Source organism: Pseudophryne corroboree, chromosome 4, assembly GCF_028390025.1.
Source record: "Pseudophryne corroboree isolate aPseCor3 chromosome 4, aPseCor3.hap2, whole genome shotgun sequence".
NCBI classification, from domain to species: Eukaryota; Metazoa; Chordata; class Amphibia; order Anura; family Myobatrachidae; genus Pseudophryne; species Pseudophryne corroboree.
In genome coordinates, this window is record NC_086447.1 from 205,197,308 (window position 1) to 205,341,486 (window position 144,179).

General features: G+C 46.2%; 1 protein-coding gene across 1 annotated transcript; it reads left to right on the top strand.

Annotated features, from left to right (window-relative positions):
- The first annotated feature begins 36,077 nt into the window (after nucleotides 1-36,077).
- BOK (BCL2 family apoptosis regulator BOK) lies at nucleotides 36,078-95,429 on the top strand. The gene is made up of 5 exons (XM_063919562.1): nucleotides 36,078-36,247; nucleotides 63,743-64,093; nucleotides 81,666-81,794; nucleotides 82,712-82,875; nucleotides 94,891-95,429. Exons 2-5 carry the CDS (start codon nucleotides 63,868-63,870, stop codon nucleotides 95,014-95,016), a joined length of 645 nt encoding a protein of 214 aa, XP_063775632.1. The 5' UTR covers nucleotides 36,078-36,247; nucleotides 63,743-63,867; the 3' UTR covers nucleotides 95,017-95,429.
- The last annotated feature ends 48,750 nt before the right edge of the window (nucleotides 95,430-144,179 follow it).

Sequence of the window (144,179 nt, forward strand, 5' to 3'; positions counted from 1 at the left end):
AAGGGTTGGTGCAAGACCCATATAGGCCGTACAAGCTCTGGCTGAAGGAATTCGCAGTCGTAAGTTTCGATTCCATTGGTCTTTCCGTACACAAGCTTAGTTGTTTGTGTACTGAACGACTGGACCGCACGTAATTGTGTACAGTAGTTAGTAATCTGACCTAGTACCATTAGAGTAAAGGGGTCACAAACGCTATTTGTACATTCTGACGTGATTTGTGTAATTTTTTATTTTTCAAGAAGGGAAGTTCGCTGGTCACTCAGGAACTATCTGACAAACCTCACCTTTACTGGAAAGAGTAAGTGTTCTGCGGATAACCCTCGCATGTTCCAGTAAACAACGGTTTTTATAGGTGCCCTGGGTCGAGTGCGCCAGCACCATATCGGTGTGATCAGGTCGCATTGGTCGGCGTGGGCGAGTGAGTGGGGTACTCGGTAAACCGCCACCGTCGGCCTATTGTGAACAATCTGGTTTTCTGTAAGGGTTCGCTGAAGACCTTGATATAGAGATCAGAGGTAGAGCAAGCAACGCCTGCAGAGTTATGGGGGCCAGTTGTTCAGGTAGGGGGCGATCAACCTCGGTTCGGGTTGATTCAGTGGTCCGACCAATTGGGTCGGCCAGGTATATCATGTGTGAGAAATATGGAAGTCACACAGAGGTTTTATGTGATGAATGGGAGAGAATGACGGTACAAGACCGGGAGAAATTCCCAAGAATAGGTAGCTTCAGCCCAGAGGTGTTACAAAATTTAAGGAGGAGGATATGTCTCATAAAATCAACAAAGAGACGAATCCAGCATTATGATTATTTACAGTTGTGGCAACAGGAAGGTGAGATACAGAGAGGTTTGGCTCAGGCGGCGGGATCTGGCTCTAACAGAAAACTGATTGCCACGGCCCCGCCGCCACCATATATATCAGGAGAGAAGTTGATTACGGAGAAAGACGCACTAAGGTGTAACACAAAATCACTTAGTAACTGTGTAAATGTTAATGATAATGTTAACCCATTAACCCATGCAAGTATTAACCCGTGCAAGTTGTACCCTGTTTTGAACTTTCCTCAGGAGTGTGATCAAGAGGACGAAGCGACAACGATTTCAGCGCTCTCTCTAGCAGCCACCATAGCAGAGACCACAGTAGGCACAGCAACACCCACGAGATTAGTAAAGGCCCCTAGCGGAGGGATAGGTGAGGTCGTATCAACTGGTAAGTACGGCACCATGCATTATGCTGAAACTATTTCACCACAAGCTGTAGAATCTACACAGAATGAGGTTGTTAGAATTACTCCTGTTAGGGTAATAGCAGTTCCCAATGGGAAAACAGATGTATCAGGAGCCACTCCCATAAGGAACATTGCCATGTACAGCCCATTTTCCCGAATGGAATTAAGGACCATAGTGTCTGAATTCCCTGACCCTAGAAAAGATTTAGTTGCCAGCCAAAAATACATCACAGACTTAGGAAACACTTTAGAGCCCAATAATAAAGATTGGCAGATATTGCTAAAAGCTTGTTTACCCTCCAATGTCGACTCAGCTCAATTTTTAGCTGATTGTGGACTAGATCTGGATGTACCTCTTACAGATGTGTACAACAAAGATAACGTAAGAAGGATAAACTTACAGTTAAAGGAGCATTTCCCAGCAGTTGTTAAATGGAACAAAATATTTTCCATTAAACAAAAAGAGTCAGAAACAGCTGCAGAATATTTTCACCGGGCACTATTAGAAATGGCAAAGTACACTGGTATAGAGGACATTAGGACAAATCCAAACCATCGAGAAGTAGCAGTATCTGTACTAATGGATGGTTTGAAGGAAACATTAAAGGCAAGGGTACAGACCACGCAACCATGTTGGCGAGGTCTGTCAGTGTCCACTTTGAGAGAGGCTGCTATTGATCACGACCGAAACATCACCAGACACAGGGAGTCGCAGAGTGATAAGCTAATGTCAGTAAGTATACAGGCTCTGACCACAAAGCAGCCTGCGTATGTACCATCCAACCCTGTGGGTAAGTCAACTATGATAACATGTTATTCTTGTCAAAGACAGGGACACTATGCACGAGACTGTAGAGCGAAAAATTCGCAGAGATCATACCAACCCCCTAGACAACGACACGACACACGACATTGGGAGCAAGGTCCGCAGAAACGGAGTTATGAGCCACATACAGGGGAAACAAAAAGATATCCCCCAAACAGAGACTGGCATGCCTCTGGTAGTTCCCAACTATCTCCCTCACAAATAGTTGCTGCCAGCGGGATTCAGGGAGGTCACCATACCCAATAGGGGTGTGGCCATACCTGTAATCTGCAGCCAGTGAAATTGATTGCCAACCTTGAAAGTGAACCCGAGGTCGCAATCAATGTAGCTGGTAAAACTTTAAACTTTCTTGTAGACACAGGGGCGGCCAAGTCAGTGATAAATTCGACAGTGGGCATGAGGACCACTGGTAGGACAATTCCAGCCATGGGAGTAACAGGAGTAGTCCAGCACTACCCTGTTAGCAAACCAGCCGAGATTACAATAGGGCCTTTACATACCAAGCATTCCTTTTTGCTGGCTGCATCGGCACCAACCAATCTCCTGGGAAGAGACTTACTGTGTAAAATGGGGTGCGTCATTTATTGTACTCCTGAAGGTGTATTCTTGGACATACCTGAGAAACACGCTCAGGAAGTGCGAGACATGTTAGACTCCCCATCAAAATTAATGTCACATACCATTATGACAAATAGGAATCCATCCCAAGTAGAAGAGATGACATCTCAGATACCAGAGTCACTTTGGACAAAAGACGGACAGGACACTGGATTAATGGCAAACGTAGCTCCAGTAGTTGTACAAGTAAAAGATGGTAGGATAGCTCCAAAAATCCCACAGTATCCTCTGAAGCCAGAGGTGGAGTTAGGAGTTTACCCAGTAATAGAGCGCTTGCTACAACAGGGCATTCTGGTAAGAACGTCCAGCACTGCCAATAGTCCCATCTTCCCTGTTAAAAAGAGTGGGGGGAGGGGTTACAGGCTAGTGCAGGATCTAAGGGGGATTAACAAAATAGTTGAGAGTCAGTTCCCCGTAGTGCCAAATCCAGCTGTCATCCTAATGCAAATCCCTCCCACTGCCAAATTTTTCACTGTTATTGACCTCTGCTCCGCTTTCTTTTCGGTACCTCTGCACCCTGACAGCCAATATTTGTTTGCATTCACATACAGAGGAGTCCAATACACGTGGACTCGATTGCCCCAAGGTTTCATAGATAGTCCAAGTATATTTTCTCAGACTTTGCATGATTGTTTACAGTCTTTCCAACCAGACAGTGGATCAGTATTGATACAGTATGTGGACGATTTATTACTGTGTTCAGATTCACTGGAAGCATCTCTGAAGGATACGAAACAGCTCCTGTTTCATCTTTCAGACACCGGACACAAGGTGTCCAAAGACAAGTTGCAATTATGCCAAACTAAGGTAAAATATTTGGGACACTGTCTAACACAAGGACTGAGACACCTGACCGCTGATAGAATCCAAGCAATTAGAGACATGACCCTGCCACAAACCCAGCAACAGATCAGAACGTTTTTAGGAATGTGTGGGTATTGCCGTAATTGGATCCCAGGGTTTTCCATTTTAGCGTTACCTTTGCAGGAAATGGTCTCCTCAAACAAACCTGATAGGATTTCGCATACAGACGAGTCCGAAACAGCATTTGAGAGACTCAAACAGTGCCTAACGCAGGCACCAGCACTAGGTATGCCAGACTATGGGAAACCCTTTGAACTATACGGAACAGAAAGTGCTGGTTGCGCGGCAGGCGTACTAACCCAAAAACACGGTGATGCCAGCAGGCCAGTTGCATACTACAGCGCTCAGCTAGATACGGTAGCGCGATCCCTCCCCACATGCTTGCGAAGCGTTGCTGCGATAGCATTGCTAGTGACAAAAAGCGAAGATGTCGTGCTAGGCCACAACCTCCCAATCCATACGCCACATGCGGTATCAGCCTTATTGAATTCTGCCCAAACCAGACACGTCTCATCAGCGAGGTTTACAAGATGAGAATTAGCACTAATGGCCCCCGTAAACATCACCATAAGGAGATGCAGTGCATTAAATCCTGCAACATATCTCCCAGGTGTGCCTGGTCAGGCACAAAGGGTGGAAGGTGAGAGTGATGGGGAAGGAGGATTTAATACAAAGGAAGATACACATGATTGTATGGAATATTTGACCCAAAATTTTACCGCAAGGCCTGACATCAGTGACAACCCACTGGAAGATGCAGAACTCACGTTCTACACGGACGGTAGTTGTCACAGACAGTCAGACTCGGGAGACTTGTGTACTGGATACGCAGTCGTAGATGACCAAGACACCATAGAAGCGGAACCGTTAGGCCCACCTCACTCAGCCCAGGTTGCTGAACTGGTCGCCCTAACCAGAGCATGTGAATTGGCTAAGGGTAAGTCAGCCAATATCTACACCGATTCTAGATACGCATTCGGGGTAGTCCATGATTTCGGAGCCCTATGGCGCCTCAGAAATTTCATGACGGCAGCTGGTACACCGGTAGCGCATGCAGCTCACATAAAAAGGCTTCTAACAGCGATACAGGAACCCGACAGAGTGGCTGTTATCAAATGTAAAGCACACACATATAGCCAAGACCCGGTATCACTTGGTAACAGCCGAGCAGACGAAGCTGCTAAGTTAGCAGCTGCTACCCCCATACAGACAGACACCACACAACTGATGGTATTCAATACCATCAACACACAGAAGTTGTGTAAAATGCAAAATTTGTGTTCCACACAGGAAAAGGCAGTCTGGAAGGCAAAGGGATGTGGCCAAGAGTCCTCAGGACTCTGGACGGATGGACATGGTAAACCAGTGGCCCCCAGAGCATATCTTCCATGTCTGGCTGAAGCAGCTCACGGGCTGACTCATCTAGGCAAGGAGGGAATGTGCAAATTGGTAAGAGCCTATTGGTGCGCCCCAGGATTCTCCTCTCATGTGAGTAAAAGAGCAATGTCATGCCTTACCTGTCTGAGAAAGAATATTGGAAAGGCAATACCTACAGAACCATCCCATATCCCACCTGCCGGCGGCCCTTTACAGGTAATACAAATTGACTTCATTCAATTACCCCCTTGTCGGAATTTGAAATATGTACTTGTTTGTATAGATGTTTTCTCGAATTGGGTCGAAGCATTTCCTGCAGCTACAAATACCGCTATGTTTACAGCTAAGAAAATTGTGCAGGAATTTGTATGTAGATATGGTATCCCTAGAATAATCGAAAGTGATAGGGGTACCCATTTTACAGGTGATGTCTTTCAAGGAATGTGTAAGTTGATGGGAATTGATAGCAAGCTGCACACTCCGTACCATCCACAGACGAGTGCGAAGGTCGAAAGAGTGAACAGCACTATTAAAAATAAATTGAGTAAAGTGATGGCAGAGACAGGATTGACATGGCCAGAAGCTTTACCCATTGTATTGTACAGTATCAGAACCACTCCCAGGTCCCCTCTTAATCTGTCCCCCTTTGAAATCTTATTTGGTCAACAACCGCATGTCATGATTAACCCTCAGGATGATTTGAAATGTAACAATGAAGTAACTGTAAAGTACTTGATTAACATGAGTAAACAGTTAAGGAATCAAAATGATAATCTAAAGTTGGTGATTCCTGATCTACCTGATAGTAATTGTCATGACATTGAACCTGGGGATTATGTAATGATACGAAATTTTCTACGCTCAGGTTGCCTTATTGACAGATGGGAAGGACCATACCAGGTCTTATTGACTAGCACTACAGCATTGAAGGTTGCTGAGAGAGAGACTTGGGTCCATTCATCCCACTGCAAGAAGGTTGCTGATCCAGAGAAGTCCCGTGATAAGGAACAGACGGTAGAGGTTGTATCACTGGAGTGTCTGTTCCAGGAGGACTGACGCGGCACCTGAGCCTTGAAGACCGAGAGCTGTTGTCGACTCCCCACTCCCTTTTATTGTTTTTCTCCACTTCCCATCCCCTCTCCCTCAAATGTATTTTTCCTCCTTCTCATTCTTCTTCGTCTCCTCCTCAAAGATGGACTTGTCCCAAGAGACTGTGATCCGGATTTTCCTGTTGACCATGATGTTGACCAGAGCAGTCTGTTCCGGCGAGAGTACCATGGAGGTCGATAGAGGTTCTGGAATGAGTTCTGATGATAAAGATGGAGGCGTAGTTTTCCAAGATCAACCTAACCAACAAGCAAAGGCGAGTATCAGAAAACGATCCGATAGCATTGATCATAGAAGAAATTGTGACGGATTGTTAGCTGAAGAAAACTGTATCTGTAGGCTCTGTAACAATGTCATTGAAGATGGGTGCATTAAGAAATGCCAATCCAGTTTTAATATCCATATGGACCGGCATCCATTGAGTGATTATCACTCCTTAGTGGGTAATGTATTAAACAAAACAGATTGTTGGGTATGCTCTCAAGTACCTCAGGGTCATAGCAAATCAGGGCTAGTACCATTTCCTTTAACGATAGGGGAGGTACTTGAGTTAAATGGTGGGAGACCGGTGGACCGGAGGTTTAATATCTCCAGCCCTCCTAGTTTGAAGCTCCACCAATACCATGTGGATAGGTCCCTATTATGTTTTAACATCTCCAATCCCAGAAAGCCGGGAAATTGGGAAGTATCATGGAGTAACCACACCATGACCTTTTCACATAGAGCAGATAGAATGCCTACAGATACAGAGCTTGTACGCCACATAGCCAGTAGAGGAAAATCTTTCCGGTATAGATACACCTTAGGAAATAGGATTACTAGAGTTGGAGAAGTATCACCAGGATACTGTGCACATATCGTACAACCTGATACGTGCATTAAGCAGATGGAAGAATTAGGGCTAGGAGATTTCACCTGGAAGGTGTGTAATATGGTAATGTCTTTTTCCGTCCCATATGTTCTCCCTGATGATGCATATTTCATATGCGGGAGAAAGGCGTACAAGTGGCTTGCCCCAAACTCTGAAGGATTGTGTTATATTGGAAGAGTATTGCCTGAAGTAATGACTGTAACTCATGATAAAATGAAAGACATACACCGTGGTGCCCAAGCTCCTTATACTCACACTCATTACGAGCACCTCGTTAAAAGACAACTGTCAGAAAGGTTAGAGCATCCGGCCTCTGATCTGATCCATGAATCCACCGGGATTCAGGTTCTGGTGGCGTTAGATTTCACTCGCACCGCTCGAGGAGTGATGAATTATAGATACATTTCCGCACTCGCCAATCTGTTAGATAATATCACTGAAATGTATGATGACACGTTTAGATATACTGGAAGAGAACTTCAAGCTTATAAAACAGAACTGGTACAGCATAGAATGGTTCTTAATTACCTCACAGCAGTGACAGGCGGATATTGTGTTACATTGGCAACACAGTACGGCGTGAAGTGTTGCACGTATATCACAAATAGCACCGAGGATCCGGTAGAGGTCATAGACCAAAAGATGGACGATATTCTCCAATTAAAGTGGGAATTTCGCCGAAAACACAATCTCACTCTTGCTGCTGTAGGTAATGAGCTGACTCGTTGGGTGTCATGGTTGAACCCGCGAAATTGGTTCTCTGGTTTAGGAGACTGGGCTCAAGGAGTCATAATGGATGTTGGGAAGTTTCTACTATGTATCTTAGGTGTCGTTATATCGATTGGATTGATATTTAGATGCGGGCAGGCTTTAATGAGGTGCAAACAAAGTACCAGAGTGATGAGTTTGAGGAGTGAGGAAACTGTAATTAACCTGGATTTGATTTATGACCCAATGATAGAAACAATAATGTGATGAAAATGCGATTTCTACGGTCCGTTTCTTTCACCTGTTTTTCTGGTTTTTCTCCAAGATAACAAGACCCCCTTGGACGAGGAAGTTGATGAGACGCTATACAGACAACGGATAGACCAAAGAAGAAGTTTTGACCACTTGAGATATGGACACTTGATGAACTTTGCCATGGATCCCCAGTTTCCCTAGAATTCTTAAAATTACGCTAGCCCAACATTTTTTGTAAATCTAATGGCATTGACAAAGCTTATTGCTCACGCCTAATGAGCAAAACAGCGCAAAGAAGACGACTTTCAACTGATACCGAACAAAACTTCAACCGACAGATGTACATTAACCTGACATAGAATACCACCGCATTTACCGTAATTATGTCTTTTCTTCATTTCTACAACCCTCAGGTAATGACACACATAGTATAGGGAATACAGGCACAGATATCAGCAATCACATACTCCCCCATTCATGTATCATCAACTAAAATGTGCTCCCCATTTTGTTCAAAATCCGAAAAGAGCTCGGTAAAGTTTGACAGCCCATCCACAGACCTGTACCACGGGATAAGAAGGAATTCAAATGTATACTTCGCAATACCTCGAAGCTTGATTTACAACACGTACGGCACGATGATACATGACCCCCCCAAACATGGACTCATACACACATGCTTCTGCTATCTCACTAGGTCATACCCTCTTCCCACCTACTCCTCTCTCCTCCCTTACCCAACCATGGAAATGAATTAACCCCTGACATATATTTTTCTCCTTTTTAAATGTTTTCAGGAAGTGGCAGTTATTATTGACTGCCAAAGGGTGGACTGTCAAAGTCAGAAAAATATCTCTATGCACACTACCATATTTGCACCTCACACAGGTCCGTGCTGCGCGTGCGTACGCTCTCCCGTACGTGCGCATACTCACAGTCGCGGGCACCCGCAGGCGCATGGTATGCGTATTTACGGTAGAGTTTATGCGATCATAGCGTGCGACTCAATCATTACATATTTTCACTAATAATGTATTTTGTAGATCATGGTCCCTTTGATAGATTCTGAAAGTTTGGTTAATATAGAATGTTTATGAACAGAGGAATCCCTCTTTGTTTGATACGAAGGGTCAGATAGGAGTAATACAGTGGTGTTTAGTATCCATCGGAAGAATATTTAATTAGAAATATTCCGGTGTTGGTTTGAAGCAGATCAATCGCTCGTGCGAATAGTTATGGACATAAGAAGTTTATGAACATTTACTTTATTTGCACTTTATTACCCATGCGGCGGGAAACCCAGTTTCCCTCCCACCTGAGCAGTTGGAAATAGTCACAGCCCACCTGTATGAATCAACCTATGACCTTTTGTTATAATGCGAAGCCGAATTCCTGTGTCCAATGAACAATGAGATTGTAGGGACCATTGAATTGTATTGTGTGTGGGGCATAAATAGCAGGCCGACCATATCCAACTTCACTCTCTTCAACGGTTCTCATTGCTGATAATCGGGAGCTGGATATCGAGGCGCATGCGATCGTTCCCCTTGTGCGTAAGTTCTCTCCGTAATCATATTGTCTTACTGTGAGCCATTTCTCTCTCTCCCTCTCTTCTCTTTCTCTCGTACTTTTTTCCTTGATTAGACTTGAATTGTATTGTATTATATTTCCCGTGTAGTTATCTGGTTAGTTGGTTTATGTTATATTGTAGTGTATGCTTTGTACTGTGATTCCTTTTGCAAGTATAATAGTCATAATACACATAATAGGTTTCGGACCCTAAGCCCAGGTATCTGTGTATTCTTTATAGTGTTAAGTACTCCCTGAGCATCGGTGACGCTCAAGCAGCTTTGTAGTTAATCAGGTTACACAAGGTTGCACTTACACTTTGTCTCTACATTAAGGTTTGCTGTGTATTTCATTACTAAAGGTATTGATATAAAGGTTTAACGTTGTGAGCGTCTGCATCGCTGGTGATCTCCTCGTGGTCCCGAGCGCCGCTACGCTATAGCGAATCATTACGATAAGTCAACAGCCTGCCTGCGATCACTTGGCCGTGAGTGAACGTGACGCCTGAGCGTCTCGATCACGGCTAAGCGATCGATACGCAACTTGCGTACCCTTACGGTACTTCTCACGTAGATAGCGTACAGTGTTCTTAGACCTCATAAAGGGTTATATACACGATAAATATTTAGCTTTATCAGCGCTGTTAATGAACAGCTGAGCCACCAGGAGGGGGGAGACTACTACTCTCCTGGGTGTGGGGGCACTGACTCTGGCATCCGCTGCACCGACGCTCGCTGGACAGGTAGCGCGCGCGCATATGTCTGTGTGTGTGTGTGTGTGTGTGTGTGTATGTGTGTGTGTGTGTGTGTGTGCGCGTGTGCGTGTGTGCGTGTGTGTGTGTGTGTGTAGCATGGCTGTATGTCTGTGTGTGTAAGGGGGGGCTCAGGGGTCTTTGTCATCTACTGTAGTGGGGGTCCCCACAACATTGCCCGGGGCCCCCACCAGGCTTAATCCAGCCCTGCACCACATAGTAGAGCACCTTATACCAGGGACGGACTGGGGTCTGAATTCAGTCCTGGCATGTCCGTGCACATGCACGTACATGACGTGTGTGGGGTCGCGCGGGCACTAAAGTCGGGGGCGTGCCGTGAGTCATGTGGGTGTGGACTTGCGGTACACCCCAATTTCCATGGAGATGGGCGGGGGGGGGGGGGGGGCACGTTTAGCACACAGGGCGTGCCACGAGTCATGGGGACGTGGACTCGCGGCACACCTCCATTTCTATGGAGACAGTAGGGGAGGCGGGGGAGTGGCCAGAGCAGAGTCAGAGGCTGCATTGTGCGTGGCCTTCCCAGCTCTCTGTCTGACAGGACCGGCCCACAAGCTCATTGGCCCTTCTGGCATTTGCCAGAAGTGCCAGATGGGGAGTCCGGCCCTGCCTTATACACATAATGCCACACATTAGTAATGCCTTTATACACATAATACAACACAGTAATGCTCCTTACACACATGAAGCACATTATTAATGTCCTTATAAACATAATACACAGTTGGACATTAAATATCATCCCAGTGTTAACTGTCTGCCCCTGCTATATTTGCTACGATAACAGGGGTAGAAATCTTTAAGAAAGGCATGACACTAAACAGGTTCATAACACATCTCTCATACCCTCCTCTAAAGGCCCATATAGACGGGCCGATGTGGGAGAGATGTGTGCTGAGCGAACCGCTCAGCACACATCTCTTTCCCCGCTCAGCACAGCGCGATCTGTGCTGAGCGTGCGGGGGAATACGGGGGGCTGCTCATTTCACCCAACGGGTGAAGTGAGCGACCCGCTAGATTGGCCTGAATGCAGGCCAATCTAGCACCAGCGATAGCGATGCGTGGGGCTGCGCATCGCTATCGCTGTAGGGGGTACACACGGAGCGATAATGCTTAAATTCTAAGCAATCTAGTCAGATTGCTTAGAATATCGCTCCGTGAGTGCCCCCCTTATCTCTCCGTGTGTACCCCCCTTAACATACTGTATGCCTGCAGGGCGTCTCTACCTCTTCTCTAGACCTCTACTCCAGACCTCTTTAATTTGTTCTAAAAGACCAGTTTATCAGTTTTAAGTAGTCACTGGAGGCTATTTTTAGAGAACCTTATCCTGCCTCCACTTAATTTCCTGTCCTCTATGTCACCAGCGCTATTTCTATATAAACACTTTCAAGTATCCTGTCCCTCACACTTCCCACCCTTTACATCTATTTTTCCTTCTACATTGTAATATCTTATGAGCAGGTCCCTGTATATCCTTGGTCCCAATTTCTTCATTGCACTTTTTATTTATACAGTGGTTGGGTTTGTTCGCACCAATAGATTTGTATGAGCTGGACGCATTTACTGCTTATTGATCTATCCTTACCCTCCCCTTTCTAGCCAAATAATACCCTCTCATGATCTTGAACCCAAATAAATGTAGAGTCATGTGTTGCTAAAAAGAGGTCACAGCTTTATTCAACAAAACTCAGCAGCATAGTGGCAACTAAAAAGTACTGCAAATGCCACCTGTAGCCATGCTTTAAACATAACTATTTTGGAGGTAGCCACAGGCCCCAGGCCCCCTAGGCCCTTGTGATCCCACCCCCATAAAGGGACGGCGGGCCCCATGGCTTCTATCTGCACCATCCAAAGTCCGCTCACTGCAGTGTTTTCCAGCCTTGCTGTGACTCGTCTTCTGCAATTGAAAACATGTCATTTACAAGGTATAAGACTGCTCCATTACTATAATAATCCCTTCAAAACCAAAAACATGTTTATTGTTTGTGGAATATGGACATAAAGGGGGAGGTGTGATGCATTTACTAGCGGTTACTAATGTCCTGAAGCATTTTACCCAGAAAACCACAATGTACATATCCTCCGCTGTAGCTAACAGGAAACGACTAGAGGAAGACAATGGTGCTACATGGAACAAGGTGCTACAGAGATAATACGCTGAGTGGAGGTATTATGACAGTGACTCAAAGGGATAAATGTTACTGGCCAACCTTGTCACTGGACAATGCTACTTTGCTATTAGTAATGGAAACCCTACAGAGTTGAAACTGTGGTTCCCATTGTCTGGGAACCTTCATGCTTGCAGCTATTTCCTTCTTGCTAATATACAAGTCAGTGCTTGTAGAGGCATAAATTTAATAGACAAAACATACAATAAAATGAATAGTGAGTTAAATCATATTCATTTATAATTACTACTACTAACTTTAACCTGCAACATATAAATGTTAAACTGATATAATCACAATATAAACGTGTAAATCACACAACAAAGCTACAGTATTTAAAATTCAACTGACATTGGTAAAGCACACTCCCAACAGTTATTTAAAAGTCCATTGCCACTCCAAACTGGGCAAGACATAAGAGGTATAATAAATCCAAGCTGTGGGGCAACAGCCTAGAATGAAGAGAGTTTTCTGGTTGCAATATGCGCTTGTGATCCTCACATAGGGGGCCATTCCGACCTGTTCGCACGCTGCTGTTTTTCGCAGCGGTGCGAACGGTGCGATTCTGCGCATGCGTGGCAGCCACAATGTGCAGGCGCGTTGTCGCCCAGCGACGGCTGTGACTGGGCAATGACAAGACGAACGAAGAAAGCGATCGCTACTGTGATCGCAAGAAGATTGACAGGAGGAAGGCGTTCCAGGGCGTCAGCTGAACATTTTCTGGGAGTGGTGCGGCGAACGCAGGCGTGTTCAGGCATTTGCAGGGCGGGTGTCTGACGTCAATTCCGGGACCTGCAACGCTGGATTCATCGCACAGGGTAAGTAACTCTTACCCTGGTCTTGTTCTACACAAAACTTTTTTTTACATTGCAGGGCTGCACAAGCGATTGCAGCCTTGCTATGCAAAAATACACTCCTCCATAGGCGGCGTCTAGTTGATCGCACGGGCAGCAAAAAGTTGCTGCGTGCGATCAACTTGGAATCATAGGCGAATCTGGGGGGTGGTCCTCGCGCTGCTGCTCCCCGGCTCTGCCCCCTCCTCATGCTGTTGAATGTGCGCAGCGTGACGTGCTGACGTCACGCCGCATTCATACCTGTCAAAGGCCGCCTGCTGAGCCGTAGCTCCGCCAGTCCTCCCGCCCGCCACCAGCTCTTATTGCAGTCACTCCTGCTGCCCTCCGCTTGCTCACGGTCCTCAGTTCCCGGCTCCAGCCTCCTCACCCCTCAGCTCCCAGCCGCCTCCTATCACCGGCCCCCGTTCCTCAGCTCCCGGCTCCCAGCCGCCTCACCACGCCGACTCCCAGGAGGAAGGAGGGGTAGAGAGGTGACCCAGCTGTGATATTATTAGAAGGGGAGAGAGAGACATATTGATAGACATTGAAGGGGGGCGCACTGAGAGACAGAGGGGAGGGGAGAGAGAGAGAGACACACACGGGGTAGGTGATGATGTGCTGAGAGATGACACGGGGTAGGTGATGGTGTGCTGCGAGATGACACGGGGTAGGTAATGGTGTGCTGAGAGACGAAACGGGGTAGGTGATGGTGTGCTGAGAGACGACATGGGGTAGATGATGGTGTGTTGAGAGATGATGCAGGGGATAGGTGAAGGTGTGCTAAAAGACGATGTAGGTGATGGTGTGCTGAGAGACAACACAGGGGGTAGGTAATAGTGTGCTGAGAGATGACACAGGGGGGTAGGTGATGGTGTGCTGAGAGACGATGCAGGGGGTAGGTGATGGTGTGCTGAGAGACGACACAGGGGGTAGGTGATGGTGTGCTGAGAGATGACACGGGGTAGGTGATGGTGTGCTGAGAGACGACATTGGGTGGTGATGGTGTGTTGAGAGATGATGCAGGGGGTAGGTGATGGTGTGCTAAGAGACGATGTAGGTGATGGTGTGCTGAGAGACGACACAGGATAGGTGATGGTGTGGTGAGAGACGACGCAGGGGGTAGGTGATGGTGTGCTGAGAGATGATTCATGGGGTAGGTGATGGTGTGCTGAGAGACGACATGGGGTAGGTGATGGTGTACTGAAAGACAATGCAGGGGGTAGGTGATGGTACGCTGAGAGACGACACGAGAGGGAGATGGTGGTGTGGCTGATTTGAATTGTGACAAGCAACAGGCAGCATGTCATGTTGACATGCCCCATTTTCAGTGAACACGCCCATATTTTCGAATAGGCGTACATCATTAGCTCTGAAGTTCTTTTTGGGAGTGGGGGCCCAACTGGGACCACCCATTACCAAATGTCTAGTTTCACCTATGCTCGGAATGACCCCCATAGCCCAGATTTATCAAACCTTGGAGAGTGATAAATTGCACAGTGATAAAGTAACAACCAATCAGCTTCTAACTGCCATGTTACAGGCTGTGTTTGAAAAATTACATTTAGGAGCTGATTGGCTGGTGGTTTATCACCATGCTATTATCACTCTCCAAGGCTTGATAAATCTGGGTCTTAGAGAACTACAGCATATTAACTGGAAAAAAAATACATCAGTCTTGGCACAGGGTCGTTTTTTTTTTTTTTATTTGAAGCTACCCTGGGCAATGAGCATCCCACAGGCACATATATAAACTTAAAACTGCAGTCCCATGTAAAGATTATTGTTACTTTCTCTTACGTCCTAGAGGATGCTGGGGACTCCGTAAGGACCATGGGGATAGATGGGCTCCGCAGGAGACATGGGCACTTTAAGAAAGACTTTAGATCTGGTGTGCACTGGCTCCTCCCTCTATGCCCCTCCTCCAGACCTTAGTTTGATACTGTGCCCAGTGGAGACAGGGTGCTTTTCAGAGAGCTCTCCTGAGCTTTCTGACAGAAAGTATATTTGTTAGGTTTTTTTATTTTCAGGGAGCCTGCTGGCAACAGACTCCCTGCATCGAGGGACTGAGGGGAGAGAAGCAGACCTACTTCTGTGAGTTTCAAGGCTCTGCTTCTTAGGCTACTGGACACCATTAGCTCCAGAGGGAGTCAGAACACAGGTCTCACCCTGGATTTCGTCCCGGAGCCGCGCCACCATCCTCCTCACAGAGCCGGAAGATAGAAGTCGGGTGAGTATGAGAAGAAAAGAAGACTTCAGAGGCGGCAGAAGACTTCATGATCTTCACTGAGGTAACGCACAGCAGTGCAGCTGTGCGCCATTGCTCCCACACACCTCACACACAGCAGTCACTGTAAGGGTGCAGGGCGCAGGGGGGGCGCCCTGGGCAGCAATATAAACCTCATTTCTGGCAAAAGAGATATATATACAGCTAGGCACTGTATATATAAAGAGGCCCCGCCAGTTTTTATTATATTTAAGCGGGACAGAAGCCCGCCGCCGAGGGGGCGGGGCTTCTCCCTCAGCACTCACCAGCGCCATTTTCTCCACAGCACAGCTGAGAGGATGCTCCCCGGACTCTCCCCTGCTTTCCACGGTGAAAGGGGGTTTCAGAGAAGCGGGGGGGGGGGGGGGGGGGCACATAATTGGCAGCAAATAATAGTATTACAGCGCTACTGGGTAAACACATTGTGTGTTTTTCCTGGGGTATTAGCGCTGGGTGTGTGCTGGCATACTCTCTCTCTCTGTTTCTTCAAAGGGCCTTGTGGGGGAACTGTCTTCAGATAAGAGGATTCCCTGAGTGTGTGGTGTGTCGGTACGTGTGTGTCGACATGTCTAAGATAAAAGGATCTTCTAAGGAGGAGATGGAGCAAATGTGTGTGTGTGGTGTCTCTGTCGACAATGCCGACACCTGACTGGATATGTGGAATTAAGTGCTGAGGTAAATTTATTGCACACAAGATTAGAGAACAGACAGGGAATCTACCCATGTCTGTCCCTATGTCACAGGGACCTTCAGAGTCTCAAAAAGCCCACTATCCAAAATAATAGACACTGATACCGACACGGAGTCTGACTCCAGTGTCGACTACGATGATGCAAAGTTACAGCCAAAACTGGCAGAAAAGTATTCAATATATGATTATTGTAATAAAAGATGTTTTGCATATCACTGATGACCCATCTGTCCCTGACACGAGGGTACACATGTTTAAGGGGAAAGCTGAGATAACATTTCCCCCCTCTCATGAACCAAATGAATTGTGTGAAAAAGAGCGGGAATCTCCAGACAAGAAACTGCAGTTTCCCAAAAGAATTCTCATGGCGTATCCTTTCCCTGCTAGGGCCAGGATACGATGGGAATCCTCCCCTAGGGTGGACAAGGCGTTGACACGTTTATCCAAAAGGTAGCGCTGACATACCAAGATACAGCTACCCTCAGGGATCCTGCAGATAGCATGCAGAAAAGTACTTTAAAGTCCATTTACACACATTCTGGTACACTAATCAGACCGGCGATTGTGTCGGCAGGGGTTTATAGCGCTGTAGCAGCGTGGACAGATACCTTATCAGCGGAGATTGAAACCCTAGATAAGGATGCCATGTTATTGACCCATGGATATATAAAAGATGCTGTCTTATATGTAAGACATGCTCAAAGAGACATTGGTCTACTGGGTTCTAGAGTCAACGCTATGTCGATTTTTGCTAGACGTGTCCTGTGGAACATGCAATGGACAGGTGATGCCGACTAAAAGAGGCATATGGAGGTTTTACCTTACAAGGGTGAGGAATTGTGTGGAGAAGGGCTCTCGGACCTGGTCTCCACAGCTATAGCTGGTAAATCTGATCTTTTGCCTTATATTCCCTCACAGCCTAAGAAAGCACGACATTATCAAATGCAGTCCTTTCGGTCGCAGAAAAACAAGAAAGTACGAGGAGCGTCCTTTCTTACCAGAGGTAAGGGCGCAGGGCACAGCTAGTTCCCAGGAACAGAAGTCCTCCCCGGCCTCTACTAAATCCACCGCATGACGCTGGGGCTCCGCTAAGGGAGTCCGCCCCAATGGGAGCACGTCTTCTACTCTTCAGCCACATCTGAGTTCACTCACAGGTGGATCCCTGGGCAATATAAATTGTTCTCAGGGTTACAAGCTGGAATTCCAAGAGGTGCCTCATCGCCGGTTTTCCTTATAGGCCCTACCGGCTTCTCCCCCAGAAAGGGAGATAATATTAAATACAATTCACACATTGTATCTCCAACAGGTGGTGCTCAAGGTTCCCCTCCTTCAACAAGGAAGAGGATATTACTCAACCTTGGCTGTAGTCCCGAAACCGGACGGTTCGGTCAGACCTATTTTAAAATTAAAATCTCTGAACCTTTTCTTGAAAAGGTTCAAATTCAAGGTGGAGTCGCTCAGAGCGATCATCGCCAGCCTGGAAGGGGGGGATTTTATGGTGTATCTAGACATAAAGGCTGCATACCTTCATGTTCCCATTTATCCACCCCATCAGGCGTACCTGAGAATTACGGTACAGTATTGTCATTACCAATTTCAGGGAAATTGGCGGAAATGTTGGTGCTCCTACGCAAGCAAGGAGTCACAATTATCCCATACTTGGACGATCTCCTAATAAGGGCGAGATCAAAAGAGCAGTTGTTGAACAGCGTGTCACTTTCGCTGAAGGTGTCACAGCAACTCGGCTGGATTCTCAATATCCCGAAGTCACAGTTGATTCCTATGACTCATTTGCCCTTCTTGGGTATGATTCTGAATACGGACCAGAAATGTGTTTATCTTCCGATAGAGAAGGCCCAGGAACTAATGACTCTGGTAAAAAAAACTATTAAAGCCAAAACAGGTGTCAGTGCATCACTGCACTCGGGTCCTGGGAAAGATGGTGGCATCTTACAGGGTTATTCCCTTTGGCAGGTTCCATGCAAGGACTTTCCAATGGGATCTACGGAACAAGTGGTCCAGATCACATCTACAGATGCATCAGTTAATCACCCTGTCCCCTAGGGCCAGGGTGTCTCTCCTATGGTGGCTGCAGAGTGCTCACCTTCTGCAGGGTCGCAGGTTCGCCATCCAGGACTGGATTCTGGTAGCCACGGACGCGAGCCTCCGAGGTGGGGGAGCAGTCATACAGGGAAGAAACTTACAAGGTCTTTGGGTCAAGTCAAAAAACTTGTATTCAAATCAACATCCTGGAGCTGAGGGCCATATACAACGCCCTTCGGCAAGCGGAAACATTGCTTCGCGACCTACCGGTTGTGATCTAGTCAGACAACATCACCGCAGTGGCTCATGTAAACCGCCAAGGCGGCACAAAGAGCAGAGTGGAAATGGCAGAAGCCACCAGGATTCTCCGCTGAGCGGAAAATCATGAAAGCGCATTTTCAGCAGTTCATTCCGAGAGTGGACAACTGAGAAGCAGACTTCCTCAGCAAACACGACCTGCATCCAAGAGAGTACTTCTTTAGGAAGCCTTCGCACAGATTGCAAGTCAGTGGGAACTGCCACAGATAGACATGATGGCGTCCCGCCTCAACAAGGAGCTACAGAGGTATTGCGCCAGGTCGAGAGACCCTCAGGCAGTAGCTGTAGATGCCCTAGTGACACCGTGGGTGTTCCAGTCAGTCTATGTATTTCCCCCTCTTCCTATCATGCCCAAGGTGTTGAGAATGGTAGGAGGGAGAGGAATGAGAACAATCCTCATTGTTCCAGATTGGCCACGAAGGACCTGGTATCCGGATCTGCAGGAAATGCTCACAGAAGATCCGTGGCCTCTTCCTCTAAGACAGGACCGGTTGCAACAGGGGCCATGTCTATTCCAAGACTAACCGCGGCTGCGTTGGACGGCATGGTGGTTGAACGCCGGATCCTAGCGGATAAGGGTATTCCGGATGAGGTCATTCCTACGCTAATAAAGGCTAGGAAGGACATGACATCTAAACATTATCACCGTATATGGCGAAAATATGTTTCTTGGTGTGAGGCCAGGAATGCTCCTACGGAAGAATTCCATCTGGGCCGTTTCCTTCACTTCCTGCAAACTGGAGTGAATTTCGGCCTAAAATTAGGATCTATTAAAGTTCAGATTTCGGCCTTATCCATTTTCTTTCAAAAGGAATTGGCCTCTCTCCCTGAAGTACAAACTTTTGTGAAGGGAGTACTGCATATTCAGCATCCTTTTGTACCTCCGGTGACGCCTTGGGACCTTAACGTGGTGTTAAGTTTCATTAAGTCACACTGGTTTGAACCACTTAAAACGGTGGAGTTGAAAAATCTCACTTGGAAGGTGGTCATGCTATTAGCCTTGGCTTCGGCTAGGCGAGTGTCGGAATTGGCGGCGTTATCACATAAAAGCCCCTATCTGGTTTTCCATATGGATAGAGCGGAATTGCGGACCCATCCTCAATTCCTGCCAAAAGTGGTTTCATCCTTTCATATGAACTATTGTGGTGCCTGTGGCTACGCGTGACTTGGAGGATCCCGAGTCCCTTGATGTGGTCAGGGCTTAGAAAATTTACGTGGCCAGATCGGCTACAGTCAGAAAAACAGAAGCACTGTTTGTCATGTATGCAACCAACAAGATATATGCCCCTGCTTCAAAGTCGACTATTGCTCGTTGGATCTGTAACACAATTCAGCAGGCGCATTCTACGGCGGGATTGCCGTTACCTAAATCGGTCAAGGCCCATTCCACTAGGAAGGTGGGCTCTTCTTGGGCTGCTGCCAGAGGGGTCTCGGCGCTACAGCTGTGCCGAGCTACTACTTGGTCGGGTTCAAACTCCTTTGCAAAGTTCTATAAGTTTGATACCCTGGCTGAGGAGGACCTCCTGTTTGCTCAATCGGTGCTGCAGAGTCATCCGCACTCTCCCGCCCGTTTGGGAGCTTTGGTATAATCCCCATGGTCCTTACGGAGTCCCCAGCATCCTCTAGGACGTAAGAGAAAATAAGATTTTAAACCTACCGGTAAATCTTTTTCTCGTAGTCCGTAGAGGATGCTGGGCGCCCGTCCCAAGTGCGGACTACTTCTGCAAGACTTGTATATAGTTATTGCTTAAATAAGGGTTATGTTATAGTCTCATCGGTCTTGGACTGATGCTATGTCGTTTTCATACTGTTAACTGGATAGTATATCAAAAGTTATACGGTGTGATTGGTGTGGCTGGTATGAATCTTGCCCTTGAATTAACAAAAATCCTTTCCTCGTACTGTCCGTCTCCTCTGGGCACAGTTTCTCTAACTGAGGTCTGGAGGAGGGGCATAGAGGGAGGAGCCAGTGCACACCAGATCTAAAGTCTTTCTTAAAGTGCCCATGTCTCCTGCGGAGCCCGTCTATCCCCATGGTCCTTACAGAGTCTCCAGCATCCTCTACGGACTACGAGAAAAAGATTTACTGGTAGGTTTAAAATCTTATTTTTAACATATTTAGTTACCAGTAAGAAGATACATCATATTAATTATTTATAACTTAAGTGTCATGATGAGATTTCCATGGCAACCACAGCCATATGAAATAAGATGTAGCGAGCAAAGAGGCTTTGAATGTTCCCCTATTCAGCATTCATAACGCTAATGGGTTTCACGACGGACTGGCTCTGACTCATTTACAGCAAAACAGGTTTTTGACTGTCAACAGGGATCATTCTGCTGTTTTCCGAATATGAAGGGGGAGTATTTCTTCTCTCACCTGTAATGGATTTGTCATATTTATTCATAGGGGAGTCTATTAATCAAGTACTGTATTGTGGTGGTACCGATGCCATAACTGTTACCTTACCGATGCCATACCTGTTCTGTTAACACCATCTCAGAACAATTTTTTTTACTAACTATAACATGTAATATAATGTATCATATTTAAAAGAAAAATGTACGGATTACCACAAAAAAAAAAAAAAAAAAAAAACATTTTTGTGATATAACTAAGCCATGGTTATTATCTTTAAATTAAAATATAAATATGATGATGTGTGTGGATGGACGAAAGGTGCATCATTGCCATTCACTTTGTCTTAAAAGAAGTGTTTATTTTACAGGAAGTGTTTGTTATACAGGAAGTGCCTCTACAGCCATCCTCCAGCATGATTGCAGTGAGTAAACTGAAGCTGTGATGGCACAAGATCTCTGACGCACAGATCCGCTGCTTTTTGATGACGCCATCATAGACGTGTGGCTCAAGTATCTGTGTCTCAGGCTGATTAGGCAGACATATTTGCATATTCAGAGGGGAAAGATCAGGAGGCTCCAGAAACACTATGGGGACAATTTATCACCATCCGCATCTGAGGATGCAGATGTGAGGTGATAAAATCGACCTAATCCACAATGCAATTATTGATTACATTGCATATCACATGCAGGCAAAAACAATAAGGTACACCAATGGCGCTAATTACAAATGTTCACATAAAGGTCAATTTCTTACATCAAAGAACATCAAAATGGACGAAGTTCATCTGTTCCAATTTAATCACAGGAATAGTAGGAGTACCAGCCCACCAGTCGATTTAAACTTGTGTTTCCAGCGTATTTCCTCACAACAACGGTAGATGGAAACCTTTTAAATATCCCAGAGACAAAAAGACATAGTGCAAATATAGCCAGGCAGTTTGGAAGAAGATTAATTTAATGATAAAACACTCACAAACAACAGAGATAAAAAAGCATGTAAACCACTCATGTGGGTTTAGGACAAGAGGCCACACATCCACGCAGTTACCCTCCCAGATCTTAACGGAAGAAGCAGGTCAGAGCTCCGGACACGCTGAACCGCAGTAACAGGAAGTTGCATCGGCCAAGGATCGTCCTTAATTATGTCAGTCACCACGCCTGAAGCTTTTCGGACCTTGGTCCTTCATCAGAGGCATGGTGGCTGACTGTAGTTGGTCTTCTTAAATACCCTCCCAAATGCAAACAATTAGGTGTAATCCCCTATTCCGCCTCGGCAATTACCGCTACCTCACCAGCGGAAATGACATTCACGGGGTTTAATCCGGAACCGGAAGTAAGTTTTGTGCGTTCTATAATGCGTTCCATTCAATTCACCGCCGGAAATCCTGTCCTTGCGTTCCGTGGTGGGATCCTCCGGTTCAAACAGCGATTATAGATTGCGGGGCACTTCAGTTCCCTTTCGAATGTCCATTAATATGTGCAAATAAGGTGCATAAAGCAGAAGTCAACGTCCTTACACATCATTCATATAAGTCCATGTATAGAGAACCCGAAACATGAAAAGAACAAAAACACATATTAATAGAAAATTAATAAAAAATACATCACTAAGACAATTTTTATAAAAACCACTTGAGCTCAAACTCTGAATTAAGACCATTGGGAATTAAGGAATTCAATTTAAAAATCCATTTCATTTCTGATTTTGCCAAATTAATTTCCAAATCACGGTTTCTCCAACTAGGGGTAATAGCTTGGATCCCAGTAAACAATTTAAGGTGCTTAGGATTGCATTGATGTACTTGTTTAAAGTGCATAGAGACCGTGTGTGTCTCAAGACCTTTTCTGATATTATAAGAATGTTCGGCAAGACGAGTCTTCAGATTCCTGCTAGTCTTGCCGACATAGAATAGGTCACATGTGCAAGCTAAAACATAAATAAAATTTTTGGTATTGCACGTAATAAAATTGGATATAAAAATTTTTTCACCTTTGACTACAAGTTCTTTCTGTTTACTGGGGCCCTTTACCAAACGGCACATGGTACATAGTCCACATCTGTGGAAACCATGGCTCCTCGTACTTGTTCGTTTTGTGTCATTGATGGCGCTATGTACCAACCTATCCTTTATATTTTTGGCCCTCCGATATGTAAAAACAGGTTTCTCAGGAATTTCCTTCCCTATAATGGGATCCTCTTTTAAAATTTTCCAATGTTTTTTAAAAATGGACTCAATTTCTTTATGTTGGATACTAAAATCACTAATGAAATTCCATGTTTGGAATCGCCTACCAATGCCCTGATCTTTCTTATTTTCTAATAAAGTTTTTCTGTCTACTAATGCTAACCGTGCTTTTGAGCGCAAGAGATCCTCACTTTTATAGCCTTTTTCTAGAAATCCCTCGCTCATCTCAGCAATCTGTTCATCATAGACTGTCTCTTCCGTACAATTGCGTTTAGCCCTTAAAAATTGGCCATAGGGTATGCCGTCAAGCCAGTTATTATGGTGTAGACTGCTCTTATCTATATAGCTATTGGAATCCGTTTCCTTTCTATATAGCTTTGTGAAGAGAGTATTGTTTTTGACATAAATACATAAATCTAAAAAGTTAATAGCGGTCTTACTAATAGAAAAAGTGAGATTCAAATTCCAATCATTAATATTCAGACTCTGGCAATATTCCGCAAGATTTTCATCTGTTCCACTCCAAATAAAGAGGATATCGTCTATAAAACGTCGCCAGGACACCAGACCCGCCCCCAGCAGGTCACCATGCCATACCTTTGTTGTTTCCCAATACGCCATAAAAAGATTGGCGTAACTGGGGGCGAATCTGGTGCCCATAGCGGTGCCCACCAACTGTATGTAATATGATCCTCCAAAATAAAAATAATTATTTATTAAGATAAACTTAATACTACTTAAAATAAATGACTTAGTGGGCCCTGAAAGTTCGGACCTATCCAGGAAGTACGTTACTGCTTCTAAACCCCTATCCATTTCTATTATCGTATAAAGAGTTGATACGTCTGCGCTTACTAGAGTAAAATTTTCACTCCATTGTAGTTCTTCAATCATTCGTAGGGCATCGCTTGTATCCTTAAGATAGGATTTTGTTACTCTAACTAGGGGTTGTAAATAAGAATCGACAACAGCCGAGAGATTGGAGGATATACTATTTGTCCCGGCCACTATTGGTCGACCCGGGGGGTTCACGGGGTCCTTGTGGATCTTAGGTAAAATATAAAAAGTTGGCACCGTTGGGAACTTTATATTAATGAAATCAGCTTCTGATTTTGACAACACCCCATTTTGTATTGCCTCTTCCGTCAAGCTGTTTAGATCTTTCACTATTCTTGCTGTGGGGTCTGTTTTTAACTTACGATATGTTGAGCCATTCCCCAATTGTTTCATAATTTCCTCAATGTACTTTTCTTTGTCCATGAGGACTACCCCCCCCCCCCCCCTTTATCCGCTGGTTTGATTATTAGACTCTCATCATCTCTCAATAATTTTAGTGCCACATATTCATTTTTTGTTAAATTGCACTTACTCCTCTTTTTATTCCTCATTAATTCCTGCACCTCATTATTAACTAATTTCCCAAAACATTCAATAAAACAGCCTTTCTGATGGGCCGGGTAAAAGGTTGATTTGGGCTTAAATTTGGGGATCTCACCACCTTCCTCAAGTTCACATTATTTCCCTTCCTTATTTAAAAAGAACCTTTTCACTGTGAGCTTGCGAATATATTTATTAATGTTAACAAAAAACTCAAATGGATCAACCCGTCTAGTGGGTGAGAATTTGAGACCCTTTCTTAAAACACTTTCCTCATCTTTACTCAAAATCCTTTTGCTTAAATTAAAAATCTTTGTAGTGGAACTAATGCTTGGATATTTAAGAGGTGGTTTAACTCTCTTAATCTTTTTGTGGTTCCTACCCGACCCTCTCTTACCTCTCCTGGTCTTTTTTGATCTAGGTTTTACCACCTCCTCCCCCTCCTTAGATCCTGGCCTAAAAAAGGAGAAACCTGATCCCTTTGTCTATTCATGTCAAAACGATTTCTCTCAATCGGTGTTCTATAATTCCTTTGTAGTGAATAACTACTATTGAGATATCTATCATCAGATCTAAAGGAATCCTGCTGCGTAGATCTCTCAAAATTCCTTCGCATTCTAGGTTGTCTTTCTACTCTGTTTGTCCAATTCTTATTTGTCCTCCGTTCTTTTTGTCGCCAATCTATATCTAGATTTCTATTTACCACAGGCCTTTGTTGTGAAACTATTTCATTAGATCGTAGGTCTGGATTAGTTACAACTTGCCTTTCAATTTGAGTGGATTTTATTTTCTTAATACTATCTAGGGTGTCTCTATCCCTAAAATATTTCTTCTGTTTACGCTCTTTAAGCTCTCTAGTCTCCTTGTTCAATTTTCTTACTATTTCTATCTCAGCTTCCTTGAAATCCTCCAGATTTTTAAAGGATTCTACCAACGTTTGCAAACTATTAATCTCCTCAGTTAAAGCTGTTAGATGTTTCTTTTGCTCCTTTAATATTAATTCAATGAGGCAGAAGGAACATTGATCAAGAATCTTTTCCCACTCTTCCTTGAAATCATTATTAGCTTGTCCAAAGGAAGGTGTCTTAATAATTTTCAAACCCTTGGGTATCAGTTTGCTAGATTCATATTTTTCTAGCGTAATGATCTCCCACCAAATACGATTCTCTTTTAACACCGCATTTTCCAATATTTTTAATACGGTGCCTAAATCCTCATCAGATACATTAACATCACTTTCACTGCAAAACAATGCTGGTAGTAATTTCCTTCTACTGTCTCTAAAAGTGAACATATCGGCAGCAGTGCCCAAATAATGTGAAGAAAATGGTACACTGTTCAAAAAGAAGATATTATTAAGACCGCTATTAACTTTTTAGATTTATGTATTTATGTCAAAAACAATACTCTCTTCACAAAGCTATATAGAAAGGAAACGGATTCCAATAGCTATATAGATAAGAGCAGTCTACACCATAATAACTGGCTTGACGGCATACCCTATGGCCAATTTTTAAGGGCTAAACGCAATTGTACGGAAGAGACAGTCTATGATGAACAGATTGCTGAGATGAGCGAGAGATTTCTAGAAAAAGGCTATAAAAGTGAGGATCTCTTGCGCTCAAAAGCACGGTTAGCATTAGTAGACAGAAAAACTTTATTAGAAAATAAGAAAGATCGGGGCATTGGTAGGCGATTCCAAACATGGAATTTCATTAGTGATTTTAGTATCCAACATAAAGAAATTGAGTCCATTTTTAAAAAACATTGGAAAATGTTAAAAGAGGATCCCATTATAGGGAAGGAAATTCCTGAGAAACCTGTTTTTACATATCGGAGGGCCAAAAATATAAAGGATAGGTTGGTACATAGCGCCATCAATGACACAAAACGAACAAGTACGAGGAGCCATGGTTTCCACAGATGTGGACTATGTACCATGTGCCGTTTGGTAAAGGGCCCCAGTAAACAGAAAGAACTTGTAGTCAAAGGTGAAAAATGTATTATATCCAATTTTATTACGTGCAATACCAAAAATGTTATTTATGTTTTAGCTTGCACATGTGACCTATTCTATGTCGGCAAGACTAGCAGGAATCTGAAGACTCGTCTTGCCGAACATTCTTATAATATCAGAAAAGGTCTTGAGACACACACGGTCTCTATGCACTTTAAACAAGTACCCCACCAGCCACTATCAAGGCACAGGATCTTGCTTCCTACTTCAAGGAGAAGATTGGTAAGATCCGAGATGAAATGGTATGCTCTTCGGCAGCCAGTGACCTGCTCCGTTCTTTACCTGAACCCTCTGGCACTCTTTCTTCATTTGATCCCACAAATGAAGATGAAGTATCATCACTCTTCTCATCCTGCTTCTCTACTACCTCTCCTCTTGATCCTTTACCCTCACAAATAAGTAAAGCTCTGTCTCTGGTGCTCATCCCTACCTTAACTAACATCTGTAATCTCTCTCTCTCTCTACTGGTATTTTTCCTTCACTCTTCAAGCATGCAGTGATTACTCCCATTTTAAAGAAACAAAATTCTGACCCTAATGCTCTCTCAAACTACCGCCCTATCTCTCAGCTCCCTTGTCTCTCTAAGCTACTTGAGAGACTTGCCTACACTCGACTCACACACTTTCTTAACTCATACACTTTGTTGGACCCACTTCAGTCAGGCTTCCGTTCCCAACATTCCACAGAGACAGCACTGACTAAAGTGGTTAATGATTTGGTCACTACGAAGTCTAAAGGCCACTACTCACTACTTATTCTTCTAGATCTATCTGCTGCATTTGACACTGTAGACCACTCTCTTCTCATACAGACACTACAATCCCTAGGTCTTAAAGACACAGCCCTTTCTTGGTTCCTATCGTACCTATCTAATCGCTCCTTCAGTGTTCGCTTCTCTGAATCTACCTCCTCTTCGCTACCTCTTTCAGTTGGAGTACCGCAAGGCTCAGTCTTGGGTCCTCTGCTTTTCTCTATCTATACCTCATCTCTTGGTAAACTAATCAGCTCTTTTGGTTTTCAGTATCATCTGTACGCAGATGATACTCAAATCTACCTATCCTCCCCTGACTTGTCCCTATCTGTACTGGACCGTGTCACTGAATGCCTTTCTGCCATCTCATCCTGGATGACATCTCGCCACCTCAAACTTAATATTTCAAAGACAGAGTTAATTATATTTCCACCGGCCAATAGTAGGTACCAACCTGATATCTCTATCACTGTTGAAAACTCGACTATCTACCCTCCCCCACAAGCTCGCTGCCTAGGTGTCATCCTTGACTCTGATCTGTCCTTTGTTCCCCACATTCAATCTGTCTCAAGATCATGTTACATGCATCTAAAAAACATATCCAAAATACGACCATACCTTACACAAGACACTGCTAAAACTCTAATCCACGCTCTCATTATCTCCCGCATTGATTATTGCAATAGTCTCCTAACTGGTCTTCCCAAAACGAGACTCTCACCACTACAATCCATTCTGAATGCAGCGGCGAGGCTTATCTACCTCGCTAGACGTTCATCGTCTGCAGATCCACTCTGTCAGTCCCTCCATTGGTTACCTGTACTCTACCGCATTCAATAGAAAATACTTTTACTCACACACAAGGCCATTAACCAAACTACACCAACGTACATCACTTCGCTTATCACAAAATATCTCCCAACCCGACCTCTTCGCTCTTCACAAGACCTGCGTCTCTCATCCACACTCATTACTCGCTCCCACTCACGACTGCAGGACTTTCATCGGGCTGCACCCACTCTGTAGAATGCCCTGCCACGCACAATAAGACTCTCCTCTAGTCTCCAAACCTTCAAGCGTTCCCTCAAAACTCACCTCTTTAGGCAAGCATATCAAATTCCTGAACCACCCACATAACTTTCATAAACCTTCCTATCAAATTACATCCACTCTGTACAGTCCACACATATCCTCACATGTCTTCTCATTCTATGCAAAAGATAGCACCTTTCCTTGTGTACATATGCCTATTTCCCTATAGATTGTAAGCTTGCGAGCAGGGCCTTCCTACCTCTATGACTGTTATCACCCAGTTTGTTATTGTTATTTCAAATTGTAAAGCGCAACGGAATTTGCTGCGCTATATAAGAAACTGTTAATAAATAAATAATAATAATAAATCAATGCAATCCTAAGCACCTTAAATTGTTTACTGGGATCCAAGCTATTACCCCTAGTTGGAGAAACCGTGATTTGGAAATTAATTTGGCAAAATCAGAAATGAAATGGATTTTTAAATTGAATTCCTTAATTCCCAATGGTCTTAATTCAGAGTTTGAGCTCAAGTGGTTTTTATAAAAATTGTCTTAGTGATGTATTTTTTATTAATTTTCTATTAATATGTGTTTTTGTTCTTTTCATGTTTTGGGTACTCTATACATGGACTTATATGAATGATGTGTAAGGACGTTGACTTCTGCTTTATGCACCTTATTTGCACATATTAATGGACATTCGAAAGGGAACTGAAGTGCCCTGCAATCTACAATCGCTGTTTGAACCGGAGGATCCCACCACGGAACGCAAGGACAGGATTTCCGGCGGTGAATTGAATGGAACGCATTATAGAACGCACAACGCTTACTTCCGGTTCCGGATTAAACCCCGTGAATGTCATTTCCGCTGGTGAGGTAGCGGTAATTGCCGAGGCGGAATAGGGGATTACACCTAATTGTTTGCATTTGGGAGGGTATTTAAGAAGACCAACTACAGTCAGCCACCATGCCTCTGATGAAGGACCAAGGTCCGAAAAGCTTCAGGCGTGGTGACTGACATAATTAAGGACGATCCTTGGCCGATGCAACTTCCTGTTACTGCGGTTCAGCGTGTCCGGAGCTCTGACCTGCTTCTTCCGTTAAGATCTGGGAGGGTAACTGTGTGGATGTGTGGCCTCTTGTCCTAAACCCACATGAGTGGTTTACATGCTTTTTTATCTCTGTTGTTTGTGAGTGTTTTATCATTAAATTCTTCTTCTTCCAAACTGCCTGGCTATATTTGCACTATGTCCTTTTGTCTCTGGGATATTTAAAAGGTTTCCATCCACCGTTGTTGTGAGGAAATACGCTGGAAACACAAGTTTAAATCGACTGGTGGTCTGGTACTCCTACTATTCCTGTGACTAAATTGGAACAGATGAACTTCGTCCATTTTGATGTTCATTGATGTAAGAAATTGACCTTTATGTGAACATTTGTAATTAGCGCCATTGGTGTACCTTATTGTTTTTGTTTGACTATTTTCGTGAAGTGTGTGGATTCACTTATAGGCTCACTAAGGCTGCAACTTACTATTGGCGCTGTGCACAAATATCTTCTTTTTGAACAGTGTACCATATCACATGCAGGGACAGAGCTTGCGAGAATGCTCTGTCCCTGCAATGCCACTCCGCAGCACTATTAGGGTATTTTTCACGAAAAATACCCTGGGTGTGTGCTACGCATGTGTCGCAGCCGTTGGCACTGCTGCCTGATCGTCCCACTCCCCATTGTGACTCCCACCCCCGAGCGCACCAATAGTACCCCCTTCTTTGCATACTTACCCGGTGAACAGAGCTCCAATGCGCTCCTACGGCTCTGGTCATGTGATCTCTGGCTCCTGCACTCTGACCCTGCTCATCTGAGGCTGCAAACTGCACCTGGGAAGTCAGCACCAGAGCGCCGATAACCGTTTAAAAAAATATATATATATTTTTTTTTTGGACACAGTGATCACCTTGTGTGTCCATCGGACACACAGAGCTGAACACCAGAGCCGGCTCCTCACACAGCTTTCTCTGCCTAGAGGGCCTGCATATTGCAGTGAGCCCTGTGGTTACGCCAGCTGAAGGTGGCATTATTATCACAGGGCTCACTGCAGTATTTTACAAAAAGAAAATTGTGAATTTGATCAGATCGCATTTCCCATTATAAGTATGAGAAATCCGATCTGGGTTACTAAACAAAATGACAAGTAAAGGGTTTGGAGCAGTTTTTCATTAAAACTGCTTCAAATCCCTTTAATACATTTAAATATTTTACATTTAAATATGCCCCTAAAAGTTTGATGAGATATGCTTACCAGTGAACAATATTATAATGGACAGACATGCTTTTCACTCTCCTGTGCAGAGCCCCTCTGAGAGTAACCAGTCATATGATGCCAGACTGAAACTACTAGCAAAGAAGTGTTATTATGGGGCATTAGCAAGTTAGCTCATCAGGGACAGGATTGTTTGTGTAACTTATAATTATGTAACTTGTGCACATTTATTGGGTGCGCAGGAATGAACACTGGACACTGCTATACACATATGAATACTGCATGAGCAGTCCAAAAAAGTGCAATGGTTTTAAAAAGAGAGTCTGATGTACAGTATGCATCCTCTACAGTGGCGTAAGTTCGTCCCAGACGCCCGGAGGCAAGATAAATATTGGTCCCCCCACCCCTATATTTAGTATTTAGACATATATATATATATATATATATATATATATATATATATATATATATATGTAAAAATGGGTAGATAGGGTTCGGCGCTCAGTGTTGCTAAGAAATGGTTCAAAGCCAAAAAATATAGATATATGTATAAAAGATATTTAATATATATGAGAGTAAAAAAAGGTTTACACAAAAGTACATAAAAAGAACATAAAAAACATGAAAATGTGGACCAAGATAATCTTAAAAGGATAGGAGATCAACTTAACTTTAGAAAACAGCAGGGGGTTAGTGCAGGAAACCCAACGCGTTTCGTCTCAGACTTCTTCAAAGGGTAGGGACACAATGATCCTTCCTGTCTATTTATAGCCAGACTACTTAGTAAAGGGGTTGTGACATCACAGGTGGTCACATGATGCAATTCAAATCTTACAGTCTTTTAAAGTACTATTTAGTGCAGTGTATGAGAACATAAAATAACATATAGTATAGTGGGCTGATCATTAGGAGCAGAATCAATGATTGTATACGATAAAACCGAGTTTAAAGCAATCTAAAATCCATAAATAAGGCGTGGTAGCGGCACTTCCGCCACACTTCCGGTAGCGGGTGTCGCGTCTTCGTCATTTCCGCCCCACTTACGGTCCTCGTCTGCGCATGCGCCCGCGGCGGCTCCCGGCTTCCAGGATATCATCTGCGCATGCCTCCACGGCTGTCCCCGGCCAGTATCCTAGTGTGCAGGAGGGTTCTGTCTCCAGGGATTGATATGGCGGCGGCCATCTTTGCTGAGATTGAAGCCATTGAGTTCCATATTACGGCGGCCATCTTTTGGTAGTTCTTTTAGACCTGAGTGTATTCCAGGCCCCGTCCGTATCCATGACAACGATCTCATAAATAGAGAAAAAAGAAAAAATGGTAATATCTCAGCCATGGTATTATTTTCAGGCATTCAGAACGGTTTTAAAAAAATATATTTATCCAGCACAAACTGTAAGAACAAGTATGCTTCATGTTTTATTAGGTAAAGTGCTAGTGCAATACTAAATGAATATAAAGGAGCTCAGATATATTAAATAGGCTAATAAATATATTAAATAACGGGTGCTAGGTGACATATAAAGTATAGCTAGTGTACTATACAGAGAACCTCAAAATAGATAATACAATTGTGCAAAGTGCATGTGAATTATATACTGAAAGCAGTATAAAGTGCGGATTTAAGGACATGTGGTTAAAATTAATTAGATGATAGTGTCCGGTTGGACGTACTGAGTGGCAGTGCAGAGCTTATTCGTGAGCCATGGTGGTGTATCAGAAGTGTACATTGCAAGTATCATTATAAGTCGGTATTAAATTGACGTAATTTATTTAACATTACAGTACCCAATCTTCCCAGGCAGTCCCCTTTCCTGGTACTGATCAGGCCCAAACACTGCTTAGCTTCCAAGATCAGGCGAGATTGGGCGTACCAGTGTGGTTTGACTTTACGCGAAAAAGATTAGACATCATAATACCGCGTGATTTATTTCTTTATTCTAGTGAACAGTGGTTAACTAAATACATCTGTTTCGTGAAGTGAGGAAAGAATCAGGAACAAAAAAGGGGGGGGGGGGAGAAAAGGAGGAATGGAATATTTCTAGGATACTGCACCTCATAGGAAAGGTGCAATCTCGTATCCTTCATTTAGGCCGACTGGATGTAGAGTTTGCAACTGGAAAATCCAGTACATTTCTCGTCTTGAGAGTTTGTTTCCAAGGTCTCCTCCTCTCTCGCCCAGGCAAACATGTTCAATGGCCTTGAAACTAAGGTCCTCTGGATTAGAGTTATGTGCAGATACAAAGTGTCGGGAGACTGCGTGACTTTCGACTTTGTTCTTGATATTCCTTATATGTTCCTGGATCCGTATTTTGAGGGGTCTCTTTGTCTTTCCCATATACTTCATTTTGCAGGTGCACTCCAAGAGGTAGATCACAGATAATGTGTTAGGGGCCCTACACACTAGCCGATCCACCGCCGAGCTGCCCGACGGCGGATACGGCCGATGGGCGACCCGGCGGCGGGGGGGCAGTGACGGGGGGAGTGAAGTTTCTTCGCTCCCCCCGTCACGCGGCTCCATTGAAGTGCAGGCAAATATGGACGAGATCGTCCATATTGGCCTGCATGCACAGCCGACGGGGGACCAGCGATGAACGAGCGCGGGACCGCGCATCGTTCATCGCTGGAGCCTCCACACTGAAAGATATGAACGAGTTCTCGTTCATTTATGAACGACATCATTCATATCTTTCAAAAAATTGGCATGTGTGTAGGGCCTATAACAGTTCATAAACTCCTTTATGGTGTAATTTTTCTAATCCTCTGTGTCACTAAAAGTTTTCCTGTTCCGGTGTAAATATTTACATATGTTGCACTTTCAACATTTATAGGACCCCGTGCATTTCAGCATGGGGGTGTTCCGGGTTGGTCTTTCCTTCAGCATACTGCAGGGGAGGCAGATATAACATGTGCAGAGAGAGTTAGATTTGGGTGGGGTGTGTTCAATCTGCAATCTAATTTGCAGTGTAAAAATAAAGCAGCCAGTATTTACCCTGCACAGAAACAAAATAACCCACCCAAAACTAACTCTCTCTGCACATGTTATATCTGCCTCCCCTGCAGTGCACATGGTTTTGCCCAAATGCTGCTAACAAATTTGCTGCTGCAATCAACTCTGAATTAGGCCCTGGGAGATTATTGACCTTAGGGCCGAAAACAAATATTTGCCACCGTAATAGATAGGGAGACACAGGGCCAGATTAACAATGGGGTGGATACAGCTCCAGCTCCAGGCCTCCACATAAAAATAGGCCCATCATCATGACAGTATGATGATAACAAGTCATGTATATTTCCCTATAGATTGTAAGCTTCCGAGCAGGGTCTTCCTACCTCTATGTCTGTCTGTTTTTACCCAGTTTTGTTCTATTACTGTTGTTCTAATTGTAAAGCGCAACGGAATATGCTGCGCTATATAAGAAACTGTTAATAAATAAATAAATGAAAAGTACATAGCTGGTGACACGATCGCTATAAGTCATAATTATTAAAATTGTATTTCTAGTTTTCTCACAAAACACTGCAATTTTTCTATTTGTATGTATTTTGTTAAATAGAGGGTCTGATAGTGTATGGGTGTACACACCCACATGGCACTGACCACACCCACACAGCACTGGTCACAGCTCCCTCCCCTTCTTTCTATAGGCCTGCAAAACATTTTCAGCCCCAGGCCCATGTAGCCCTGACAGTGCCAACTCCTCTCACCATTGCATGGACAGCTGCTGCATATCTCCGGAGCGAGCAGTCAGGAAAGCAGGAGGGCGGCATCAGGGCTGGACTTTGAAATCATCAAGCCCCGCCACCACCCAGGCAAAACACTGTGATTTGTGGGTTTGTGGGAAGGGGGTGGGGCTAAAATAATGCTCTTCTGGCGGTGCTGGAGGCTTCCCCAAAAATAGGGAGCCTCCTGCAACTTACGGGAGAGTAGGCACCATTTTGATTTCAATATCTAACTGATGCCCCACCCCTTTGTATACAACCCACCCTCAAATGTTTGTTTTTTTATGTCAGGAAAAAAATGTACCTTGGAAGCCAGATTCGAGATCCGCCCGACTCGGCTCGGGGGCCACCCTGTCAGAGGCCGGTCTAAGGCGTGCTAATGCTAAAAGCACTAGATCTCACCGCACTCCCGGGTAAGCGTGCCAGCCAACAACACCACCAGGGCAGGAGAGTCTGTTATAGCTGTGACCCTTTTGTGTTTCATATCAAAATATGTTCACTGTCATGTAATAAATCAGTTAGGATTATATAAGTGTAAAAAAATAAAAATAATGTATTGTTAATAAGTACAATTAATTAATTATTATTTACTGCTGGGTAAATAATATCCAGTGCAAGCGCACTGAGGCACAAACGCCAGTAAGGAGAGCCAATAGTGAGAGAGAGAGCTGAACACCAGACAGGTGATTTAACGCTCTCCCACAATGGCAACAGCTACAATAATACATGCAGGCGGTATCTGGACTCGCTCCGCCGAGATCCGCAGGTGAAGCGTGCCCATGGAAATAATGGCCGCAGGCTGCATGTTCATACATCTACCCCTCAGTCCCTAGCTGACGGAGCCGATAGCATGGACAGTCCTGTGTGCAGGGCAACGACAGCTGCAGTTGTTGGAACGTTCAGTGCCACTGACTGTTCATACACTACCTGGCATATCGGCGTGCTATCTTACCCCCCAGCATTTACCGGTAATCACTCCTGTCTTACATGGGAGAGAAGCGGTATCAGCGCACATAATGGAAGCTGATAACGCTTCTCCCCCATGATGCCTGTTTTTACATCTACCCCCATGTTACATTATGTTATATTTTCTTCATATCAGTCACTCCTCAGATTGATTGTACAGAAGTATGAGTTATCGGAGGACATCCTAGAGAAGTGAGTCAATTTCATGTTACTCTATGTTAAGAAGGTACAAACTTACCTTTAAAAAAAAATATAATATAATCAAATCTATCCTATCATTCTCTGAGCTTGAGCACTATGTGATCAGGCATTGCTGGTTTTCACTACACGGGGATATCTAGTGCCAGCTGGGGGAGTGTAGCATGGCATCACAGTACTGCCTTAGGCTGCATATTCATTTGTGTCACATCTGATTACCTGCCAACATCCTGCAGCCCTGGGGCAACCTACCATCTATCCCTCAATATGACAGTGCCCTGACAGCTGCAATCATACCTGTGGTGGCCAGGTACCAGGATCAGCAGCCAATGCAGTAGCCCGGACCATAGAAGAGACCTACAAACCCTTGGTGAAGCAGTTACAGTTAATTGGAATATTATTTAAAACATTTACTAAAATAGCTACAAACTAAATATGTGTCTGCATTGGCCAACACCTGACAGTATGAACGCAGGATATAATTATGTATGACATTATGTCTTGGAACAAACATTACACAAGTAAAAAGTAATGAACATAAAAATCGGGACATGTGGCTATTATGATTGGCACAGATTGCACCTTGAAGCAGCAGAGTTATTCCCTCCTCCATTGCATTCTTGCTATTTTCCTTAGAAGGATAAAGGCTGCTAACTCCCTCCTTCCTCCCACCCCTCCTTCTGTCTCAGAGCTTCTGGTTATACTTGTCTCTGCCAGACCAAGCGCAGTGCATAGTGAGTACTGAGGATCTGCTGCAGGAGCCAGTAGCCAAGGAGAAGCTGCAGAAGTGACACCAGGGAGAGAGAGACTACTGCTGCTGCACAGAGGAAGATACTTATTACAGGCGTCTGCGCAAGCACACTGGTGAGTAATTACTTTATTCTTATATGTTTATTTGTACTCATCTCCATTGCATGGATGCAAGGACTGAGCATGGGTCTAAATAAACACAAGCACATTTATGCTTACACTTCCAAGATGAATCAGCTATACACAGTCCTAGTTATTTATCCTGTGTTACACTAATCAAGTCTCAGATATTTTGTTTGAACCTGGAGCATGGTGACATACAAACACATCTAAGGTGGTAATAAATGTCATTAATTAGAGCAAGTGTTTCCAACAATTGTGCCAAGGATTCACAACAATGCCACTCCAGGGACCCTGGCGCAAAAGGAATATGAATAGTTCCATAAGTCAGGTGTACCATGTGCAGCAAGTGGTGCAGCACGTTGTCAGGTGGGATCCTTGTGACCATTATTATTGGGGTGGGAGGGTAGTGATTGTCAGGCACACAGGAATGCAGTATTTTGCACATTGTGGACAGTAAAACATCACTACTGTATCACATTAAAATCTGGGAAACGCAGGAGAAGGCAGTAAAAGAATGGGATCTAAGAGATGACTTTCTGCCACGGTATAGTTACGTTCTAAATTTTGAGGCTGACACTGAGTTTGACTTACGCCTGTTTGCCTAGCGTAGAATACATCATTTTTTTCTGTACATGTTCACAGAGGGAGACGCAAGTGTATGTGTGAATGCAGATTTGTTTGGATCTGACTTGCGTCAGATCATGTCGGGAGCAGTGGGATGGCAGAGGCAAGTGTAACGTAGGTGAGTCTAGTAAGGATGCATGATAGTAATTGCAGATGGTACACGGATGGTAGATAGACAGTACATACACAGTCAATAGGTCGACAGGATCAAAAGGTACAAAGTTACATGCAGGAGCAAACGCTGGATTTACTGTGTGTGTGTGTGTGTGTGTGTGTGTGCGCGTATATACATTACACACGCACGTAAATGGTAGCAGAGTCGGCACTCCCCTGCAACTTCTTGTCTGTTGCTCTCGATGCCCTCCAATTAAGTCACAAGCACGGGAGAAAATGAACATATGTATGTATATATATATATATATACGTGAGGGCAGTACGGCACTCCACGAAAATTAGTGTCAGCTTGCTCTGGTGCCCTACCAACTATAAAGTAATGCATGCAGCGTATGAGGTGGGCACTGCTGGAGACTATACCATCGGTGGAAATCAGCACATGACGCTGTAGCTAAGTCGACTTAGCTAGTCTCCAGCAGTGCCCACCTCATAGGCTGCATACATATGTACATAACCAGATTAATGGGGAGACGCAGGGCATACTGTACCCCTGGCCCCCCTCTGTCAAGGGCCCCCCCAGCCAGAGCAAACTGACATCACTAGCTAATGAAAGCATTCATGTCTAGAGATAGACACACACAGAGCATCCTCCTGAGTCCTGTCCCAGTGTGTAGAGCTAGATACACACTATACAATTATCTGTCAGATAATCTGCCAGATCTAGCTGGTTGGAATGAAAACCAGGTAATGGATGAGAGCAAATTACACTCTATCATTTGCTCCCAAACACTGGAAAACGAACAAAACCTGACAAATTAATTAAACACAAATTTAACCAACTTAGATGAACGACTGTTTTTGTCCGTTTTGCAGTGTTTGGGAGCAAATGGTCGATTGTCATTTGCTCTCATCCATTACCAGGTTTTCATAATAATTGTAAAGTGTGTCCCTAGTTTAAGTAGCACAGAGGCTACTGCTATTGCATTTTTGCAAGATAAATTATAGATTTAATTTTTCTATGTGTAGTTTAAGCTTAAGTTGTCTTTGTTCCATTACAGGAAAACATTATAAATAGTTGTCTCTCTATTAGGTGGAGATATAAACAGTACCCAGGACTTATTAAACTATTAATTTAAATCTAATATACACCATTGGTTTATATTTAATATACACAATGCATACATCCCAACATGACCCATTCCAGGAGGGACATCATGCTCTCTACCTGGACTTCCCTTTTAATTTATAATTGTAATAATTTTTGTTGCAATACCTTTTGTATCAGTGAAATAGTTCAACACATGTGCTGCCAATCACATACTAAGAGGGACGTCCAGGTAGAGAGTATTTTGTCCCTCCTGGAATGTGTTATGGTGAGAGGTATGCACAATCTAATATGCCCCCCCCCTCCCCCACTCCACCAGGGCCACCCTGTCCTAAGTGCCCCAGGCCCTCCCAAGGCTTAATCCGGCCCTGCATATGTATGTATGTATGTATGTATGTATGTATATATATATATATATATATATATACATATAGCACACACACACATTCATACATAAACAAACACCAGGGCACATAACATACATACGTACGTACGTACGTACGTACGTACGTACCTAATACAAACATAATTTACATACATACGTACATACACTTCAAACTTACATATAGTACTGCATGTATACCAGCCTAGGGTTAGCTTAGATTGGACAGGCGGCACTAAGAAGAAGGAGGGAGCTGCTGTGGTTGAGCATACACAGCTAGCAGCTCCCTCTGGACATTGATGCTGCAGCTCATCGCGGTGGCGGCTATTGCTGAGACGGACACACAGCTGTCTCCGTCTCCAAAATAAAAATGTGGGTTATTGGGGGTGTGTGAAGGGGGGGTGGGGGTGGCGTTGTGTTCCCAGGTACTCACCCCTCCCTGCGTGCGCCACTGAAATGGCCATCAGGGTCGACACACAACAAGTCAGCACATGGTTTTTCATTATCTTTTAGGGTTAGGGTTGGGCTGCCGGAGAGATGGTTAGGGCTAGGCACTTGACAGAGAGTAAGGGTTAGGCTATTGAAGAGGATGGTTAGGGTTAGAATACATAAGGGGATGGTTAGGGTTAGGTATTAGGGTTAAAAAAACATAAATAAAAATGAGTTGACCTTTTCTTTGTTAACATGTTGCAAGTCAACCTTTTAACCCTGTCGACCGAATTCTGCGTCAACAATGTAACTGTCGACCTTTTGATCCTGTTGATATTTGGCAGCCTATTGCTTGTTGACCATCTGGTGTAAACCTATTGACTATCTATGTCTTGTCTATCTTGCAGTCCACACCCACTGCGGACAGCTGCAGTCTTATACAGAGACACACACGTCTCTCAGTAGCCATATCAGTTGTGTCTATCTGATGGCTGGTGTAAATATCCGCTCACCAGCACAAGCGACCACCTTCCGCCTGGCTGATTGCGGAGTCACCACTGACGCTGATGGCTGCTCTCTGCCTCGCTTGTGCATATATTATAGGATTTTGTGGTCTTACAGTAATATACATTTCTCTAACGTCCTAAGTGGATGCTGGGGACTCCGTAAGGACCATGGGGGATAGCGGCTCCGCAGGAGACTGGGCACATCTAAAGAAAGCTTTAGGACTAACTGGTGTGCACTGGCTCCTCCCCCTATGACCCTCCTCCAAGCCTCAGTTAGATTTCTGTGCCCGACGAGAAGGGTGCACACTAGGGGCTCTCCTGAGCTTCTTAGTGAAAGTTTTAGTTTAGGTTTGTTATTTTCAGTGAGACCTGCTGGCAACAGGCTCACTGCATCGAGGGACTAAGGGGAGAAGAAGCGAACTCACCTGCGTGCAGAGTGGATTGGGCTTCTTGGCTACTGGACATTAGCTCCAGAGGGACGATCACAGGTTCAGCCTGGATGGGTCCCGGAGCCGCGCCGCCGGCCCCCTTACAGAGCCAGAAGAGCGAAGAGGTCCGGAAAAATCGGCGGCAGAAGACGTTCCTGTCTTCAATAAGGTAGCGCACAGCACTGCAGCTGTGCGCCATTGCTCTCAGCACACTTCATACTCCGGTCACTGAGGGTGCAGGGCGCTGGGGGGGGCGCCCTGAGACGCAATAAAACACGATAAAAATTCCTTACATGGCAAAAAATGCATCACATATAGCTCCTGGGCTATATGGATGCATTTAACCCCTGCCAGAATATACAAAAAAACGGGTGATAAGGCCGCCGAAAAGGGGGCGGAGCCTATCTCCTCAGCACACTGGCGCCATTTTCCCTCACAGCTCAGTTGGAGGGAAGCTCCCTGGCTCTTCCCTGCACTACAGAAAGGGTTAAAAAAAGAGAGGGGGGCACTAATTAGGCGCAGTATTAAAACATACAGCAGCTATAAGGGGAAAAACACTTATATAAGGTTATCCCTGTATATATATATAGCGCTCTGGTGTGTGCTGGCATACTCTCCCTCTGTCTCCCCAAAGGGCTAGTGGGGTCCTGTCCTCTATCAGAGCATTCCCTGTGTGTGTGCTGTGTGTCGGTACGTTTGTGTCGACATGTATGAGGAGAAAAATGATGTGGAGACGGAGCAGAGTGTCTGTAACAGTGATGTCACCACCTAGGGGGTCGACACCTGAGTGTATGTACTGTTGAAAATTACGTGACAGTGTCAGCTCTGTATAAAAAAAACAGTGGTTGACATGAGACAGCCGGCTACTCAGCTTGTGCCTGTCCAGACGTCTCATAGGCCGTCAGGGGCTCTAAAGCGCCCGTTACCTCAGATGGCAGATACAGACGCCGACACGGATACTGACTCCTGTGTCGACGGTGAAGAGACAACCGTGATTTCCAGTAGGGCCACACGTTACATGATTGAGACAATGGAAAATGTTTTATACATTTCTGATAATACGAGTACCACCAAAAAGGGGTATTATGTTCGGTGAGGGAAAAACTACCTGTAGTTTTCCTGAATCTTAAAAATAAAATGAGGTGTGTGATGATACGTGGGTTTCCCCCCGATAACAATTGATAATTTCTTAAAAAGTATTGGCTGTATACCCTTTCCCGCCAGAGGTTAGGGTGCGTTGGGAAACACCCCCTAGGGGGGATAAGGCGCTCACACGCTTGTAAGAACAAGGGCTCTACCTTCTCATGAGATGGCCGCCCTTAAGGATCCTGCTGATAGAAAGCAGGAGGGTATCCAAAAATGTATTCACACACATACTGGTGTTATACTGCGACCAGCAATCGCCTCAGCCTGGAGGTGCAGTGCTGGGTTGGCATGGTCGGATTCCCTGACTGGAAATATTGATATCCTAGATAAGGATAGTATATTATTGCCTATAGAGCATTTAAAAGATGCATTTCTATATATGCATGATGCACAGCGGAATATTTGCCGACTGGCATCAAGTATAAGTGCGTTGTCCAATTCTACCAGTAAAATGGTCAGGTGATGCGGATTCCAAACGGCATTTGGAAGTATTGCCTTTAAAAGGGGACATTTGGGGTCGGTCTTTTAGACCTGGTGGCCACGGCAACAACTGGGAAATCCACGTTTGTACCCCAGGTCGCCTCTCAAAATAAGACGCCGTATTATCAGGCGCAGTCCTTTGTTGGCAAGCGGACAAAAGGTTCCTCTTTTCTGCTCGTGACAGAGGGAGAGGAAAAAGGCTGAAGAGATTACCCAGTTCCCAGGAACAGAAATCCTTTCCCGCCTCTGCAAAAGCCCTCAGTATGATGCTAGGGCCTTACAAACTCAGGCACGGTGGGGGCCCGTTCTCAATGAATTTCAGTGCGCAGTGGGCTCACTCGCAAGTAGACCCCTGGATCCTTCAGGTAATATCTCAAGGGTACATATTGAAATTCGAGACGTCTCCCCCTCGCCGTTTCCAAAAGTCGGCTTTACCGACGTCTCCCTCTGACAGGGAGGCAGTTTTGGAAGCCATTCACCCAGCAGGTGATAATCAAGGTACCCCTCCTGCAACAGGGAACGGGGTATTATTCCACACTATTGTGGTACCGAAGCCAGACGGCCCGGTGAAACCGATTCTAAATCTAAAATCTAAAATCTTTGAACACTTACATACAGAGGTTCAAATTCAAGATTGAGTCACTCAGAGCAGTGATTGCGAACCTGGAAGAAGGGGACTACATGATGTCTTGGGACATCAAGGATGCTTACCTTCATGTCAAAGTTTACCCTTCTCACCAAGGGTACCTCAGGTTATGGTACAGAACTGTCACTATCAGTTCAGACGCTGCCGTAGGGATGGTCCACGGCACCCCGGGTCTTTACCAAGGTAATGGCCGAAATGATATCCCTTCGAAGGAAGGGAATTTTAGTTATCCCTTACTTGGACGATTCCCTGATAAGGGTAAGATCCAGGGAACAGTTGGAAGTCGGTGTAGCACTATCTCAGGTAGTGTTGCGGCAGCACGATTGGATTCTCAATATTCCAAAATCGCAGCTGGTTCCGACGACTTGTCTTCTGTTTCCTAGGGATGTTCCTGGACACAGTCCAGAAAAAAGGTGTTTCTCCCGGAAGAGAAAACCAGGGAGTTATCCGAGCTAGTCAGGAACCTCCTAAAACCGAACCAAGTCTCAGTGCATCAATGCACAAGGGTTCTGGGTAAAAATGGTGGCTTCCTACGAAGCAATCCCATTTGTTAGATTCCACGCAAGAACTTTCCAGTGGAACCTACTGGACAAATGGTCCGGGTCGCATTTTCAGATGCATCAGCGGAAAACCCTGTCACCAAGGACAAGGGTATCCATCATGTGGTGGTTGCAGAGTGCTCATCTTCTAGAGGGCCGCAGATTCGGCATTCAGGACTGGGTCCTGGTGACCACGGATGCCAGCCTGCGAGGCTGGGGAGCAGTCACACAGGGAAGGAATATCCAGGGCTTAGGGTCAAGCCTGGATACATCACTTCACATAAATATCCTGAAGCTAAGGGCCATTTACAATGCTCTAAGCTTAGCAAGACCTCTGCTTCAAGGTCAGCCGGTGTTGATCCAGTCGGACAACATCATGGCAGTCACCCACGTAAACAGACAGGGTGGCACAAGAAGCAGGAGGGCAATGGCAGAAGCTGCAGGGATTCTTCGCTGGGCGGAAAATCATGTGATAGCACTGTCAACAGTATTCATTCCGGGAGTGGACAACTGGGAAGCAGACTTCCTCAGCACGACCTCCACCCGGGAGAGTGGGGACTTCACCCAGAAGTCGTCCACATGATTAAAAAACTCGACAGGTATTGCGCCAGGTCAAGAGACCCTCAGGCAATAGTTGTAGACGCTCTGGTAACACCGTGGGTGTACCAGTCAGTGTATGTGTTCCCTCCTCTGCCTCTCATACCCAAGGTACTGAGATTGATAAGATGGAGAGGAGAAAGCACTATATTCGTGGCTCTGGATTGGCCAAGAAAGACTTGGTAACCGGAACTTCAAGAGATGCTCACGGAGGATCCGTGGCCTCTACCTCTAAGAAGGGACCTGCTCCAGCAAGGACCCTGTCTGTTCCAAGACTTACCGCGGCTGCGTTTGACGGCATGGCGGTTGAACGCCGGATCCTGAAGGAAAAAAGGCTTTCCGGATGAAGTCATCCCTATCCTGATCAAAGCCAGGAAGGATGTAACCGCAAAAACATTATCACCGCAATTGGTGAAAATATGTTGCGTGGTGCGAGGCCAGTAAGGCCCGACGGAGGAAATTCAACTGGGTCGATTCCTACATCTACTGCAAACAGGAGTGTCTATGGGCCTGAAATTGGGGTCCATTAAGGTTCAAATTTGCGGCCCTGTCAATTTTCTTCCAAAAAGAACTAGCTTCAGTCCCTGAAGTTCAGACGTTTGTAAAAGGGGTACTGCATATACAGCCTCCTTTTGTGCCTCCAGTGGCACTTTGGGATCTCAATGTAGTTTTGGGTTCCAAAAGTCACATTGGTTTGAACCACTTAAATCTGTGGAGTTAAAATATCTCACATGGAAAGTTGTCATGCTGTTGGCCCTGGCCTGGGCCAGGCGCGTGTCAGAATTGGCGGCTTTATCCTGAAAAAGCCCTCATCTGATTTTCCATTCGGACAGGGCGGAATTGAGGACTCGTCCTCAGTTTCTCCCCAAGGTGGTTTCAGCGTCTCACCTGAACCAACCTATTGGTGGTGCCTGCGGCTACTAGGGACTTGGAGGCCTCCAAGTTGCTAGACGTTGTCAGTGCCCTGAAAATATATGTTTCCAGGACGGCTGGAGTCAGGAAATCTGACTCGCTATTTATCCTGTGTGCACCCAACAAGCTGGGTGCTCCTGCTTCTAAGCAGACTATTGCTCGTTGGATTTGTAGTACAATTCAGCTTGCACATTCTGTGGCAGGCCTGCCACAACCAAAAATCTGTAAATGCCCACTCCACAAGGAAGGTGGGCTCATCTTGGGCGGCTGCCCGAGGGGTCTCGGCTTTACAACTTTGCCGAGCAGCTACTTGGTCAGGAGCAAATACGTTTGTAAAATTCTACAAAATTAATATCCTGGCTGAGGAGGACCTGGAGTTCTCTCATTTGGTGCTGCAGAGTCATCCGCACTCTCCCGCCCGTTTGGGAGCTTTGGTATAATCCCCATGGTCCTTACGGAGTCCCCAGCATCCACTTAGGACGTTAGAGAAAATAAGAATTTACTTACCGATAATTCTATTTCTCATAGTCCGTAGTGGATGCTGGGCGCCCATCCCAAGTGCGGATTGTCTGCAATACTTGTACATAGTTATTGTTACAAAAATCGGGTTATTATTGTTGTGAGCCATCTTTCAGAGGCTCCTCTGTTATCATACTGTTAACTGGGTTCAGATCACAGGTTATACGGTGTGATTGGTGTGGCTGGTATGAGTCTTACCCGGGATTCAAAATCCTTCCTTATTGTGTACGCTCGTCCGGGCACAGTATCCTAACTGAGGCTTGGAGGAGGGTCATAGGGGGAGGAGCCAGTGCACACCAGTTAGTCCTAAAGCTTTCTTTAGATGTGCCCTGTCTCCTGCGGAGCCGCTATCCCCCATGGTCCTTACGGAGTCCCCAGCATCCACTACGGACTATGAGAAATAGAATTATCGGTAAGTAAATTCTTATTTTTTTGCTACTTTAATCCGTACTCAATATGTGGCCAACTCACTAAATTACTTTCTTTACAATTTATTGGTGTGGTATGTATCATCTTAGTGAAGATAAAGGATAACATATATACTATAATGCATATCGTTTATTACTACATGTTTAATATACAGTAATAAAGGCTTTACAGCAATGTAAAAGGTACATTCTATAATGAGTCATTTCAATAATTGGGCAGTCACAATTTGCCCCAGTTTAATGTATGTCATAAAGTTATATAAATAGTGAGATATAAAGTCACATAAACACATTCCATTGTTATGTAATAAAACGTCCAGTCACACAATTCAGATGTCACAATTATGTAATAATGATTGGATTACAACTATCAAAAGTTCTTATTCCATCAGTAAGTGATCCAACAGGAATGCTGGAATGTAAGTAGATAGACCAGTGCTGTGTTTAGAATTAATACTGTACCTCCGGTAGGGGTGATGCTTGATATGCCGGCTGTTGGGATCCGGACGCTCAGCATACCGGCGCCGGAATCCTGACAGCCGGTATACTGACAGCTATTTTCCCTCTTGGGGTGTCCACGACACCCCTGGAGGGAGAATAAATAGCGTGGTGTGCGTAGCGCTACACCATGCCCGGAATGGGCTCTTTTGCGCTCGCCCCGCTGCCAGCATACCAGCGGTCGGGATCCCCGTGCTGGTATGCTGGGCGCCGTGAACCCAAACACTGGCATACCGTAGTAGACCCCTCCAGTAGTAGTTATGTACGTCATCTACCAGTCTATGCAATCTAACACCACTTTCCACAGGAATGCATTCAGCATCCTGGCGGTGTGACCGATTGCCGGATAACATACCTAACCCCTTTCCACATTAGCCTTGCAGGGAAAATAGGTAGTTGATAAAACCCAGGTAGAAGAAACATTTCTGCCCTAGGTATCTTCATTCACATGTAACAATAAGCACAGATAATAATCTTTAGTAGCACCCATATGCAGTGAAGGGTATTAGGCACCCTAGGTACCACCCCCCACCAGGAGATCCAACTCACATCCACCACATCCCGGGCCGGAAGAGGTGCGATGGGAGGGCACCTGATTAACCATTCAGCAATGCCGGCTCATGCCTAGAACCAAGTGGGCACTGGAGGGCTCAAAACAATAATTTGTTTTGGGCTCCATGATCTGTTAATCAGTTTCTGGGTGGCAGGTGGAAGAGCGGGATGTCAGAGTTAATGCCAATTGCTGCTCCTCCATGCCACATGTTCAGAGGAGCAGCAGCCAGCTGCAGAAGGCAGGAAGAAAGCAGGGTATACCCAGGTGACCTTCACTAACTAGAAACATTGGGCCTGCTCCTGAGTCACACACAGATCCAAATGCTGAATGGAATGGTATGGGACCATATGCACGTTATTTGTGATCGCACACCATCCAAATGTATTCGTACGTCAAAGTAGCCATCATCATTATTATAATTGGAACTTACACCTACTCCATGCTAGGTTCAAGACATACAGACATACACAATTAATTTACACAACTTGGAATAGTAAGTTCACACCTTTGGCGCATGCATTTGCATTGTCTCCGTTAACTGGCATCCAGAAGTGCCCATTTATCACCTACAGAGAAAGGGATGAGAGGTGTATCACTCTGAGATGTGTTGACATTCGCAAAGATGCGTCGTATGCCAAAAATCACATGACTATTAGGCATGATCATAACAGGATTCTGTTACACTCTATAGAGGCATGGGACACTGCACCTCCACAGCATAACCTGACTACATACATGATCATAATACCATTCAGTATATAGGCATGGGACACTGCACCTCCACAGCATAACCTGACTACATACATGATCATAATACCATTCAGTATATAGGCATGGGACACTGCAACTACCCAACATGACCTGATTACCAGGCATGATACCATTCTATTATACTCTAGTCTATATAGCATACCTCCTAACTGCCCCACATTCACCAGGACTGACCTATTTTCTAGGACTGTCCCTATTTCCTGCCCATAGGCTGCAGCGGTTAATCAGTAGGTGAATAGTTGCTGTGTGTAATCACATGGCATCTATTCTCAGTGTCAGGAGAGCCTGGGGGCAGATCAGCATCTCGGAGAGTGATGCGCACACCCCAGCAGTGATGGGAATGAGGGTTTCCTGAGGTCCCGCTCTGAGAACCACCAATATTGGGAGGTACGATATAGGAATGGGGCACTGCTACTCACCACCAGCAGCTTTTAGTGACAATATATATTTGTAAAATTTACCTTTAGGGTTTATTATGTTTCTGATAAAAAGCTTACAAAAGTGGACATATAATTTAAGTTGACAGCATATACTGTGTGTGCGGTAATATCTACTATTATCAAACTTAGGGCTTAATCAACAGGAACAAAATGCAGTAGAAACAGACCACAATGCAGATACAGGAAAGTGCTGCAATGCACAGATAATAGAACACATCAGTATAAGGAGATGTAACCTATAAATGCCATTGGCAGCATTTGCACTATGGGGGTCATTCCGAGTTGTTCGATTAAGGCAAAAATGCGCATGCGGTTGGTATTTTAGCACAAAACTTAGTAGATTTACTCACGTCCTAACGAAGATTTTTCATCGTTGAAGTGATCGGAGTCTGATTGACAGGAAGTGGGTGTTTCTGGGTGGAAACTGGCCGTTTTCTGGGAGTGTGCGGAAAAACGCAGGCGTGCCAGGTAAAAACGCAGTAGTGTCTGAAGAAACGGAGGAGTGGCTGGCCGAACGCTGGGCGTGTGTGTGACGTCAAACCAGGAACGAAACGGCCTGAGCTGATCGCAGTGTAGGAGTAGTCTTCTCGAGCTACTCAGAAACTGCAAAGAAATTTCTATTCGCAATTCTGCTAATCTTTCGTTCGCAATTCTGCTAAGCTAAAATACACTCCCAGAGGGCGGCGGCTTAGCGTGTGCAATGCTGCTAAAAGCAGCTAGCGAGCGACAACTCGGAATCACCCCCTATGATCCTTTATAATGCACTTACTTATGCCCCAATGCTGTACAATACACAGGCAACCAATTGCAGGTTCTTTAATAAATAAAAATGGGCGGAGAGAGTAGGAAGGGAGTGCTTTGAAACGATTTACAATATAAAAATGTTCTTAACCACTTAACTGGCTAATTTTTTAAGCAAAATGTGGCCCCAAAAATGTACGTTTTTTTTTTTAACCAAATTATGTAAATAATAGTTATTCAGTATACTGTTCGTTTGTTTATGTTGTTTTTTTAACAAATATGCAGATTTGGAAATAACATTTTACTGAACCGAGGTTATATAGCTATTATATATATCATTTGACAATTTAAGAAAAATAATAATAAAAAATGTGTCATTTTTATGCGCCTAAAACATATTAATGTGTATATAATATATTATAATTATTATTATCATTATTAACAGTTTTTTATATAACGCAGCATATTCCGTTCTGCTTTACAATGGGAACAACAGTAATAGAACAAAACTAGGTAATAACAAACAGTCATAGAGGTAGGAAGGGCCTGCTCGCCAGCTTATAATCTATAGGGAAATGGGCGCTGATACACAGGGGTAGGTGCTATGTAGGTGGGCGAATCACCCATCACTGCTGCGGCGCTGCCCGGGAGTGCCTAGGGGGAGGTGCAGCTGCAGGGAGCTCAGACTGTGAGTGTTCCTGTTAGGTTCGTCAGTGGGCCTGTGGAACTGTGGACAGTCAGTTGCCTTGAGACCTGTGAGGCCAGGCTGCATTAAGACTGTCTTCTTGCAGCCGTGGCATGATCCCACTTTACTGTGGCTTGGGAGGAAGAATGGGACTGGGCAGATCGGAGGGAGCTGAGGGGCTGCCATTTTGGACTCCTGAGCCCAGCGGCTGCTGGAAGATTGGCATGGTCACATGTTAAGCAAGGAGTTAAAGCCACTGCTGAGATGTTGATGATTTGGTGTACGGGCAAATGTATGCATTTAGTTCTTTGCGCGTAGTGTGGAAACAATTAAGTCCTGGATAAGCCTCATTGTACTTTTATTTTTTTTAAGCTATTAGATATTGCTAAGCATTATGCAACTGCCATGGAAAACACAGGGACGTGATATATGATGTAATGAGTAAAAAGCTCCTCTTTCTCAGCATGATCATTCACAGTGATATCTCCCCACGGTCCCTACTTCCTTTGCCATTGTGTGCATGGAGGCAGTCTGCTGTGAGTCAAAGATCAGATGATCAGTCATTGGGAATATAACATTATGCAAAGGGAAAAACGGAGATAGATTTTTAGCTTTAACTAATGGTGGGTACACACTCCTCAATATATCTGCAGATCGGTTGATCTGCAGATATAGCTAAAGCCGGATCGGGCAGTGTGTTGCGCATACACACTGCCTGATCCGTCATGACTGACGTCACGAACTGGGCGGGCATTTACATGCGCCCACGCAGTTCAGCCGTCAATCACCGGCGGCCTCTGCAGCAACTGTACACCCGTGCACACACAACAATGCACTAATATATCAGTAGATATATCGCCCATCGGCTGTGCTGCAGGACCGACGCGATATGTCTGTGAACGACGCCGTTCACAGACATATCATTGGTACATACTGGTCAGCGATCTATTGACCATTCAATAGAACGACCGATATATTAATTGTTTCTATTTGAAAGTAATTTATTTATTTTGGCACCAACACAAGGCATCAATTCTGAATGCACTGACTTGCAAGGGTCAGTGTGGTACAATTTATACCCAGTAAACGATATAGGAGTAACATTAGAAACACACAGTACAGTTTAGATAAACTGGCCACTACACAGTAGATTACAGGTAGAAACAATGCATTGGGTCAAGCTTCCAACTGCCTTCCTGAGTCATGGTAACCTCTGGCTTGTCATCGTTGTCGTATCCATGTGTGCTTCTGTCCTCAGGCAAACGCCACTCAGAGCAGCAAAGTGGTAGGTACAACAGTTTATAGTTAAAACAGGTTCTTATTGGAAGAATATGTATGTAACAAAGATGCCGGAACTACAGCACAAGCAGGGTTGAATAAAACAAATGTTCACTAATCTGCGATCACATAAAATATACAGTATTGTTGTACATGAAACTGCAGTGCGATATTTACATGCAGGAAAGTACAACGATCATAAAGAATACAAACATTAATACAGTATACAATAATGCGTGATATTGAAAAGTAGTATTGAAGTACACAGAAAATAATAAAATATGATTTCAACATACAGAAAGTTGTTTTTTATTGTACTTCATTTTAATAGTTGACTTTAACATTACAGGAAGGGACTTTGTGGAGTCTTGTGATCATTTTTTTTTTATGTTCAGCATCATAAATTATTGGAGATATGAGATGGTAACTAGTACAGGAATTCAGATTTTTAGTAGGAGTGTGAAATAGTTTATTGTTGTCTTAGAAGGCTTGGAGAAAGTGACTTGCTTTAAATTACTTTAGTTCCAAGACTGTGCAGATGTGGGTCAAGTATGTTTTACAATATGCAGCCAAGAAGCCATCCGGTCCTGGGGCTCTTAACAAATGTTGGCCCTCAATGGATTAAACTGTCTCCTCGGTAATGATTTCTAAGACAATCTAGATCAGGAGAATCTACGCTTTTTCCTTGTAGTATTGTATTAAGAAAATGACTTTGGACAGAGGGCCATTAAATGTTTCTCAGAGTTAGGGGGACATTTACTAAGCAGTGATAAGAGCGGAGAAGTGAGCCAGTGGAGAAGTGCCCATGGCAACCAATCAGCACTGAAGTAACATCTATAATTTGCATACTATAAAATTATACAGAGCTGCTGATTGGTTGATGGGGCAACTTCTCCACTGGCTCACTTCTCCGCTCTTATCACTGCTTAGTAAATGTCCCCCTAAGTCTCCAAGCAATTAGGTTATGGGTCTTTGCTGAGTAATTATTATTCTAACAAACACTAAAACTAATAAAAGTATCTTTAAAAATAAACATATGTTGAATGTTTTTAGATTTCACTGCGATGAGATACATAATTTGCCACACAGTAGAGCCCCCAATTCATAGTATGCCACCCAGCAGTTCCTCAGTTTGATAAAATACCTCACGCCAGTACCCCCAGCTGATAGTATGCCACACCATAATGCTCCAATCATGCCATAATATACCAGCTCAGAGCCCCCCTCATGCCCATACTATATATACCTCCTCAATAATGGGTGGTATTCATGTGACCGGCGGTCTGCTGACCGACAGTCACATATGACCTCCTCCACCATCCCGCCGGCTCAGTATCCCGATGGTCGGCATGCCGACCAACAGGGACTATTTCCACTTGTGGGTGTCCACGACACCCATAGAGTGGGAATAGAACCCATGGCGACTGCAGGTCGCCACCGAGCCCGCAGCGTGGCGAGCGCAGCGATCCCGCAAGGGGCTTGCTGCACTCGCCCCTCCCCGCCGGGATCCCGGTGTCGGTATGCTGCCGGGATCCCGGCGTTGGTAAGCTGACCGGCGGTCAGGAGACTGCCGGTCAGCCATACTACACCCCTCAATAATATATTACATAGTCATTAAGTAGTCCTCCTGTGGACCGTTTTTGCCTCTGGCTCTTTTTGGGTCTCCTGTACATGACTACATCTGTTTCACATTACTGCACTGATGGACGGGTATGGCAGACTAGAGGCTTAGCTGTAGAAAAGTTTGGCCTGGCAATAGTGTAGCTGGACCGTGCCAAACATTTTCAATCTCCGGACTCTGGACAGGAATCCTGGACAAGCGACCGGTTTGTAAGAGGGGGTGGGCTGTGTTTGGTCGCCCCTGATCTACATTAAATAAAATTAAATATAAATCAATATATTTAGCCATAGCAGGATGAGGCTTTGCATTATTTTCTACCCAATAGTATTAAAGTAATATTTATTATTTCTCTAACGTCCTAGTGGATGCTGGGCACTCCGTAAGGACCATGGGGAATAGACGGGCTCCGCAGGAGACATGGGCACTTTAAGAAAGAATTTGGATTCTGGTGTGCTCTGGCTCCTCCATCTATGTCCCTCCTCCAGACCTCAGTTTGAATCTGTGCCCGGACAAGCTGGGTGCTGTTTAGTGAGCTCTCCTGAGCTTGCTGTAAGAAAGTATTTTGTTAGGTTTTTTATTTTCAGGGAGCTCTGCTGGCAACAGACTCCCTGCATCGTGGGACTGAGGAGAGAAGCAGCCCTACTCTCTGCAGATAGGTCCTGCTTCTTAGGCTACTGGACACCATTAGCTCCAGAGGGATCGTACACAGGATCTCACCCTTTGTCGTCCGATCCCGGGGCCGCGCCGCCGTCCCCCTCGCAGAGCCGGAAGACAGAAGCCGGGTGAAAGAAGCAAGAAGACTTCGAAATCGGCGGCAGAAGACTCCAGTCTTCACTGAGGTAGCGCACAGCACTGCAGCTGTGCGCCATTGCTCCCACACTACACCCACATACTCCGGTCACTGTAGGGTGCAGGGCGCAGGGAAGGGGGGGTGCCCTGGGCAGCAATTAGGACCTCTTGGCAAAAAGTGGACATATATACAGTTGGGCACTGTATATATGTATGAGCCCCCGCCATAATATTGTACAAAAACGCGGGACAGAAGCCCGCCGCTGAGGGGGCGGGGCTTCTTTCTCAGCACTCACCAGCGCCATTTTTTCTCCACAGCTCCGCTGAGAGGAAGCTCCCCAGGCTCTCCCCTGCAGATACACGGTAGAAGAGGGTGAAAAAGAGAGGGGGGGCGCAAAAATCATTATTACAGCGGCTACTGGGTTAACACTAAGTTACTGTGTGATTCCTGGGTTATATAGCGCTGGGGTGTGTGCTGGCATACTCTCTCTCTGTCTCTCCAAAGGGCCTTGTGGGGGAACTGTCTTCAAAAAGAGCATCCCCTGTGTGTGTGGTGTGTCGGTACGCTTGTGTCGACATGTTTGACGAGGAAGGCTATGTGGAAACAGAGCGGGAGCAAATGAATGTGGTGTCTCCGCCGACGGCGCCGACACCTGATTTGATGGATATGTGGAAGGTTTTAAATGATAATGTTAATTCCTTACATAAAAGGTTAGACAAAGCAGAAGCCTCAGGACAGTCAGGGTCTCAACCCGTGCCTGATCCTATGTCGCAGAGGCCGTCAGGGTCTCAGAAGCGCCCACTATCCCAAATTGTTGACACAGATACCGACATGGATTCTGACTCCAGTGTCGATTACGATGATGCAAAGTTACAGCCTAAATTGGCTAAAGCCATCCGTTATATGATTATAGCAATTAAGGATGTGTTGCACATCATAGAGGAAACCCCAGTCTCTGACAAGAGGGTTCATATGTATGGGGAAAAAAGGCAAGTGGTGACCTTTCCCCCTTCACATGAGCTAAATGAGTTATCTGAAAAGGCTTGGGAATCTCCAGATAAAAAACTGCAGATTTCCACAAACGGATGCTTATGGCGTATCCTTTCCCGCCAACAGACAGGTTATGCTGGGAATCCGTCCCTAGGGTGGACAAAGCTTTAACACGCTTATCCAAGAGGGTAGCCCTGCTGTCACAGGATACGGCCACCCTCAAAGATGCTGCGGATAGAAAGCAGGAGGGTACCCTGAAGTCCATTTATACACATTCAGGTACCTTACTCAGGCCAGCGATAGCGTCGGCCTGGGTATGTAGTGCTGTAGCAGCATGGACTGACACCTTGTCTGAGGAAATTGATACCTTAGACAAGGATACTATATTAATGACCCTGGGGCATATAAAAGACGCTGTCCTATATATGAGAGATGCTCAAAGAGACATTAGCCTACTGGGCTCTAGAATAAATGCAATGTCGATTTCTGCCAGAAGGGTCCTGTGGACTCGGCAATGGACAGGTGATGCCGACTCAAAAAGGCACATGGAGGTTTTACCTTACAAGGGTGAGGAATTGTTTGGGGAGGGTCTCTCGGACCTGGTCTCCACAGCTACTGCTGGAAAGTCAAATTTTTTGCCATATGATTCCTCACAACCTAAGAAAGCACCGTATTACCAAATGCAGTCCTTTCGATCACAAAGAGGCAAGAAAGTCCGAGGTGCGTCCTTTCTTGCCAGGGGCAGGGGCAGAGGAAAGAAGCTGCACAACACAGCTAGTTCCCAGGAACAGAAGTCCTCCCCGGCTTCCACAAAATCCACCGCATGACGCTGGGGCTCCACAGGCGGAGCTAGGCCCGGTGGGAGCGCGTCTCCGAAACTTCAGCCACAAGTGGGTTCACTCCCAGTTGGATCCCTGGGCAATAGAAATTGTGTCTCAGGGATACAAGCTGGAATTCGAAGAGATGCCCCCTCACCGATACCTCAAATCGGCCCTGCCAGCTTCCCCTTTAGAGAGGGACATAGTGTTAGCTGCAATTCACAAATTGTATCTTCAACAGGTGGTGGTCAAAGTTCCCCTCCTTCAACAAGGAAAGGGTTATTATTCGACCATGTTTGTAGTACCGAAACCGGACGTTTCGGTCAGACCCATATTGAATTTAAAATCCCTGAACATATACCTGAAAAGGTTCAAGTTCAAGATGGAATCGCTCAGAGCGGTCATTGCAAGCCTGGAAGAGGGGGATTTTATGGTGTCTCTGGACATAAAGGATGCATACCTTCATGTCCCCATTTATCCACCTCATCAGGCGTACCTCAGATTTGTGGTACAGGATTGTCATTACCAATTTCAGAAGTTGCCGTTTGGTCTCTCCACGGCACCGAGAATATTTACCAATGTGATGGCAGAAATGATGGTACTCCTGCGGAAGCAAGGGGTCACAATTATCCCATACTTGGATGATCTCCTCATAAAAGCGAGGTCAAGAGAGCAGTTACTGATCAGCGTAGCACGCTCTCTGGAAGTGTTAGGACAGCACGGCTGGATTCTAAATATTCCAAAGTCGCAGTTGATTCCTACAACTCATCTGCCTATCCTGGGCATGATTCTGGACACAGACCAGAGGAAGGTTTATCTCCCGATGGAGAAGGCTCAGGAACTCATGACACTGGTCAGAGACCTATTAAAACCAAAAAAGGTGTCGGTGCATCACTGCACACGAGTCCTGGGAAAGATGGTGGCATCATACGAGGCCATTCCCTTCGGCAGGTTCCATGCGAGGACCTTTCAATGGGATCTCCTGGACAAATGGTCCGGATCACATCTTCAGATGCATCGGTTAATCACCCTATCCCCCAGGGCCAGGGTGTCTCTCCTGTGGTGGCTGCAGAGTGCTCATCTTCTAGGGGGCCGCAGATTCGGCATTCAGGACTGGGTCCTGGTGACCACGGATGCAAGCCTCCGGGGGTTGGGGGAAGTCACACAGGGAAGAAATTTTCAAGGCCTGTGGTCAAGTCAGGAGACTTGCCTTCACATCAACATCCTGGAACTACGTCAAGCGGAGTCCCTACTTCGCGACCAACCGGTTCTGATTCAGTCAGACAACATAACCGCAGTGGCTCATGTAAACCGCCAAGGCGGTACAAGGAGCAAAGTGGCGATGGCGGAAAGCCACCAGGATTCCCTTGCTGGGCGGAGAATCACGTAAGCGCACTGTCAGCAGTGTTCATCCCGGGAGTGGACAACTGGGAAGCAGACTTCCTCAGCAGACATGACCTACACACGGGAGAGTGGGGACTTCATCAAGAAGTCTTCACACAGATTACAAGTCGGTGGGAACTACCACAGATAGACATGATGGCGTCACGCCTCAACAAAAAGCTACAGAGCTATTGCGCCAGGTCAAGGGACCCTCAGGCGGTAGCTGTAGACGCCCTGGTGACACCGTGGGTGTTCCAGTCGGTCTATGTATTTTCTCCTCTTCCTCTCATACCCAAGGTACTGAGGATAATAAAAAAAAGAGGAGTAAGAACAATCCTCATTGTTCCAGATTGGCCACGAAGGACTTGGTATCCAGATCTGCAAGAATTGCTCACAGAGGATCCGTGGCCTCTTCCTCTAAGGCAGGACCTGTTGCAACAGGGACCCTGTCTCTTCCAAGACTTACCGCGGCTGCGTTTGACGGCATGGCGATTGAACGCCGGATCCTAGCAGAAAAGGGTATTCCGGAGGAGGTCATTCCTACGCTGATAAAGGCTAGGAAGGACATAACAGCTAAACATTATCACCGGATATGGCGAAAATATGTTTCTTGGTGTGAGGCCAGCAATGCTCCTACGGAGGAGTTTCAGCTGGGCCGTTTCCTTCACTTCCTTCAGTCAGGAGTGGATTTGGGCCTGAAGTTAGGCTCAATTAAGGTCCAGATTTCGTCCCTTTCCATTTTCTTTCAAAAGGAGTTGGCTTCTCTGCCAGAAGTTCAGACGTTTGTGAAAGGAGTGCTGCATATTCAGCCTCCTTTTGTACCTCCAGTGGCACCTTGGGATCTTAACGTGGTGTTAAGTTTCCTGAAATCACACTGGTTTGAAGTTGAACCACTTAAAACAGTGGAGTTGAAATATCTCACGTGGAAGGTGGTCATGCTATTAGCCTTGGCTTCGGCTAAGCGCGTGTCAGAATTAGCGGCTTTGTCTCACAAAAGCCCATATCTGGTTTTCCATATGGATAGAGCGGAATTGAGGACACGTCCACATTTCTGCCAAAAGTGGTCTCATCCTTTCATATGAACCAACTTATTGTGGTGCCTGTGGCTACTCGTGACTTGGAGGATTCCGAGTTACTAGATGTAGTCAGGGCTTTGAAAATTTAGTCAGGAAAACGGAGTCACTGTTTATCCTGTATGCATCTAACAAGCTTGGTGCTCCTGCTTCAAAGCAGACTATTGCTCGCTGGATCTGTAACACGATTCAGCAGGCTCATTGTGTGGCCGGATTGCCGCAGCCAAAATCAGTGAAAGCCCATTCCACTAGGAAGGTGGGCTCTTCTTGGGCGGCTGCCCGAGGGGTCTCGGCATTACAACTATGCCGAGCTGCTACTTGGTCAGGTTCAAACACGTTTGCAAGGTTCTAAAAGTTTGATACCCTGGCTGAGGAGGACCTATCGTTTGCTCAATCGGTGCTGCAGAGTCATCCGCACTCTCCCGCCCGTTTGGGAGCTTTGGTATAATCCCCATGGTCCTTACGGAGTCCCCAGCATCCACTAGGACGTTAGAGAAAATAAGATTTTACTTACCGGTAAATCTATTTCTCGTAGTCCGTAGTGGATGCTGGGCGCCCGTCCCAAGTGCGGACTTCTTCTGCTTGTATATAGTTATTGCTTAAATAAGGGTTATGTTATAGTTGCATCAGGGTTTATCAGATGCTCTGTTATTGTTCATACTGTTAACTGGGTAAAGTTATCACAAGTTAATTATACGGTGTGATTGGTGTGGCTGGTATGAGTCTTACCCTGGATTCCCAAAATCCTTTCCTTGTACTGTCAGCTCTTTCGGGCACAGTTTCTTTAACTGAGGTCTGGAGGAGGGACATAGAGGGAGGAGCCAGAGCACACCAGAATCCAAATTATTTCTTAAAGTGCCCATGTCTCCTGCGGAGCCCATCTATTCCTCATGGTCCTTACGGAGTCCCCAGCATCCACTACGGACTACGAGAAATAAATTTACCGGTAAGTAAAATCTTATTTTATATTATAGAGTATAGTAACTTATAACTTATGTCACTCTGCATGAGGTATGAAAATGCCACCATACTAGGTGCCAACAGAATGCTTGTGTCAAACATTTTACAAGGGATGTGACATTGGCTAGGCAGAGTTTACAGGTGTTAATATAATGCAGGACAGAGATAAGTGAAAATTAACATAAACCATAAAAGCCTGTTGTAATATTTAGCTCCTTTTCAGGAGGTAGTGTAACTAGTTAGAGTCTATAAACTAGGCAATGTAAAAGACTATCAAAGCACTGTTGACAGTTTAAAATAAACACTTAACTTTCCCAGATCATGGACAGTCCAAAAATAGCTTGAAATAGCATCACGTTCCACTTGTTTGCTGCAGGATCAAGTGCTAATGGAGATAGAGGACTATTACAGAGTCTCAGACCCTGGTTCATTAAAGCAGAAAATGGACATAGAAACATAGAATTTGACGGGAAACATAAGAGCCACTTGGCCCTTCTAGCCTGCTCCCCACCCCCTTTTTTCTACCATATTTTAATCTCAAACCTTATTTGATCCTTATTTCTTTGTAAGGATATCCTTATGTCTATCCCAAGCATGTTTAAATTGCTCTACTGTGTTAGTCTCTACCACCTCTGACGGGAGGCTATTCCACTTGTCCACTATCCTTTCTGTGAAGTAATTTTTTCTCAAATTTCCACTGCTCCCCCCCTCCAGTCTCAGTGCATGTCCTCATGGCCTATTGCTTCTCTTCATTTGGAGAATGTTCCCCTCACGGACTTTGTTAAAACCCTTGATATATTTGAAAGTTTCTATCATGCCCTTCTCTGCTCCAAACTATACATATTGAGATTTCTTTGTCTTTCTGGGTATGTTTTGTGATGTAGGCCATGCACCATTTTAGTTGCCCTTCGTTGTACAGTCTCTAATGTATTTATATCCTTTTGAAGATATGGCCTTCAGAATTGAACACAGTATTCTAGATGAGGCCGTGCCAGTGACCTATACAGTGGCATTATTACTTTCTTTCTGCTGCTGATTCCTCTCCCAATGCAGCCAAGCATCTGACTAGCCTTTCTCATTGCTTTGTTACATTGCTTACCTGCCTTTAAGTCACCTGAAATAGTGACTCCTAGATCCATTTCCTCCTCAATAGTTTCCAGTATAGTACCATTAATACTATATTTAGCCTTTGGATTTTTGAGACTAAAGTGCATGATTTTGCATTTTTTGGCATTAAACTGTAATTGCCACACTCTTGACCATTCCTCTAGTCTACCTAGATCCTCAATCATTTGTTTTACCCCACCTGGTGTGTCTACCCTGTTGCATACTTTTGTGTCATCTGCAAAAAGGCCAAGATCTTATCCATTCAATAATCCTAGTATCCAATCCCAGTCTTTCAAGTTTATTTAGCAGTCTGTGATGTGGAACAGTGTCAAAAGCCTTACTAAAGTCTAGATAAGCTATATCCACGGCCAGAGCTGTCTTAACAGCAGTGTAGGCCCCTGGGCACAGCAATGCACTGGGGCCCCTCTACCCACCCATCAGCGGTAGGGGTGGGGGGTGCTGTCAGCGGCAGCTTTGATGTTCCGCGGGGGGTAGGGGGGTTCTATCTTTCGCTCATCATGTAGGACCTGGAGAAATAATTTCTGCTAATTACTCCTTTACTGCACAAATGGGGCGGGAAGGAGAACACTAAACTGTAGAAGGGGACATTGTGCTGAATGAAGGGGCCCTGGTACATGGCTTCCAGGGTGGTAGGGGGGTGTTTAATACACAGGGGAGGGGTGGTTAGTGGAGAGGGCTTAATATTCATCATTTCTGGGAGTTAGGGCAGCTTGCTTTACTGCAGATATCTCCAGTTCCTGGAATTAGATTTCATAGCTTTAATGGTATAAAAAAACTAGAGAGTCCCACCTTTCAGGAGATACTGGGGACTTGGGGGATCAGACTTCAGGAGCCAGAGCAATCCACCAACAAAAATATAAAACTGCATACCAGGCGTGTGGAGCTGGAGCAGAGACCAACTGCTTGAAGGCTGATATCTCTGGTTCTGGGCATACTAGAGACAAGCTGTCAGTGTCCACTGAAAGGGGAGAGTCCCAGCTTTTGGAGTGTACCTCAGAAAAACTCTAAGTCAGACAGAACCCTCGATATCTGGCTGGGAAGAATAATTAACAGGCTTGGATGGGGACCACTGCTTTGAAGTCGGATATCTCCGGTTCCCCAGGGCCGATTTTCAAAAATCTGGTACCCCTGGAAAGAGGGGGCCATCAGCTATCAGCCTAGGGCCCTTTTACTCCTGGGGCCCTTGGGCAAGAGCCCATTGAGCCCATACGAAAAGACGGCCCTGTCCACGGCTCCACCTTTATCCATCACTTTCGTCTCACAGTCAAAAAAGTCAATAAGATTTGTTTGACATGATCTCCCCCCAGTGAAACCATGCTGTTAGGGATCCTGTAAATTGCTGGATTTGAGATAGTCTACAACTCTTTCTTTTAAGAGTGTTTCAATCAATTTCCCTATTACTGATGTAAGACTCACTGGTCTGTAGTTGTTTGCCTCTTCTTTGCTTCCACTTTTGTGCAGTGGGACTACGTTTGCTCTTTTCCAGTCCTCTGGAATTACACATGTAGCTAATGACTGGTTGAATAATTCTGTCAGTGGTGCTACCAGTACCTCTTTAAGTTCTTTTGGTATCCCTGGCATAGGCATTTCTAGAATGGGTGCAGTCTGAGCGGGACACACGGGCCCGCACACACTGCACCCATAGAATATACTTACCCCTCCGGAGTCCCGCGATGGAGGCCCTGCTGTGTGGGCACAGATCACTAGGAATATGGCTGTCGCTGCCATTTCCCAGTGATTTGCGCATGCGCACTCGAGGTGTCCCCGGGAAACAAGGCGCTGGCGCCATGTTCCCTGGAGACCTGCGCATGCGCAGTAGACTCTCGTATTATTCCAGAGTCTACTGCTGCCGGAGAGGAGGGGGCCCGCGACGGAGGCTGCATGCGGGTCCTCTCCTCTCCTAAAACTCCCCTGATCCTTGGATGTAACCCATGTGTCTCCATAGATTTGTCTATTAGTCTCCTTCTGTCTAATAAGATATATATCTTTGTCTTCATTATTTTGTGTCTGCTTATATTTCCTAAAAGCCATCTTTTTTGCTTTCACAATATTTGCTACTTCTTTCGCAAACCACACTGGCTTCCTTTTCCTCGTGTTTTTCCTAACACTTTTGATACAAAGGTCTGTTGCCTTTAATACCTGTATTGCACTTTTTAATGTTTCCCACCTCTCCTGCACTGCTTCCAAGTTCCTCCACTCTGCCAAAGAATCGCTTACACATTTTCCCATCCCTACAAATCAGCCTTCCTAAAATCCAACACCTTTGTTTTTTGTATCGGATGAGTCAGGTAGTATTATTTTTTTTTATTTTTTTTAAACATTGCTACCCCTTCTCCGATTTTTCCAATTCTGCCCTTTCTAAATAAAGTATATCCTGGTATAGCTATGTCCCAGTCATGATTTCCATTGCACAATGACTCTGTAACTGCCACAATATCTAGACCATCCCTTGTCATTATTGCACTTAGTTCTGGGATTTTATTTCCTAAGTTCCTAGCATTTGCACACATAGCTGTTAGAGGGTTTTTGTTGTGCTTTTTCTGTTCCTAGCTATGTTCTTCTCTCTGCCTATGTTTATATGGTTTAGATCTGATTTATCTTCTGTTGCTGTGTATATGCTTCCTATTCCCTTTGCCTGCAGAAACAATACCTCTGTGTTGGGGGAGCAGATTGCTTTATTCCTATTTGGTTCACTGCCCCTCTCTGTTACTTTAAATAGTTCTTGATGAAGCATCCAAATTGTTCAGTTAGTATTCTCATTACCCTTGAAGATGGGTGAAGGCCGTCACTTTTGTATAAGCTCCTATCTTTTGCCAGATGGCGTGACTATGGCCTGCAAATCTAAATCTCTCCCCATTGCACCATGTCCTTAGCCAAAAACTGAAGTTTCTGATGCAATGAGTTCTGTCTTCCCGTCTGTGTACTGGCAATACTTCTGAAAAAGTTACAGTGGTTGCCACCTGGTTCAGAGCAGTCCCTAACTTCCTAAATTCATCTTTAATGGCCATAAGTTCAGCATTTGTCAGGTCATTTGGTCCTAGGTGGACAATGACATCCACCTCCCCATCTTTTCTTGTTGCCTTCACAATTCAAAGAATGCGCTCTTTATCCATTGGAGCTGTGGCTCCAGGTAAGCACCTTACTTGTTTCTCTACTTCATTTGCATTTCCCAGATGTATTTCTCTAATAATGGAATCTCCCAAGAGAAGTGCAGTCCTTTTTTTGGATGCAATTTTCCTGTTCCTTTTCCTGTTCCTATAGTTAGTAGATGTCCCCATATCCTCCTGTTCTGTAGTGCCTGTATTAGTTGTATCTTCCAGCCCTGCAAGAGTAGCATATGAGTTTTTCAGTGTCATAGCTTGCGGGAGGTGTCTGTGTCCCTCTGGAAATCTCTGCCCTTGAGAGCCCACAGTAGTCCAGGCAGAATGTCTTCTGGTGTCTCTCTGAGGCAGTGGAGGCCTCAAAGACGCAGACATTCTACAAATCTCAGCATGCAGTTTAGCTCTCTCCTCCTTGAGCAGAGAAAATTGCTCACAGATTGGACAGCAGCTGAGTCTCCACAATGCATCTTTCCAAACAAATGCATTACATCCATTGCACTGTACTAGTCCAAACATTGTATCATATGGTAATGGTATTGCAGATATTTGTGTATTATAAAACTCACCTTTTCGGTATTCTAACTCACCTGCTGCTGTTTCAAACTCACAAGTCACTTAAAAAGCCAAGCTTCACTTTAGAATGCAAGCTTCTCACAATGAGCAATTGTCTCACAATGGACTAATTGGTATTTCTCAAAAACAAAACATTTACATGAACACAAACTGAAGAAAAGTGTTGTGGTCCTGCCTTTTATGTTGCTGACAGTTGCCTGTGATTCACTGAAATATAAAATGTACTAGTTTGACTAGGCCATAGTATTATGTTAAGTTGTTTAGAAAAGTAAAACATGTAGACAATAAAAGAGGGGCCTCTGTGCAGTTATGCCATACTGATTAATATTGTGACTGCCCCTCTTTAGTGTAAAATCACTACAGTAGGGGGTGTGGCCATGGCACATAGGGGTGTGGTCATGGCACATAAGGGGCCTGCTGCAACACCTTTGGCCAACCCCCACCTCTGCAACCCCTGTGAATTGTGAAATTGACCTTGTAGCCTCGTTCAGCCTGAATACTGTTGTAATCAGTATCAGTATATCCCACCTCAATGCAAAAATTGTGGCATCATTAATCATCACAGTTTGGTGACAGTGGATGGGACCTAGTTCCTTTATAAAAACTTGCTTAAGAATCTAGAGTTCACTAAGATAATTTAGGGACATTTAAGGTCACCTAGAGTAAATAAAGTCAAATGTCATTTATCACAGAAAACTAATCATTTCGGGTCTGCAGTCTGGTACCAGCACTGTTCCCTCTAAGATAAGTGATCTAGGTATGATAGTCTTCCAATTGTATTTGCTAAGCAAGATCCTGCTGATCTTTAATGCAGACTGTCAGGGTAGAGTCCTCATTTGATAGATTGTTTTATTCTTTCCCTGAGGTCATTAGGTGGACATATGTCCTTTAGGTTCTAGATTTCTCTTATTGCGCCAATACATATCAAATATTTACATGTGTCACTATGGAGTATTCAGTACAAAGGCACATCGGTTTTTGAGACGTCATATCGGCCTGTGTGTGTGGTCAGCAGGTGTCAGGAGGCACTGTAGCATTAACAATATATTAGGCAGGCCTCCTTGTGCCCACCAAATGGCTGAATCTGGATAATTTCACTGCCCACGTGTGGCCAAATTAGAAACGTAATTACTTATTGCTAAGATGAATGACAAGTTTGCAGTGTGTTTAGCTTTACCTGTCATTCAGAACCTCAGGATGCAGTAAATTGTGTTATCTTTTTTTCCAGGTTGCAGTACACATTAGGACAAATAGGACAATTTAAATCGCAAACACCTGTATACTCATATCTCGCTCCGGGTGTGGATGGAGACCTTGGACTACATCTGAAGTTGCGGCCAATGCTCTTTAGCAATGGAGATGCTACGTCGCTCATCGGTGTTTGCTGCAGAAGTATTAGAAGTTTTTGACAGATCACCCACGGATAAAGAACTGGTTGCCCAGGGAAAAGCTCTTTGCAGAGACTTTATCCAAGCTCGGCTTCAGCGTGCTGGTCTTGGATGGAGTAAACCGGAGCATGGGATATCTTCTGCTGTAGGTGGACGTATGGCAGAGGTATCTGCCACCTTTCTGAGGCTGGGTCAGTACTCTCATGATATCTGACATATGGTGCATTTAGAGCTCCCTCTTTTCTATTACAAGACAACTATACCTAGAATATAAGCTGGCTTTTAAAACAGAGCAACTAACTTACACATACACAAATATACACGTCAGTGTTCCAGGAGCTTCCCGTAAAGTTGGGATGTATGTTGGAGACATTACACTAAGCTGGCAATACACTACACAATAAGCATGCAAACCTGCCAAACACACGACTGGTTTGAGTAAGTGTATGGACTTGAACAATGATCGTTCACAGCTTGAACATGGCTGAATAATGGTCTGAATTATTTGTCTGAGTTATCAAATCTGTCCAATAATAAACCCAACAGTCATTTAGCCAACTCCAGGCAGTGACTGAAAGTTGCCTCCATACATGGTACAGTGTATGGAGGTGCTATGAATATCGGACGGTTGGGCCTTCCAACGGGATGCAGTAAAAATGCCAGCGGTCAGGATCACGGCGTTCAGGAGACCGATGCTGGAATCCCGATAGCCGTCATTTTACAGACAGTCACCATACCGACAACTGCCCCTAATTCCCACTCGGTTGGTGGGTCCACGCAGCGAGCCAGCGTGGGGACTTGCTGCCAGTATTCTGGCTGACGGGATGCCGCTGTCGGTATACTGACAGCTGGCATCCCGTCTGCCAGTATATCATACCGGATACCTTCCTACCTGTATTATTGTGCAATGTAAGGGCAACTTTAGACGCCTTGTCAGTAATTCTGCTATAATACCCTGCACTCAGCCGTCACTTAACAGCTAAATAACTCAAGCTCAGTCAAGTATGGAAACCTTTATGTAAATATTTCTGAATATTACTAGCACTCTATAATACATATTAGGTATAGTGGTAATTTTAGCAGACATTTAGAACACCCAAGTAATAATGTATTTTAAAAAAAAAATCTACACCTGCAGTATATAAGACTTACTTGTTTTTCCTATATGTCTGAGTCTGTGTACAAGATTTCCCATGGCAAAGTGTCCTGAGAAAGGCCATAGTGTATCTAGATAAAACCTTACATGTTGGCCACATTTTTTCCTATTTTCATAAATCACTAAGAGACTGTTATGGTTATTTAATGAAATACAAACCAGACACTTCTCACTGAGGGTTTTTTCCCCCATTTTTTTGTACATGGAATGTTTGTACAGTACATTAATATTTATGTTCCTACAGTCAAATGTTATTCTTCACAGTGTCCTTCAATCTCGGCCACGTCCTTGAACCTATCAAAGCTTCATTGTATAATAGTGTCTTACAAGTTTATTATATATATATATATATATATATATATATATATATATATATTATTTTGTATTTTCTTATTTACTTGAAAACTCTGTAGTTGAGCTGCAGACGCTGTAATGCTGGGCTGGTCATGATTGTCCCATTGTACCAGCAGTAACCATGCACAAGGTGTTGATAACATTAATGTTGAGTGGTTCATAATATTGTGACACCAAATACAGGAATATATGCAGTATGGGATATTGCAGATAAATACTACATTGAAAAACTAGTATTTTTCTTGTTTTTTGTTTTGTTTTGTTTTGTGGGGGGGGGGGGAGGGGGGTATATCATAATGCTGCTAAATCTGGGATCTGACAAGACTAGTGAATGGGTCACTAAAATGGTGTTTCCTGCCCTCCATAAATGGTTGGGAAAAGTCATATTAACGGGTCAATGAAAGCCCTCTTACAGGAGCTTTTTATTATTTATCTTACAAGAAACGTAAAGTGTAGGGGTTTATTTGCCTAGAATGTCCAGGATCCCAGATTTCTGAGAGTGCAAAAATCTCCCAGAAGCACTTACCTGCTGTGATAGGTGGCGTATTGATGTGTACCAGTCACGTCGTCAGGCCCCACTTGGTTGGGCGAGGTTTAATGACACAATTGCAATGATCACATACTTGTCTCCTCTCCTGGAAGTCCATTAGTTCTCTTGAACTCCCAGGAGAGTAGACCAGTCCCCAGCAATTACTCAATTTGCAGTGAATCGCGTCATCCTGCCATTGTTCCCAGCTTGGCCATTGCACAAATCATAGTATAGTGCAGTGGGGCCTTGAAGACTCTATACTTGGCAATAGGACATTCCATAGCTCCCACTCGAACCTCCTCTTGGACCTAACAAATTGCCCAGTATGAATGAACACTGTCATCAAGCTGTTCCCACCTTATCTGTTCCTACCTTGCCTCCAGATCTCCTGTACAGTGCACATGTACAGTAGGTGCAGTACATAACCGCGATCATCTGGCTAATGATGGCATATACACAATTGTTTATTTCCCCTGTAATATACAGTGATGCTAACGTACAGTAATCCAGGCCGGCCCAATCCAAATTATTTTGGTAAGCGAATATCAGTTCTTGCACCCAATGTAAATCTACTAGGAGGAAGAAGATAAAGTAGAGACCAGAGATTAATGTGGGGAAACATGGGCCCTCATTCCGAGTTGATCGCTCGCTAGCTGCTTTTAGCAGCATTGCAAACACTAGGCCGCCGCCCTCTGGGAGTGTATCTTAGCTTAGCAGAATTGCTAACGAAAGGTTAGCAGTTCTGCTATAAAAAATTTCCCTGCAGTTTCTGAGTAGCTCCAGACCTTTTTCTAGATTGCGATCACTGCAGACTGTTTGGTTGCTGGTTTGACGTCACAAACACGCCCTGCGTTCGGCCAGCCACTCCCCCGTTTCCCCAGCCACTCCTGCGTTTTCGTCTGGCACGCCTGCGTTTTTTAGCACACTCCCGGAAAACGCTCAGTTACCACCCAGAAACACCCACTTCCTGTCAATCACTCACGATCAGCAGAGCGACTGAAAAGCGTTGCACAGCCCTGTGTAAAATTGCATAGTTTTGTGTGAAAGTACTTTGCGCGTGCGCCCTGCGGCCTATACGCATGCGCAGAATTACCGGTTTTTAGCCTGATCGCAATTCTGCTAAAAAGTAAAAACGTCAGCGAGCGAACAACTCGGAATGACCACCTTGGTAAGGTAGACACTAAAGATAAATGTGGGGGAATATCACACTGATCGCTATGCAACAAAACACACTGATACATACAAGTAAATATAGGGACACATTCTGCAAAGTATACTAGAATTTTAGCCTGCCAGGAGTGGGCTACATAAGACTACAATTTAAGAATTCAGGCCTACATTAACAAAATTCAGTCATCAAACAATGGAAGTGAATGTTCAGAGCAAATTCATTGACAGAGCTGTAAAACAACCTGGATTTGTTGCACATGGGGCCTAATTCAGACCTGATCGCAGCAGCAAATTTGTTAGCTAATGGGCAAAACCATGTGTACTGCAGGTGGGGCAGGTATAACATTTGCAGAGAGAGTTAGATTTGGGCGGGGTGTGTTCAACCTGAAATCTAAACTGCAGTGTAAAAATAAAGCAGCCAGTATTCACCCTGCACAGAAACAAAATAACCCACACAAATCTAACTCATACTTGCCTACTCTCCCGGAATGGCCGGGAGGCTCCCGAAAATCGGGTGACCCTCCCGGCCCCCCGGAAGAGCAGGCAAGTCTCCTGATTCGCGGGGGTCCCCCCTGCCCGTCCGCCCACTTAGTGTGTAAAGTGGGCGGTCCGGGCAGTCGATGACGCGATTCTTGCTGAATCGCGTCATCATAGCCACGCCCCCTGCAGTGTAATGCCGATGATCGCGGCATTACAGAGGGGGGCGTGGCTTAAAGGAGGTGTCATTGTGACCCCGCCCTTGCCCCGCCCCACCCACCCTTGCTCCGCCTCCGGCCCACCCCTCCTCTTCGTCACAGCCTCCCCTGCCCGCCCTGTGAGCCGACCTGGCTGCTCTCTCCCGCAGAGAGCAGCCAGAATGTCGGTAACTATGATCTAACTCTCTCTGCAGATGTTATATCTGCCACACCAGCAGTGCAAATGGTTTTGCCCAACTGCTAACAAATTTGCTGCTACGATCAGGTCTGAATTAGGGCCTCAGTACTGGAAATGAATCTGTAAAACCATGTGACACAGGCTAGTTTGTTTACGACCACTGTATTGGGCAACCAATTCTCCCACAATAAAATGCAGTTACTCGTTACAAAATGCAAATAGCATTTATATTAAAATCTAAAAAGTACACAATAGTAAACAGTAACGGTGCAGATCCATAGTAGGTATTATTGTCTATACACAGCAGCTTCTAAAACCTGGTGCTTCTGTTTGTGTTTATGGCCAAAATTTAAAAGGGCAATGATTTTACTAGCCTTTTTTTGCTAGTAAAACCATTGCCCTTTTAAATTTCAGCCATAAACATGATCGAAAGCGCTGGGTTTTAGAACCTGACACTTAGTAAGTAAACCCTGCAGAATCACCTCTATAAACGAGTGTACTGATGTACAAAATAAATTCTAATCCAAATAATGCATTATATTAAAATTGTATTTCTCTTACGTCCTAGTGGATGCTGGGGACTCCGTAAGGACCATGGGGAATAGACGGGCTCCGCAGGAGACATGGGCACTTTAAAAATTTTCAGGGACTTTGGTCAGACCAGGAGTCCTGTCTACACATCAATGTGTTGGAACTCAGGGCCATTTACAACGGCCTTCGACAAGCGGAGAGTCTTCTTCGAAACCTACCGGTTCTGATTCAATCAGACAATGTCACAGCAGTGGCTCATGTGAACCGCCAAGGCGGGACAAGAAGCAGAGTCGCGATGGCGGAAGCCACCAGGATTCTTCGCTGGGCGGAAAATCATGTAAGCGCTCTGTCGGCTGTCTTCATTCCGGGAGTGGACAACTGGGAAGCAGACTTCCTCAGCAGACGAGATCTCCATCCAGGAGAGTGGGGACTTCATCAAGAAGTCTTTACAGACATAACACGTCTTTGGGGAACTCCTCAAATAGACATGATGGCGTCACGCCTCAACAAAAAGCTTCGGAGGTATTGTGCCAGGTCTCGGGACCCTCAGGCAGTGGCAGTAGACGCTCTGATAACACCGTGGGTGTTCAAATCGGTCTACGTGTTTCCTCCTCTTCCTCTCATCACAAAAGTGTTAAGGATCATAAGGCAAAGAAGAGTACAGACAATACTCGTTGTCCCAGACTGGCCTCGAAGGGCCTGGTACTCAGATCTACAAGAGATGCTCACAGGAGATCCCTGGCCTCTTCCTCTGAGGGAAGACCTGTTGCAACAGGGGCCCTGTGTATTTCAGGACTTACCGCGGTTACGTTTGACGGCATGGCGGTTGAACGCCGAATCCTAGCGAGTTTCCTGAAATTCCACTGGTTTGAACCACTCAAAACGGTGGAATTTAAATATCTCACGTGGAAGGCGGTCATGCTACTGGCCTTGGCTTCGGCTAGGCGTGTGTCAGAATTGGCGGCTTTGTCACATAAAAGCCCCTATCTGGTTTTCCATGCGGATAGAGCAGAGTTGCGGACCCGTCCACAATTCCTGCCATAAGTGGTTTCATCTTTTCATATAAACCAACCTATTGTGGTGCCTGTGGCTACTACTGACTTGGAGGATTCCGAGTTGCTTGATGTGGTCAGGGCTTTGAAGGTTTATGTAGCCAGAACGGCTAGGGTCAGGAAAACAGAATCTTTGTTTATCCTGTATGCTTCCAACAAGCTTGGTGCTCCTGCTTCAAAGCAGACTATTGCTCGCTGGATCTGTAACACGATTCAGCAGGCTCATTCTGCGGCTGGATTGCCGCTGCCAAAATCAGTTAAGGCCCATTCCACTAGGAAGGTGGGCTCTTCTTGGGCGGCTGCCCGAGGGGTCTCGGCATTACAGCTGTGCCGAGCGGCTACTTGGTCAGGTTCAAACACTTTTGCAAAGTTCTACAAGTTTGATACCCTGGCTGAGGAGGACCTTGTGTTTGCTCATTCGGTGCTGCAAAGTCATCCGCACTCTCCCGCCCGTTTGGGAGCTTTGGTATAATCCCCATGGTCCTTACGGAGTCCCCAGCATCCACTAGGACGTTAGAGAAAATAAGATTTTACTTACCGGTATATCTATTTCTCGTAGTCCGTAGTGGATGCTGGGCGCCCGTCCCAAGTGCAGACTTCTTCTGCAATACTTGTATATAGTTATTGCTGCAATAAGGGTTATGTTATATTTGCATCAGGGTTATCTGATGCTCTGTTGTTGTTCATACTGTTGACTGGGTAAGTTTATCACGAGTTATACGGTGTGATTGGTGTGGCTGGTATGTATCTTGCCCTGGATTTCCAAAATCCTTTCCTTGTACTGTCAGCTCTTCCGGGCACAGTTTCTCTAACTGAGGTCTGGAGGAGGGACATAGAGGGAGGAGCCAGAGCACACCAGAATCTAAATTCTTTCTTAAAGTGCCCATGTCTCCTGCGGAGCCCGTCTATTCCCCATGGTCCTTACGGAGTCCCCAGCATCCACTACGGACTACGAGAAATAGATTTACCGGTAAGTACAATCTTATTTTATATAAGTAAATAGCTCAGGAGGCACTGGCTAGTACCGGAGCCAGATCTACACACAATATGTGAGCCAAAGGGTGCATCTGGGCATTATACACAGGTTCAGCAGTATAAGCTCCTGGAAAAAATGTGATAAGTTTTGAGCAGAGAAGTGCGGAAAAGGAAGGTAGGAGAAGCCACTACCTCACCTGCCATAGACTTTTTACTCCAGAGTTTTCACTATAGAAATTATTAGAATAATACAAAGATATTTCTAACATATTCTTTGTAATTTTCATATACTTCATACTGTCAAAACTCTGGTGCAAACGTTAGTATGACAGGAAAGGCTCTGCCTCACCCCACCGCACACCACTGATATATATATATATATATATATATATATATAAAACAACAAGACAAAGATAAATATTGTATAAGAATCTAATCATATGTCCTAAAAACAAAATTAAATACAGATATAGGAGTCAGTCCTATTAGGTGTGAGGGTGGTGGCTTGCCATTGCAGCAGCGTAGAAGCAACAGCACCACAACTCACCCCCCACATGGCTCGATTTTGCCCCCCCAGCATCGTAATCAGTAATCAATAATCAGTGAGTACGGCGGTACAGTAATTGGGCATATAGCTGCACTCCCTCGCCCCACATGCAAAAGAAGTTGTGGCTAATAAAGTCAGTACAATTTAAATATGAAAATCTAGCCTCCTCTTCCCAATTAACTTATTTGACTCTATAGTACATAACAATTGTTTTTTTTGTTATGAAGGAAGCAGAGGGGAAGCAGCTCACTGGCGGCTGCTCCTGGAGGACAGACAAGCACGTGCATCCAGCTCCCACTTTAGTATGAAAAATAAATAAATCAGGAAATCAGTCAGCATCGTTGGGCGTACCCCTCGCTAAGTAGGGTGCCCTCCTCTGCATGACTCTTTATGCAGATACATACCCAAAATATCTATGGGGCCAGTCCTGGTGCAATGTGTTCCTAATGTTGGATACATACTTGAACGATCTATAATTTGTTCAAGCGATATATGAGTAGCAGAGCGGTGGGTGTGTACATCCAATATGTCTGTAGAAGATATCGTTCACACAGATGCCAGATTGACCCTTGCTGCACAGCTGATGCCGATTTATTGGAAAGATATATCTGTAGATCTGCATATGTGTACGGTTGACCAGCCGGCCGCCTGTACACTGGCTGCAGGAACCGCTGACACTGACATCACAACTGGACGGGGACATTTAAATGCTTGCCCAGTTGTGATATCTGCCCAGACATATCGAGAGGCAGTTTGGTAAGTGTGTATAGCTTACCTGATTGGCCACTCTGTCGGCGCAACAGCCAGTTGAACTTTTAAGTCTATACCCAGCCTAAGTTACTGCTTATAGCCGGTGTGTTCTGATGTCACCACTTCAGTAATCACCAGGAATTGTGTAATATAGGGGACAATGCTTCCCCCTACTGTCAGTTATTACCAGTATTAAAAGTCACCTTGAATTCAACCTTTATGTAGTCATGGGACCACTTTGTGACACCTAATATCCTTATACTTTCCAGTAGGTGTTGCACTATCCCTTACAGATCAGCAGCTTTTGTGTTATAGTAAGATAACATATAATGCATGAAAAATACAGCAGAAAACACTCATACTTAGAACGAGGACACATGCGGTTTGTTATCCAGCAGCTGTCAGGATGTGGGACATGAGTTATGAAAAACCATCTTGAGGTTGAACACTTTTCATAACATTGGATTCTGGTTTAAGTTCAGACACTAGAAGTGAATGACACATAATAAATAGGCTTCATTTAGCCTAAGGGGCCTATTTATCAAACAGTCATAAATGCCCTAAAACCAAAGATTCCTATTTGTGGTGATTTAAGAACAGCATACCCTCCAACTGTACCTTTTTGGCAGGTACAGTACAGTTTTTCTATGGTCTGTACCGGCCAAAAAGGTCTTTTTATCGATTTTTTGCTCACTAAATCTCCATAGAAAGTATACGAAAGGGGGCGTGACCCTTTACCCATGGCCACGGCCCTTTGCCTAATTTGTATTGGTTTTCGAGTGTTCAGTGTTGGAGGGTATAGAACGGGTTTGGGGATGATTATTAGCTGTCCCAGAAAAGCCTACTACCTATCTCCGGCTCTAGATTTGGCATGCATGCATGCCAAATTTAGTGAGATCGCTCATTTTACCCCTGTAGAAAGCTGCATCCTGTCCAGTTGCTGCCAGGTCTGTGTGCTCCCGGCACTTCCGGGTAGCTATAGCGTTGTGCTCCTTGTCAGATGCTAGAGGTCAAGTATTATCTCTAGCGTCTGTCCCCTCCGAGGCAGAGGAGTGCTACAGACCGGCGGGGGGAGTCAATTGTGGACTCCCCCCGAAGTCGGACATTGGTAGCAACCAGCAGGGGTTGAGTAACCCATATTGCGGCTGCGAGCTACCCGTCGCTCGACGGGTTGGCGACTGCTGCTCTAATGTATCTTATCTACTATATTAAGTAAATATTACGCTGTAATTCAGCTCTATATGAAATCACAAACTCTTCTGGGCAAGGACAAGCCTGCCAAAGCTGAGACTGTCATGAGATATGCTATGTTACTCAAAAGCCTGGGTCTAGGTCCCATAACAAAATCACGATGGGACACTTTAAGTACCATCTGCTCCATTCCCCAAAAAATATAATCACTGTATAATACTAATTACATTCAAAACATCTGGTCCATGTGCCGGAGCTATATCCACATTCCTTTAACATTGCCCAAAACTATTTGTGTGACAGTATGTCAGCTAGAGCTCAGCTCGTGCTTGAAGAACATTTATTCAGACAATAACTGAATCCTCATACCATTCATAAGAATAGTAATCATATCCTTCATTAACACCCCAGTACTAATCTATAATTTCCTTGTGTACAATGTTAAACTTAATTCCTGTAGAAGACTGTATATCTGGGAACAGGGTTGGACCGGCCCACAGGGTAATAAGGGAACCCCCAGTGGGCAGCGGTGAATTTCCCATTAGGCACGGGGCGGCACTTGTTGGGGGGGGGGGGGGGGGGGGGGGGCAGCACTTGAATGTATGTGTTGGTTCTGTCAACCTAAAGAGTACCAGTAGTTGCAGAATATTTGCCCTGTACTGTACCATATGCCATCTTGAATGGAGTGTGAACTGGTGGGACATGCATGTACTACCCCTGAAAGCTGTCCTACTTAGTAAATAAGTACACATAATTAAAAATAAAACTAATGTGACTATTTTATTATTCTATTAAATTGGCTATTAATGAGGGCTTATAAACAATAATAATAAAATTAGGCGGGTGGAGGCGGCCGTTACTGTTGCGCCTGGGGGCACCCTTACCCCTAAATTAGCCCCTGTCGGTAGGCCCCACTGCCTAGGCACCAACCTCCTCCTCTAGGGATCAGGTTCCAGACTCTATCCTAGTGCACTTAAATTATACATTACGATTTACCAGCTCATCAAAATGACGAAACAACATAACAGTTAGTACCAGTGGCTGTGCCTGCGTGAATGTCAGGGGCGAAGCAAAGTTTCTCGACACCCTAGGCCTAGGCAAAACTTCAGCTCTCCCCCAAAGCACACACCAGTACCCACTTTCCAGCTCCTCAGGTGAAAGTGTGGAAGTAGCATCTTCGGAGTTCACAGAAGTTCAACAGCCACTGTCTGCATTAAGTTTAACAAAGATACATCCACTCACATGGCATGTCTGCTGTGTGTTTAGGGGTGCCCATCTAACCCAAGATAGGCCACCCCTACCCTGTTGCCTTACTGTACATATATAGTATATAATATATTGTGTATATTGTGCGTAAGTTTTTATATGTGTATATATATATTATTTTTTTTGTGTATATATATATATATATATATATATATGTGTATATACACATGCATATGCCCCCCCCCCACCCATACACACACACACATATGCACCTCAGAAAATATAGGCTGCTGCAATCATAGCCTTCCCAGCAAACATTGGGTGTTGCAGTCATCAATTGTAAACCCCACCCCTCCATATACATTCTTACCCACTCATCCCCCTCCTTCCCCTAACAAATATTAGCTGCCACAATCATATATCATAGATACCCCCCCACACACACAGACATACAGTGAGAGCGCTGCGCAGTGCCTTACCTGTGGACCAACATGGAGGAAGAGAGTGTGTGTGTAGCACAGCTCTCAAAGCCCCATAGGAAGCAACTGCTGCTCTGTGCCGCTTCGGATCCCCCTGCCAGCTACATGAGGAGCTGCCGTTCATGTGTGGCAGCTCACTGGAGCTCTGTTTAAAAAAAAAAATTGACTGTGGCTATGGATCGTCCGGCGGGCAGGGGGGGGCTTTCTAGGTACTCAGATCCCCCTCCGCATGCGCGTATGCCTCCTCGCATGTGAGTGTGTCACCCTGCAGCAGCCTCCCCTCTTCCTAACACCTACAGTCATTGCAACGACGCACAATAGGTGAGCGCTGGAGGGCGGGGCTTACAGGCATGAGTGAGTCTGAGTAATTGCGGCTGGTACAGAACTGGAGACAGTGGAGGAGGTGTGCCCCCGTGAGGCCAGGAGCCCGGAGGCAGCCGACTCCTCTGCCTCCCGGAGTTCCGCCACTGCAGAGCATGGAGGCGCTACCAGGAGACAGGCCAGTACATCAGGAGACGTGGAGGAGGCCGTAGGAGGGCAACAACCCAGAAGCAGGGCCGCTACCTCCGCCTTTGTGCAAGGAGGAACAGGAGGAGCACTGCCAGAGCCCTGCAAAATGACCTCCAGCAAGCCACAAATGTGCATGTGTCTACTCAAACAATCAGAAACAGACTCCATGAGGGTGGTATGAGGGCCCAACGTCCACAGGTGGGGGTTGTGCTTACAGCCCAACACCGTGCAGGACGTTTGGTATTTGCCAGAGAACACCAAGATCGGCAAATTCGCCACTGGCGCCCTGTGCTCTTCACAGATGAAAGCAGGTTCTCACTGAGCACATGTGACAGAGTCTGGAGATGCCGAGGAGAACGTTCTGCTGCCTGCAACATCCTCCAGCATGACTGGTTTGGCAGTGGGTCAGTAATGGTGTGGGGTGGCATTTCTTTGGGGGGCCGCACAGCCCTCCATGTGCTTGCTAGAGGTAGCCTGACTGCCATTAGGTACCGAGATGAGATCCTCAGACCCCTTGTGAGACCATCTGCTGGTGCGGTTGGCCCTGGGTTCCTCCTAATGCAAGACAATGCTAGACCTCATGTGGCTGGAGTGTGTCAGCAGTTCCTGCAAGACGAATGCATTGATGCTATGGACTGGCCCACCCGTTCCCCAGACCTGAATCCAATTGAGCACATCTGGGACCTCATGTCTCGCTCCATCCACCAACGCCACGTTGCACCACAGACTGTCCAGGAGTTGGCAGGTGCTTTAGTCCAGGTCTGGGAGGAGATCCCTCAGGAGACCATCCGCCACTTCATCAGGAGAATGCCCAGGCGTTGTAGGGAGGTCATACAGGCACGTGGAGGCCACACACACTACTGAGCCTCATTTTGACTGGTTTTAAGGAAATTACATCAAAGTTGGATCAGCCTGTAGTGTGTTTTTCCACTTTAATTTTGAGTGTGACTCCAAATCCAGACCTCCATGGGTTAATAAATTTGATTTCCATTGATAATTTTTGTGTGATTTTGTTGTCAGCACATTCAACTATGTAAAGAACAAAGTATTTAATAAGAATATTTCATTCATTCAGATCTAGGATGTGTAATTTAGTGTTCCCTTTAAATAGTGAATATGTTCGGCACTCCAGAATTAAGTCACATAAGTTACTTGCCCAGTGCCATCCATAGCAGGTCAATGCTTATTATAAATGAGTCCTGAGAGTGCCGCCTGTCTCCCTGTGCATATACACTGCTCAAAAAAATAAAGGGAACAGTAAAATAACACATCCTAGATCTGAATGAATTAAATATTCTTATTAAATACTTTGTTCTTTACATAGTTGAATGTGCTGACAACAAAATCACACAAAAATTATCAATGGAAATCAAATTTATTAACCCATGGAGGTCTGGATTTGGAGTCACCCTCAAAATTAAAGTGGAAAAACACACTACAGGCTGATCCAACTTTTATGTAATGTCCTTAAAACAAGTCAAAATGAGGCTCAGTAGTGTGTGTGGCCTCCACGTGCCTGTATGACCTCCCTACAACCCACACAAGTGGCTCAGGTAGTGCAGCTCATCCAGGATGGCACATCAATGCGAGCTGTGGCAAGAAGGTTTGCTGTGTCTGTCAGTGTAGTGTCCAGAGCACGGAGGCGCTACCAGGAGACAGGCCAGTACATCAGGAGACGTGGAGGAGGCTGTAGGAGGGCAACAACCCAACAGCAGGACCGCTACCTCTGCCTTTGTACAAGGAGGAACAGGAGGAGCACTGCCAGAGCCCTGGAAAATGACCTCCAGCAAGCCACAAATGTGCATGTGTCTACTCAAACGATCAGAAACAGACTCCATGAGGGTGGTATGAGGGCCCGACGTCCACAGGTGGGGGTTGTGCTTACAGCCCAACACTGTGCAGGATGTTTGGCATTTGCCAGAGAACACCAAGATTGGCAAATTCGCCACTGGTGCCCTGTGCTCTTCACAGATTAAAGCAGGTTCTCACTGAGCACATGTGACAGACATGACAGAGTCTGGAGACGCCAAGGAGAACGTTCTGCTGCCTGCAACATCCTCCAGCATGACCGGTTTGGCAGTGGGTCAGTAATGGTGTGGGTTGGCATTTCTTTGAGGGGCCGCACAGCCCTGAATGTGCTCGCCAGAGGTAGCCTGACTGCCATTAGGTACCGAGATGAGATCCTCAGACCCCTTGTGAACCATATGCTGGTGTGGTTGGCCCTGGGTTCCTCCTAATGCTAGACCTCATGTGGCTGGAGTGTGTCAGCAGTTCCTGCAAGACGAAGGCATTGATGCTATGGACTGGCCCGCCCATTCCCCAGACCTGAATCCAATTGAGCACATCTGGGACATCATGTCTCACTCCATCCACCAATGCCACGTTGCACCACAGACTGTCCAGCAGTTGGCGGATGCTTTAGTCCAGGTCTGGTAGGAGATCCCTCAGGAGACCATCCGCCACCTCATCAGGAGCATGCCCAGGAATTGTGGGGAGGTCATACAGGCACGAGGAGGCCACAGACACTACTGAGCCTCATTTTTACTTGTTTTAAGGACATTACATCAAAGTTGGATCAGCCTGTAGTGTGTTTTTCCACTTTAATTTTGAGGGTGACTCCAAATCGAGACCTCCATGGGTTAATAAATTTGATTTCCATTGATAATTTTTGTGTGATTTTGTTGTCAGCACATTCAACTATGTAAAGCACAAAGTATTTAATAAGAATATTTCATTCATTCAGATCTAGGATGTGTTATTTTAGTGTTCCCTTTATTTTTTTTGAGCAGTATATATATATATATATATATACACACAGGGACCATGACTGGCTGTGAGTATATGCTTTACTGCTGCCAGATGGTATCACCCAGGACCTGAGCATCATTGATAAATATTCTTTATCACCACGAACGATGAGCAGTAATACAAAATAGATATTTTCAGGGCTATTTGATAAATTGGCACATGTATATTTTCTTTCCATTTCTGTTTATCTAGGAGTCCTACTCGTATGTAGGAATATCATATCTCTAATCAAGGGAAATCATAGTCTCCCAAATAAACGTTAAATATGTGTTATGTTCGATATGTGTTCACTTGTCGTATGATTGAAGCACAATCACAAAATCTCACTGTATTATATGCACCATCCTTCTCTTTCTATGTCTTCTTTTTCTTCTTGTAGCACTGATTTTGCATTTACATTATTTGCAAGCCAGCTTTTCCTGTGAATCAGCCTACAAGCAGACTGACGGGGGCGCCTACAAGATTTATCCCTGGGGACATGGCCTTCTCCGAGCTGCTACGCCCCCCAGCAGTCACATGGCTGCTATAGTTATGAACTCCAGCATTTGCCTTTTTGAACTTGGCTTATAAAGAGCTGGAACCCACAAGGGAATAGTCTGTAACTAAATTCATCTGCAACACAAGCAAAACAAAAACTTTGTATCTTTTGCTAGTACAATTCAATATGTTCTCAAGCCTCAGTTCCAATATAAAGTATAAATATCAAAGTAGTGTGGCTGTCATCTGGAACAAACTTGTGTTTTAGCCACATGCAAGGACACAATGCTGCCATAGCAATTGGTGAGGGCTGGTTGGAAAATAATGAAGATACTGTATATCATTATGTGCTATGTGTACAGGATGGTAAGATCAGGGCAGTCGAGAGCTGGGCAGGGCCCAGGTACTTTTCAAGGGGCGTGGTCTAATCACAGGAGGTGTGGTCATGTACCCTTAGAATAAAATACTGGACAAAAAAATAATTGTATTTTAAGCACCTCCATAGCCACACTGCAGCCCAGTACACAGCAGAATGTGCTGGGCTGAGGAGAAGAGCTGCAGCTGCTGTTGCCAGGTAAGGGGTAGGGGGCCTGGGCCCCTACTGGACCCTCACTGAGCCCCTCCATCAGACCTGGGCCCGGGTAATTTGTACCCACTCCCCCCGTCTCTCGGCAACACTGGGTAAGATTGTTATCTCACTCTGTACTCCACATCAACTCATACTGACAACACCTGTTGTTGAAGACGAAAACATAATTGCCATGGGTCTGATCCAGGGATAACTTTGGTGCTAATACCTGCGATTGGGATGTCCGATATATGTGTCCATAAAAAGACTAATTCAGTTAAGCAGTCTATACCTTTTACCTATTGTACATATACATTTGTTTTGAATTAATAAGCTATGTATTTATACAGTTGGTGAGCTACAATTGTTGGTTTTATCTTTGTTTTGAGCTGCTGCATTTAATATTTGGGGAATCTAATGCCAATTTAAATTCTTGGGAGAAAATTCTGGAGTCCTATAAGCACGATTTGTCTTATCTTTGGTACGGGACCACGAGGTTTTAGCACTTATGTTTTTTGTACACTGGTGATTTCTTTGAGGTGTCTGTTTGTTTTTTGCTTGCTTTATATATTTATCTTTGATATAATGGAGCAAGGCATGTTTTCAGCAGCTATGAATTAGAGAGCTCTATTCACAGCTCTCACTGGCTGCCTGACTGACACAACCACAGCCTCACTTCTCCCCCAGTAACTTGCAGGCCCCAGGTGCTTTAGCGCGCCACCGTGCCCGCAGCATGGCGAGCACAGCGAGCCCGCAACGGGCTCATTTGCGCCAGCATAACCTACTACACCCGATACAAGTAACGCTCTAAAATATTTGGTATAATATATCACACTCATTAAGAAGTAGTGGCTTCACATTGTTTCAGGGTGGCTCTTCAGCTCACTTGAACAGAATTTATCAACTATTAATGTACAATACCTTACATGTAATGATTTTTATGATTACATGGTGAGACATTATTATCAAATATTCCAAAACAGATTGAGATTTAGGGCCGGATTCAATTAGCCACTGTAATTTACCATACGGGGAAAAGGTTTGTAGCCTCTGGCTTTTACACCCAAGGCTATTCAATTACAGCCTTTTCTCGCGCAGTAAGTTTGCTGCTAATGCACGATAACCTATAGGTTCCAAGAAAAGTACTATGAGCTATGGGTTAACGCATTTGCGGCATCCGCGATTTGGACACTTACCACAGATTTCTGTTCGAGCCTCCCTCAGGCTTGAACAGAAATCCACATTAAGTGCAGCCTACAAGCTTATCATGGGCTGCCGCGGGCTGTAATTGAATAACCCTTGCAGTTTAATTAGCCGCGGTTAATTACTGTAGCTAATTGAATCCATCCCTTAGTTGGCCAGTCTCTCATAAGTGTCCATTCTAGTACTCAGCCTACAATGCCGTCTGAGTCTGACACTGCTGAGTTTCCAAGGTTTGTCCTTGCAAATTTTTGTCCCTTCAGATGTCCCTATTATTGGGGCCAAGTGCAAATGAAACATGCTTTGTGACCCCAACTTCTCCCATGGTACAAACACTGCATACAGATATACACACAGACACACATAGGCTGCTGGAGGGACACGGGGGAGGTAAGAGGCTACTGCAGGGAGTGGGACAGAAGTAGAGGTGAGAGGTTGCCGGAGAGAGTTGGACACGGGAAGTGAGGGACTGTAGGTGAGACACAGGGGGAGGTGAGTGGCTTCTGGTAGGACACGGGGAGGTGAGAGGCTGCTGGCAGGGGTCCCTGCCTATTTTGTCAGTCCTGGGCCCAAAATTTCTGATGTCAGCACTGGCTGTATCTGCTGTTCTGTCCACACCCTGTAAATTGCCCTGATGCAGCACCAGTGCTAGGTAATCAGCAATAAAAGTACTGCTGAAATGACAAAAATCCTTGTGGACACAGAGGCTTAATGGCCATTAGGCATGGTGTGTGGGGTACTTCTGAGCACTACAGAGGTCCCCTGAGACACACAGAATGGCATCCAGTATGCAGGACTATGGTTCTATCAGTAAAATACCTGTCTGTAGCATACAAGTAGATCTCCAGGCCTGTTTATTTTGGGCAATTGCTAAGTAACTTTTTAAGCACATCAGTGTTAGGTAAATTAACTCCCATCTTAAAGTGTGTCTATATTACTGCCTGAATTGTACAAATGTCAGACAGAGATATACTGTATGCAAATAACTCAGTCACTATGGTTTAACGATAGGAGACAAACTGAATAGTGAGTGAAAAAGAAAACTCAGTAAAATGTAATAAGCACTGGGCCCCTTGTCAGCCAGGGCGTTTTGCAAGTGTACCCCCGTACCCCGAGATCGTGGCTCAGATTCATATGATTTGGGTTTGGTTTTATTTATTTATTTTTATTCAATATGGAGTATTTCAAATGCAAAAAAATTATATTATTGCCAACTTAGGAAAAATATACAATAATATACCTTAAAAATGTTTAAAATATGTTGTCAAACATGGATGATATACTAATATACAAAGCCAGAATGGATGTAGTTTCTTTCTATATTTACTGACTTATGTTCCTTGACATGAGGTGGAATAATAACGGTTTTCGTATTGTTGCTTTGTAGCGGATGAGCTGGAGTATATGAGACCAGCCGTGTACAGGAATATAGCCCGGCAGCTGAACATCTCTCTCTCCTCAGAGTCTATTCTGTCTGATGCCTTCCTGGCAGTCGCTGCAGAGATATTCACAGCAGGTACTATAATGGGTACAACGTGCCAGTCATCTACACCCAGAAGAGGCAGTCATTATGTAGATGTAACCAATATTCACAGCTTACCAGTAACCAGCATGCCACTGAGATACGAAGCCTAACGTTTCCTAAATACTTGCCATCTGCCATGTGATTTGTATCTAGGCCTCTGATTACTTATGGCAATGATTCCCAAATGCCGTCCTCAAGGCACCCCAACACACCAGGTTTTAAGGCTATCCATGCTTAGGCACAGGTGACTTAATTAGTACCTCAGTCAGTTTGACTATACAGCAAAAAACTCCTAGTGTACATGAGTACACCTGGCCAATAAAGCTGATTCTGATATCATCTGTGCACAAGCAGGGATATCTCTAAAACCTTGACTGTTGGGGTGTCTTGCGGACCAAGTTTGGGAAACACTGACTTATGGTAATGTTTTTGTTATTTCATAATAAATGGTGAATTGTTCTGTGCCTTCCTGTGTATTTTGAATATCAAAAGCATAGGGGCTACACTCAACTGTTCTGCTGCCTACATTTTATAGATTTACTATGATCGGCAAAAGGAAAATCTGCTTTGTATTCTTTGCAGTTTCCAGTGCCTTTGCTCCATCCATGAATGTCACAATAGCTCTATAGACGCAGAAAACTGCTCAGAATGCTTTTAGTGAACACTGCCGAATGTATGTAATAGTCTGTCCCACAAGAAAGAATTATTAAATTGTAAAATTTCTACTGTTACCACAGCATCCAATCAGCAACTAGCTATTATCAACTTAGCGAAAGACAATGCAAGTAGGTGCCTGATTGGTTGCAATGTTTACTCTTAATTGGATTTTTTAAATCAAGTGTTTCCTTTTAATCTTTAGATCCAGTTTAAAGGTCTATCATTTGTATTAACTCCATCTTTCTCTGTAGGGATCACGTGGGGAAAGGTGGTATCACTGTATACAGTGGCAGCAGGCCTTGCAGTGGACTGTGTCAAGCAGTCTCAGCCCGCACTAGTTCTGACTATCGTGGACTGTCTAGGGGAGTTTGTACGCAAAACTCTGGTCACATGGCTAAAGAGGAGAGGAGGATGGGTAAATACATATTTCTGATAACGCCTTAATGTTTTACACTTCAGATTTATCTATCATTTCCTGTTCAAATTCGACATCCCTACAATCTACCCTATTTTTTTTTCCAAGTGGATCCGAAATATAGAACTGTTTCAGTGGTGGAACAAGCAAGCGGTGGGCCCAGGTGCGACAAAATGCTTTGGGCCCCCCCCCATCCAAGTCCACCCCAGGGGCAGTGCGCGCCGTAGGCGCGCGCAAAAATACATAGTGGCGTGGCTTCGTGGGGAAGGGGTGTGGCCACAAAATAATACCAACACAGTAGTCTCCATTATTCAAATTACGCCGCACAGTAGCACCACTACACCAGGTAGAGACCCTTTTACACCTTACAGCGAACAGATTCCTCTTTTTACACATTACAGCAGACATCGTGCCCTTTTTACACATAACGGCAGACAGCGTACCCTTTTTACACATAACGGCAGACCGCGTGCCCTTGTTACACATTACGGCAGACAGCGTGCCCTTTTTACACATTACGGCAGACAGCGTGCCCTTGTTACACATTACGGCAGACAGCGTGCCCATTTTTACACATTACGGCAGGCAGATTCCTCCTTTTTACACATAGCAGCAGGCAGATTCCCCATTTTTACACATAGCGTCAGGCAGTCCCCCTTTTTTACACATTACAGCAGGCAGATTCCCCATTTTTACACATAGCGTCGGGCAGATTACCCTTTTTACACATAACGGCAGACCGCGTGCCCTTGTTACACATTACGGCAGACAGCGTGCCCTTTTTACACATTACGGCAGACAGCGTGCCCTTGTTACACATTACGGCAGACAGCGTCCCCATATTTACACATTACGGCAGGCAGATTCCTCCTTTTTACACATAGCAGCAGGCAGATTCCCCATTTTTACACATAGCGTCAGGCAGTCCCCCTTTTTTACACATTACGGCAGGCAGATTCCCCTTTTTACACATAGCGGCAGGCAGTCCCCCATTTTTACACATTGCGTCGGGCAGATTACCCCTTTTTACACATTGCGTCGGGCAGATTACCCCTTTTTACACATAGCGGCAGGCAGTCCCCCATTTTTGCACATTGCGGCAGGCTGATTCCCCTTTTTACACATAGTGGCAGGCAGTCCCCCCTTTTTACACATTGCGGCAGGCAGTCCCCCCTTTTTACACATTGCGGCAGGCAGTCCCCCCTTTTTACACATTGCGGCAGGCAGTCCCCCCTTTTTACACATTGCGGCAGGCAGTCCCCCCTTTTTACACATTGCGGCAGGTAGTCCCCCCTTTTTACACATTGCGGCAGGCAGTCCCCCCTTTTTACACATTGCGGCAGGCAGTCCCCCCTTTTTACACATTGCGGCAGGCAGTCCCCCCTTTTTACACATTGCGGCAGGTAGTCCCCCCTTTTTACACATTGCGGCAGGTAGTCCCCCCTTTTTACACATTGCGGCAGGCAGCCAGGCACAAGCAAGAAAGAAGGAAAGAAAAAGAAAGAAAGAGAAAGAAAGAAAGAAAGAAGAATTATACTTACCCTCTCCGCCTCAGGCTCCTCGGTGCAGCGTCAGAGACGATTCCCGGGCAGCAGAGGAGGTGGTGGACGGAGGTGAAGGAGGGAGCCGCAGCAGCGCTTTGTTACTGGTGGAGGCGCTGCTGCTGCTGCCCCTCTGCTTCCCTATAGGCTGTTCTCGGAAGACAGCCTATAGGGAAGCAGAGGGGCAGCAGCAGCAGCGCCTCCACCAGTAACAAAGCGCTGCTGCGGCTCCCTTCTCCGCCTCCCTCCTCCTCCTTCCCCGTCCTACATCCGTGCCGCTGCTCCTCTCCTCTCATCTGCGGGCGGCTGTGCGCTGCGGGCAGCGGTTGCCCGCAGCGCACAGCGGCATGTAATGAGTCAGTTTGACTCATTACATGCTTGGGCCCCTGGACAGAGGCGGGCCCCAGTGCAGTGCACTGCTTGCACTGCCGGTAGTTCCGCCTCTGAACTGTTTGTTTTGATTAATTCTAAAGTCAAGAATCACATATATTTCTGAATACAGTAACTAGACAGTATATATTTTTATCCTGCTCTGAACATTAAATGAGTACTCACTTGATCTTTGCAAAGTAACATCAATCAAATCAATCAATCAATCAATCAATCAATCAAATCACTGTGAGCTATGGGAGTTATTCAGGTTTGTTAACAAACCAAAAAAGTTAGCAATTGGACAAAACCATGCTGCACTGCAGGTAGGTCAGATGTAACGTGCAGAGAAAAAAAGAAAATAGGTATGTGTAAGGTCCAAAATAAAGTGGTTACATCAGGAGGTTAAGGAGGATAAAGCCGTTTAGAATTTCTGAAACATCTGGTTAAGGAGAGATTCATTAAGTAGCCATTCCCCTATGGGTCTGCCTGTTAAGTAATAGTCTTAATATTAGCAATCCCTATACAAAATCCTGCTCATATGTCTAGTCCCAAAAATAAGAACAAAAAAAAAAAACATAATGTATAAATCTTGCTTGAAGTGTCAGTGATAAATTTAATGTTCTTTCAGAAAAATAAGATTTTAAACCTACCGGTAAATCTATTTCTCCTAGTCCGTAGAGGATGCTGGGGACTCCGTAAGGACCATGGGGTATAGACGGGCTCCGCAGGAGATAGGGCACCTAAAAAGAACTTTGACTATGGGTGTGCACTGGCTCCTCCCTCTATGCCCCTCCTCCAGACCTCAGTTAGAGAACTGTGCCCAGAGGAGATGGACAATACAAGGCAGGATTTAGCAATCCAAGGGCAAGATTCATACCAGCCCACACCAATCATACCCTGTAACCTGGAACATACATAACCAGTTAACAGTATGAACAAAAACAACAGTAACGGTCCAAGACCGATGTCAACTGTAAAATAACCCTTATGTAAGCAACAACTATATACAAGTCTTGCAGAGTTTCCGCACTGGGACGGGCGCCCAGCATCCTCTACGGACTAGGAGAAATAGATTTACCGGTAGGTTTAAAATCTTATTTTCTCTTACGTCCTAGAGGATGCTGTGGACTCCGTAAGGACCACCGACTGAGCAAACGCTAGGTCCTCATCAGCCAGGGTATCAAACTTGTAAAATTTAGCAAAAGTGTTTGACCCCGACCAAGTCGCCGCTCGGCAAAGTTGTAAAGCCGAGACACCTCGGGCAGCCGCCCAAGAAGAGACCACCTTCCTAGTGGAATGGGCCTTAACTGAATTTGGTACCGGCAATCCAGCCGTAGAGTGAGCCTGCTGAATCGTATTACAGATCCAGCGAGCAATAGTCTGCTTTGAAGCAGGAGCGCCAATCTTATTGGCCGCATACAGGACAAACAGAGCCTCTGTTTTCCTAATTCTAGCCGTCCTGGCTACATAAATCTTTAAGGCCCTGACTACGTCCAGGGATCTGGAATCCTCCAGGTCACCGGTAGCCACAGGCACCACAATAGGTTGATTCATATGGAACGACGAAAACCACTTTAGGCAAAAATTGCGGACGTGTCCTCAATTCAGCTCGATCCACATGAAAAATCAAGTAGGGGCTCTTGTGTGAGAGAGCCGCCAATTCTGACACTCGCCTTGCTGATGCTAAGGCCAACAACATGACCACCTTCCAGGTAAGAAATTTCAACTCAACCTTGTTAAGCGGTTCAAACCAGTGTGATTTTAGGAACTGCAACACCACGTTCAGGTCCCATGGTGCCACTGGAGGCACAAAAGGGGGCTGGATGTGCAGCACTCCCTTTACAAACGTCTGGACTTCTGGAAGAGAAGCCAATTCCTTCTGAAAGAAAATCGAGAGGGCCGAAATCTGTACCTTAACCGAGCCTAATTTCAGGCCCATATCCACTCCTGTCTGTAGGAAGTGGAGAAGACGACCCAGATGAAAATCTTCCGTAGGTGCATTCTTGGTCTCACACCAAGACACATACTTTCGCCAGATACGGTGATAATGTTTTATCGTCACCTCCTTCCTAGCCTTTATTAAAGTAGGGATGAACTCTTCCGGAATCCCCTTTTTTGCTAGGATTCGGCGTTCAACCGCCATGCTGTCAAACGTAACCGCGGTAAGTCTTGAAATACACAGGGCCCCTGCTGCAACAGGTCTTCCCTCAGAGGAAGAGGCCAGGGGTCTCCTGTGAGCATCTCTTGTAGATCCGAGTACCAGGCCCTTCGAGGCCAGTGTGGGACAACGAGTATCGTCTGTACTCTTCTTCGTCTTATGATCCTCAACACTTTCGTGATGAGAGGAAGAGGAGGAAACACGTAGACCAATTCGAACACCCACTGTGTTACCAGTGCGTCTACTGCTACTGCCTGAGGGTCCCGAGACCTTGTGCAATACCTCCGAAGTTTTTTGTTGAGGCGTGACGCCATCATGTCTATTTGAGGAGTTCCCCAAAGACGTGTTATGTCTGCAAAGACTTCTTGATGAAGTCCCCACTCTCCTGGATGGAGATCGTGTCTGCTGAGGAAGTCTGCTTCCCAGTTGTCCACTCCCGGAATGAAGACAGCCGACAGAGCGCTTACATGATTTTCCGCCCAGCGAAGTATCCTTGTGGCTTCCGCCATCGCGACTCTGCTTCTTGTCCCGCCTTGGCGGTTCACATGAGCCACTGCTGTGACATTGTCTGATTGAATCAGAACCGGTAGGTTTCGAAGAAAACTCTCCGCTTGTCGAAGGCCGTTGTAAATAGCCATGAGTTCCAACACATTGATGTGTAGACAGGACTCCTGGTCTGACCAAAGACCCTGAAAAGTCTTTCCCTGTGTGACCGCTCCCCATCCTCGGAAGCTCGCGTCCGTGGAAACCAGGATCCAGTCCTGAATCCCGAACCGGCGACCCTCCAGCAGGTGAGCACTTTGCAACCACCACAGGAGGGACACTCTGGTTCCTGGGGACAGAGTTATTTTCCGATGTAAGTGCAGATGGGACCCGGACCACTTGTCCAGAAGGTCCCATTGAAAAGTCCTTGCATGGAACCTTCCGAAGGGAATGGCCTCGTAGGCCGCCACCATTTTCCCCAGAACTCGAGTGCATTGGTGAACTGACACCCTTTTCGGTTTTAGCAGGTCTCTGACCATGTTCTGGATGTCTTGGGCTTTCTCTATTGGGAGAAAGACCTTCATTTGTTCTGTATCCAGTATCATACCTAGGAACGGTAGTCGAGTTGTCGGAATCAACTGTGACTTCGGTAGATTTAGAATCCAACCGTGTTGCTGGAGCACTCTCAGAGAGAGCGCCACACTGCTCAGCAATTTCTCCCTTGATCTCGCTTTTATCAGGAGATCGTCTAAGTATGGGATAATTGTGACTCCATGCTTGCGCAGGACCACCATCATTTCCGCCATTATCTTGGTGAAAATCCTCGGGGCCGTGGAAAGTCCAAACGGCAACGTCTGAAATTGGTAATGACAATCCTGTACAGCGAATCTCAGGTATTCCTGATGGGGGCATATATGGGGACATGAAGGTACGCATCCTGTATGTCCAGAGACACCATAAACTCCCCCTCCTCCATGTAGGCTATTATTGCTCTGAGAGATTCCATTTTGAATTTGAATCTTTTTATGTACAGGTTTAGGGATTTCAGATTTAAAATCGGTCTGACCGTACCGTCTGGTTTCGGGACCACAAATAGGGTTGAATAGTAACCTCTTCCCTGCTGGTGCAGGGGAACCTTGATTATCACTTGCTGTATACACAGCGTTTGAATTGCAGCTAACACTACATCCCTTTCCGATGTGGAAGCTGGTAGGGCCGATTTGAAAAATCGGCTCGGGGGCACCTCCTCGAATTCCAATTTGTAACCCTGGGAAACTATTTCCAACACCCAGGGATTCAGGTCCGAACTGACCCAGGCCTGACTAAAAAGTCGAAGACGTGCCCCCACCGGTGCGGACTCCCTCAGGGGAGTCCCAGCGTCACACTGTGGTTTTTGGAGCAGCCGGGGAGGACTTTTGTTCCTGGGCACCTGCCGAAGCAGGTGCTCTCTTGCCTCTGCCCTTACTTCTGGCGAGGAAAGAGGATCCCCGACCTCTTTTGGACTTGTGCGACCGAAAGGACTGCATCTGATAGGGTGTTGCTTTCTTTTGCTGTTGGGGAATATATGGTAAAAAATTTGATTTACCTGCTGTAGCTGTGGAAACCAGGTCCGTCAGCCCATCCCCAAACAATACATCACCCTTATAGGGTAGTACTTCCATATGTTTTTTGGAATCCGCATCACCCGTCCATTGGCGAGTCCATAAGGATCTTTTCGCTGAGATAGACATGGCATTGGCCCTAGAAGCTAGCAATCCAATCTCCCTTTGAGCATCCCTCTTAAATAAGACGGCGTCTTTTATATGGGCTAGAGTTAGGAATATAGTATCCTTATCCATAGTATCAAATTGATCTGTCAGCTCATCTGTCCAAGCTGCAATTGCGCTACACACCCATGCCGACGCAATCGTCGGTCTTAACACAGCACCCGAATGAGAATAAATACCCTTTAATGTAGTTTCTTGCCTGCGATCTGCAGGGTCCTTAAGAGCCGCTGTGTCAGGAGACGGTAGCGCCACTTTCTTGGACAAGCGCGTCAGGGCCTTGTCCACAGTGGGGGGTGATTCCCAAATCTCCCTGTCCTGCTTAGGGAAAGGGTATGCCATAAAAATTATTTTGGGGATCTGCGGTCTCTTATCCGGAGTCTCCCAAGGTTTTCCAAAGAACTCATTTAATTCATGAGATGTGGGAAAATTAATAATCTGTTTCTTTTCCTTAAACATGTGTACCCTTGTGTCGGGGACCGAGGGTTCATCCACAATATGCAACACATCCCTTATTGCCACAATCATGCACTGAATGGTTTTAGTCACCCTGCGGTGCAATTTTACTTCGTCATAGTCGACACTGGAATCAGAATCCGTGTCGGTAGTAGTGTCTTGTGTTAAGGGACGCTTTTGAGACCCCGACGGGCCCTGTGAGTCGGTCCAATCTGAGGATTGACCGCCTGATGTCCCCCCTAAACCAGCCTTATCAAGCCTTTTATGTAAAGATGCCACACTTGCATGCAACGTATGCCACATGTCCATCCAATCTGGAGTCGGCACAACCGACGGGGACACACCACTCATTTGCTCCACCTCCTCCTTGGAGAAGCCTTCCGCCTCAGACATGTTGACACACACGTACCGACACCCCACACACACAGGGATTAACCTATAAGGGGACAAAACCCCAACCAGGTCCTAAGGAGAGACAGAGAAAGAGTATGCCAGCACACACCAGCGCTTAACAACACTGGAAGAAACTATATATATCCAGATGGCGCTTTTTTATATATATTATGTAAATTCCCACTCACTGCGTCGCCAAAGTGCCCCCCTCCTCTTTTTTCCAGCCTGTGTTCAGCAGGGGAGAGACCAGGGAGCCAGCGTTTTCTTTCTCATGCAGCTTCTGTGGAGAAAATGGCGCTGGTTAGTGCTGAGGATCAAGCCCCGCCCACCCGACGGCAGGCTTCGGTCCCAGTGATTTTTCAATAAAATGGTGGGGGATCAGCGATTTACTGCCTCCGCAGTCTAATGCCACTGTATTTGTGCCAAAATGTGAGGTTTATTGCTGCCCAGGGCCCCCCCCCCCCTGCGCCCTGCACCCTTCAGTGCTGCTCTGTGTGTGTGTGACTGGGAGCAATGGCGCGCAGCTTACCGCTGCGCGCCTTACCTCATGAAGATCTGATGTCTTCTGCCGCCTAAGATGTCTTCTTTCTTCTCTATCCGCTTCTATCTTTGGCATCTGTGAGGAGGACGGCGGCGCGGCTCCGGGACGAACCCCAAGTGAGACCTGTGTTCCGACTCCCTCTGGAGCTAATGGTGTCCAGTAGCCTTAGAAGCAGTGCCCAACTTGACAAGCCAGCTCTGCTTCTCTCTCCTCGGTCCCACGATGCAGGGAGCCTGTTGCCAACAGGACTCCCTGAAAATAAAAAACCTAACAAAATTATTTTTCCACAGAAAACTCTGGAGAGCTCTCTGCAGTGCACCCATTCTCCTCTGAGCACAAGATCTAACTGAGGTCTGGAGGAGGGGCATAGAGGGAGGAGCCAGTGCACACCCATAGTCAAAGTTCTTTTTAGGTGCCCTATCTCCTGCGGAGCCCGTCTATACCCCATGGTCCTTACGGAGTTCCCAGCATCCTCTAGGACGTAAGAGAAATGCTGTTATTTAGTAGGTTTGGAATCGGTCAGATAACAGGATCCTGTGATGCATCTCATACAAGCACCAAAAGGTTATGCATTTGGTTTCAGGCTCCAACAGCTCTAGGTAAAATTGGGCATTTGGTAGGTTAGGATCCCCAACAGTCCTACAGCTCTCTCGGCCACCTACAACACACTCTCAGTCTGGCTCCTATTCTAGTTTTTACCTCCCACGCGTGTCTGTCACTGCATCTGTCACTGCCTACAATGTGGCAGGCTAATAATGGTACCACAGTAATTGCCAAATTGTAATGAAGTTAATTACAAATACTGCTGCACTTTTTTGCTCTGTTGAATAACTTTGTCTTTCTGATACTGTTCCATATATTATGAGGCAGTGATGGGCAATGGGCAACCCTCAGCTCCTCCCTGATTTTTTGTGCGATCGCATGTGCAGCCGAGCGGTACAAAAAAGATTTGTGCAGTTTCTGAGTTGCCCAGGACTTACTCAACCGCTGCGATCACTTCAGCCTGTCTGGGGCCAGAATTGACGTCAGACACCCGCCCTACAAACGCTTGGACACGCCTGTGTTTTTCCAAACACTCCCAGAAAATGGTCAGTTGCCACCCACAAACGCCCTCTTCCTGTCAATCTCCTTGCGATCGGCTGTGCGAATGGATTCTTCGTACAATCCAACGCCCAGCAACGATCCGCTTTGTACCCGTATGACGCGCCTGCGCATTGCGGTGCATATGTGTGCAGTTCTGACCTGATCGCAGCGCAGCAAAAAATCCTAGCGAGCGATCAGGTCTGAATGACCCCCATGGTTTTGCCCAACTGCTAACAAATTTGCTGCTACGATCAGGTCTGAATTACCCCCCATTGTCACAAGCGTTATTAATAATAATGAACAGTGTTACAATTTAGGAGTCCAGAACAATTTGGGACAAAGATATTAACCCACAAGATATGAAAAAAAAAAAGTAAAATAATGGAATATTGAATTAAGGGGGTTATTAAGGTCACATCGCATCGCTAAGTGATGCGACCATAATATCCCTGTCGGCGTCAATGCACATGCGCAGGTTCCATCCTGCGTGTGCACGGCCGCCAAATGCATTTGGGTTGCAATGGATGCGAACACCACTGTGCGTTCGCATGGGGGAGACGGACCATTGCGGGCAGGGCGGGGAAAACGGGGACGGGTCAGCTGCATTTTTAGGGTGGCTGCGTGACATCACACACAGCCGCTGTGATGGAAAAATGGCGGTGGACCGCTTCCATACACAGCCTAGCTGTGGCTGCAGGGGGTCATCCACAGTTGCTGCGGCCACAATTAAATTGTGGTCGCAGCTGCTGGGCAGGTCATTCAGCATGCTGGGCGGCTTTGCCCTGTGATGGGTGGCACCCAGCATGCGATAGAAAGGATTGCAGATCCTGCATTTTAGCAGAATCTGCAATCTTTACTGAATAACCCCCTAAATCCTAGTTCTAAAACTATTTCTATAGCTTCTTGGCAAACTGTGAGGCAACATTGGCCCTCATTCCGAGTTGTTCGCTCGCAAGCTGCTTTTAGCAGCATTGCACACGCTAAGCCGCCGCCTACTGGGAGTGAATCTTAGCTTATCAAAATTGCGAACGAAAGATTAGCAGAATTGCGATTACACACCTCTTAGCAGTTTCTGAGTAGCTCCACACTTACTCGGCATCTGCGATCAGTTCAGTCAGTTTCGTTCCTGGTTTGACGTCACAAACACACCCAGCGTTCGCCCAGACACTCCTCCGTTTCTCCAGCCACTCCCGCGTTTTCCCAGAAACGGTAGCGTTTTTTCGCACACACCCATAAAACGGCCAGTTTCCGCCCAGAAACACCCACTTCCTGTCAATCACATTACAAACACCAGAACGAAGAAAAAACCTTGTAATGCCGTGAGTAAAATACCTAACTACATAGCAAATTTACTTGGCGCAGTCGCACTGCGGACATTGCGCATGCGCATTAGCGACTAATCGCTCCGTTGCGAGAAAAATATTACGAATGAACAACTCGGAATGACCCCCATTGTGTGGTTCAATTAAAAACTGTGGTATGCAGTTACATATTTGACTTAAAATTGTGTTTTAAAAATGTAATCATTTTATAATGTGTTAATGCAAATTATTTTGTTTAATTCCATTTCTAGATTGAACTGTCACTTGATTCTCAGCGTGCAAAGTTACTGTATATGTGCCCTGGTTCTAGTCTTTTCTAGTCTATTCTGACTGTAGACCCTTCATCCTATTACTCTTTTCTACTTAAAAAATAAGTCCAGAGCAAGCAGATGGAAAGTAGCATCACACCATATTTTAATAAGGAATTCCAATTTAAAACAACCCTTAATCTGGATTAAGAGATCTGTGACGCAATTCAAATACCAAGAATGAATTGGTACAGAATAAGATTAAGAGTACTTGGCTCTAGTTTAGTGTTCATAGAAGGCTGCACTGCTGTAGCTTAACCATAACTGCTCTACAAAAGAGCTGTACAGTATGTTGTGTTCTCAGAATATGTGCACAACGTTCTGTAAATATAGTTCTAGACGCATAGAAATAATTCCTGATAATTTCCTTAGAGCTGCCACAACAATCTTAGCTTTTTGTGTAATACAGTCGATCCATATTAACCGTCTATAGCATTTTTTTTTTATATAATATGAAAGAAAAAAAATGTGCAAAAAATCCTTAGCGTGTAAATAATTGAGCAAACTATGTTATAAAAATATGTTCCCACTTGGAAGCAAAGGACTAGATTTATCAAAGCTTGGAGAGTGATAAAGTGGAGAAAAATAAAGTACTAACCAATCGGCTACTAACTGTCCTTTTGCAGGCTATGTTTGCAAAATTGCATTAGGAGCTGATTGGTTTGTACTTTATTTCTCCACTTTACCTCTCTCCAATGACATAGTATACAACACAATATCACCACTGTGTCCTTTGGCACTGTAGACCAAAATGAACCACTTCCAAGAGTTTACCTCCTATAGTTTTTTCCTCGATACACTCAAAGATAAACCAAAGAAAAAAGCCTCATAGCGTATCACACCTTCCTGGTTTTTTAACAATCAAGGTAACACACTTAGCCTCCTACCGGAAATGATGGTCTACCATAAAAGTAGACAATAGCACATTCACTGGAGCGGATAAAACCTGTTATGGTCACAATCCTTCCTTCAATAAGCTTTCAGCATCACTCCATTGTATATGTGGGATAAAGAGAAATTTTTAATAGTGTAATGCAATCTTTTACTATCATCCATAAAATATACATTTATAAGAAAACGAATGGACTCTCACCAGATCATATGGTCTACTAGACGTATCTTCCTCAAGGCACTTGGACTTGGGTATCCAGGGACGCCTTTGACACTTTGTTAGCTACTGTGCATTAGTCTATTTTATAATCTAGTAGACCATATGATCTGGTGAGATCACATTGTTTTCCTGATAAACAGTTGTGAGTTTGCCTGTAGCTAAGAAGACATTTTTTGTTATAGTCTTACCTATCCCACAAATCCTCCCCTGCCTATCTTTTCCCCACATCTCTGATCAAAACTCACCAAATTTCCAGGAGTTTATACTGCTGCACCTCTGTATAATGTCCACATGAACCCTCAGGCTCATATATTGTGTATAAATCTGGCTCTGGAGGTAACCAATGCCTCCTGAGAAATTCACCTCACCACAAGTCCCTGCTGGTCACGTGATCTCTGTGTACGGAAAAAAAAGAAATGACTGGTGCAATCTACATATAATGAAATGTTATGTTGATCTGCTATATTTCTCCTTTGATTTACAGACGGATGTAACAAAATGCGTTGTCACCTCTGAACCCGGCCTCCGATCACATTGGTTGGTCTCCAGCATATGCAACCTAGGTCATTTCTTGAAGGCAGTAATTTTTTTCCTGCTTCGAGAGCGATGACCTCTTGCAATAGTTATTTGTTCCTGAAGCATTTGCAGCTTTAACAACAAGTCATTTACTGCCAGGCACTGCCTCACCTTCGCTTGCAGTGTCCTGGTCTCACCATCGTTTTCCTGAGAACCCATCATGGAACATTGTGATACGTGAATGAAACTATTGGCCATGGTAATGACTTACAAAAACACATCAGATTGTTTTGTGCGATTTCCCTGGTCTCAGAGCAATTCCTATGGACTTTGCAGATTCATCTGATTTCAGCCATTTGTACTGTAACAAGACCAGCATGTGTGGACATATTCATAGTGTAAATAGTAGAGATTAGGCTGAGTTACCGTTAAATATACTACACCAGTATTAAAGAAGCAAAAGAGTGGACATAAAAGAAAAATAAACCTGTTTTCTGTCACATATCATTTTCTTTGTAATAGTCTCTTTTGTAAATGTATTATCAAAAATATTAATCTGCCATGTTATTATAATTATCCTTTATTTATAATCAAATTAGCAAACAAGAAAACAGCACTTACAGTTCAAGACAACATAGGACAAGTATGGAAAACCAGCGGTTATGTGCCATCAAAGGGAGTATGGAGTATAAGATAGTGTCAGTAAGAAAAAGAAAGGCACACGAGGAAAGAAGGCCCTGCTCTTACGAGTTTACAATCTAAAAGGTGAAGGGCTGACAGACCGGGTGACAAAGAAGAGGTAGCCAGTGATCATAGACAAGAGGGTTAGGAGGAGAGTTGGCTGGGTTTGGTGAAGAATTGGGTCTTGAGAACCCATTTCAAGTTTTGTAGAGAGGTGGAGAGTCGGATGGGGAGAGGTAGAGAATTCCAGAGATAGGGAGCAGCACGTGCAAAATCTTGTAGGTAGGAGTGGAAGGAGGTAATCAGTTGGCAGGAGAGACGGCGTGCATAAGCAGAGCGAAGAGGATGGGTGGGAATGTAAAGAGAGATAAGGTTAGAGATGTGTCAGGGAGAAGAGTGGGTGAGGGCTTTGTAGGTTAGTGCAGAGGTTCCCAAACTGTGTGCCATGGCTCCCTGGGGTGCCTCGGGACACTTGCAGGGGTGCCCTGGGTTGGTGGTCCAGGACCAATTCAAATTATTCATGGTCAATATAATAGGCAAAACCAGTGCTGGTGGCTGCCAGTCATAAAATATGTGGCCAAACAGAAGCAAATCTTCTTCCTCACCACACAACTGACCCTATGGATGACATATAAACGTGATCTACTTAATGTAATATTTCTTTCTAAATTTCTCAATAAGAAATGTTTGGCCTAGGGGTGCCGTGAAAAAAAATCTGATATTCTAGGGCTCAGTGATTCAAAAAAGTTTGGAAACCACTGGGTTAGTGTGAGAAGCTTGAATTGGATTCTGAACAGGAAGGGTAGCCAGTGAAGGTCCTGCAAGAGAGGGGAGGTGGATGTAGTACGTATGGTGAGGAAGTTGACACGGGCAGCAGCATTGAGGATAGAGTGGAGTGGAGAGAGGCATTTTTGAGGGAGGCCAGATAGGAGGAGATTACAGTAGTCCAATCTGGAGATGACCAGTGAGTGGATGAGGGTCTTAGTAGCATCCTGGGTGAGAAAGGGTCTGATCCTGGAGATGTTCTTGAGATGGAAAAGGCAGGTTTGTGAGAGGTACTGAATGTGTGGTTTGAAGGAGAGAGAGAGAGAGAGGAGTCGAGGATTACTCCAAGACAGCGCACTTGGGGGCAAGAGGAGATAGTAGTGCCATCAATGGTTAATGAAATTGTGGGAGGTGAGGTTATGCAGGAGGGAAGATGATCAGCTCAGTCTTAGACATAAGAAAGCGCTGGGTCATCCTGGAAGAGATAGCAGAGAGACAGAATTACAAATGATGGTGGATCGGGGGGAAGGGGGTGGTGAGGTTGGGATAGGAAAGGTAGATTTGAGTATCGTCATCTTAGAGATGATATTGTAAGTCAAAAGAGCTAATGAGCTCATCTAAATGAGGATGTGTAGAGAGAGAAAAGGAGCGCCCAAGAACAGAACCTTGGGGGACACCTACTGGTAGAGGAAGTGTGTTTATATGCTCCCTGTGATGGACATGAGGTCTGTCCTGCAGTTCTATATGCAAGTAACTCTAGCCAGATTAAAGCAATTACACAATATTTTGTCATGCTGAATCTTTATGAGCAAACATGACTGGTTCTCAGCCATCATGGAATGGGGAAAGAGCACAGTGTCTGGGAGAAGGCCTCTTTGCATGTGTAAAATGTAGCACCCCTTGAGGGGATCTGGTATTCCGGCCGTTGTCAAAATGCTGGCTATTGGGATTCCGGCGTCGGTCTACTGGCCGCTGGGATCCCGACAGCCCGGCATTTTGACTGCGTCCCCCTTTTGGAATTAAGAGCCACAAATGAGTAGCATGCCTATAAGTCTTTCCTAGGACAGTTCAATTCTTCCTATGGCTTTACTACATTGGAGATCCAAAAAAAGTATGTATTAACTTGTGTATTATTCCTTTTTTCTCTCCAAACATTGTTGATTGAGTGTACCAAATGTGTTGGAATTGTAGGTTACAGAAAAATAATTGGAGAAAACATGACACAGTCTAACAAAAAAACAGCAAGATGTAAAAGAAAAAAAAAAGTAATAGACAAGTTAATATCTGTGGTGCAGATTTTACTATTAAAATAGAAGGATGGGAGGGGAAGTTGAGTGATGAGGAAGGGTGACGAGGGGAATGGTTCACGCAGAGGGAAGCTGACCAGAATAGATCACATGACTGTGATCAGAGGCGGATATAGACCTCATGGGTCCCTAAGCGAAATATTGATTTGGGGCCCCCCTACCTCAAACAATCTAAAGCACTATATTTTTATTCTGATTTATGCCCCCTTACATTACAGATGGAGCCACACTAATCGTGGCTCCATCTGTGCCTGGGCGCGCCTCTCACCGCGTCTGGGGTGCGCGTGTATCAGTGACGTGCACAAGCCCCATTCACCATTCACGCCCCATTAACCCGGCGGGGCTGGTGGCGACCAGTCAGATAGAGAGTGTTTGCAGCGGCAGGGAAGAGAAACTTCCCACCGCTGCTGGTCTCAGAGGAGGTGAGGACAGGGGAGAGAGATGAGGAGGAGAGAGATAGAGATTTGAAGATGGGAGAGAAATGTAGGTGAAGATGAGAGAGAGAGAGAGAGAGGGGGAGGGAGGGAGGTGAAGATGAGAGAGAGAGAGAGAGAAAGAGAAAGAGAGAGGAGGTGAAGACAGGAGAGACAGAGAGGGAGGTGAGGACTAGAGAGAGAGAGATGAAGACAGGAGATAAAGCGAGAGAGAGGGAGGTGAGGATGAGAGAGAGGAAGGTGAGGGCGGGAGAGTGAGAGGTGGGAAGGTGAAGACAGGAGAGAAAGATAGAGGGGAGGTGAGGATGGAAGAGAGCGGGAGGTGAAGACAGGAGAGAAAGAGAGAGGGAGGCGAGGAGAGAAAGGGAGGTGAGGACAGGAGAGAGAGAGAGAGATGGAGGTGAAGATGGGAGAGAGAGAGAAGTGAGGAAAGGAGAGAGAGAGAGAGAGAGAGGGAGAGGGGGGGGGGGCTGAGGATGGGAGAGAGGGAGGAGAGGACGTAGGAGTGTACACCTGCACTCACCATCCGCTGTTGCTCCCAGAATGCCGTGCGTGATGACATTGCTCCCGCATCAGCATTCGGGAAGGAGGGATGAAAAAGAACGCAGCAGGAGGGATGGGTGAGGAAAATGATATATATATATATATATATATTTCTCTAACGTCCTAGTGGATGCTGGGGACTCCGTCAGGACCATGGGGAATAGCGGGCTCCGCAGGAGACAGGGCACATCTAAAAAGCTTTTTAGGTCACATGGTGTGTACTGGCTCCTCCCCCTATGACCCTCCTCCAAGCCTCAGTTAGGTTTTTGTGCCCGTCCGAGAAGGGTGCAAACTGGATGGCTCTCTTAAGGAGCTATTTAGTAAAGTTTTTTTTTAGGTTTCTAATCAGTGATTCCTGCTGGCGACAGGATCACTGCAACGAGGGACTTAGGGGAGAGACTGGCAACTCACCTGCGTGCAGGAGGATTGAAGTCTTAGGCTACTGGACACTGAGCTCCAGAGGGAGTCGGAACACAGGTCAGCCTGGGGTTCGTCCCGGAGCCGCGCCGCCGATCCCCCTTACAGACGCTGAAGAAAGACGGCGGAACGGAGGTCCGGAAACAGGCGGCAGAAGACTTCACAGTCTTCAGAGAGGTAGCGCACAGCACTGCAGCTGTGCGCCATTGTTGTCACACGGCTCACTGACACGGTCACGGAGGGTGCAGGGCGCTGCTGGGGGCGCCCTGGGCAGCAATATAAATACCTATTTGGCAAATAAATACATCACATATAGCCATTAAGGCTATATGTATGTATTTTAACCCAGGCCAGTTATTAAAAAACCGGGAGGAAAAGCCCGCCGAAAAGGGGGCGGAGCTTATTCTCCTCAGCACTCAGCGCTATTTTCCTGATCAGCTCCGCTGGTGAGGAAGGCTCCCACTCTCCCCTGCACTGCACTACAGAAACAGGGTTAAAAGAGAAGGGGGGCATAAATTGGCGATATAATGATATATTAAGAGCGCATATATAGAAACAACACCTTCTAGGGTTGTTATATACATTATAGCGCTTTTGGTGTGTGCTGGCAAACTCTCCCTCTGTCTCCCCAAAGGGCTAGTGGGTCCTGTCCTCTATCAGAGCATTCCCTGTGTGTGTGCTGTATGTCGGTACGTGTGTGTCGACATGTATGAGGAAAATGTTGGTGAGGAGGCGGAGCAAATTGCCTGTAATGTTGATGTCACTCTCTAGGGAGTCGACACCGGAATGGATGGTCTACTTATGGAATTACGTGATAATGTCAACACGCTGCAAGACGGTTGACGACATGAGATGGCCGGCGGACAAATTAGTACCGGTCCAGGCGTCTCAGACACCGTCAGGGGCTTGTAAAAACGCCCATTTACCTCAGTCGGTCGACAGACACAGACATGGACACTGACCCCAGTGTCGACGGTGAAGAAACATACGTAATTTTCCTTTAGGGCCACGAGTTACATGTTAAGGGCAATGAAGGAGCTGTTACATATTTCTGATACTACAAGTACCACAAATAAGGGTATTTTGTAGGGTGTGAATAAACTACTTGTAGTTTTGCCTGAATCAGATAAATTAAATGAAGTGTGTGATGATACGTGGGGTTCCTCCGATAGAAAGTTATGGGCGGTATACCCTTTCCCGCCAGAAGTAAGGGCGAGTTGGGAAACACACCTTAGGGTGGATAAGGCGCTCACACGCTTATAAAAACATGGCGTTACCGTCTCTAGATACGGCCGCCCTCAAGAAGCCAGCTGATAGGAAGCTGAAAAATATCATGACAGTATATACACACATACTGGTGTTATACTACGACCAGCAATCGCCTCAGCCTGGATGTGCAGCGCTGAGGGGGCTTGGTCGGATTTCCTGACTGAAAATTTTGATACCCTTGACAGGGACAAGATTTTATTGACTATAGAGCATTTTAAGGATGCATTTCTATATATGCGTGATGCGCAGAGGGATATTTGCATTCTGGCATCAAGAGTAAATGTGATTTACATATCTGCCAGACGAAGACACGACAGTGGTCAGGTGAGGCAGATTCCAGACGGCATGTGGAAGTATTGCCGTATAAAGGGGCGGTCCATCGGACCTGGTGGCCATGGCAACAGCTGAAAAATCCACTTTTTGTTACCCCGAATCACATATCGAGTCCCCATAGGGGCAGGCGGGCAAAGGCCAGTCATATCTGCCCAGGGGTAGAGGAAAGGGAAGAAGACTGCAGCAAGCAGCCCACTCCCAGGAACAGAAGCCCCTCACAGCTTCTGCCAAGTCCGCAGCATAACGCTGGGGCCGTACAAGCGGACTCAGGTGCGGTAGGGGGTCATCTCAAGAGTTTCAGTACGCAGGGGGCTCACTCGCAAGGGAACTCCGGGATCCTACATGTAGTATCCCAGGTGTACATTGGAAATTCGAGACATCTCCCCCTCACACAATTCACAGGCTGTATTCCCAGCAGGTGATAATCAAAGTACCCCTCTTACAACATGGAAGGGGGTAGTATCCCACACTATATTGTGGTACTGAAGCCAACCGGCTCGGTGAGATCTGAAATATTTGAACACTTACATACAAGCGTTCAAATCAAGATGGAGTCACTCAGAGCAGTGATAGCGAACCAGGAAGAAGGGGACGATATGGTGTCACTGGATATCAGGGACGCTTACCTACAGGTCCAAATTTGCCCTTCTCACCAAGGGTACTTCAGGTTCCTGGTACAGAACTGTCACTATCAGTTCAGACGCTGCCGTTTGGGTTGTCCACGGCGCCCCGGGTCTTTACCAAGGTAATGGCCGGAATGATGATTTTTCTTAAAAGGAAACATGGACGCTTTCCTGATAAGGGCAAGGTCCAGAGAACAGTTGGAGGTCGGAGTAGCACTATCTTAAGTAGTTCTACGTCAGCACGAGTGGATTCTAAATATTCCAAAATCGCAGCTTTTTCCGATGACACGTCTACTGTTCATAGGGATGATTCTGGACACAGTCCAGAAAAACGTGTTTCTCCCAGTGGAGAAAGCCAGGGAGTTCTCCGAGCTAATCGGGATCCTCCTAAAACCAGGAAAAGTGTCAGTGCATCATTGCACAAGAGTCCTGGTAAAAATGGTGGCTTATTACGAAGCAATTCCATTCGGCAGATTTCCCGCAAGAACTCTTCGGTGGGATCTGCTGGACAAATGGTCCGGATCGCATCCTCAGATGCATCAGCGGATAACCCTATATCCAAGGACAAGGGTGTCTCTCCTGTGGTGATTACAGAGTGCTCATCTTCTAGAGGGCCGCAGATTTGGCATTCAGGATTGGATGCCGGTGACCACGGAGGCCAGCCTGAGAGGCTGGAGAACAGTCACACAGGGAAAAAATTTCCAGGGAAGTGTGATTAAGTCTGGAGAATTCTCTCTGCATAAATAAGCTTAGAGCAAATTTATAAGGCTCTAAACTTAGCAAGACCTCTGCTTCAAGGTCAGCCGGTATTGATCCAGTGGGATAACATCACGGCAGTCGCCCACGTAAACAGAAAGGGCGGCACAAGAAGCAGGAGGGCAGTGACAAAACTGCAAGGATTTTTCGCTAGGCGGAAAATCATGTGATAGCACTGTCAGCAGTGTTCTTTCCGGGAGTGGACGACTGGGAAGCAGACTTCCTCAGCAGGCATGACCTCCACCCGGGAGAGTGGAAACTTCATAGGGAAGTTTTTCAGCATGATTGTGGACCGTTGGCAAAGACCAAAGGTGGACATGATAGCGTCCCGCCCGAAAAACGGGACAGGTATTCCGCCAGGTCATGAGACCTTTAGGCGATAGCTGTGGATGTTCTGGTAACACCGTGGGTGTACCAGTCAGTGTATGGGTTCCCTCCTCTGTTTCTCATAACCAAGGTATTGAGAATTATAAGACATAGAGGAGTATGAACTATACTAGTGGCTCCGGATGGGCCAAGAGGGACTTGGTACCCGGAGCTTCAAGAGATGCTCACAGAGGACTAAGGGCCTGGGGAGCTAAGAAGGGACTTGCTTCAGCAAGTACCATGTCTTTTCCAAGAATTACCGCGGCTGCGTTTGACGGCATGGCGGTTGAATACCGGATTCTGAAGGGAAAAAGGCATTCCATAAGAGGTCATACCTACCTTGGTCAAAGCCAGGAAGGAGGTGACCGCACAACGTCATCACCACATGTGGTGAAAATATGTTGCGTGGGTAAGGCCAGGAAGGCTCCACGAAGGAAATTCAACTAGGTCGATTCTGCACTTCCTGAAAACAGGAGTGTTTTGAGTCTCAAATTGGGGTTCATTAAGATTTAAATTTCGGCCCTGTAGATTTTCTTCCAGAAAAAATTGACTTCAGTTCCTGAAGTCCAGATTGTAAAGGGTGTATTCCATATACAGTTCTTTTGTGCCTCTAGGGGCACCGTGAGATCTCAACATAGTGTTGGGATTCCTTAAAATCATATTGGTTTGAACCGCTCAAATCTGTGGATTTGAAATATCTCACATGGAAAGTGACCATGCTGTTGACCAATATCTCACATGGAAAGTGACCATGTTGTTAGTCCTGGCCTCGGCCAGGCGATTGTCAAAAAGAATGGGCGGTTTTGTTTTACAAAAGCCCATATTAGAATTTTCCATTTGAACAGGGCAGAACTGGGACTCGTCTCCAGTTTCTTCCTAAAGGGGTGTCAGCGTTGTCACCTGAAACAACCTATTGTGGTGCCTGCGGCTACTGGGGACTTGGAGGACTCCAAGTTACTAGACGTTGTCAGGGCCCTAAAAATATATATATATATATATATATATATATATATATAGTTAGGACGGCTGGAGTCAGAAAGTCTGACTTGCTGTTTATATTGTATGCACCCAACAAGCTGGGTGCTCCTGCTTCTAAGCAGTCTATTGCACGCTAGATTTGTAGTACAATTCAGCTTGCACATTCTGTGGCAGGCCTGCCACAGCCGAAATATGTAGATGCCCATTCCACAAGGAAGGTGGCCTCATCCTGGGCGGCTGCCCGAGGAGTCTCGGCATTATAACTTTGCCGAGCAGCTACGTGGTCAGGGGAGAACACGTTTGTAAAATTTTACAAATTTGATACTCTGGCTAAAGAGGACCTGGAGTTCTCTCATTCGGTGCTGCAGAGTCATCCGCACTCTCCCGCCCGTTTGGGAGCTTTGGTATAATCCCCATGGTCCTGACGGAGTCCCCAGCATCCACTAGGACGTTAGAGAAAATAAGAATTTACTTACCGATAATTCTATTTCTCGTAGTCCGTAGTGGATGCTGGGCGCCCATCCCAAGTGCGGATTGTCTGCAATGCTTGTACATAGTTATTGTTACAAAAATCGGGTTATTACTATTGTTGTGAGCCATCTTTTCAGAGGCTACTTCGTTTTGTTATCATACTGTTAACTGGGTTCAGATCACAAGTTGTACGGTGTGATTGGTGTGGCTGGTATGAGTCTTACCCGGGATTCAAGATCCTTCCTTATTGTGTACGCTCGTCCGGGCACAGTACCTAACTGAGGCTTGGAGGAGGGTCATAGGGGGAGGAGCCAGTACACACCATGTGACCTAAAAAGCTTTTTAGATGTGCCCTGTCTCCTGCGGAGCCCGCTATTCCCCATGGTCCTGACGGAGTCCCCAGCATCCACTACGGACTACGAGAAATAGAATTATCGGTAAGTAAATTCTTATTTTTAGATGTGCCCTGTCTCCTGCGGAGCCCGCTATTCCCCATGGTCCTGACGGAGTCCCCAGCATCCACTACGGACTACGAGAAATAGAATTATCGGTAAGTAAATTCTTATTATATATATATATTTATATATATATATATATATGGAGAGGCTGCCTGACATGATCTCGCAGCGCAGCTGCAGTCACCCTGCCTGCATGCCCGGTGCAATATTTTCCTCATCCATCCCTGCTGCTGCATTCTTTTTCATCGCTCCTTCCCGAATGCCGAAAGTAATACTTTTTGGAGTTTGGTTATGTTAGTTTAAACCATCTTCAGATGTGCAAACCACTTTAAAATGACTAAGGCTCACTTGCTGGAGAGGTGTCTTTCTAGAGATGCGGACACATGTCGGTATGCAGACAGCCAGAATCCCGGCAGCAGGCAAGGCGTGCCCAACCCATCTTCCTATGCTGGTACTTTTGATTCTCCAAGTACCAGCATGCGGGGTAGGCTTGCTGGAACTTGTAGTTCCACAGCAAAAGACAATATTTATTTCTATTTAAACATTAAAGCTGAAGTCGCCAACCATAGCCCAGGGGTGGTGGCCATAGCCTTGGTTGCCAGGAGACCATCCGCCACCTCAGCAGGAGCATGCCCAGGCGTTGAAGGTAGGTCATACAGGCACGAGGAGGCCACACACACTACTGAGCCTCATTTTGACTTGTTTTAAGGACATTACATCAAAGTTGGATCAGCCTGTAGTGTGTTTTTCCACTTTAATTTTGAGTGTGATTCCAAACCCAGACCTCCATGGGTTAATAAATTTGATTTCCATTGATAATTTTTGTGTGATTTTGTTGTCAGCACATTCAACTATGTAAAGAACAAAGTATTTAATAAGAATATTTCATTCATTCATTCAGATCTAGGATGTGTTATTTTAGTGTTCCCTTTATTTTTTTAAACAGGGTGTATATATTATATATATATAAACTCTGTGTACACTATATTATCATACCCGCCAACATTTTACACTCGAAAATCGGTACAAATTAGGAAAGGGGGCGTGTCCATGGATAAATGGGGCGTGGTCATGCCCCCATTCCTATACTTTCAATGGAGTTTTAGTAAAAAATTCGGTACAAAGTCCTTTTTGGCCGGTATAAACCATAAAAAAAAAAAAAAAAAAAAACGGTACTGAACCAGCCAAAAAGGTACAGTTGGAGGGTATGCATTATTTGACCCAAACGCACCTAGCCCAGGGTATGGAATATAGTGACAGTTATAGCTGGAAAACACTGAAAGTGAAACCACACAGCAGATACAAGCACTCAGTCACATGCAATACAGAAATTAAATGTATCACAATAATGCTGCACTGGGCTTTTATATTTATATCACAGCACGGTCCAGGACTGGAGGATATAGCAGAATATTCGTACAATATACTCTGCAATGTACACCTTTTCTCAACTAACGCTGTCTCTAAGACATGTAGGATACTCAAGTGAATGTTAAGTCACAGCTCTGTATACAGGTCGGCTTTACATGGGAGACCTTGCCCTGCAATCCCAGAGACCAGCTGCTGCTGCTATGCTGTAAGATGGCGCCCAGTGTCTCTGTGAGGGAGAGTGAGTCAGCTCCAGGGCGGGAAATCTGCAAGGAGATGGCGCCCTGGGCCGGGGGAGGGGCTACAGGTCAAGCGCCAGCTCCCCTATGCTGGACTTCCACCCCAGGTACTGTAGAGTCTTACTAAATGGTGTTAATATACTAGACCTGTGCTCTGAATGCCCCGGTGGTCTAGTGGGGTCCCTGCCTAGTGACAGCGTCCATGCCAGCGCTGCGTCCATCTCCCCAGACCGCAGATGGAACGCAATTTAACTGCGGGCCCCACCTGGGAGACCCTCTTACCTCCTCCCCGTAGCAGCGACGCAATCCAGTAGAGCAGTCTGCGACCATCCCTAAGTCGGGACGTCTCTGCCGCAGGTACCCGGGAACCAGGCCAGGGGAGTGTGCAGCGCCACTTGGGAGGTGATGGAGCTGCAGCACTGAATGTCACTATGACACAGTGTTGCCAGCCTAGGAGAAAAGTTTTCAGGGCTGCTCAGCGCTGCCGCCCTGTTAAGTGACCTGCTTCTGCAGGCACCAACTTCAAAAACTGAGCTCACAGTGCCTGGAGGTGGGGTTGTACAGAGGAGGCCCCTATGCATCCTGGGTCAGCTAAAGCTTTACCTGTTGGTGCCTCTGGATCCAGATCCACTCTACACCCCAATGTTTCCCTGTGTACCCTGCTGCAGAAAGTTTTTTATTTAAAAAATACGTAGTTATGGTAGACTTACCGTCGATAACTCTATTTCTCCTATGACCACAGTATCCACAGGATTAACATCGGGATATGAGGTAGCGTCAGTGGATTGGCACCAAAGATCAAAGCTTTCGGCCTCCCAGAATGCAACAGGCCAGTCCCCTATATCCCCGCCTCCTGGCTCAGGCAATTAAGTTGTTTTCCAAAGCTCAAGGCAGGAGCATCATAGAGAGCTCTAATCAGGCGACAAGAACACACATGCACACCCTTCTATACAAGAAGGAAGAGGTTAGTAGTTGAAAGGATCCTCAAATCAGGTGCGTCAGGGTGGGATCCCTGTGGATACTGTGGCATTAGGAGAAATAGAGTTATCGACGGTAAGTCTACCATAACTACATATTTCTCCTGCAGGGTCTACAGGTTATTCATAGGAGAAACATTGGGATGTCCCAAAGCAAATTTAGTGGTGGGGACGCTCCTGATTGGACAGGAGAATCCTTCGCCCGAATTCAGCGTCCTGAGAGGCAAAGGTATCAAAGGCATAATGTCTAATGAATGTGTTAATGGAAGACCATGTGGCTGCCTTACATATCTGTTCAGCTGAAGCACCACACTGTGCTGCCTGTGACGGACCTACCTTATGAGTAGAGTGAGCAGAGACATTAGCCAGAATAGGAAGATCAGCTTTAGAATATGCTTCTGAAATCATCCAAAGCCACCTCGCCAGTGTCGTCTTGGCAGCAGCCCATCCTCTCTTGTGAAAACCATAGAGGACGAAGAGTGTGTCTGTCTTTCTGATGGCACTGGTACGATCCACGTAGATCCTTAAGGCACGGACTACGTCCAATGATGCATCTCCCGCAGAAAGGTCTGGCCCTTGGAAGGCCAGGACTACAATTTCTGGAATTTAGACACCACCTTAGGAAGATACCCAGATTTTGTTCTGAGTACCGCTCTATCTGGATAAAAAAAAAATCTGAAAAAAAAGGGCGACATAATAATGCCCCTAAATCTGAGACTCTTCTAGCTGAAGCAATAGCCAGTAGAAAGAGAACTTTAGCTGTCCGCCATTTAAGATCCACTTGCTTCAGTGGTTCAAATGGGGCAACTTAAATTGCCTTTAGGACTAAACATAGATCCCAAGGGGCTGTAGGAGGAACAAAAGCAGGTTGGATGTGAAGCATTCCCTGGAAAAAAAATGCGAACATCCTGTAGGTTACCAATTTTCTTTTGGAACCATACAGTCAATGCTGACACCTGCACTCTCAAGTTAGCCACCCGTAGACCTTTGTCCATTTCTGCCTGAAGGAATGCTAGGACTCTGGAAACTCTGAACGACCTGGGGTAAAATTTCCGGTCACTGCACCACTGAATATAGGCTTGCCATATTCGGTGATAAATACAAGCCGAGGATGGTTTCCTTGCTCTGAGCATTGTTTGAATGATCTGTTGCGAGAATCCACTTGCTTTCAGGATGTTAGTCTCAAGAGCCACGCCGTCAAAGACAGACGATCCAGGTGCTTGTAATAGCAAGGACCATGAGACAGTAGATCTGGACCTTGAGGGAGTAGGAATGGAGCATCCATCGACAGCATCTGCAGATCTGTGTACCAATGTCTTCTGGACCAAACCGGAGCTATTAGTATCACGGCGCCCTTTCCTTGTTTTACCTTTCGCATCACCCTGGGCAACAGGGCGATCGGTGGAAACACATAAGCCAGACAAAAGTCCCATCTTACTGACTGGGCATCCACAAAGGTCGCTTTGGGATCCTTTGTTCTTAACCCGTATGCGGGGACTTTTGTTGTTCTGACGGAACACCGTGAGATCTATCTCCGGTATCCCCCACTTTTCTACCAGAGTCTGGAAGACCTCGGGGTGTAAAGCACATTCGTTTGCATGAATGGCGTGTCGACTGAGAAAATCCGTTTCCCAGTTTAGGATTCCCGGAATGAACACTGCGGACAAGGCTGGATGATGAAGTTCTGCCCACCTAAACATGCAGCTTACCTAATTCACTGCTTTTTGGCTGCGAGTTCCTCCCTGATGATTGAGGTACGCTACTGCCGTTGCACTGTCCGAGCAAATTTGAACTGGTTTCCCCAGAAGGATGTCCTTTGCCTGAATGAGTGCCATACATATGGCCCGAAGTTCCAATATATTTATTGGCAGGCAACTTTCTTCCTTGGTCCACAGCCCTTGGAAGCAACTTCTTTCTGACACTGCTCCCCAGGCCTGAAGACTGGCATCCGTTGTCAGAACTTTTCAATCTGATATCCAAAAGGGTCAGATGGGATGTCTGTTACCACCAGGCTAATGATATCCTTACTTCCAGAGGAAGGACCATAGTCTGTGTTTTTATTGTCTGATGTAACCTATTCCATTTGGAAAGGATCAGATGTTGTAGAGGCCTCGAGTGGAATTGAGTATACTTGACCATGTCAAATGTCGACACCATAGATCCCATCACACGCATTGCTGCGTGAATGGATACCCTCTGACTGTGTAGCAGCTCCTGAATCCTCGACTGAATTTTGGATATTTTGTTTAGAGGAAAAATTACTCTCTGAAGATCCGAATGAGTCATCCATTGTGATGGAACCAGGGACTTCTTTGACCAATTTATGAGCCAACCATGGGGGTAATTCAGAGTTGATCGCAGCAGCAAATTTGTTAGCAGTTGGACAAAACCATGGGGGTAATTCCAAGTTGATCGCAGCAGGATTTTTGATAGCAATTGGGCAAAACCATGTGCACTGCAGGGGGGGCAGATATAACATGTGCAGAGAGAGTTAGATTTGGGTGGGTTATATTGTTTCTGTGCAAGGTAAATACTGGCTGCTTTATTTTTACACTGCAAATTAGATTGCAGATTGAACACACCCCACCCAAATCTAACTCTCTCTGCACATGTTATATCTGCCTCCCCTGCAGTGCACATGGTTTTGCCCAATTGCTATCAAAAATCCTGCTGCAATCAACTTGGAATTACCCCCCATGTGCACTGCAGGGGGGGCAGATATAACATGTGCAGCGAGAGAGTTAGATTTGGGTGGGTTATTTTGTTTCTGTGCAGTGTAAATAATGGCTGCTTTATTTTTACATTGCAATTTAGATTTCAGTTTGAACACACCCCACCCAAATCTAACTCTCCCAGGGCCTAATTCAGAGTTGATCGCAGCAGCAAATTTGTTAGCAGTTGGGCAAAACCATGTGCAGTGCAGGGGAGGCAGATATAACATGTGCAGAGAGAGTTAGATTTGAGTGGCGTGTGTTCAAACTGAAATCTAAATTGCAGTGTAAAAATAAAGCAGCCAGTATTTACCCTGCACAGAAACAATATAACCCACCCAAATCTAACTCTCTATGCACATGTTCTATCTGATTTTGCCAACTGCTAACACATTTGCTGCTGTTATCAACTCTGAATTAGGCCCCATGTCTCTGTAAACAATCTATTGTCTGTTGCAGATGACACTGAAGCAATTCCTGAGATTGTTCCAGGATTAATAAGTCGTCGAGGTATGGAAAAATCCTTATCCCCTGCTGACGGAGATAAGCCGCCATTACCACCATAATTTTGGTGAACACTCTGTAAGCTGGGGCCAGTCCAAATGGTAGGGCCTGAAATTGAAAATGTTGCTGGAGGATAGCAAACCTGAGATAGCAGTGATGGGAAAGTGCTGTAGGAACATGTAGGGAAGCATCCTGTATATCCAGGGAAACCATACAATCCCCCGGCTCCATGGCCAAAATAATGGAAGTCTCCATATGAAATCGAGGCACCAAATGTACTTGTTCAGCACCTTGAGATTGTGTATAGGCTGGAACGACCCAGTTGGCTTCTGGACTAGAAACAGGTTGAAATAAAAACATTGTCCTCACTGCGCAGGAGCAACTGGAATTATCACTCCTGACTGAAGCAACTTCTGTACTGCCTCTTACAAAGCCCTGGCCTTCGTTTCCACTGAAGACGGGCTGGTACAAAAAAACCTTTGAGGAGGGTGTTTCTTTAAGGCAAATGCATAACCGTGAGATACCGCTTTTTGCACCCTGGCATCTGTGGTGGACTGCTGCCAGAACTCTGCAAAATGATGTCGGCCTCCCACCCTGGGATTCCTCAGGTGGAGGCCCGCACCATCAGGCTGATGGTTTATCTTCTGGCTTGGAAGCTGGCCCTCTGGTAACCCAATGCTTTTAGTCTTACCAGACTTGTCAGATTGAGACTGTTTACCATACCCCTTTCCTTCTGCTTTTCCATGAGTCCGAAAGGGCCGAAAAGCTGGAAATCTAGGCTTGGATTTGTGTGTGGAAGGAAACTTCACTTTCTTGGAGTCTGCCTCTGACTCCAAAATATTGTCTAATTCTTTACCAAAAAGAATATCTCCAGTAAAAGGCAAAGACTCCAGAACCTTCTTGGATTCTGAGTCAGTTTTCCATGTACGTAGCCAAACCACTCTGTGAGCTGCTACTGCGGAGGCTGATGCTTGAGAGGCAATTGTACCCATATCCAAGTCTGCTTCTTCTATAAAAATAGCCGCCTGTTTTATATGTGCAGTATTGGATTTTTGCTCTCTAGATGCCAATGAAAGATCATCCTCCAATGCATCAGCCCAGGCTGCCACTGCTTTTGCCATTGAGGGTGAAGCCATGGCAGGTCTTACGATTGCCCCAGACAAGGAGAAAATGGTTTTTTAAAGCCCATCTATTTTCCTATCCGTGACATAATTTAATGCTGTTGAAGGCAGAGGTAATGTAGATTTTCGCACCAATCGAACGACATGCGTATCTACTTTGGGAGCCACCTCCCTTTTTAAACAGTCCCCAGGCGGGAGAGGATATTGGGAATTCCATTTCATTGGAATACTAAACTTCTTACTGGGTGTTACCCAAGCCTCTTGCATAATTTCCGTCAGCTGTTCTGACCCAGGAAATTCAGTCCTGACTGTTTTGGGACGTTTAAACACAGGTGCCTTAGATTTTAACAGAGGCTCTGCTGCTTCCTCTAGGGATAGAATGGCTTTCATAGCACTAATTAGCTCAGGTATGTCCACTGAGCTGCCTTCTTCCTCGTTTCTGTATGCAGACCCGGAGTGTGATGAGTACTCATCCTCCGACAACTGGATGTGATAAACCCCAAGGGATGTTGCATGTAAGGGTTAATAGGATAACCTATACCTGGTATAGGAGCTGGCATTATCCGCTCAGCTATACTGGATAATGTCTGTGCAAAAGTAGCCCATGGGGTTTCAACTTGAACATGTGCCTGCCTGTGGTGAAAACTAAAACAATTTGCACATAATCCATTTTGAACCAGGTCTTGAGAGGTTAACCCAGCTTTGCAAAACAAACATGAAATGAGTGTTGGTGCTGCTGTGGAGAGTGTATCCTCCTCACCCTTCCCTCTTTTAGACATGATAAACAAAACACACACCTGTACAGTGTTAACTACACAATTTGTGACTGATATCATTTTAAAATAAGATTTTACTCACCGGTAAATCTATTTCTCGTACTCCGTAGTGGATGCTGGGACTCCGTAAGGACCATGGGGATTAGCGGCTCTGCAGGAGACAGGGCACAACTAAAGAAAGCTTTAGGACTACCTGGTGTGCACTGGCTCCTCCCACTAAGACCCTCCTCCAGACCTCAGTTAGGATACTGTGCCCGGAAGAGCTGACACAATAAGGAAGGATTTTGAATCCCGGGTAAGACTCATACCAGCCACACCAATCACACCGTATAACTCGTGATACTATACCCAGTTAACAGTATGAAATATAACTGAGCCTCTCAACAGATGGCTCAACAATAACCCTTTAGTTAGGCAATAACTATAAACAAGTATTGCAGACAATCCGCACTTGGGATGGGCGCCCAGCATCCACTACGGACTACGAGAAATAGATTTACCGGTGAGTAAAATCTTATTTTCTCTGACGTCCTAAGTGGATGCTGGGACTCCGTAAGGACCATGGGGATTATACCAAAGCTCCCAAACGGGCGGGAGAGTGCGGATGACTCTGCAGCACCGAATGAGCAAACTCTAGGTCCTCCTCAGCCAGGGTATCAAACTTGTAGACTCTTACAAAAATGTTTTAACCCGACCAAGTAACAGCTCGGCAAAGTTGTAAAGCCGAGACCCCTCGGGCAGCCGCCCAAGAAGAGCCCACTTTCCTCGTGGAATGGGCTTTTACAGATTTAGGGTGCGGCAGTCCAGCCGCAGAATGTGCAAGTTGAATCGTGCTACAGATCCAGCGAGCAATCGTCTGCTTAGAAGCAGGAGCACCCAGCTTGTTGGGTGCATACAGGAGAAATAGCGAGTCAGTTTTCCTGACTCCAGCTGTCCTGGAAACATACACTGTTCAGGGCCCTGACTACGTCCAGTAACTTGGAATCTGTCACAACTGAGGGTTTAGGCTGACGGGAGGAAGCCTCAGTTGTAGGGGCTGAGTTGAAATTAAACCTGGGAGGTTTAATCAGACCCCTGGACATGTAAGTGCAGAATGATTACCCGAAGGTGTGACCATGACAACCAGTTTAAAATTCAAAATAAAAGTTTATTAACAAACTCTGTGTGATAACAAGCAGTATTCAAGTTTAGCAAAGACAGTGGCAAATAACACAGTTCCTGGAATACATAACCATAGGAGGTATCTCAGAGCACTGGTAGGTTTAGAACAGATGTAAAAGTCCTTTGATGGAATCACCTTACCAGGCCTGGTTGTAGTTGTAGAAATAGCCGAGGAACATGCCAGTAGTTGTAGCAGGTGAATCTGTAACTTGAGTATGCTGCTGTATCAGCTGGATGAAACCAGCCAGGTGGTAAGACACGGAGTGGATGCTGAGTGGAATCAGCCAGGTGATGAAATGCAGAGTGGATGCTGAATGGAATCAGCCAGGTACTAAAGTCACGGAGTGGATGCTGGATGGAACCAGCCAGGTGATAAAACACAGAGTGGATGATGTGAGATGCTAGTGAGCGTAGAAACAGAATAGCTGAAAGATGATTACCGGTGGTAGTGGATACTGCTGGTAAGATAGGATCCGCTGGATCAGCACCGGTGTTTGATAGAAGCTGGAATCAGTTGAAAGCTGGCTGCTTGGAAGCAGATAGTAGATAGCTGGAAACTGGACAGCCACGGAAGGCTGTAGAGTCAGGCTGCACTGCAAGATGGAAAGCAGGTGCGGGTCTCTTTGTGGATGCTGGAGACAGGAACTGGAACCTGGAAAAACAAGCCACAGGAGAGAGAGACTGGAACAAGGTATGACATTCAAAGCACTGACATCTATCTGGCCCAGACACAGGATACTTATACCTGCTGCTATGCAGGCATTGGCTGGGCAATTATGCAGATTCCAGAGACGGTGGATTGGAGGAATTGGAGCATGTGATCAAATCCAACATGGCTGCGCCCATGCTGGAACCTGGAGGGAAAACTGGTTTGAAATGAAATGTGCAAACATAATGATAATGGCGGCGCCGGCCACGGAGGACAGGAGACGCCAGATGACTGTTATATGCTGAGACACTTGGAGGGCAGCAGAGGCCGCGGCAGGCATGATACATGATTCTGAGAACCTGCAGCAATAACACAGTAACGGCGGCGGAGGCCGCGGAGGACGGGAGACGCCATGTTGGATTCAAACATGGCGCCGCTGTGGTAGTGTCTCAGAATGACAGGAGGGATGTGCAGAGTGTTGACACAGATGAGATCCGGATTTGGAACGCTGGGCCAGTCTCAGAAGACACCTAAACGGCAGGTAATGGCGTCCAGATACCCGGATCGTGACAGAATCCTCCAAGTCCCAAGTAGCCGCAGGCACCACAATAGGTTGGTTCACATGAAAAACTGATACCACCTTAGGAAGGAATTGGGAACGAGTCCTCAATTCCGCCTTATCCATATAAAAGACAGATAAGGGCTTTTGTATGACAAAGCCGCCAATTCTGATACACGCCTGGCCGACGCCAAGGCCCACAGAATGACCACTTTCCACGTGAGGTATTATAGCTCCACGGATTTAAGTGGCTCAATCCAATGCGACTTCAGGAAATCCAACACCACGTTGAGATCCCACGGTGCCACTGGAGGCACAAACGGGGGCTGACTATGCAGCACTCCCTTAACAAAAGTCTGAACTTCAGGCAGTGAAGCCAGTTCAATTTTAGAAGAAAATTGATAGAGCCGAAATCTGGACCTTAATGGAACTCAATTTTAGGCCCATAGTCACCTCTGACTGTAGGAAGTGCAGAAATCACCCTAGCTGAAATTTCTCCTTTGGGGCCTTCCTGGCCTCACAGTACGCAACATATTTCCGCCATATGCGGTGATAATGGTTTGCGTTCACTTCTGTCCTAGCTTTAAATAGCATAGGGATAACTTCCTCCGGAATTCCCTTTTCCTTCAGGATCCGGCGTTCAACCGCCATCCCGTCAAACGCAGCCGCGGTACGTCTTGGAACAGACAGGCCCCCTGCTGCAGCAGGTCCTGTCTGAGCGGCAGAGGCCATGGGTCCTCTGAGATAATTTCTTGGAGTTCTGGTTACCAAGCTCTTCTTGGCCAACCCGGAACAATGAGTATAGTTCTTACTCCTCTCCTTCTTATTATTCTCATTACCCTGGGTAAGAGAGGCAGAGATGGGAACACATACACCGACTGGTACACCCACGGTGTTACCAGAGCGTCCACAGCTATCGCCTGAGGGTCCTTGACCTGGCGCAATATCTTTGTAGCTTTTAGTTGAGGCGGGACGCCATCATGTCCACCTGTGGCCTTTCCCAACGGTGTACAATCATTTGGAAGACTTCTGGATGAAGTCCCCACTCTCCCGGGTGGAGGTCGTGTCTTCTGAGAAAGTCTGCTTCTCAGTTGTCCACTCCGGGAATGAACACTGCTGACAGTGCTAACACATGATTTTCCGCCCATCGGAGAATCCTTGTGGCTTCTGCCATCGCCATCCTGCTTCTTGTGCCGCCCTGTCGGTTTACATGAGCGACCGCCGTGATGTTGTCTGACTGGATCAGCACCGGCCGGTGTTGAAGCAGGGGTCTAGCCTGACTTAGGGCATTGTAAATGGCCCTTAGTTCCAGAATATTTATGTGTAGGGAAGTTTCCTGACTTTTCCATAGCCTTGGAAGTTTCTTCCCTGTGTGACTGCCCCCCAGCCTCGAAGGCTGGCATCCGTGGTCACCAGGACCCAGTCCTGTATGCCAAATCTGCGGCCCCCTAGAAGATGAGCACTCTGCAGCCACCACAACAGCGACACCCTGGCCCTTGGAGATGCGACCCGGACCACTTGTCCAACAGATCCCACTGGAAAATCCTTTCCCAGGGCTCGCGTGCATTGATGCACCGACACCTGTATACGTATTAGGAGGTCTCTGTCTAGAGACGACAACTCCTTGGACTTCTCCTCCGTGAGAAACCCTTTTTATCCTGTTCTGTGTCCAGAACCATACCCAGGAACAGTAGACGCGTCGTAGGAACCAGCTGCGACTTTGGAATATTCAGAATCCAGCCCTGCTGTTGTAGCACTTCCCGAGATAGTGCTACTCCGACTAACAACTGCTCCCTGGACCTCGCCTTTATAAGGAGATCGTCCAAGTACGGGATAATTATTTCGGCCATTACCTTGGTAAATACCTCGGTGCCGGGGACAGACCAACGGCAACGTCTGGAATTGGTAATGACAATCCTGTACCACAATTTTGAGGTACTCCTGGTGAAGAGGGTAAATAGGGACATGCAGGTAAGCATCCTTGAACCTTGAACCTTCGTATATAAGTGTTCAAGGCTTTCAATTTTAGAATGGGTCTCACCGAACCGTCTGGTTTCGGTACCACTACATTTTGGAATAGTAACCCCGGCCTTGTTGAAGGAGGGGTACCTTGATTTCACCTGCTGGAAGTACAGCTTGTGAATTGCCGCCAGTACTACCTTTCTCCGAGGGCAGCAGGCAAGGCTGATGTGAGGTAACGGCGAGGGGGAGTCGCCTCGAACTCCAGCCTGTATCCCTGTGATACTATTTGCAGAACCTAGGGATCCACCTGTGGGCAAGCCCACTGGTCTCTGAAGTTCCCGAGACGCGCCCCTACCGCACTTGTCTCCACCTGTGGAGCCCCAGCATCATGCGGTGGACTCAGAGGAAGCGGGGGAAGATTTTTGATCCTGGGAACTGGCTGCTGGTGCAGCTTTTTCCTTCTTCCCTTGTCTCTGTGCAGAAAGGAAGCGCCTTTGACCCGCTTGCTTTTCTGAAGCCGAAAGGACTGTACCTGAAAATACGGTGCTTTCTTAGGCTGTGAGGAAACCTGAGGTAAAAAATTTTCTTCCCAGCTGTTGCTGTGGATACGAGGTCCCAGAGACCATCCCCAAACAATTCCTCACCCTTATAAGGCAGAATCTCCATGTACCTTTTACAGGCAGCATCACTTGTCCACTGCCGGGTCTCTAATACCCTCCTGGCAGAATGGACATTGCATTAATTCTGGATGCCAGCCGGCAAATATCCCTCTGTGCATCCTTCATATATAAGACGACGTCTTTAAAATGCTCTATGTTAGCAAAATATTATCCCTGTCTAGGGTATTAATATTATCTGACAGGGTATCAGACCACGCTGCAGCAGCACTATTTATGCTGAGGCAATTGCAGGTCTCAGTATAGAACCTGAGTGTGTATATACAGACTTCAGGATAGCCTCCTGCTTTTTATCAGCAGGCTCCTTCAAGGTGGCCGTATCCTAAGACGGCAGTGCCACCTTTTCTGACAAACGTGTGAGCGCCGTATACACCCTAGGGGATATCTCCCAACGTGACCTATCCTCTGGCGGGAAAGGGTACGCCATCAGTAACTTTTTAGAAATTACCAGTTTCTTATCGTGGGAACCCACGCTTCTTTACACACTTCATTCACTCATCTGATGGGGGAACAAAACACTGGCTGCTTTTTCTCCCCAAAAATAAAACCCCTTTTATGTGGTACTTGGGTTCATGTCAGAAATGTGTAACACATTTTTCATTGCCGAGATCATGTAACGTATGTTCCTAGTGGATTGTGTATATATCTTAACCTCGTCGACACTGGAGTCAGACTCCGTGTCGACATCTGTGTCTGCCATCTGAGGTAACGGGCGCTTCTTTGAGCCCCTGATGGCCTATGAGACGCCTGGGCAGGCGCGGGCTGAGAAGCCGGCTGTCCCACAGCTGCTACGTCATCTAGCCTTTTATGTAAGGAGTTGACATTGTCGGTTATACCTTCCACCTATCCATCCACTCTGGTGTCGGCCCCACAGGGGGCGACATCCCATTTATCGGCCTCTGCTCCACCTCCACGTAACCTTCCTCATCCAACATGTCGACACAGCCGTACCGACACACCGCACACACACAGGGAATGCTCTGACTGAGGACAGGACCCCACAAAGTCCTTTGGGGAGACAGAGAGAGAGTATGCCAACACACACCAGAGCGCTATATAATGCAGGGATTAACACTATAACTGAGTGATTTTTCCCCCAATAGCTGCTTGTATACAGATATTGCGCCTAAATTTAGTGCCCCCCCTCTCTTTTTAACCCTTTGAGCCTGAAAACTACAGGGGAGAGCCTGGGGAGCTGTCTTCCAGCTGCACTGTGAAGAAAAAATGGCGCCAGTGTGCTGAGGGAGATAGCCCCGCCCCTTTTTCAGCGGACTTTTCTCCCGCTTTTTTATGGATTCTGGCAGGGGTAATTTATCACATATATAGCCCTGGGACTATATATTGTGATGATTTGCCAGCCAAGGTGTCTTATATTGCCCTCAGGGCGCCCCCCCCCAGCGCCCTGCACCCATCAGTGACCGGAGTGTGAGGTGTGCATGAGGAGCAATGGCGCACAGCTGCAGTGCTGTGCGCTACCTTGTTGAAGACAGAAGTCTTCTGCCGCCGATTTTCCGGAACACTTCTTGCTTCTGGCTCTGTAAGGAGGCCGGCGGCGCGGCTCCGGGAACGAACACCAAGATCGGGTCCTGCGGTCGATCCCTCTGGAGCTAATGGTGTCCAGTAGCCTAAGAAGCCCAAACTACCACCTGTTAGGTAGGTTCGCTTCTTCTCCCCTTAGTCCCTCGCTGCAGTGAGTCTGTTGTCAGCAGATCTCACTGTAAAATAAAAAACCTAAATATACTTTCTTTCTAGGAGCTCAGGAGAGCCCCTAGTGTGCATCCAGCTCAGCCGGGCACAAGAATCTAACTGGAGGAGGGTCTTAGTAGGAGGAGCCAGTGCACACCAGGTAGTCCTAAAGCTTTCTTTAGTTGTGCCCAGTCTCCTGAGGAGCCGCTAATCCCCATGGTCCTTACGGAGTCCCAGCATCCACTTAGGACGTCAGAGAAAACTTGTTAAAGTGAGGATCGGAATACACAGAAACTGACAGAAATAGTAAAGTCAGCAATCACACCAGCAATCAGTCACAGGTTATACATTAGTATAATAAGCAATATGAGCACATATTCAACTAGATACATTTTAAGTATGTAGGAGAAACATATTACTGCATTACCTTATATAGGATTTTAAACATATTCAGTCGCACAGCGAAAGAAACAGCAGCAAAAGTTACAGACACATATGCATCAGGCACTTATCCAACTACTCGTACTTAATAGTAGGTAGAGACTTTGGGGGTAATTCCAAGTTGCTTGCAGCAGGAAATTTTTTTAGCAGTTGTGCAAAACCATGTGCACTGCAGGGGAGGCAGATATAACATGTGCAGAGAGAGTTAGATTTGGGTGGGTTTTTTTGTTTCTGTGCAGGGTAAATACTGGCTGCTTTATTTTTACACTGCAAATTAGATTGCAGATTGAACACACCACACCCAAATCTAACTCTCTCTGCACATGTTATATCTGCCTCCCCTGCAGTGCACATGGTTTTGCCCAACTGCTAAAAAATCTCCTGCTGCGATCAACTTGGAATTACCCCCTTAGTGCCGTATCACCCGACTCAGGAGAGTTGGATACAGGGAGACTTCACCCCGTTTAGTGAGTTAAGTTAATGAACGCTGAGTGGATCTAATAGGTAATAGCTAATAGTGTACACAACCGCCCAGTGAACCTACAGTAAACACAGACGCCCAAGTGAACACTGACGTACCAGTCACACATCCGCCTATGCTGCAACTGGGTCCTTTTAGATACACAGTGTCTCTGACGGTAGCGGGAAATCAGTTCATGGCAGGAAACTGGTCATGAACCGGAGGGAGGGGCGACCAGAGGAGTGTCTTACTCCCCACTGCTGACATCAACCCCAGGGATCGCGGCCTCACACTAATCCCTAGAGCCTATGATCCCTGGGGCCTAGTGCTAGTGCACCAGAGGTGGCAGCCACATCAGCTACTGTTTGGTAGTCTCCTTCCTGAAAACAGTGTGGCTGTGTCTTGAGTCTCCCCCGCTAAGCGGAACAGACGCCTTATCTTCTCCCCGTGCTCCAGCCACAGCCTGGTAACGTCCATTGGACTTGCTAGTACATCCAACACAGATGGCCGCCGAAACAGCACTATACACATGGGTGTTGTCGCGACCCGGTGGAGAGTTGTTGGACCGACTCTTTCTAAGGTGCGTGTAAGACGCTTTTTAGAAAACGCGCTCAAAAAACGTAAGTCTATAAATTAAATTAAATAAGAAGCTTATGGTTGCCAAAATCAGCAGCCCAAATATCGTAGTCCCACTCCTGCTGCACCAACAAAAAAACTGAATTGCCTAAGCCAGGAGGCGGGGATATAGGGGGACTGGCCCATTGCATTCTGGGAGGCCGAAAGCGTTGATCGTTGGTGCCAATCCGCTGACGCTACCTCATATTCCAACGTTTATCCTATGGATAACCTGTGGACCCTGCAGGAGAAATAGGTATGTCTATATTACTAACAGTCACAGATAAAACAGGGGATGCAGATAATATGCCGGCTGTCGGGATCTCAGCATTCAGGATACCAACGCTGGAATCCCAACAGCTGACATTGTACCAGCAGCAGGAATCCCGACACCTGTCCACAATTCCCACTTGGTGGTGGGTCAACACCACCAACCGAGTGGGAATAGAATCTGTGGCAAGTGGCCTCGCTGCCGGAACTCTCACAGACGGAATGCGCATCCCGTCTGTCAGTATTTCATACCGAATCCATAAAACAGCTGTATGCTGTGATACATAGAGGTACCTATTGCTGTTCTTTAGTTAGCCTTATTGGTGAAAAAGTCAGTGGGAAGCATTTCTGTAAGTAGTGTGTAAAGTAAATCAAATGCAATAATGACTTTTACCCATCAGTTTTCCTATGCCCTGTTGTTTACTGGTACTAGTGAGCATATGATTTATCAGTATGTATACTCCACAGGAAAATGTGGTGGGTAAGAAAATAATGTCATGTGCAGGCAATTGTGACCTTTACATGCACACAATACTTTAGCCTGAGCTATTGAAATACTTTGGGCCCCAGCCAAAAGAGGTCAGGAAGAGATCAGAAATCTCACAACATCCAAAAGAGCTCGCCATAATCACATGACCTTTAGTCATTTGGAGCTAATTGGATTCTCAAAGAAATATCAACGTTCCACCTCATCAAGGACCTCCTGCGGCAGAGAAGAACCAGCCGAAGCTGTCAGCATCGCAGTGGAAAACAATGTTGATGCTATAAACAAATCCAAAATTAGAGATTGTTTTGTGATAGTTGCCGTTTGCTAACCCACACACTGGCTTTCTGGGCCAAAACCACACAGACATTAAAATGCTTTATAAACTAGATAAGCAAGTCATACCAGTACAGCTGAATTGCAACCAGAGTCTGGTGCTGATATGTATATGTCTTGAATAATGGCCCTCATTCCGAGTTGATCGTTCGCAAGGCGATTTTAGCAGAGTTGCTCACGCTAAGCCGCCGCCTACTGGGAGTGTATCTTAGCATCTTAAAATTGCGAACGATGTATTCGCAATATTGCGATTACAAACTACTTAGCAGTTTCAGAGTAGCTCCACACTTACTCGGCATCTGCGATCAGTTCAGTGCTTGTCGTTCCTGGTTTGACGTCACAAACACACCCAGCGTTCGCCCAGACACTCCTCCGTTTCCCCGGCCACTCCTGCGTTTTTTCCGGAAACGGTAGCGTTTTTTCCCGCACGCCCATAAAACGGCCTGTTTCCGCCCAGTAACACCCATTTCCTGTCAATCACACTACGATCGCCGGAGCGATGAAAAAGCAGTGAGTAAAAATACTATCTCCATTGTAAAATTACTTGGCGCAGTCGCAGTGCGAATATTGCGCATGCGTACTAAGCGGAATTTCACTGCGATGCGATGAAAAATACCGAGCGAACGACTCGGAATGAGGGCCAATGTTTCTTCATTTTTTGCTGTATTTCATTGTATTATCATTTGCAGCTGTAGTTACTGATAGTTACTTGGAGCTCAACTGATTAAATCAAAATTTTCCTGTACTCTTTCAGAGGTACATGTGGCAATACACATGCCATAGGCTAGAATGTAACTTGTATTTAACATGGTGTAGGTAATGAAGAGCACTTGTACTCTTAGGGGGAGATTCAAATGTTTGAAAAATAAGATTTTACTTACCGATAAATCTATTTCTCGTAGTCCGTAGTGGATGCTGGGGACTCCGTCAGGACCATGGGGAATAGCGGCTCCGCAGGAGACAGGGCACAAAACTAAAGCTTTAGGATCAGGTGGTGTGTACTGGCTCCTCCCCCCATGACCCTCCTCCAAGCCTCAGTTAGGATACTGTGCCCGGACGAGCGTACACAATAAGGAAGGATATTGAATCCCGGGTAAGACTCATACCAGCCACACCAATCACACCGTATAACTTGTGATCTAAACCCAGTTAACAGTATGACAAACGTAGGAGCCTCTGAACAGACGGCTCACAACAAATAACAACCCGATTTTTTTGTAACAATAACTATGTACAAGTATTGTAGACAATCCGCACTTGGGATGGGTGCCCAGCATCCACTACGGACTACGAGAAATAGATTTATCGGTAAGTAAAATCTTATTTTCTCTGACGTCCTAAGTGGATGCTGGGGACTCCGTCAGGACCATGGGGATTATACCAAAGCTCCCAAACGGGCGGGAGAGTGCGGATGACTCTGCAGCACCGAATGAGAGAACTCCAGGTCCTCTTTAGCCAGGGTATCAAATTTGTAGAATTTTACAAACGTGTTCTCCCCCGACCACGTAGCTGCTCGGCAGAGTTGTAATGCCGAGACCCCTCGGGCAGCCGCCCAGGATGAGCCCACCTTCCTTGTGGAATGGGCCTTGACAGATTTAGGCTGTGGCAGGCCTGCCACAGAATGTGCAAGTTGAATTGTGCTACAAATCCAACGAGCAATCGTCTGCTTAGAAGCAGGAGCACCCAGCTTGTTGGGTGCATACAGTATAAACAGCGAGTCAGATTTTCTGACTCCAGCCGTCCTTGAAATGTATATTTTCAATGCCCTGACAACGTCCAGCAACTTGGAATCTTCCAAATCGCTAGTAGCCGCAGGCACCACAATAGGCTGGTTCAGGTGAAACGCTGACACCACCTTAGGCAGAAAATGAGGACGCGTCCGCAGTTCTGCCCTGTCCGAATGGAAAATCAGATATGGGCTCTTATACGATAAAGCCGCCAATTCTGATACTCTCCTGGCTGAAGCCAGGGCCAGTAGCATGGTTACTTTCCATGTAAGATATTTCAAATCCACCGATTTGAGTGGCTCAAACCAATGGGATTTGAGAAAATCCAAAACTACATTCAGGTCCCACGGAGCCACTGGGGGCACAACCGGGGGCTGTATATGTAGTACTCCTTTTACAAAAGTCTGGACTTCAGGAACTGAAGCCAATTCTTTCTGGAAGAAAATCGACAGGGCCGAAATTTGAACCTTAATGGACCCCAATTTGAGGCCCATAGACAATCCTGTTTGCAGGAAATGTAGGAATCGACCCAGTTGAAATTCCTCCGTGGGGGCCTTCCTGGCCTCACACCACGCAACATATTTTCTCCAAATGCGGTGATAATGTTGTGCAGTCACCTCCTTCCTGGCTTTAACCAGTGTAGAAATGACCTCTTCTGGAATGCCTTTTTCCTTTAGAATTCGGCGTTCAACCGCCATGCCGTCAAACGCAGCCGCGGTAAGTCTTGGAATAGACACGGTCCCTGCTGAATCAGGTCCCGTCTTAGAGGTAGAGGCCACGGATTTTCCGTGAGCATCTCCTGAAGTTCCGGGTACCAAGTTCTTCTTGGCCAATCCGGAGCCACGAGTATCGTTCTTACTCCCCTTTGCCGTATAATTCTGAGTACTTTGGGTATGAGAGGCAGAGGAGGAAATACATACACTGACTGGTACACCCACGGTGTTACCAGAGCGTCCACAGCTATTGCCTGAGGGTCTCTTGACCTGGCGCAATACCTGTCCAGTTTTTTGTTGAGGCGAGACGCCATCATATCCACCTTTGGTTTTTCCCAACGGTTCACAATCATGTGGAAGACTTCTGGATGAAGTCCCCACTCTCCCGGGTGTAGATCGTGTCTGCTGAGGAAGTCTGCTTCCCAGTTGTCTACTCCCGGAATGAACACTGCTGACAGTGCTAACACATGATCTTCCGCCCAGCGAAGAATCCTTGCAGCTTCTGCCATTGCTCTCCTGCTTCTTGTGCCGCCCTGTCTGTTTACGTGGGCGACTGCCGTGATGTTGTCCGACTGGATCAACACCGGCTGACCCTGAAGCAGGGGTTTTGCCAGGCTTAGAGCATTGTAAATTGCTCTTAGCTCCAGTATATTTATATGAAGAGACATCTCCAGGCTTGACCATACTCCCTGGAAGTTTCTTCCCTGTGTGACCGCTCCCCAGCCTCTCAGACTGGCATCCGTGGTCACCAGGACCCAGTCCTGTATGCCGAATCTGCGGCCCTCTAACAGATGAGCACTCTGCAACCACCACAGAAGAGACACCCTTGTCCGTGGCGATAAGGTTATCCGCTGATGCATCTGCAGATGCGATCCGGACCATTTGTCCAGCAGATCCCACTGAAAAGTTCGTGCGTGGAATCTGCCGAATGGAATTGCTTCGTAAGAAGCCACCATCTTTCCCAGGACTCTTGTGCATTGATGCACAGACACTTTTCCTGGTTTTAGGAGGTTCCTGACAAGTTCGGATAACTCCTTGGCTTTCTCCTCCGGAAGAAACACCTTTTTCTGAACCGTGTCCAGAATCATTCCCAGGAACAGCAGACGTGTTGTCGGGGTCAACTGAGATTTTGGAAAATTCAGAATCCACCCGTGTTGTTGCAGCACTACTTGGGTTAGTGCTACTCCGTCCTCCAGCTGTTCTCTGGACCTTGCCCTTATCAGGAGATCGTCCAAGTAAGGGATAATTAATACGCCTCTTCTTCGCAGAAGAATCATCATTTCGGCCATTACCTTGGTAAAGACCCGAGGTGCCGTGGACAATCCAAACGGCAGCGTCTGAAACTGATAATGACAGTTTTGCACCACGAACCTGAGGTACCCTTGATGTGAAGGGCAAATTGGGACATGCAGGTAAGCATCCTTTATGTCCAGGGACACCATAAAGTCCCCTTCTTCCAGATTCGCTATCACTGCTCTGAGTGATTCCATCTTGAACTTGAATTTTTGTATGTACAGGTTCAAAGATTTCAGATTTAGAATAGGTCTTACCGAGCCGTCCGGCTTCGGTACCACAAATAGCGTGGAGTAATACCCCTTTCCCTGTTGTAGGAGGGGTACCTTGACTATCACCTGCTGAGAAAACAGCTTGTGAATGGCTTCCAATACCGTCGCCCTGTCTGAGGGAGACGTTGGCAAAGCAGACTTTAGGAACCGGCGAGGGGGAGACTTCTCGAATTCCAACCTGTAACCCCGAGATACTACCTGCAGGATCCAAGGGTCCACCAGTGAGCAAGCCCACTGTGCGCTGAAATTCCTGAGTCGACCCCCCACCGCTCCTGAGTCCGCTTGTACAGCCCCAGCGTCATGCTGAGGGCTTTGCAGAACCCTGGGAGGGCTTCTGTTCCTGGGCAGGGGCTGCTTGCTGCCCTCTCTTACCCCTTCCTCTGCCCCGGGGCAGATATGACTGTCCTTTTGCCCTCTTGTTCTTATAGGACCGAAAGGACTGCGGCTGAAAAGACGGTGTCTTTTTCTGTTGGGAGGGGGTCTGAGGTAAAAAGGTGGATTTTCCGGCAGTTGCCGTGGCCACCAGATCCGATAGACCTACGCCAAATAATTCCTCCCCTTTATACGGCAATACTTCCATATGTCGTTTGGAATCCGCATCACCTGACCACTGTCGCGTCCATAAACTTCTTCTGGCAGATATGGACATCGCACTTACTCTCGATGCCAGAGTGCAAATATCCCTCTGAGCATCTCGCATATAAAGAAAAGCATCCTTTAATTGCTCTATAGTCAATAAAATACTGTCCCTATCCAGGGTATCAATATTTTCAGTCAGGGAATCCGACCAGACCACCCCAGCACTGCACATCCAGGCTGAGGCGATGGCTGGTCGCAGTATAACACCAGTATGTGTGTATATACTCTTTAGGGTAGTTTCCAGCCTCCTATCAGCTGGATCCTTGAGGGCGGCCGTATCAGGAGACGGTAACGCCACTTGTTTTGATAAGCGTGTGAGCGCCTTATCCACCCTAGGGGGTGTTTCCCAGCGCGCCCTAACCTCTGGCGGGAAAGGGTATAATGCCAATAACTTTTTTGAAATTAGCACTTTTCTATCTGGGTTAACCCACGCTTCATCACATACATCATTCAATTCCTCTGATTCAGGAAAAACTACAGGTAGTTTTTTCACCCCCCACATAATACCCCTTTTTGTGGTACTTGCAGTATCAGAGATATGCAAAGCCTCCTTCATTGCCGTGATCATATAACGTGTGGCTCTACTTGAAAATACGTTTGTTTCTTCACCGTCGACACTAGATTCAGTGTCCGTGTCTGGGTCTGTGTCGACCGACTGAGGTAAAGGGCGTTTTACAGCCCCTGACGGTGTCTGAGACGCCTGGGCAGGTACCAACTGGTTTTCCGGCCGTCTCATGTCGTCAACTGATTTTTGTAATGTGCTGACATTGTCACGTAATTCCATAAACAAAGCCATCCATTCCGGTGTCGACTCCCTGGGGGGTGACATCACCATTACCGGCAATTGCTCTGCCTCCACACCAACATCGTCCTCATACATGTCGACACACACGTACCGACACACAGCAGACACACAGGGAATGCTCTTATCGAAGACAGGACCCCACTAGCCCTTTGGGGAGACAGAGGGAGAGTTTGCCAGCACACACCCAAGCGCTATAATATATATGGGAACAACCTTATATAAGTGTTGTATCCTTATAGCAGCTTAAATATATAAAATATCGCCAAAAAAAGTGCCCCCCCTCTCTGTTTTACCCTGTTTCTGTAGTGCAGTGCAGGGGAGAGTCCTGGGAGCCTTCCTCACAGCGGAGCTGAGCAGGAAAATGGCGCTGTGTGCTGAGGAGAATAAGCCCCGCCCCCTATTCCGGCGGGCTTTTCTCCCGTAGTTTGTAATATCTGGCAGGGGTTAAATACATCCATATAGCCTCAAGGGCTATATGTGATGTATTTTTTAGCCATAAAAGGTATTTACATTGCTGCCCAGGGCGCCCCCAGCAGCGCCCTGCACCCTCCGTGACCATTGGTGAGAAGTGTGTGACAAACAATGGCGCACAGCTGCAGTGCTGTGCGCTACCTTCAAGAAGACTGAAGAGCCTTCTGCCGCCGGTTTCTGGACCTTCAATCTTCAGCATCTGCAAGGGGGGTCGGCGGCGCGGCTCCGGGACGAACCCCAGGGTGAGACCTGTGTTCCGACTCCCTCTGGAGCTAATGGTGTCCAGTAGCCTAAGAAGCCAATCCATCCTGTACGCAGGTGAGTTGAACTTCTCTCCCCTAAGTCCCTCGATGCAGTGAGCCTGTTGCCAGCAGGACTCACTGAAAATAAAAAACCTAAAAACTTTTTCTAAGCAGCTCCTTAAGAGAGCCACCTAGATTGCACCCTGCTCGGACGGGCACAAAAACCTAACTGAGGCTTGGAGGAGGGTCATGGGGGGAGGAGCCAGTACACACCACCTGATCCTAAAGCTTTAGTTTTGTGCCCTGTCTCCTGCGGAGCCGCTATTCCCCATGGTCCTGACGGAGTCCCCAGCATCCACTTAGGACGTCAGAGAAAGTCAGTTGGGAGTCTGTTTTTTCCGGGATGCGGTCAGGATGCCGCCGGACCGAATCCCGGCGGTCGAAATACCGACGCCGGAATCCCGACCGCCACAATCCCGACATATTCTCCCTCTGTGGGTGTCCACGACACCCATAGAGGGAGAATATAATAGTGTGCTGAGCGTAGCGAGGCACCGTGCCCGCAGCGTGGTGAGCGAAGCGAGCCCGCAAGGGGCTTCGTTCCGCTCACCACCCCTGTCGGGATTGTGTGGTCGGGATTCCGGCGTTGGTATTTCGACCGCCGGGATTCCGACCGGCGGCATTTAGTACTGATCCCGTTTTTTCCTAGCTAATAGACAGGAAAAAACAGACTCCCAACCTACTTTTCAAACATTTGAATCTCCCCCTATATGTATAGTTGTTAGCGTACAGTATATACCATCTTTAATAGAAAAAGCTATAAAACTCCCTTTTTGGAACTTCCTGTAACAAGCATGTTAAATAGCAGTTTGTGCGGGCTTATGTCCCAGAGACGATAAATGTATGTGAGCTTTTTGAACCAATCAGAAGCCTGCCTTAAAAGTTGGAAACTTCCTGCTGTTTGAGGATCTTACAGGGACTATTATTATGCATGGTATGCGCACGCTGCATGAGAGATACCATATGCGATGCTCACACCCTCATTACTACTCACAAACATGTATACTGCCCGGACTCTGAACTTTGGACCTGATTCTGTAAGGATTGCAAATTCTGCCAAGTAGCAGAATTTGCAATCCTTTGGATCACATGCTGGGGGCCGACCATCGCAAGGCAATGCCGCCCAGCATGCTAACAGCCGCCCCTCTTCCCCTTGGTTCCCCTTGACCACGCTAAAATTGCGGTCGCACCACAATTTCAGCGTGATCGCTAAAAATGAGGTAGCTTGGCTGCGGCCACGGGAGACCCGCTGCCATTTTAGTGATCACATCGACTGCATGTGACGTCACGCAGGCTTCCCGATCACGCCACGCCCACCATTCACGTCACTATTTCTCCGTCACCACCCCCACAACGCTCCGTCTTGGAAACGGAGCGTTGCCGACCCCACCACACAAAACGCCTCTGCCTAATTGACAGGCAGAGGCCATCGCATTTTTAGCAGGACACCACAGAAAATGCGGTCGCATGCGCAGGACGGGCCCTGCACATGCGCCCACATCCTCTTAGCAGATTTTGCAATTGGATCGCGTATTGCAATCCAACCTGAATCAGACCCTTTATGCAGACATGTACAATGGAAAGTTTACAGAAAACCATATTACTGAAACAAAGCGAATGGAAAATAAGAATTTACTTACCGATAATTCTATTTCTCATAGTCCGTAGTGGATGCTGGGAACTCCGTAAGGACCATGGGGAATAGCGGCTCCGCAGGAGACTGGGCACAAAAGTAAAAGCTTTATGACTAGCTGGTGTGCACTGGCTCCTCCCCCTATGACCCTCCTCCAAGCCTCAGTTAGGATACTGTGCCCGGACGAGCGTACATAATAAGGAAGGATCTTGAATCCCGGGTAAGACTCATACCAGCCACACCAATCACACCGTACAACTTGTGATCTGAACCCAGTTAACAGTATGATAAACGTAGGAGCCTCTGAAAAGATGGCTCACAACAATAAACAACCCGATTTTTGTAACAATAACTATATACAAGTATTGCAGACAATCCGCACTTGGGATGGGCGCCCAGCATCCACTACGGACTATGAGAAATAGAATTATCGGTAAGTAAATTCTTATTTTCTCTGACGTCCTAGTGGATGCTGGGAACTCCGTAAGGACCATGGGGATTATACCAAAGCTCCCAAACGGGCGGGAGAGTGCGGATGACTCTGCAGCACCGAATGAGAGAACTCCAGGTCCTCCTCAGCCAGGGTATCGAATTTGTAAAATTTAGCAAACGTGTTTGCCCCTGACCAAGTAGCTGCTCGGCAAAGTTGTAAAGCCGAGACCCCTCGGGCAGCCGCCCAAGATGAGCCCACCTTCCTTGTGGAATGGGCTTTTACAGATTTTGGCTGTGGCAGGCCTGCCACAGAATGTGCAAGCTGAATCGTACTACAAATCCAACGAGCAATCGTCTGCTTAGAAGCAGGAGCACCCAGCTTGTTGGGTGCATACAGGATAAACAGCGAGTCAGATTTTCTGACTCCAGCCGTCCTGGAAACATATATTTTCAAGGCCCTGACTACGTCCAGCAACTTGGAGTCCTCCAAGTCCCTAGTAGCCGCAGGCACCACAATAGGCTGGTTCATGTGAAACGCTGAAACCACCTTAGGGAGAAATTGAGGGCGAGTCCTCAGTTCTGCCCTGTCTGAATGAAAAATTAGGTAAGGGCTTTTATATGATAAAGCCGCCAATTCTGAGACACGCCTGGCTGAAGCCAGGGCTAACAGCATGACCACTTTCCATGTGAGATATTTTAATTCCACAGTGGTGAGTGGTTCAAACCAATGTGACTTTAGGAGACTCAACACTACATTGAGATCCCAAGGTGCCACTGGAGGCACAAAAGGAGGCTGTATATGCAGTACCCCTTTGACAAACGTCTGAACTTCAGGCACTGAAGCCAGTTCTTTTTGGAAGAATATTGACAGGGCAGAAATTTGAACCTTAATGGACCCTAATTTTAGGCCCATAGATAGTCCTGTTTGCAGGAAATGCAGGAAACGACCCAGTTGAAATTCCTCTGTAGGGGCCTTCTTGGCCTCACACCACGCAACATATTTTCGCCAAATGCGGTGATAATGTTTCGCGGTTACATCCTTCCTGGCCTTGATCAGGGTAGGGATGACTTCATCTGGAATGCCTTTTTCCTTCAGGATCCGGCGTTCAACCTCCATGCCGTCAAACGCAGCCGCGGTAAGTCTTGGAACAGACAAGGTCCCTGCTGGAGCAGGTCCTTTCTTAGAGGTAGAGGCCACGGGTCCTCCGTGAGCATCTCTTGAAGTTCCGGGTACCAAGTCCTTCTTGGCCAATCCGGAGCCACGAGTATAGTTCTTACTCCTCTCCTTCTTATGATTCTCAATACTTTGGGTATGAGAGGCAGAGGAGGGAACACATACACTGACTGGTACACCCACGGTGTTACCAGAGCGTCCACCGCTATCGCCTGAGGGTCCCTTGACCTGGCGCAATATCTGTCTAGTTTCTTGTTGAGACGAGACGCCATCATGTCCACCTTTGGTTTTTCCCAACGGTTTACAATCACGTGGAAGACTTCTGGGTGAAGTCCCCACTCCCCCGGGTGGAGGTCGTGTCTGCTGAGGAAGTCTGCTTCCCAGTTGTCCACTCCCGGAATGAACACCGCTGACAGTGCTGTCACATAATTTTCCGCCCAGCGAAGAATTCTTGCAGCTTCTGCCATTGCCCTCCTGCTTCTTGTGCCGCCCTGTCTGTTTACGTGGGCGACTGCCGTGATGTTGTCCGATTGGATCAATACCGACTGACCCTGAAGCAGAGGCCTTGCTTGACTTAGGGCATTGTAAATTGCCCTTAGTTCCAGGATATTTATGTGAAGAGACGTTTCCATGCTTGACCACAAGCCCTGGAAATTTCTTCCCTGTGTGACTGCTCCCCAGCCTCTCAGGCTGGCATCCGTGGTCACCAGAATCCAGTCCTGAATGCCGAATCTGCGGCCCTCTAGAAGATGAGCACTCTGCAACCACCACAGGAGAGACACCCTTGTCCTTGGAGATAGGGTTATCCGCTGATGCATCTGAAGATGCGATCCGGACCATTTGTCCAGCAGATCCCACTGAAAAGTTCTTGCATGGAATCTTCCGAATGGAATCGCTTCGTAAGAAGCCACCATCTTTCCCAGGACCCTTGTGCATTGATGCACTGACACTTGTCCTGGTTTCAGGAGGTTCCTGACTAGCTCGGATAACTCCCTGGCCTTCTCCTCCGGGAGAAACACCTTTTTCTGGACTGTGTCCAGAATCATCCCTAGGAACAGTAGACGTGTTGTTGGAATCAGCTGCGATTTTGGAATATTTAGAATCCACCCGTGCTGACGTAGCACTACCTGAGATAGTGCTACTCCGACCTCTAACTGTTCCCTGGACCTTGCCCTTATCAGGAGATCGTCCAAGTAAGGGATAATTAAGACGCCTTTTCTTCGAAGAAGAATCATCATTTCGGCCATTACCTTGGTAAAGACCCGTGGTGCCGTGGACAATCCAAACGGCAGCGTCTGAAACTGATAATGACAGTTTTGTACCACAAACCTGAGGTACCCTTGGTGAGAAGGGTAGATTGGGACATGGAGATAAGCATCTTTGATGTCCAGAGACACCATATAGTCCCCTTCTTCCAGGTTCGCTATCACTGCTCTGAGTGACTCCATCTTGAATTTGAACCTTTTTATGTAAGTGTTCAATGATTTCAGATTTAAAATCGGTCTCACCGAGCCGTCCGGCTTCGGTACCACAAACAGCGTGGAGTAATACCCCTTTCCCTGTTGTAGGAGGGGTACCTTGATTATCACCTGCTGGGAATACAGCTTGTGAATAGCTTCCAATACTGCCTCCCTGTCGGAGGGAGACGTTGGTAGAGCAGACTTCAGGAACCGGCGAGGGGGAGACGTCTCGAATTCCAATTTGTACCCCTGTGATACTACCTGCAGGATCCAGGGGTCCACTTGCGAGTGAGCCCACTGCGCGTTGAAATTTTTGAGACGGGCCCCCACCGTGCCTGAGTCCGCTTGTAAAGCCCCAGCGTCATGCTGAAGACTTGGCAGAAGCAGGGGAGGGCTTCTGATCCTGGGAAGAGGCTGCCTGCTGCAGTCTTTTTCCCCTTCCTCTGCCCCGGGGCAGAAATGAGTGGCCTTTTGCCCGCTTGCACCTATGGGGACGAAAGGACTGAGTTTGAAAAGACGGTGTCTTTTTCTGCTGAGAGGTGTCCTGGGGTAAAAAGGTGGATTTCCCAGCCATCGCCGTGGCCACCAGGTCCGATAGACCGACCCCAAATAACTCCTCCCCTTTATACGGCAAAACTTCCATATGCCGTTTGGAATCCGCATCACCTGACCACTGTCGTGTCCATAAACTTCTTCTGGCAGAAATGGACAGCGCACTTACTCTTGATGCCAGGGTGCAAATATCCCTCTGTGCATCTCGCATATATAGTAATGCATCCTTTAAATGCTCTATAGTCAATAATATACTGTCCCTATCCAGGGTATCAATATTTTCAGTCAGGGAATCCGACCAAGCCACTCCAGCGCTGCACATCCAGGCTGAGGCGATTGCTGGTCGTAGTATAACACCAGTATGTGTGTATATACCCTTTAGGATATTTTCCAGCTTTCTATCAGCTGGTTCCTTGAGGGCGGCCGTATCAGGAGACGGCAACGCCACTTGTTTTGATAAGCGTGTGAGCGCCTTATCTACCCTAGGGGGTGTTTCCCAACGCGCCCTAACCTCTGGCGGGAAAGGGTATAATGCCAATAATTTATTAGAAATCAGCAGTTTTTTATCGGGGGAAACCCACGCTTTGTCACACACCTCATTTAATTCATCTGATTCAGGAAAAACTATGGGTAGTTTTTTCACACCCCACATAATACCCCTTTTTGTGGTACTTGTAGTATCAGAAATGTTCAAAGCCTCCTTCATTGCCGTGATCATGTAACGTGTGGCCCTACTGGACATTACGTTTGTCTCGTCACCGTCGACGCTGGAGTCAGTATCCGTGTCTGGGTCTGTGTCGACCATCTGAGGTAACGGGCGCTTTAGAGCCCCTGACGGTGTTTGAGACGCCTGGACAGGCACTAACTGATTTGCCGGCTGTCTCATGTCGTCAACAGTTTTTTTTCAAAGTGCTGACACTGTCACGTAATTCCTTCCATACGACCATCCAGTCAGGTGTCGACTCCCTAGGGGGTGACATCACTATTACAGGCAATTGCTCCGCCTCCACATCATTTTCCTCCTCATACATGTCGACACAATCGTACCGACACACAGCACACACACAGGGAATGCTCTGATAGAGGACAGGACCCCACGAGCCCTTTGGGGAGACAGAGGGAGAGTTTGCCAGCACACACCAGAGCGCTATATATATACAGGGATAACCTTATATAAGTGTTTCTCCCTTCTATAGCTGCTGTATTTGTATTATCTGCCAATTAGTGCCCCCCCTCTCTTGTTTTACCCTGATTTTGTAGCAGGACTGCAGGGGAGAGTCAGGGAGCCGTCCTTCCAGCGGAGCTGTGAGGGAAAATGGCGCTTGTGTGCTGAGGAGATAGGCTCCGCCCCTTTTCGGCAGCCTTTTCTCCCGCTTTTTTTAGGAAAACTGGCAGGGGTTAAATGCATCCATATAGCCCAGGAGCTATATGTGATGCATTTCTTTAGCCATATAAGGTTTAAAACGTGTTTTATTGCGTCTCAGGGCGCTCCCCCCCAGCGCCCTGCACCCTCAGTGACCGGAGTGTGAAGTGTGCTGAGAGCAATGGCGCACAGCTGCAGTGCTGTGCGCTACCTTATTGAAGACAGGAACGTCTTCTGCCGCCGATTTTTCCGGACCTCTTCGCTCTTCTGGCTCTGTAAGGGGGCCGGCGGCGCGGCTCCGGGACCCATCCAAGCTGAGCCTGTGATCGTCCCTCTGGAGCTAATGTCCAGTAGCCAAGAAGCCCAATCCACTCTGCATGCAGGTGAGTTCGCTTCTTCTCCCCTTAGTCCCACGATGCAGTGAGCCTGTTGCCAGCAGGTCTCACTGAAAATAAAAAACCTATTTAAACTTTTACTCTAAGCAGCTCAGGAGAGCTACCTAGCATGCACCCTTCTCGGCCGGGCACAAAAATCTAACTGAGGCTTGGAGGAGGGTCATAGGGGGAGGAGCCAGTGCACACCAGCTAGTCATAAAGCTTTTACTTTTGTGCCCAGTCTCCTGCGGAGCCGCTATTCCCCATGGTCCTTACGGAGTTCCCAGCATCCACTAGGACGTCAGAGAAATATATAAGTTATTTGTTTAGGAGGAGTATTACTGTGTGTGAAAGGTCTACTGTAAAAATATGCTACCATATATTTCATGGTTGAAAAGATTTTTGTCTTAAAGACTTTCCCATATTTTCTGAAAATATTGTTATGCTGGGGACACACTAGTGATCGGCCGTCTAGCTGATCCGCCAACCTATCTAATGACCAGTAAGTGCATACACACTTACCAATCGTCGGCACGATGTGTTGTGCCTGACATCATTTACATGTGCCAACCCATTTGTGATGTCAGTCACCGGCAGCCTCTGCAGCTAGTGTACACACAGCACGATGCGTCGACATATTTGCAGATATATCGGCCATTGGCTGTGCTGCACAGTGGATGCAATACATGTGACGTAATTCACAGACATATCACTGGTATACACCCACTGACGTGCCCATGATATATTGGCAATTCAATTGAACGGCTGATGTATCAGCAAGTGTGTACCCAGCCTTTTATATAAAAACTGGTGTCAAATATTTAGGAATGCATACATTGTGGGGGTAAAGTAATGTTTTAAAGGACAATTCATTTGGGAAGTTGTTTTGAAGAGAAAAAGTCACTTTATATTACAATGGTCTGCTTCAGTGATTGCTTACATTTTCCACAACTTAACTCTACTATCCGTATGTACTGCATATACATCACATTTCCAGATGTGCCTGCCGACCTATGCAATGCGAAATGGATGGATGCAAGCAGACAGCGCTGTCAATCTGCGCAGGCGTCCCACAGCATTCGCAGATCAAATTTTGACAGACAGAAGAATTTCCAGGGGATGTCCCTTGGAGGTAACAGGGAGGGTGGCAAGCCAGCCTCGGGCATGTCGCAGCCAGCGGCTGCATCTCTTCTCACAGTTGCACTGGCACCAGGGACCATATTGCAATAGACATTTTCAGCAACCATAGGGCTCCAGTAATGTTTGATGCAAAACCGATGTCGATTCGATGGTGTGTCTTTGTAAGCGGCGGATTTGAGACACAACCAGTACAATTCCAGCAGCTGTGGCATTAGCATAGTTACTCCGTCCACCTCTGAACTGGGCCCTAACTATCATGGTGAGGACGCGGGGAAGTAAATAACAGAAAAAATTCTAGTCATAGAAGGCATCTTGTACCCTATAGAAAAACAGCCCCTGGGAGGAGGCGTGTAGGGTAATGAGGACTGAGCATTGACTATAGGCACTGTAAAAGGCTGCATAGGGCCCTACTAGGTCTCAGCTGTCTGAAAGCAGTTATACAGGGAACTAGCACTGCTGAGATGATGAAACATAACTGCTTGGCCGGTAGTGGTACATGGATTTTCATGGTTAGCATGTGGCATTTGCGTCGGTTTTCCATAGCTGCTCATATTTCCTCCTAGTCTAATATACTGGTTGTTTAAATAGATTCTGGCAATAAGGACCCAAATATGGTCCAGATTCAGATTTATAAGGTATTGCACAGCCACAGGGAAGCAACTGTGCTATTCTACACAAATAACACACAAAGGCAGCAGGAGGCGTCTGTATGAGATAGATTCCTTTTATATACATCTGCATGTAGGCAGAGTGCTGCAAATGAGAACGCTGCCTTGGATCACCATTGTGACCGTCAGTTAAGAATCACGATGGTAGCAGACCTCAGTCATCCACAGCTTACTCAGACTGGCCGTAGGATCCGGACAGCCAGGTCCAGGAAGTCTGCCTCCAACATCGCAGACTCTGGGCTCAGTACGCCTGCAAAATGAGGAGAACACACTTCCATTTTGTAAAACAGACTCGGTCACCGCCCCCGCTCTACCCCCCAAATGCCTCAGCATGTCAATCATGGTGCGGGTAAGGGGGGGATGTGAGCAATACTGCAAGACCCATTCTGCAAATGCGCAGACCACAAACAATTGGGTCTGCGTATAAATCTGAAATTCAGCCCTACATCTGTTAGCTTCAATCTGATAGGGACTGGTGTGAATAATTACATACTCTCTGTACCGTAAATAGGAATGGATACATAATATTGCCACCATGGAAATAAGAGAGGCACTAAACCTCATTTGTCATAACGTGATAACCCCTGCAGTACAGACTATATCATACAACAGGGGTGTAAGTGGAAAAATAAGAATTTACTTACCGATAATTCTATTTCTCGTAGTCCGTAGTGGATGCTGGGGACTCCGTCAGGACCATGGGGAATAGCGGCTCCGCAGGAGACAGGGCACAAAAATAAAGCTTTAGGATCAGGTGGTGTGTACTGGCTCCTCCCCCTATGACCCTCCTCCAAGCCTCAGTTAGGATACTGTGCCCGGACGAGCGTACACAATAAGGAAGGATATTGAACCCCGGGTAAGACTCATACCAGCCACACCAATCACACCGTATAACTTGTGATCTGAACCCAGTTAACAGTATGACAAACGTAGGAGCCTCTGAACAGACGGCTCACAACAAATAACAACCCGATTTTTTTGTAACAATAACTATGTACAAGTATTGCAGACAATCCGCACTTGGGATGGGCGCCCAGCATCCACTACGGACTACGAGAAATAGAATTATCGGTAAGTAAATTCTTATTTTCTCTAACGTCCTAAGTGGATGCTGGGGACTCCGTCAGGACCATGGGGATTATACCAAAGCTCCCAAACGGGCGGGAGAGTGCGGATGACTCTGCAGCACCGAATGAGAGAACTCAAGGTCCTCCTCAGCCAGGGTATCAAATTTGTAGAATTTTGCAAACGTATTTGCCCCTGACCAAGTAGCAGCTCGGCAGAGTTGTAATGCCGAGACTCCCCGGGCAGCCGCCCAGGATGAGCCCACTTTCCTTGTGGAATGGGCCTTGACAGATTTAGGTTGTGGCAAGCCTGCCACATAATGTGCAAGTTGAATTGTGCTACAAATCCAACGAGCAATCGTCTGCTTAGAAGCAGGAGCACCCATCTTGTTGGGTGCATACAATATAAGCAGTGAGTCAGACTTTCTGACTCCCGCCGTTCTTGAAATATATATTTTCAATGCCCGGACCACGTCCAACAACTTGGAATCCTCCAACTCGTTAGTAGCCGCAGGCACCACAATAGGCTGGTTCAGGTGAAACGCTGACACCACCTTAGGCAGAAAATGAGGACGCGTCCGCAGTTCTGCCCTGTCCGTATGGAAAATCAGATATGGGCTCTTATATGATAAAGCCGCCAATTCTGATACTCTCCTGGCTGAAGCCAGGGCCAGTAGCATGGTTACTTTCCATGTGAGATACTTCAGCTCCACCGATTTGAGCGGCTCAAACCAATGGGATTTGAGAAAATCCAAGACTACATTAAGATCCCACGGTGCCACTGGGGGCACAACCGGGGGCTGTATATGTAGTACTCCTTTTACAAAAGTCTGGACTTCAGGAACTGAAGCCAATTCTTTCTGGAAGAAAATCGACAGGGCCGAAATTTGAACCTTAATGGACCCCAATTTGAGGCCCATAGATAATCCTGTTTGCAGGAAATGTAGGAATCGACCCAGTTGAAATTCCTCCGTGGGGGCCTTCCTGGCCTCACACCACGCAACATATTTTCTCCAAATGCGGTGATAATGTTGTGCAGTCACCTCCTTCCTGGCTTTTACCAGTGTAGGAATGACCTCTTCCGGAATGCCTTTTTCCTTTAGAATTCGGCGTTCAACCGCCATGCCGTCAAACGCAGCCGCGGTAAGTCTTGGAATAGACACGGTCCCTGCTGAAGCAGGTCCCGTCTTAGAGGTAGAGGCCACGGATCCTCCGTGAGCATCTCTTGAAGTTCCGGGTACCAAGTTCTTCTTGGCCAATCCGGAGCCACTAGTATCGTTCTTACTCCCTTCTGCCGTATAATTCTCAGTACTTTTGGTATGAGAGGCAGAGGAGGGAACACATACACTGACTGGAACACCCACGGTGTTACCAGAGCGTCCACAGCTATTGCCTGAGGATCTCTTGACCTGGCGCAATACCTGTCCAGTTTTTTGTTGAGGCGGGACGCCATCATATCCACCATTGGTTTTTCCCAACGGTTCACAATCATGTGGAAGACTTCTGGATGAAGTCCCCACTCTCCCGGGTGTAGATCGTGTCTGCTGAGGAAGTCTGCTTCCCAGTTGTCTACTCCCGGAATGAACACTGCTGACAGTGCTATCACATGATCTTCCGCCCAGCGAAGAATCCTTGCAGCTTCTGCCATTGCTCTCCTGCTTCTTGTGCCGCCCTGTCTGTTTACGTGGGCGACTGCCGTGATGTTGTCCGACTGGATCAACACCGGCTGACCCTGAAGCAGGGGTTTTGCCAGGCTTAGAGCATTGTAAATTGCTCTTAGCTCCAGTATATTTATATGAAGAGACATCTCCAGGCTTGACCATACTCCCTGGAAGTTTCTTCCCTGTGTGACCGCTCCCCAGCCTCTCAGACTGGCATCCGTGGTCACCAGGACCCAGTCCTGTATGCCGAATCTGCGGTCCTCTAACAGATGAGCACTCTGCAACCACCACAGAAGAGACACCCTTGTCCGTGGCGATAAGGTTATCCGCTGATGCATCTGCAGATGCGATCCGGACCATTTGTCCAGCAGATCCCACTGAAAAGTTCGTGCGTGGAATCTGCCGAATGGAATCGCTTCGTAAGAAGCCACCATCTTTCCCAGGACTCTTGTGCATTGATGTACAGACACTGTCCCTGGTTTTAGGAGGTTCCTGACAAGTTCGGATAACTCCCTGGCTTTCTCCTCCGGAAGAAACACCTTTTTCTGAACCGTGTCCAGAATCATTCCCAGGAACAGCAGACGTGTTGTCGGGGTCAACTGAGATTTTGGAAAATTCAGAATCCACCCGTGTTGTTGCAGCACTACTTGGGTTAGTGCTACTCCGTCCTCCAGCTGTTCTCTGGACCTTGCCCTTATCAGGAGATCGTCCAAGTAAGGGATAATTAATACGCCTCTTCTTCGCAGAAGAATCATCATTTCGGCCATTACCTTGGTAAAGACCCGAGGTGCCGTGGACAATCCAAACGGCAGCGTCTGAAACTGATAATGACAGTTTTGCACCACGAACCTGAGGTACCCTTGATGTGAAGGGCAAATTGGGACATGCAGGTAAGCATCCTTTATGTCCAGGGACACCATAAAGTCCCCTTCTTCCAGATTCGCTATCACTGTTCTGAGTGACTCCATCTTGAACTTGAATTTTTGTATGTACAGGTTCAAAGATTTCAGATTTAGAATAGGTCTTACCGAGCCGTCCGGCTTCGGTACCACAAATAGCGTGGAGTAATACCCCTTTCCCTGTTGTAGGAGGGGTACCTTGACTATCACCTGCTGAGAAAACAGCTTGTGAATGGCTTCCAATACCGTCGCCCTGTCTGAGGGAGACGTTGGCAAAGCAGACTTTAGGAACCGGCGAGGGGGAGACTTCTCGAATTCCAACCTGTAACCCTGAGATACTACCTGCAGAATCCAGGGGTCCACCTGTGAGCAAGCCCACTGTGCGCTGAAATTCCTGAGTCGACCCCCCACCGTTCCTGAGTCCGCTTGTAAGGCCCCAGCGTCATGCTGAGGGCTTTGCAGAACCCTGGGAGGGCTTCTGTTCCTGGGCAGGGGCTGCTTGCTGCCCTCTCTTACCCCTTCCTCTGCCCCTAGGCAGATATGACTGTCCTTTTGTCCGCTTGTTCTTATAGGACCGAAAGGACTGCGGCTGAAAAGACGGTGTCTTTTTCTGTTGGGAGGGGGTCTGAGGTAAAAAGGTGGATTTTCCGGCAGTTGCCGTGGCCACCAGATCCGATAGACCGACGCCAAATAATTCCTCCCCTTTATACGGCAATACTTCCATATGTCGTTTGGAATCCGCATCACCTGACCACTGTCGCGTCCATAAACTCCTTCTGGCAGATATGGACATCGCATTTACTCTCGATGCCAGAGTGCAAATATCTCTCTGCGCATCTCGCATATAAAGGAAAGCATCCTTTAATTGCTCTATAGTCAATAAAATACTGTCCCTATCCAGGGTATCAATATTTTCAGTCAGGGAATCCAACCAGACGACCCCAGCACTGCACATCCAGGCTGAGGCGATGGCCGGTCGCAGTATAACACCAGTATGTGTGTATATACTTTTTAGGGTAGTTTCCAGTCTCCTATCTGCTGGATCCTTGAGGGCGGCCGTATCCGGAGACGGTAACGCCACTTGTTTTGATAAGCGTGTGAGCGCCTTATCCACCCTAGGGGGTGTTTCCCAGCGCGCCCTAACCTCTGGCGGGAAAGGGTATAATGCTAATAACTTTTTTGAAATTAGCATTTTTCTATCTGGGTTAAACCACGCTTCATCACATACATCATTTAATTCCTCTGATTCAGGAAAAACTACAGGTAGTTTTTTCACCCCCCACATAATACCCCTTTTTGTGGTACTTGCAGCATCAGAGATATGCAAAGCCTCCTTCATTGCCGTGATCATATAACGTGTGGCCCTACTTGAAAATACGTTTGTTTCATCACCGTCGACACTAGATTCAGTGTCTGTGTCTGGGTCTGTGTCGACCGACTGAGGTAAAGGGCGCTTTACAGCCCCTGACGGTGTCTGAGACGCCTGGGCAGGTACTAACTGGTTTGCCGGCCGTCTCATGTCGTCAACTGATTTTTGTAATGTGCTGACATTATCACGTAATTCCATAAACAAAGCCATCCATTCCGGTGTCGACTCCCTGGGGGGTGACATCACCATTATCGGCAATTGCTCTGCCTCCACGCCAACATCGTCCTCATACATGTCGACACACACGTACCGACACACAGCAGACACACAGGGAATGCTCTTATCGAAGACAGGACCCCACTAGCCCTTTGGGGAGACAGAGGGAGAGTTTGCCAGCACACACCCAAGCGCTATAATATATATGGGAACAACCTTATATAAGTGTTGTTCCTTATAGCAGCTTAAATATATCCAGTATATCGCCAAAAAATGCCCCTCCTCTCTGTTTTACCCTGTTTCTGTAGTGCAGTGCAGGGGAGAGTCCTGGGAGCCTTCCTCACAGCGGAGCTGAGCAGGAAAATGGCGCTGTGTGCTGAGAATAAGCCCCGCCCCCTATTTCGGCGGGCTTTCCTCCCGTGGATTTAGATAACTGGCATGGGTTAAATACATACATATAGCCTTAATGGCTATATGTGATGTATTCTTTTGCCTTAAGGTAATAAAATATTGCTGCCCAGGGCGCCCCCAGCAGCGCCCTGCACCCTCCGTGACCGCTTGGTGTGAAGTGTGTGACAACAATGGCGCACAGCTGCAGTGCTGTGCGCTACCTTCATGAAGACTGAAGAGCCTTCTGCCGCCTGTTTCCGGACCTTCAATCTTCAGCATCTGTAAGGGGGGTCGGCGGCGCGGCTCCGGGACGAACCCCAGGGTGAGACCTGTGTTCCGACTCCCTCTGGAGCTAATGGTGTCCAGTAGCCTAAGAATCCAATCCATCCTGCACGCAGGTGAGTTGAAATTCTCTCCCCTAAGTCCCTCGATGCAGTGAGCCTGTTGCCAGCAGGACTCACTGAAAATAAAAAACCTAAAAAACTTTTTCTAAGCAGCTCTTTAAGAGAGCCACCTAGATTGCACCCTGCTCGGACGGGCACAAAAACCTAACTGAGGCTTGGAGGAGGGTCATAGGGGGAGGAGCCAGTACACACCACCTGATCCTAAAGCTTTATTTTTGTGCCCTGTCTCCTGCGGAGCCGCTATTCCCCATGGTCCTGACGGAGTCCCCAGCATCCACTTAGGACGTTAGAGAAATGGGCCAAATGGAAAAGAGTTATCATTTGTATATTACAAAATATACACATTTCACATTTTCTTCAGACAGATTTTAACTCTCCTTGAGCGGTGATGAGTGCAGGATGTTCCAGAGTCTCCGTATAGTGTGCTAGTCCCTGTATTATCCTCACCTGTGACTGAAGCTTATCCATATGCAGAACGAGAAATATGTGCTAGTCCCTGTATTATCCTCACCTGTGACCGAAGCTTATCCATATGCAGAACGAGAAATATGTGCTAGTCCCTGTATTATCCTCACCTGTGACCGAAGCTTATCCATATGCAGAATGAGAAATATGTGCTAGTCCCTGTATTATCCTCACCTGTGACTGGAGCTTATCCATATGCAGAACGAGAAATATGTGCTAGTCCCTGTATTATCCTCACCTGTGACCGAAGCTTATCCATATGCAGAAGAGAAAAATGTGCTAGTCCCTGTATTATCCTCACCTGTGACCGAAGATTATCCATATGCAGAACGAGAAATATGTGCTAGTCCCTGTATTATCCTCACGTGTGACTGAAGCTTATCCATATGCAGAACGAGAAATATGTGCTAGTCCCTGTATTATCCTCACCTGTGACCGAAGCTTATCCATATGCAGAACGAGAAATATGTGCTAGTCCCTGTATTATCCTCACCTGTGACCGAAGCTTATCCATATGCAGAACGAGAGATATGTGCTAGTCCCTGTATTATCCTCACCTGTGACTGAAGCTTATCCATGTGCAGAACGAGAAATATGTGCTAGTCCCTGTATTATCCTCACCTGTGACTGAAGCTTATCCATATGTAGAACGAGAAATATGTGCTAGTCCCTGTATTATCCTCACCTGTGACCGAAGATAATCCATCTGCAGAACGAGAAATATGTGCTAGTCCCTGTATTATCCTCACCTGTGACCGAAGCTTATCCATATGCAGAACGAGAAATATGTGCTAGTCCCTGTATTATCCTCACCTGTGACTGAAGCTTATCCATATGCAGAACGAGAAATATGTGCTAGTCCCTGTATTATCCTCACCTGTGACCGAAGCTTATCCATATTCAGAACGAGAAATATGTGCTAGTCCCTGTATTATCCTCACCTGTGACCGAAGCTTATCCATATGCAGAACGAGAGATATGTGCTAGTCCCTGTATTATCCTCACCTGTGACCAAAGCTTATCCATATTCAGAACGAGAAATATGTGCTAGTCCCTGTATTATCCTCACCTGTGACCGAAGCTTATCCATATTCAGAACGAGAAATATGTGCTAGTCCCTGTATTATCCTCACCTGTGACCGAAGCTTATCCATATGCAGAACGAGAAATATGTGCTAGTCCTTGTATTATCCTCACCTGTGACTGGAGCTTATCCATATGCAGAACAAGAAATATGTGCTAGTCCCTGTATTATCCTCACGTGTGACCGAAGATAATCCATCTGCAGAATGAGAAATATGTGCTAGTCCCTGTATTATCCTCACCTGTGACCGAAGATAATCCATCTGCAGAATGAGAAATATGTGCTAGTCC

Bases quoted from the DNA above. Each gene is read 5' to 3' on its own strand.
- BOK (XM_063919562.1), top strand. From the start codon at position 63,868: ATGGAGATGCTACGTCGCTCATCGGTGTTTGCTGCAGAAGTATTAGAA. The intron at 81,795-82,711 runs GTACTATAATGG...CTTTCTCTGTAG, and splicing joins TGCAGAGATATTCACAGCAG to GGATCACGTGGGGAAAGGTG. The intron at 82,876-94,890 runs GTAAATACATAT...TTTGATTTACAG, and splicing joins TAAAGAGGAGAGGAGGATGG to ACGGATGTAACAAAATGCGT.